The sequence below is a fragment of the Pelmatolapia mariae genome, linkage group LG7, assembly GCF_036321145.2.
Source record: "Pelmatolapia mariae isolate MD_Pm_ZW linkage group LG7, Pm_UMD_F_2, whole genome shotgun sequence".
NCBI classification, from domain to species: domain Eukaryota; kingdom Metazoa; phylum Chordata; class Actinopteri; order Cichliformes; family Cichlidae; genus Pelmatolapia; species Pelmatolapia mariae.
Genome location: NC_086233.1, coordinates 20234284 through 20340825, shown reverse-complemented (window position 1 = coordinate 20340825; position 106542 = coordinate 20234284). Strand labels below are relative to the sequence as shown.

The following is a 106542-nucleotide window of genomic DNA, read 5'->3' as shown; positions in this document are numbered from 1 at the left end:
AGTACAGTGCAGATTGTAAGTTTATTTTTTTGTTTTTAATTTCATTACTACAATCAAACAACATCATAGAGAACTCCTCCACAACATTTAAACCACCTGCCTGATTGTATAGGCCTCATTCATGTTGGATTCAAAGCAGCTCTCAGCCATAGGAGGATGATATGAGACCTGTCATGGTGGCCTGTGATGTCTGGCACCAGAGGATCCGTACAGTTCTTTGAGTTGTAGTTTTGAGCCTCGAGTACTCCTCCAGTCTGCATATCGAGGTATCCTCGGGGAAGATACTGCACCTGAAGATGAACCTGCATTCATCAGAGTCTGAATATGGAAAATAAAACCACTTGTGTGAATGCGTGTATGATTGGGTGAATGAGACTTGTTCCTTGAATGTAATGCTTTTCTACTTAGTTACAGCAGAGAAGTGCTTTATAAGTACCAGTACCGGTGACAGGGTGTATAATCCTGCTGATATATTTTTTCAAAATATATTGAACACCATAAAGGAAAGAAAAAGTATAATAAACAAATAAAGAGAAATTATTGCTATTTAACCCTTAGATGCACACGTGGGGTCAAAAATGACCCCACGGGTTGTTTTTCTTCAAAATCTTTAAAATGCAAAGTTGTAATATATTCATATTCCAGGTATTCCTCATAAAATATGTTTGTAACATGAGGCCATTTGCATTTTTAGTTATTTTTTCATTAATTTAAAAAAAATGCAGTTTTTGTATCACTACCCCACTCTTCCACAAGTGGGGTCAAAAATGACCCCAAGCAGTTCCTATGGAATCTTCTATGAAACTTTCATTCTTAGCAACTCTGACTGACCCACTTACACTTCTGATGGATCAAGAATTAATTTTTACACAGTAACATACATGATTTATAGTCAGGGCTGCACATAAGTGGCCCGCAGGTGTGCATTCACTGTCAAAATAAAAGTATTCCCGGAAATTCAGAGAATACGCGCTTCTTTTGCGGTGGAGGAACACCAAAGTAATTGCTTACGGAGCTTGCTTCTTCGACATCTTTAAGAGTTCTGAACAAATGTCTGTCCTCCTCCAGAACATCTAATGTAAGCAAATGAGCGTTCCAGCTTCTTATCTGGTATGCGTCTTTTATTTTGACAACAAATGCGCACCTGCGGACCATTTATGTGCAGCCCTGTTTATAGTTTCCTGTGCATTTCAAACATTGTCCTTTCTGATGTTTTTTTTTTAATATTTAAAGTAACATGGCTGCTATGAGGCCAGCTAGGATCCCTGTGGACCTTGCCCTACAAATGATCCAGGACGGATGGGATGAAGAGCCCATCGGAGGCATTGACTCAGAATCTGACATCTAAGATATAGAGGACCCAGACTATCCCCCCCCTCCCCCTCCCGCCCCCCCACTGAACAAGGCCAGTCAGATACAGAGGAGTCCTCTGATGAGTCCTCTGAAGAGGAAATGGATATTGAATTTAACAGAATGAGCCCCTCTTACTGCTCTAGCCACAATATTCTGAATTAGTCGGCCAGGACTTGCACCTGGGTTTAGTACTGTCTCCCCAATAGATGCATGGAAGATGTTCATGTCTGATAATTTAATAGAAGAGGTGCTGACATGCACAAACATGGAGGCACGAAGAGTAGCCACAGGCAGGGGAAAAGAGTGAAAAAATGTAATCAAACATAAGCTCCAAGCCTTCATTTGATTGACCATTCTTGCAGGAAGTGAGAAGAACTGGGATGTACCAGTTGGTGTGTTTTTGGGAGTCCTCTGCATAACCCATTGTACAAGGCCACTATGTCAATTCAAAGATTTAAAGATATTCGCAGTTTCTTGCACTTTGATGACAAGAGGACCAGAGCCTACCGACTGAAAACAAACCACATGGCAGCTTTCCGCTACATATGGGGCCTGTTCCTGGTCAGCTGCAGGCAGAAATTCATCCTCAGTGATTGTGTTACAGTGGATGAACAACTTGTGCCTTTCAGAGGGAAGACCCAGCTTCTGCAGTATATGCAGAGCAAGCATACAAAAGTGATACAAGTGATACAAAAACTGCAATTTCTTAAAATTAATGAAAAAATAAATAAAAATGCAAAGGGCCTCATGTCACAAACATGTTTTATGAGGAATACCTCAAATATGAAAATATTACAACTCTTCGTTTTAAAGATTTTGAAGAATAACAACCGAGTTTATAGCAAAATGCATTGATTTTATTTGGGGTCATTTTTGACCCCACTCGTGGAAGAGTGTAGGTATTGGTAGGTTTTGCATCCAAGGGTTAAAAAACAATGGGGTCATAATTACCCCACTTGTAATCACTTTACCTGCTCAGGAAGCCACCGCCATCCCATGTTTATGAACAGTGCGCTGGTAATGAGCTGGATGTCCCCCCCTCATGGTGTCCATAATTTCTGAAAGTGCTTTTAATTTGTTGGACCAGAGAACAGTTTCCTTCTTCACCTTTATTTCATCCTGGACATCATCCCCAGAGATGGTGGGCTTTCTGTAACTATTCACAGTTGTTTTCAGAAGTTTTTTTTAAACCACTCATTTACTTTTAATGCAGTGTTGGCCCAAAGTTGATGGCAAATATGAGTTTTTTTCTTCTCAGCTTTATGTGGATCCTCTAACAACCTAATTATGAGGTTTCGGTTTCTTTTTTGCAGTTTTTGCAAACGTTTTAAAAACCAGATTCTCATCCAGTCTGTCACAGAGAGGTATATCTGCTCTTTTTTGCCTCTGAAAGAATTGAATCTTTCACTTTTTATACCAAAATATACAAATTAATACAATTTGGGGTTTTTTTTACACGATGTTTTGCTTGTTTTCCAGTTTTGTTCTAGTTAACAAAGTCATCTGGTCAGCTGCCATTCTAGTCTTTGTACTGAGACTAGTCGAATAAATAACCAATTTATGGATTTTCATGAAATTGATCCCAGGCCCACAACAATTACATTTTGTGTCAATACATTTTGCACAACTATATCTAGAGTTTACAAACAATGGTCTGGAAAAGAGAAAATATCCAGAGAGCGGTAGTTCTCTGGGAGAAAATGTCTTGTTGATCGGAACAGAAGACTGCCAGATTGCTTCGAGCTGACGGGAAGGCAAGAATAACTCTTTAAAAGCAAGCTATGGAGTAGTAGGTATCTCTTAATGCACAACATGTTGAAGCAGATGGGCTACAGCAGCAGAAGACCACATCAGGTGCCAGTCCTGTCAGCTAAGGAAAAGAAACTGTGGCTCACCAAAGTCAGACAAGAAAACACTGGAAAAATGTTGCCTGATCTGATGAGTCTCAAGTTGTGCTGCAACATTTGGATGGTAGGGTCAGAATTTGGTGTGAACATAAAAGCATGGATTTGTCACACCTGTTTCATTTTCTTAGTTGATAGGGGTTGCACCTTGTGTGGTCTTCTGCTGCTGTAGCTGATCTGCTTCAACGTGTTGTGCATTAAGAGATGCTCTTCTGCATACCTATGAAGGGTTCCGGCTGCTGGTGTTAAAGATGTTTTCTTCGCACACTTTGGGCCCCTTAGTACCAAGTCAATGTCATTTAAACACCATAATCTGAGTATTGTATTGTTGCAGACCATTTCCATCCTTTTATGACCACAGTGTACCTATCCCCTGATGAATACTTCCACGAGCACATGATGCCATGTCACAAAGTACAGATCATCTTACATTAGTTTATTAAACATGAATGTGAGTTCACTCTACTAAAATGGCCTCTAGTCACCTGATCACAGTCAATCATGGATGTGCAGATGTCTGTTGAATGTTTTAAGCATCTTGTTAAATCTGACATTTAGAATTAAGGAAGTTCTGAAGGCAAATGAGGATTCAACCCAGTATTAGCATGGTTAACCTAATAAAGTGTCCAGGAAGTTTTTTGCAATAGGTGGGAAAATTGTGATAATGAGAAATTAACAGAAAACAAATTACTGAGCATAGATGCATCATGTATGAAGTGTGGAACAATAACCAGGCATGGTGCAGTTATTTGTTTACAGTCGTTTATGTAAATTGTTCAGGTAGAGGATATGTCAGATTCTGACATGTTTGACTCAACTGAAATAGATAAACAGTCCCAGAAATCCAATGTCTGGGCTTACATTATCAATAGTTCTGCTGTATTTTATACAAAATTGCACATTTCAAAACACAGGTTCTGTTTCAGGGAATGGGACTGTGGCAGATTTCTCTCTTTTTTTTAAAAAAAATCTAAGGATCTGACCAACCAGGAATACTGTAAGGAACATGTTACATCATGTTGGAAATCCAGAAGTGTTACACTGATCAAATTACAAATCTGCAATGAATTAAAAAAACATCTACAGCAAAACCAATTTTTCAAGTAAAATAACTTACACTGAAAATAATCAAACCCCATCAAAAAAAAAAAAAAATTATGAAAATGGACATTGCCTCCTGTATACACTTTGGCTTTATGAAAGTAGGTCATCAAAAGAACTTCTTAGCTGCTGCTTCTTGTTGACTTCTGCGAAAGAAAAGAAGAAAAGGATGCAAAAAAAAATTAGAGGAGTGGTTAGATTTCCAGGCAGATGCAACCCAAATTACAACCTGATATCTTACTTGTACATGACGTAGCAGAAGAATAGGACTGACTGGACCACGACAAAGATTGCAAAATGAACAGTGGATAAGCAGGAAGGCATGGGAGGCAACTCGGGACACTTCAGGACCTTGTCAGCTGGATTCTAAACAACACAATGCAGATCAGCAAGTTCAGTCAACACTTTTTTTGTTCTAAAACAGATCAGAAAAGTTCAGACTCCGATCCATACCTGAGCATTACGCTGAACCAGGTGCTCCACGTCCCTTTTGACGGTGTGCAGATGTTCCTTGATGTCGCTGAAATGTTGCATGGTCTCGTATGTCCCCATAGCGGCTTGATTACCCTGATTCTGGACAGAGCCAATCTGTCTCAGTGACTCGTGAAAGGAGTTTCTGCAGAGGGACAGAGACATCATGCTTACTGACTGGACATTAACATTAAAGAAGCCTCAAAAGGACTGAAATAAATCACTGCTGATTGAATTCATGTGGGGAAACATGTTGAACAGTAAACATGCTGTGAGGTGCTGCTTATTTAAAGTCATATAAATTGTCTAAAAATTAATCTTTTAATCCCTATTCACTGGAGGCTACATATTCTCAAACTTTGAAAAAACAGAAAATTGCCATCTGATAAAAGAGGTCATGATTGCTAAATTAATCCCTTATAAAAACATGTTCTTACAACAGATTACAAGTACAGAGGGATAAGAAATGGCTCAGAAACAGGGGGACACCACGTGGATTATGCATCTATGTGTCTATGAGAGGGACGGCTAACATGCTGAAGACAAAATTAAAAAATTGTCTGAAACATTTAACAAAGCATCTGATAGCTGGTCCCCATTAATGTGGATGTGTGTGAAATTGAGAGCCTTTCTAACTGTAATTGATCACCCGTGGAAGCATTTTACCTTCTCAATCTTTAAATTGCTCATTTATATCTGGTAGAAATACTCTTCTATAACTCCTGTGCACCACTAACTGAACAGTCAGGGTCAAAAGAACATATGCTGACCAGTTCAGACTGGTTTATCCTGGTCACTTCATCATCTGTCTGGAAGATTTGTGTCAAGCTGCCATTCACCCTTGACTTATTAATGGAAATTAGTACAAATCGTTTCTCACATTCACCCCGTCAGATAGCAGAATAAACCACTCTGAGGTGCTAGTGCTGAGGCCCACCAAGGACTGAATGTGAAATCTGTAAATCTGCATCTTCACTTTCAGATTAATCACTAAAGGAAGACTACATTGAATGCAAAGCATTCCCAGAAGAGAAGAAAGACTTTAAGCCAGGATCACATTTCTCAACAAAATGTAATTTCTTAAAGTTGATTACTTACAGAGAGGAAGCAACTAGTTTCCCTTCTATCATCTTAAACACGTCTAAGGCGATTATGAAGGGGAAAAAAGACAAATGAGCAGAATTCCACTAGTGTAAGCAAGACAGCCCTGAGGGAGATTGTGAAAAGAAATCAAATTGATGGGACACTGTGTATTTTTTGCTTGTATATGACAGATGTATTTAAAGACTACTAATCTGATAAGGGCAGAACGGTGCTAAGAAGGGGCCTTTTCTTGCTCAGCCACATGGTCGAGGTCTGAAACAGGGACGACATACAAACAAAATCTAATTTGTTTCACGGACATAGGGGGAAAAAAAAAATCTCCCTTGAGGAAGTAAGTGAGCATTTATTAAACCCTACGTCTAATCTTCGTCTACTCCAAGTGACCCATTTATGAGCAAAGAGCCGTCTATGTAGGTTTAGAGCGAGACAAAGTCCTATCATAAACTCTGTGTTTAAGACGGGTCAGGATAAACTGAGCACTTAATCTACAAAGTAATACAGATCAGTTGCTCACATTAGCACATTAGCAGAAGCTGCTGAAGCCTTTTGCCAGCAAACTTATTTACTGTGCCAATCAGCTTACTCCTGTGTAGCACCCTTAATATTCAATTATTACATCTTCCCACTCACTACAGGATTAAAAAAAAATAAAATAAAAAAATAAAAAAACAAAAACTGAGAGTGCTTGGGTAGATTTAGCAAACGAGTAACCAAGAGTCGAGTGCCACGGGAATTATGGGTCAACAATATGATAAAGAAAATCATGTATGCAGTCATCGGAGAATGAATGTCCTGTTGGATTTAGGGCATATAAACAGCTTGCTTTTTTGTGATACATGAGAGATTAATGTTACATAAACTACAATCTTTAATATCTTGTCATTCTGATTAAATCTTTATGCAGATGGCGTGTTAAAATTAACACAAGAGAAATATGCATTAATAAAAATAAATAAATAAATCTAGTTTCTTTGTTCGTGCAGCTCGATTTTAAAAGCGCCCAGAATGAATCAAACTTGTCAATCAAGTTTTCCTGAAAGGAAAATAAATATTTGTGCTAAATGGTTGACAAAAGAGTGAGTAAGACTACGTAGCTGTTTCATAAGTCAGTCATAATGACTCACTCATCAAGCAGCAGACATATTTAAAAATGCTGGCATGCCCACAATGACATAGTCCATAAAGAGCTTATGGTAAACAATACATAAGCAAAGATATGTTATTGACATAATATAACACTGAACCTGCACACCAAATCAGGCTCACTTATTCTAAGTAGTAGAATCAATCATTCTCTATTCATTCCATACCTGCGAAAAAAGAAATCTGAGCGCAGGTGACTATTTTTATGATTTTAAAAGAAGCACATTAGAGCTGGATATCAGTGTGCACTTTGAGCTGTAATTGTGATATGACAGAATTCATAATCAGCCACCTTTTGGGTTTCTCTGCTTCCTGATCAGCTGTCAAAAAGTCTGTCCAAACGACTGCAACACTATCCTGCTCATGCGGTATTTCTCTATCATGTAACGGATTCATTTCAAATGAGTAATTGGTATTAGGTATTTGGGCAATCTTGTATCTGTGCCAAAACCCAGTTTACACTAGCGCAATGCATCAGTAAATCTGGGCCTAGAAATCCAGCGTTACCGACTGCGGAGGAAGCCGTTACAGCCGCTGGATTATCAGGACAGCAGACACCTGTGATGTCGCAGCCAGCCTCTCCTAAGATTAAATGTGATGTGATGGATTTAAGCGGCAGGATTTCCCTTGTTTTTCTGGAGTATCACGGATGTGTCTTTATGCTGTTTTTTTGTAAAAACAGCTATTTTTTAAGAATAACCGATTGTGAACAACAAACGCTGTTGTTACTTACTTCAACTCGTTCAGGCTTTTGAGAACCTCCTGCTGCGTGGCTACGATGGACCCCAGCTGCTGACCAGCAGAATCCAGCTAAGAGAGAAATGAAGCACAATGGTCTGAAAGTTCATACTGATACAGCTGTCATATAAAGGGTTTCCTATGTTTTGATAAGCGCTCAGATGAAAGGTTTAATAAGGTAGGAGTTCATAGAAAGACAGTCCAAAGTCCCAACACACATTTTTAAAATGTAAAAAGAAACAAACAAAAAGAAACATGCTTCTCCATTCGTAACAAAATATAAAAATCTATTTTGTAGCTTTACAGCGAACACCTTTAGCTTGTGTAAGTTTGCTTCTTGATGACATGCCCACCTGTCCTGACTCAGTGTTTGCCCCCTTTTTGGCGACCTCATCCGTGATGACGGAGACGTATCGACGCTGTTCGTCCAGGATCATAGCGAGCTGCCGGTTGAGCTGTTTGATTTCCAGATGGATCCGGTTCTGGCCTTCAAACACCTGACGAATCTCCCGGTCATTCACACTCTCATACAAATCATCGACTGAAAAAAGAGACTGCAGATTAAAACCCAACTATAGAAAAGAAATTTGTAAACTTTTCATGTAGATTTACAAAAGTAATATTTGGACATATTTGTCTTGAATGTATTCTGATTCATATTTTTCAAATAATGTAACTTTTTTTAGGCAACATGCAACAGATTAATATAGAATATAAATAAAAACAAATGTGTATTTTTCATTCATTGTGTAATTTTACACAACTGTTTGGACCATCGTGCTTCAGAAAACTAACTTGGTTCTCCTTGGACGTCCGGGTGCTCCTTCTGAAATTCCTCTTTCTTTTTATCGAGCTCTTGCTGGAAGTTCTGAAATTCCTCCTGGTACTTGTCCTTCTCTTCTTTAGGAATCTCAGATTCAACTGGGGGCTTCAATGGGAAAGACAAAAAAACCCTCTGTGAACTCAATAGAGGCTCTGCTTGGGTGTATAGTGCATATACACGCACACATGCACGTGCACACACACAGACAGACACGCGCACACACACAACTACAGAGTGAGTAAAAGACACACAACGGATTGGAAACGTATTAGGAGTTCTAGACAAAAAAAAAAATGTAGTTACCAGTTGCTGGCCAGGCTCTGTGAGTCTGAATAGCAAGAAGGACAAAACATCGTGGTCATCTGACGAACAAAAGAAAATTTCAATGAGAAAAATCACAAACATCAGAAATAAAATCATTGAATTACCACACGTTAAGACTATAATATAATATCTCAGAAACAACTGCAATGTGTGATAAGGTAATACTATCATACTATATTAGTAATTAGCAATTACCAATAAGCAGTAAGTCAAAACAGTGACACTAGGAACAAGGACTAAAGGTAGCAGTAATAGGCAATAATGTTAAGATGGAAACAATTTAACTAGTCAAGACCAGACCAGCAAAACTAGTAAAGTCATCATAAGACTGAGGTAATGTTTCAATAATGTTTTAACTACAGAAATTACTAGACAGTATAAATGAAATTAAGTCTTTAATAGAAGGCAGACCTCAAATATTTCTAGTGCTACTACTGCCACTGCTCATTAATACAAACATCTAATTAGCCAGTTAAATCGCAGCAAGAATTTAGGTGTGTAGACATGGTCAAGAGGGCCTGTTTAAGTTCAAACAGAGCATCAGAATGAGGAAAAAAATGTGATTTTTGGCATGGTTGTTGGTCCCACGCAGTCTAATCTGAATATTTCAGAATCTGCTGATCTGCTGGGATTTTCCAAACAAACATCTCTATGTTTTAATGGTCCGAACAAGAGAGAACATCTAGTGAGTGCCAGTTCCAAAAACTGGTGAAATGCCTTGTTGATGTCTGAGGTGAATAGCCAGACTGCTTCAAGTTGATAGGAAGATGACAGTCAACCATTTTTTTACAACCAAGAAATGCAGAAAAGCATCTCAGAATGCACAAGACATCAAACCTTGAAGCAGATGGTCTACAGCAGCAGAAGACCACACTGCTAAGAAAAGGACTGTACTCAAATGACCTCCACAGTTACTGTTTGGGAAATGGTGGAACAAAAGATTCAAACAATTTCTGTGCAGCCAACAAATCTGCAGCTGTGGTGTGACACTGACACGTCATATAGATGGTTTTGAAGGTAAAAGGAGGAGCTAAGTCAATAAGAGGAAAAATATGCAGCTGATAAAGTGTCTGTGAGCGACTGCTGGGTCGAATATAAATTATTACAGAGAAATCCGTTGCTTATGAAATTTTGATTTTGTAGACAGTAAAGTTTTTTTAACAGCAAATAGAATAATACCTGCTAAACCACCGGTAGCAGCTGAAATGCCAAAGAAACCGTCAGATGGAATAACCATGTTGTCCACCTTTGTGCAGAACTCGTAGTCCTCTTTGTCCGGAGTGAAACCGTTGTTGATCAAGACCTGAAGAGGAAAAAAAGCAAAAACAAAAACACAGCTACATTTTTTACTGTCTCAAAAGTGCCATTGTTTTCATCTTACTTCACATTGTGAATATACACACACTTAATGCTAAAAGGTTCATGTTTTCTCCTACCGTCAGTGTCCTTTTGTAGTATGTTATTTTGGCTCTGACAGGGTAGGGTTTATTGCGGAAGTCTCGTAAACATGTACCAAGGGCCTGTGTGGAGCCATCGCTGCGTGAAAACAAACAAAAAACTATTACTTGCACCTCATAATTACGGTTAAACTTTGAGGAAAACACACTCAGGTTTATTAGATAATAACATTCATGCCTGTGTATATACTTTATGGTACAGTAGGCACAGAATTTAAGATTTAAAAAAATGATTTAAAGCTTTCACTCGCCCAAGGGAGATTAGGAAGGAGAGAGGATTATTTACTTTCCAAGCAAATATAATCATATTTCCTAATCTTCTTTAAGTTGGTAAAATTCGAGTTGGTGACGACATCAGAGGAAAGCGCAAGAAATGTTTACTTACTTTTGATGGTCATAAACAAGGTTGCCATTGTTTCCCACGACGAGAATAGCTGGGTTATTTTTCTGGAAAGATTCCCAGAAAACAAAGAAACAATTTAATCCTTTTTGTCATCTAAAGCACAGAAATAGGTTTGATGTTTAGGTAATCTTATTTAACTAAGTAAAATTTAAATTTCACATAAACAAAAAGCTCTGGGTTCTTAATTGCTAACATGATTCCTGACTGAGAAATCAAGCTGTTTGTTATAATATAGGCAGAAAGTCTCTCAACCGACTGCTCCCACCACACAATGACAGAAACAAACGTGAATAAAGCTATACTGCTTTACACTTTACGCTTATTACTCATTAAGGTTTTACCATTATTAAAAACTATAGCTGACACCAACCTTTCCGTCATTGTCAAAAGAATCAAAGAAGACTCCAATTCCGTTCCACTGATCAGCAGCTCCGTACACTGGACCCTCAAGGCCTTGTGTGCTGGTGAACCACACGGCCTGTCAGACATAAAAATAAATCAAAAATAAATAATAAAAATAATAATAATTAATAGCTAACTTATGTGAAAGAACTTGTTTGGAATCCACAGGATTGGAGCTGAATAAAGAATATCTGATTTAATATTTAAAGGAAATGTGATATATGGGTGATTACATATATACAAACATACACATATATTTGTTTTCTATTGTAAAGCTTTTATTTTAACGTAGTTTTTATTTTGATGTTTTGGCAATATTATTTTAAGACAGTGTGATCAGATCAGATCAGATCAGAGCCTTTACACATTTTCTGCAAAGTGCCCAGCTGAGTTAAGTGTCATACCCCAAATCTTTTATTGGTTCTCTTTTTGGTTTCCTCTCTCTTTGTCTATCTCTACACTGTCACTATCTAATAAAGATTAAAATGCCACTTAGTGACTGCACAGTGCACCATTTCTCTACTCAAATTTCTTGTTATCAGCTGACCTAAACAGATGTAGTGTAAGTTCATTTCATAACATACAGTGTCCTTGTTAATTATCGCTGCAGCCTCAGAGCATACATGATACGAACACGTATTTATCTTAATTTAAAATCCTTCGCCTCACATACGAACTGTTTAATAATCGGTTTTCAGACCCCTCTTCTGTGGAACCAGCTCCCATTTTGGATTTGGGAGATAGACACCCTCTCTGCTTTTAAGATTAGCCTTAAAACCTTCCTCTCTGATAAAGCTTAAAGTTAGTCTCAGATGACAATATGGTGTAACAGGCCAAGGTTACTGGGTCTATCATGATGCATTGTGTGTTTCTTCTTTATTCACCTCTTTTCACTCTTGACATGTTTATCACCACTCTGCATTTAATCATTAGTCACTATTAATCTCTTACATTAATTAATTCTCTTACATTAATCTCTTTTTTCTTCCCACTGCCTCCAAGTGCTGGTCACAGGGGATCTGATTGTTGGGGTTTTCTTTCTATTATTGTAGGGTCTTTAGCTTAAAACATCTTGAGATATTTGTGATTTGGTGCTATATACATGAAACAGAACCTAAATGAACTGAATGAAATACTGCTACATCATTGACAATATAAAAATCTGCAATTTTACATATTTGTAGCATGCAACTGTGTATTTGGGTGAAGTGCTTCATTTAGGCTCCCCGGAGAAGTTTAACCTCTTACAAGTAAACTCAGTATCTTTACGCTTCACACTACACTTGTTAGGCAATGCTTGTCATACCACCCTATGGGCATGACACACCTGAAACAGGGTGTGTTGGTAAAACAGGTTTTAAAGCACATTTCTCAATATCTACTATTAGATTATCCACAAAAGCAATATTGGTCTGTTTGGAGATTTCTCCCATCAGCACAGTCAATACTGGCTATGAAGGAAAAATGATTATTTGTAAACTAGTTATTGGATGTTGATGGTAGTTACTGGAAAAAGGATTGCTAAAGTCCCAGTCACACAGCCCTATGGACTTGTCAGTGACCCCCTGGCAACCCTTGTTGCTAAGTGAAAATGTGTATTCCCCAAGCAGTAAGATAAACCCTCATTGTGACTGCTTTGGTTGCTACCGTATTGCTACAGTCTTTGTTTGAATGGAAGTTGCGGTCTTGTCTACAAACACTGCCCAGCTGCTCTCTGAGCAGTAGTGAAACTGTGAAAAGTGGAAATGGAGAAAGTTCGCTTCCAAAGTAAAATATGTGCCTTTTGAAAAATGCTGGCTGCAGCACTGAGCCAAAACTTTTATTTTGAAGGTGATCCTTTTTCATTTCTAATTTGCATTGGACCTTTTGACGTTTTACTACCACACAGCTAATAGTTAGCAAGTAGCTGCAGACAAATGTGAAAAACTACTATTTTGGTGCAGAAGATCTGCAACCAGTTTCCCCGAACAACAGCCATCCACCTCAAAGAGTTACCACCATACATGGTTGTTAAATGTCCAATATAGAGGACAGCTTTGAGAGGGTTTAAGCTGAGCTGAGCCAGAAGCAGTGATAATCAGTGTGGGATCACTGAGAGTGTTTTTCCTCTGCCAGTTCATGTGACTGATTAAGGCCAGCTAACAAACACACATTTTCTTATCATCTTTGAAAAAAATTGTTTTTTATTGGCTTTAGAAGATTTCTCTTTATGTTTATGCTCATCATGAGAAAGAGGAAGAGACTGGCATAGGCTAGCCACACTGGGCTAACCACAAAGCCAAACATGGCAGACCGCAAAGCAAAGTTCAGGTCAGATGACCCATACTTTGAGGCTGGAGTAGACAGTGGAAAATGAAGCTAGACCCTCGCAGCTGCACAATCAGCCCACACTAAGGTTTTTCCCCTTCTTACCAAACCGTCGGCTCCCATTCTTCCTCTTCCAGATACCCTGAATGTCACCTCGGCCTCCCAGTGCTCAAAGTTGACTTTGTTTTTCGTCCAAACAGAACCCCTCTGACTCCTGAGGGATGGCGTAATGCGCACCTGGTCTGCGCTAGGAATGGCATCTAGAACAGAGAGAGGACACAAAGTGAGTTTACATACTAATTTATCACAAACTTTGAGGAATCTGTGGAAAAGAACTCAGTGACACAATAAATGTTTTTTTCCCCCACTACTGCTGCAGCAGCAGCAGCGTATTACTGTTATTACACGTCAGCATTATCAAGTTGTACCTACTTGATAAGCTCTTTACTGCCTAGCACCTGATTTGTTTGTATGCTTCCCCCCCCCCCCCCCAAATGCTACACTACCTCTACTTTGTACCAGGTCAATAAATAAATAAATGAATAAATAAATAAATAATTATTTTTAGCGGTTTTATATCACAGGAAGTATGGCTTTGGAGCTCTTGTAAGACAAAATGAGCAAAGAAGAGCATCAGCTTGTGCTCTGGAAACGTGTAAAAGGTCATATTTAATATGCATTCAAATGTGACAGTAATCTTTGCAGCTGTTAGGAGACAACAGAAAAAAAGTTTATTCACAATATTTTCCCTCTCTTTGCTTCCTGTCAACCTCTACTCACACACTTAATGAAGCCACCTTTAGCTCTAGAAAATAAACAGTTCACTGAGGAAATAACCTGCAGAATGCTATTGAAGGTGGTCATTATGTACAGGCGCTGAGCGGTGTTTATTTAGAGAGAATGCAGTGTAAGCTGGTGCAGCTTTCTTGTATCAGCAGGAATACTGACAGTGTGATGCAAGACTCCAAAGGCCTATTTTTGCAAGAGGAAAGTTCAACAATGAGGAGGCCTGTGTCTGCACACTCCCCAGCGCCAGTCAGGACTTCTAACTTAACTCTGACTTATTCAGCTCTGCACTGATTTAAATGAAAATGAGACTGGGAGTCGAGTGCTAAAATCAAAGCATTTCCTAGTGCACTTGTGAATGAACAAAACAAGCCGCTGTCGCCTCTGAACACCTCAGAGCCGAAACAAACCACAAACAGGGCATGACCTCAGCCGTGCTCGTGCCAGCTGGACAAACGGCTGTCGAAGCGGTTTGACGAGCAGCGGTTCCGTGATGCTGACAGCTGGACACAAACTTACTTCCAGTGTGGATCCAGAAAGGGATACTGCCGTCACTCTGAGACAGGTGCGGTCCTTTGAAGCTGTATTTATACTCAAACCGGCGGTGTGGAGCCTCCTCTGACGTCGAAGCTCCCACGGCGATGTCGGCGACACTGCTGTGAAATATTAGCGTCGTGACAAAAGTTATTATCAACAAACGAGCGCCGACCGCCGGGCTCTTCGCTATGGGCACCGCCATGTTTCTGTATCACTGCTGACGTAGCGCTGAGTCCGCGAGCATGACGGGATGCCTGTTGGGCCAACAGGGCGTTTTCTCATTGGACGATTTTTGGGTCCTATTTCGTCCCGCCCCTTCCTCTCTACGCTCTCTCTCTGTAACATTTGCACAAACACAACCAACAAAAGTAAACAACATGAATAACCAACGGGGAATATAATAAAAAAGCCAAATCATCAGACAACAAATAACTAAATAAATAAACGGAAAAAGTTACAATAAACCTTTCAGGACCAGAGGCCTGCAATATACCACAGCAGAAATTCAAATTGCCACATCCTTGATAGTGATAGGCTGGAATTGGCATATTTTTTTAAAAGCTATTTTTAAAAGCTATTGAATTTGCATTTAGATGTAATGCAAATTCAATTTAAATTTGACAAAAATAGTGAAATAGCATTTACATGTCATGGAGGATTCAATCCGCCAACATGCTTTTGATTTTTGATTTTGACTTTTGAGAATGCCTTTTCATGTGAGATATTTTGACATTTTACCTTGCAGTATAGGTGTAATAAATAAATAAATAAACAAATCACTGAGTCAAAGTCACAGAGGCCTATAAACCGGCCAGCAACTGTTAGAGAAAAATGTGCATTCCCTGGCTGTTTCGTAAGTGGTTGTTGGCAGTTGCTTTGAAATTCAATGCTACAATCTCATTCTGAAGGTCTAGAGCAGTGGTTCTTAACCTTGTTGGAGGTACCGAACCCCACCAGTTTCATATGCGCATTCACTGAACCCCTCGTTAGTGAAAAATAAAATATGATTTTTTCAAATTCAAGACATAGATATGTTTTTAACTGGTGCACAAAATGAGCCGTGCATGTCACGACGGAGGCTCTGCCGAACCCCTGAGACCGACTCACCGAACCCCTAGGGTTCGTTTGAACCCAGGTTAAGAACCACTGGTCTAGAGGGTGGTCAGACCTGCTAGCAAGTACCAGTTGCGTCTGTTGCAAATAGTTTGCATGGAACAAAATACTCAAAAACTGCCCAGGGGCCACTTTGGGAATGGCCCCTGGGCTAATGAAAGCCCAGGACACTTTTGTAGAAGACTCTCCCAATCTTAAGACTCTCCCTTTCATGTCAAAAAAGAGAGGTATTTAAATATAATTGATAACGTGCACTACTAAAGTACAATGTTAACTAAATTGGATCGGCTTATTTATTATTAATACTAACTGTAAGACTAGAAACCTTTATTCTTCTTACATGTTGGATATTTCACTAAATAAACCTCTACTCACAAACACACAGGTACACTCATAGAGAGGCAGAGTCCTGCTCTGTGCAACTGCTGATTGCGGGCAAATAATAAAACCACGTTGCACTGTCTCAGCGATGCTTAATAGGAACTTGACACAATCCACTAAATGTGGGAGACTGTGGGGCATAATAGCAAATATTTACCCCGGGGCAGCATACTGGGTCAATGTGACCTTAACATGTGCAGTTGTCACTCCATTACGTCTTGCAGGTGATTATATGAAGAGGATGAACATGATATAAACTATTAAAACATATACTGAGGCCTTGATTTACTTCAAAATTTTCCCCACTTTCCCCCAGTTGCCTCTACGGGTGCTAAACCACTACAAGGGCCGTGATTCCAACAAAACAGGATATTGTGGCTACACCAGCTGGAAGATTTGGAGTGAATAGCCATGAACAAATTGTCTGTTGGTTTTTGGAGCCTTTTTTTTCCCCTATGAGTGAGCCACTGAATTATTTGGCTACCTTTGCAAGCAACACATGAGAATTTGGTGAAGCAGATGAATGAAATTCAGTAGAGCTAAAGCTTTAATCATGTTTTTGGAAACAAGGTTAATAGGAGATCAACTCCTCGAGCAGGTGAAAGATGTGAATATTGTTTTTTAACTCTGTGTCAACACAACCATAAAATCCATTATATGACAGGTATGCACAAGTGTTGTCAAACCAGATCTGTTTTTGTATGTCTTTAAATATCCGGAAACTGTCACAGCATGAGGCCGTGGAAAGAAAAATCTATTAGATTGATCTATTATCTACTATTAAATCTACTATTAAAATACATCTGTAAAATGCTCTGCCAAACAAAACACACAAGAAGGAGACTATATGTAATTTTGAAAATTTCTGGTGTAGGCTCTTACCACTCGTGACATCTTTCCAGTGGATTTGTCAGGGCAGAGAAAATAGAGACATCTGTCCTTTGTCTGAGGAAGTCCTCATTAGAGAGTTAAACCACACTCTTTGTGGGGAAATGCAGGATTTGAATAACAAAGGCGGTGCTAATAGATCCATTTAGAAGTGGACAATGGGAAACCGTGGATTGTTAATGGGTCAGTGAAACTGTGAATAGCCTATTGCATGAGTCAGAACAAATATTTGGCCAGCGAATTATACAATACTGTACTAAATATAATCCTGGAAATGACAGCGAGCCTCTGCCGTTGAGCCACATGAGGTTTGAGGTGGCACTTTTTTGAGGGGCATGTTCTATCCTTGTTTTGACCGCTGGATGTCCTCCTATCATTCTGTGTGTTGTGGAACCAGTGGCCTTAACTGACAAAACAAATACCTGTTGTGTTGTGCATGGGGCCATTTGTTCTTGGGGGATCTGGGCATCTAAAGCATTAAGAGGAAAGGGAGAGTGGCTTGTCAACGCCTGGTGTGAACGATGGCTTAGTTAAATGAAGCCTGTTGCTGCATGGTGTTTATTCATACCGGAAAAGCACAAAGCAATCCATTATCACGTAGACTAAATATCTGCTAAGGTGACAGCATGCTAAGGAAACGTCCCACCGGGCTCTTACTTTTACCACCATGATGCAAATCGCTTCTCTCCTTTGAGGACCAGGGCACTCACTGTTCTTATGATTTTAATTACAATCCAGCGAGCCTGATGCTGACCCGATGCACAAGAGACACAGAAGCTTCGCTTATCACGCCTAGCAGCTTTGAATGTTTTATGATCATTTAAGCCAATAATGCATAGATTTGATCTGCCGCTGTATTATTCGCAGGCTTGGCTCTGTGCATACAGGCCACACACTCACCCCGGACAATGCAGAAGGGGGCTAAACCTTCATTTCAGATTGCTTTGACACAGTCCAGTGTGGTCTGGGCAGAAGAGAGGGCACTTATTGTCCACTAAGGACTTTGCCACATTCATTTGAGGAGCAGCCCTTTCTCATTATTAACAGACACACTAAACGATGGGGCCCAAACAATACAGAACAGATCCCTTTATGCAGACAAGTGCTCAACGTTTCAGCAGCCACTGTGTGCCCTCCACCACTCCCGCTCCCTTTTTAGATACCTGCACATCAGTGAAAGATGTGGAGGACACAAAAGATATCCTCAACTTTCCTTTTTCTCCCATTCTGTGAAACAGGCCCATTTTAAAGCCTTTATTTGTGCAAAGCCTCTCATTAACTCCGCTCATGCTGCCTCACTCGGTTTGCCATTGCTTAAGTACCGGGTGTTGTAAAAAAGCTACCAATTAGTCACTCATCAGCTCCAATTAGAGGAGACAAAGCCCGAGTAAAGATAACTCAATGAGAGGGAGAGGTGGAAGGGTGAGGGCTCTCAGTATGTGCATGTGTGATTGTGTGTGTTTTTTTGTGTCTACACGCATAAGTGTGTGTGTTTGCATACATGTGTTGAAGCCCGGACCGGCACAACATCGTTTTTAATCAGTGGAGAACTTGTGGCCATTCAGTCTGACCCACCACGGCACAGGTCCATTCACTCTCCAGGCTCCTCAGCGGGCCCTTTTCTCAGGGCCAAGTGTTGTTGTGCTGGGAAGACAGGCCCCCCAGGAGTCCCAGAAAGAGAGCCATTCAATCCTCTCTACCTGTTTGCAGCACATAAAGCACTTAGACCCTGGCCGATCTCTCATCATTGTCTCCTTCTCTCTCAATACTTCCTTAAACTTAGGCCTCAACAAGAGCAAGCCCTTTTAGAGAGGGGGGAATAGGGGATGTATGTTAAGGGGGTGCCTTTCGCCTCATTAGAATTGAATTTGCACTGTCTTGTAATTACGCTGAAGGGCAACAATGTATTTTTTTTCTTCCATCATAGTCTTTGCTGAATGGAAGATTTTTTGGGGCAGTTAATTTGCTGCCCACACTAATGCATTAATTAATGAATTGGGTAGCACTAATTTTCTTTATGCTGCCCCTCTCTGTTTGTTTCCTCCATCTGTTTCCAACAGTCCTGGGCAGCCGCTACTAATAAAATTACCTCATTAGGGCTTTTTAGCAACACAGTAACTCACTCATCCTTTTTGCTACTAAACATTTTCTTTGGGGTCTGTTTGTGTGTGTGTGTGTGTGCATGTTCCCATTTACTGTTGCATATTTTTTGTGGACAGTTCTAAATAATGAAGGGGGCAAGCAGAGAGATATAATTGGGAACAAGGGGCCACTTCAGCAAATATTTGAAATCCTTTTAAAGGCCTGTCCTTGTACAGTGGTGATTAATTACTTCCAGAAGAGATATTTGAGAAATTTATTGCCAAGATTTCCCCGTGTTTTTGTCTCTTTCTATATAAGAGGAGCCCAGCTTGTTAAAAAGAATCGCCCAGCACTTCAATATCGGTCCCTCTTTAATCAAATGCAAATCATAACATGCAGCGTTGTGGGAAAATGGGCTTATTGTGAAACAAATACACAACGTGTTAACAATGATGTAGTGTCTAATGAGGCTGGCATCCAAAATCCAAAACTTCGAACTATCTGAAAGGATTTCGGTTTGGATGTTGTCAAAGAATGAACAAATCTGTGTTTGTCTTTTGGGAACGACATAAATGTTTCTAATAGAAAAGATAACGAATGTGAATATGATTTAAATTAGGGAAAAAAAGTTCTTCCAGGAACAAAATGATCACTCTGACGCTTGCAGGTCAATCTTTGAGAGAGAAGAAAAGGTAATGTCACAGAGTCCCAAAATAAACAAGCATGTACACATTACCCATGCTGAGTGAGCATTCCCACAAAGCTTTATTCATCACGGTGTTTTGATTGTGTCTGTGTGGATCCCTGTGAACTACACGCCAAAGTTTAATGAGTTCAGTCAGCACTCTGTGCTGTGCATCATTTAATGGGCTGAACTCAAACAGTACACGCTGTACAGGACTGAGAAATTACTGCCATCTAGTGGATTCATCAGGGTACTGAATGCTTGATGTAAAAACACAACTAAGTACTGTATTGTCCTTTTTTCTGGTTATTCTTTATTAAATAAGGACTAGATAATAATGTAATATAAAATCAGGTTAACTCAACCAGAGAGTGAGTGGCACCACATAATGGTAATATTTGGTGGTAATATGTAAGAGAATGCTATCAAAATCGTTCATAGTGTCTGGGTCTGGCTGGGATTATTGTGGATAATGGCAAAAAAAATCAAAACACCAAATACCATAAAATAAATAAAACAAACAAACAAACAAACAAAAAACATGCACAGATGAGTCAAGTCAGACGTTTCTTTTCTCTTTTTTTGTTTCCTAAGGCTTGTATATGCCTGGTCATCAGACAGAATTGATATTGAAATCCACAAAGATCAGGAAATAACATTCTCGTTTTGGTGATTATTAGTCTCATGATGTTCATCAAGGATGAACAGTTTTTTTTTAATTTTCTCCAGCCTTGAAAAATGGCCCTGTTTTCTGCCAACAAATCAACAGGTCGGTTAAAAATAAGATTTCTTTTTAAACATCAGACTGCTTTGGATCTCTTGCTTTGAGAAGGTCTCCCTCTGGTGGAGAAAAAAAAAATTAAAACATTTTAGAATTTCAGTCAGCTGACATTCACACTGCCCTCTGAAAGTTGCCTGCTTGCAGAGAAGGCTTTACTTTGGTTGGTTTATTATTAGGTCAGATATACAATATATTTCACAAACACTGCAAAGCACAATCACTCTCCAGTGCCATAAAAACTTACTTTACCCAAACAAAGCAAACTATTGATTTCACTAGACATAATTATTTGCATTCTGCTTTCCAGCTGACAGGAACACTGTTTTTACAGCCTTCCACTCCTCAGAAACGCTTGATTGGTAAATTAGTCACCACATTATGTTTTTGTTCCACTCTGCATGAAGTATTTAGAGATATGCAATAATTTCACCATACAGTATATTTTGCAGAGCAAATTTCAAGTCTGCATACAGTGTTACAGCGCCACAAATTAAAATGTAAAAAAGTTACATTTTTCTTTTTGGCAACGCAGTGGTTTTTATTCCGAGTTTTAAACAAGCCACTAATGAGCTGTAGGCACAGAAACTTTAGTCTGGTGGCCATGGCAGGATATATAATTCAGTTTTAAGAAGTTTACTTTAAAATTATCAAGTTACAGGCTATGGTTAGGCACGAGAAGGCTGCTTTGGTGCCTAACGCAGCCCTCCAACTAACACCACAGCGCGCAGCGTCACTGCGTATATCAAAGGAAGCTCTGATAACAAATATGCATCTGTTTTTTGTTTTTGCAAAAACTAGAAATAAATTATGAAAAAACAAAACTGTTCTCACTTTGAAGCTCTTACAGGTAGCAAAACATTACAAAACAAGAACCACTGTGAGAGCGCAAACCTCCACCAAGACAGCTCACTCTCTGGGCAGTATTCACTTTGAAGGGAATAGTGTTGCATTTGGTATGTATTCATTTCATCTTTATCAGAACAAAGTTTTATCAGAATTCATTCAAAACTACACAGAAAAAATGGACCTCCCTGACAGAAGTCAAAAACTTCTTAAGATTTAAAAAGGCCAACAAAGACCTCGAGGAACGCTGTATTAGATAAGGTACGGTGTCATTTCAGTGACATTTGAAACACTTACCGATAATCCACAGTTGCAGCTCTGATCACAGCTGCTACAACAGCAGTATTTCCAAAATTTCTTTGAATCATTACTTTTGGTAAAACAAAATTTTAAAAATGACAATGGGGCATGCAATAGATGAGACTCAATGCACTAAGGTTAAAAAGTAAAATTCTATATTTTGCTGCTTTAATTCTTCCTGCAAGCACAAAAATGATGCAACACATGCCGATTGTTTACAGTTAAAGAGAAAAAAAAACTGTTTTTATGAGAGACTTCTTTAATGTGCTATAAAGGAACAGTAGGTTTCTGAAAATATGCAATAAAAAAGCATGCGTTGGCACAGTCTACTCATTTTTGTTAAAAAATAGATGAAATTTTGTATATCATACAAAAATAGACAATCTGTAATCAAACAGCATAAAATATGTTCTTTTTTAAAGAAGTTAAATAAGAAGGCAGATCATTTCAATATTCACACCAAAGACAGTGTATTTAAAAACACCTTTTTCATTCATTCCAGTTTGTTCACTCTGTTCTCTCTCGTGTTGGTTTCCTCTTCCTGTTCCTCTTTGGCCCGCCGCCTGTTCGAGGCGGCGCTTCCTTAGAGTCCTCACCCGAGCCCATATCTAAAGGGTCCTGGTTTTGTCTCCAGCTGTCAGGGACTGTGGGAAAGTCCTCCTCTAGAGAGTGCATAGGTCGACCGTACACCTTGCTCTGCAGGTCAGCGATGTCATTTCGGATGTCTGCCATCAGCAGAAGCAGGAAATCAAAGGATCCTGGAGGGCCCTGGGTTTGACCAAAGAGATACAGACAAATTTTTTAGCTTATTTGTGGATATAAATATAATTATTACACAAGAGTTTATTGCATCAAGGCTCCAGCTGTTTGGTGAACTGGCCACTGGATGCTTGGACATGATGATAATGCTTACTTTCCATGAGATACCATTTAATTTCCCAGCCATGCTGTAGTTTAACTACACTTTTCTATTTGATAGTAACGAGTTACAGTAATGTGGCCTCGGTATAGACAGCCTTAGTCTTACTGGTGGTCCAACAGGCCCAGGAGCTCCTCTGTCCCCCTGAGGAAACAAAACAAATATTTAGTTAAGATGAATTACACTGAAGGAAAATGCATGAGAGGAATTCATGATATTCTGCTACGGGAACTTTCACAAACTGGAAAACTGAGTTCAGGATGAAAGTAAACACAATTGCTTCATGGATTAAAAAGGGAATAAATGGGAGCACATTATATCAAAGAAGCATGTACTGTGTTGTTATATATTTTTGCTAAAAGAGCAATGCAGCTTTCATTAACTCTGTGTAAAGTTTGAAACATAGACTATCTAAATGTCACCCCTAAAGCTCATATTCAAAATGTGAGAATACAAAGTGTGGCTCTCCATAGAGTTTAGTGTAAAATCTTCTTTTCTAGCTTTAGATAACAAATACATTTCTAAGCAAAAAAGTAAAATTAGCCCCTTTAGTAAGCTGAATCCTTTACAGCTCGACTGTGAAGTATCATGGCAGCCTGGTGATTTACAGTAGCACATACACATTAAGCTGACTACCCTGTTAGCCATGCTCAGGGTCACAGGGGGGCTGGGAGTGTTTTGGCAGATGGTTTGGATTTGTTACTCTGAGAGACATATTACCATAACCCTCCAATCTATCCGCACAAACATCCCAGCTGCACTGAAAAGAACACCAAGGTACTGTGTCAATAAGGCAGATGCACCTAAGTCTTTCCATGCGTTCAATCTACAAGCCAAGCAAACAGAGTTACAAGGTCCAATTTAACATGAGAATCTCTGAAGCTTTCATACCTTGCTCTTGTAAGTGATTTATTTTTCTTTTAAACAAACATAACCACCCTGGTGTCCAATCACGGGCACTGTTAAGTCTCATAATGTTTCAAGGTTTCTGCATATTAGCTCCTTTAACTACTTCACCTGGCTGCTCTCAGTCTAAATTCATTCTGACATCCTGAAGGTTCAGGATCAAGTCCCCAGTGAAACTAAAAAAGAAAATCTTACCTCACTCACTCACTGCACCACCGACCTGCTGTACTTATCACAGGCGAGGGTCAAATCAAAGATAGAGAGAGAGCTCTGTTCTATTTTTAAAAAGCTTTTTCTTTGAGGCTAATCTTAGTAACAACTGCCACAGTCACAAGTGATGTTCATACATTATTTTGCCATATAAAAACCATCATCATCTAAATGAGAGCGAACCACTGTCAAACTCAACTACAACATGGTGCAGCAAAGTGGCAGAGCAAGAGCTTCTGGTTATAGATATTGTAAAAAAGAGCAAGAGGCATATTGTTTAATGCAAAGATGTGAAAAATGCACAAAACAAATCTCACAGTAACTAGGATGAAATCTGCATTGTGCCCACTTAATCTCAGACTTAACCATCTGTCAGATCCTTCTTTTTTTAACCCTTTGCCTTAGGCTTCACAAGAAGGCAAAGCAGAGAAAAGCATTCCTGTTAGCCCTTTAAAATAACATCTCCAACTGGCCAATCTGAAGAAACCCAGGTGATTCCAAACAACCAAAACAGTCCAGAGGTATCTATAGTGTTGTCAATGACGTTTCTGTGCTGAAGTCATGGGCTCAAGTCTGACTTGAGAAATTTCTTTCCAAGTGAGCAAAATCCTGACCCTCTCTGTAAGAATATGTAACGCACGTTTCAAGCATCGACCAAAGCTTGTGTTCATGTTGTACACAAAACTGTGAAAACTGCCTATAAACTTGTAGCAACTTGCAGTTAAGTAATCCCCTCATGTGCCCGCGCAGCACCCAGGTGAGGATTAACAAGTATTCTGGCACCTGCCTTGTGCTTTTCATCCCGAACAAATCTGGAGAGGTGGGGAAACAATTTAGCTATTGAGAAATTTACTTTGATTGACGTGATTTTGGCAAATCTATCCAGCCGGTGCTCTCTGCACTCACCGCACCAACTTCTTTTTTAAAATAGGATGCAATATATCAATGGTGATGACTCCTCCTGCTCCCTAAGGGATCAATGTGATGGGCAATTCTACTCTTGTCTATAGTAATTGCCTTGTAGAGGAAATTTATACTTTAAAGTTCCCCAAAATGAAGATTTTTGGTTGACTAAATAGTATCTGACCTCACCTTTAGACCGTCTTTTCCTGGTGCTCCTGGAGGCCCCTGTTAAATACAAAAAGTAGTTCAGATATATTTGATTTTTAAACATATTTTAGTCACCTTTGTTTCAAACTCCAAAGGTATGAAATTATATTTACTGCTTTAAAGTATTGTTCTGTGGCGGCTTGTTGAATTCAGTATATTCCCAGAAACAGTTTACCCAAAGCCCCTCAAAATACAAAACTACTTTATCATGCTCCATCAAGTGAGAGTACCCACGATTAACTCTGTTCCTGCCTCCAGGCCATTTTTGAGTAACTTCAAACTGACAACACAGAGTGCTTTGATCTCTCTCATGGGATAATAATCTTTGTATAGGGAGTAGCGCCAATATTCAGATCACTACAAAGCTTCTGAGTCACGCATTCATCACCTCTGAAATCCAGACATGAAGTCAAACACACATGGCCTGGTGACCAAACCAAACCTAACTGCACCTAGAGTCTAATCAGGTTGTTGTGTGATGAGCGGACAATACCTTTTCAGGAGGAGATCATTAGCATGTATACTGACGAAATGTATAAATAAGATTAAAAAAACGCATCCACACTCAAACACAAAGCAACAGGTCATCTTCTAAAAAACACTGCTCTACAGCTCTTGTTTTGGCTTTAAGCAGCTTGTCATTTGATTGATGGTAGGTGATGATAGTCTGATTTATCAGTGAGAAGATTGCATAAATACAAGAGCTTTAAAAAAGTAGAAAATATGTCTTGATAGCCACATCCTGCACATTCTTGATTCCAGTCCCACACTTTAACATGTAGGGTTGACACTTGCAGGAAAGACTTGGCACGGCACAAAAACAGCAAGCCAAAGAAAGCAACCGAAGCTGTTGTCCTGCCATTTCTACGTGTTATCCTTATCCACCTCGCAAGAATGAGGGTCTTTAAAAGGGTGCATGACGGGATGTATTTTGTGTCTTTCTCAGGGGGGTTTCCTGTCAATGCAGTTACACTAAATTATCTGATAATATAATAATTTAGTGAATCATTAAAATGAAAAAAGAGATTTTCAAGATTTTATTGCTTTTCATATTAAATCAGCCATTCTTCTATGTGTCACAAAGTAAAATTATAAGATAAAAATAATAATAAATAGAGGTAAGTGGTGTAAGAGTGGTGCTATACATCAAATTATTCATAGGTCACAATCAGGACAAAAACTTTCTGATTTTTATATTCTCCATTTGACATGAAGAATATGACAAATTGGATATAAAATGCTGTGAGGCTGTTTGTTTCATCCAAGACAAACGTTAGTTTTTCTTGTTAAATTCTGCGTAAATTTTTAATTGTAAAACAGGGATTTAATAACTGACCACAGGCCCCCGAGGGCCTCGTTTGATGTGGTACAGGTCGGGTGTTGGTCCAATGGGTCCCATTAAGCCTCTGGGGCCAGGTGGTCCAGGGGGCCCCGTCTGTCCTGAAATTCCTGGAGGGCCTTCTGGTCCTGGATCTCCTGAAGTATTACACACTGATATGAGTGGGTAGGAAACAACTGAAGAGATTACACACACAGACACACACAGACTCTGCATAATAGATGCTTCTTAGCTGTACTAGAGAGATTTCAATGTTAAGATGATCCCAACAATGCCTGCATTATATGAGGAAAACCTGCACTGTTTGCTAACATTGTTTAAAAAGAGGGATGACCACAAAAACACCCTGAGGTTTGGATTTTAGCTATGCAGAGGTTTACAATTTGAGCTTACCTATAGTTTGCAGTTAAATATGGTACAAATATTCATTCTCTATTAATAGGTCAAAATTAAAAGTTGTCCAATGCTTTGAATTGTGAAAACTAAAACATTTCTATCAGTTCATATATCCATCACTTTAATTGTTACTAGGGATTGTTAAAGATAAGTGTCAGAAATGTGTCATAAATACCACCTAAAATACACACACACACACACACACACACACACACACACACACACACACACACACACACAGACACACACACACACACACACACATATATATATATATTACTCTTGTATTTTATTGATTATTATTGATTAATGCATTTTTATCAGTTTTACCATGCTGTAAAAAGTGCATTTCCCCAGTGTGGGCTTAAACCTACGAATAGCATAAGTGCTGTCAGTAATTTTTTCATGTAAGGTGTGCCTAAACGCATCTAGCCTATCAGTACTTCCAACATTTTGCTTAACGCCATGACTTCTTCATAGAGGCTGGTGTTCTCGCGTAGAAACTGAGGCTGTGTCTTACCTGGAGGTCCAGGGGAACCTGGAGGCCCTGGTAAAGACATAGGTGATAGGAGTTTTTCACTCGTCATCTGCTCAGGGATGCCAGCACTGTTTGACAGCAAAGCCATCTTAGAGGAGTTACGAAAGAAAAAGAAGAAATGGTTGAATAACACTGTAAATGCCATGGAAAGTTAACTAAAAATTGCTGAATTAATTAAGCCCTTTTTCAAGCTGATTTGGAAGTTATATAAAACATACAAATATCTGACTGTACAATTATGCATTTAGTTTTAAAAACAGTTTTACATACAAGGACTCATAAAAGCCTGCAATGTCAAACAGGAAAGGAAACTTTCACCCTGGAGAGCCAACATAAACTAAAATTAAGCTAAAATTATATTCTCTGCCAAAGATTAAAGTTGATCATCTATCTGCACCACAGTATAAGCAGTAACCCAGCCAGATGGAAGGCCAGGCAACCCCTCTGCATTATTCAGCATGACCAGGAGCTTTCCTGCTCCTGTATACTAAGTAGCATCCTTGAGAAAAAAGTTATCTTTGATCTGAGTAGAACATCATGTGGAGCTGGTAACCCCTGGGGGTAATACCTTAAAGACCTCACCATGCTGCCAGGACTGACAAATCAGAATTCATGCAAGACGCAGAAGCATCTGTCCATGCTGGCACACACACACGCGCGCACACACACACAGACACACACACTGAAAGGTTGTGGTTCACCTGCTGATCAGTAAAAATTATACAAGACTTTAGCCTGTGACCTTGGGTACAGGTGTTCAAACTGAGGGTTCCTAACCTTTCCATGATATAAATGAATAAATTAAAAATTTACTTACTTTTTTCTTAAACTTTAAAGAACATCCACATTTTTATGTTTATTTTATTTAAAAAAAAACTGTTTTTTGAGTTCCACAATGAAAGCTAACATACTGCTGTCATGCACATGTGTAGCTCAGTTTGCAAGATTTGTGATATTTCTGTTGAGTTTGTGGGTGAAATGGACCAATCCAATGTGCACATTTTTACCTTCTGTTTAAGCTGTAGGACAGACATCTTAATTTGGTAGAAATCATCACACGTGGCTGAGCAGGTTCCAGTATTCATGACATTATCAGACTTCTCAAAGAGATGTACTGCTGGGAAATGGGAAAATGTTTATGTTAACATAATGCTTTTCTTAGAAAACTGTCAGGAAAACAGACTTTACTGAAGAAGCTACATCTGGCTGCTCCCTTATTCAACAAGGATCACCACAGTGGGAAGCTCCACATTTTTGATTTGGCAGATATTTATGTTGGATTCTCTTCTTGACGTAACCCCCAAAGGGAATTGTGTCTCTTCCTGGGACCGAACCACGTATCTTTCACTTGCTTGCCATAAAGTGTAAACCAAAAGCTATGCTTTGGGAAAGTTAACCTAAAGCGTATGATTCAGAGCTGTGTTAAATTGACCCCATAAAGGGAAACCACAATTGTTATTACTGTCAGGTTACATTAAATCTGTCGCCAAAACAGTCTAATAATTTAAATAGTGTTGTTATGTTCAGCAGTGCTGCCTTCGTAACTGTTCGATGGGTTTCCGATAAGCTGTGTGAGCAGAGTGAGGGATGAGTGGCTTATGTTCTGAAGGCAAAAGCAGCAAAACAGTTATTTAGTCTTATAGTTCTGTTTGTGCTTTAGTCTTTTCAGAAACAGGTATTAAAACCTGAAATGAGGAAACTATCCACGGACCAGTTCTGACTTTATTCTGATCTGATCTGTACAACCGGATAGTGACTGCTTTCTTTGTGCCTCTTGGTTCAGTGTGATGAATATAAGATTGAGCAGTTTTGTTCTCGCAAATACTCTCTTTTTTAATAACTGGGGAAAAGCAAATCCACTAATGAAAAGGTACATTAACCATTGTGGGTGATTTACTGAACTAAAGTTGGCAGGGGGCTGTAAAAAATGAGTCAGTCTCTGGAAAGTGCAGAATTAAAATGAGTTCAGAGTTAACAATGTGATTTAATAACATATTGTTACAACTGAAAATAACTCTACATGTCTTTTTTTCTCACTTTCCTTTCCACTTTTTCAGCTTTTTGCTCGTTCGTCCAGATTAAAATGATAATATTTAATCAATAAACTTGCACATACCTCACATTCCTATGGAAACAAAGCCCATAAAGAAGCACACTGTAGCTCTTCTAGTTTGTCTCGAGCCTGTGGTTGAATGGTGAAACTGTCTGGATATTATTTTCCCCCACTATATTACAAAACAGCGGGACATAAAGTGGCAGCATGATTATGTACCACAGTTTCTAATTCTCCAGCTTTTTTCTGAACTATAGTATGCAATGGAAGATGAACGCAAGGGAGGAAGTAACAAATCTTTAGCGCTTTACTGCTTCATTGCAACTGAATCTGAGGCAAAATAAGAAAAAAAATGTTTTTTTTATTGCCTAGAACATTTGCGCTTTCTTCAAATACACCCAGCAAATCAGGAAAGATCAGGAGTCAAAGGGGCAGCAGCACGTTTAGGAGACAGAACAATTCTGACATGCACAAGGGTCGAAGATGTCTAATGACTCCCAGGTGTCTGTGTTTTGCAGTACCCCTCCTCTTCCTCCGCCTCCCTCTCTCGCTCACATACACCAATAACAAGCTGTCAGCTTCACGTCACAGTCAGAGGTGCCCTTGAATAAAGACAAAATGTCAGTCTCTTTATTCAAGGGCACGTCTGACTGTGAGGTGACCTTGGCTGAAGAGAAAATGTCAATCTCACCTCTCTCCCCCTTGGTGCATGTTTTCCCATCTTCTTCCAGGAAGTAGCCTTTCTCACACTCACACCTGTAGCTCCCCACAGAGTTAATGCAGATCTGAGAGCATGCAGTCATGTTTTTGTCTGCGCATTCATTGATGTCTGCATCATGCGGTGACAGGAGGGAGATAAAAGAAAGACAAAGTGTCACTTCGGGTCACTTAGGTTTCACTGACAAGCACAACCTCATGATCATTTAAAGAAATAAAAATATAAAAAATATTAATCGTAAGGTATTTTGTCTTTGTACAAGTACAATAAAACAAAAGGAGCACAGGCTTTTTTTAAATGACCGTTAAGATCAAATAATCAAACATTATTTTAAAAGATGAAGCTGATTAATATGTATGTGGTGTACCCACCCAGACAATAGGGCTTCTCTCGCCTTCTGTGACGCTCACGGTCATAGCGATAGCCGGGGTAACAGGTACACACCACTCTGCCGAAATGATCGGTACACTGCTGCTCACAGGGGGCGCCGGCGCATACGTCATAGTCTGGACATAAATGAAGCGCTTTGTCAGTATGAGCAAGAAAACACAAACTGAGCATCTCAGATCCATCTACCATTAAGTTTTTATTATTATATATTATAAGACTAAAGACTGGATGGGTTTGGGAAGAATTCCCAAAATAATCAGAGAAGCACAGGAGAGATATCCAGTTTCATACCTTCAGGAATGCACTGGCCCAGAACAAACTTAAAGCCCTTGCAACACTTCTTTCTGTAAAATATCAAAGGAACATGTGCATAAGAAGACAAATTCACTACTTTAATACACAAAGGTCACTCATTTACATAAAATATACAGTACTGTAAGAATATACAGAAATGAGCTCCCCTTTGTCTCTTTGTATTTTGCTTCCAAGGAACCAGACTTACAATTTTTTTAAGTGATCTTGAGCAACACTTCTTCAGGTCGAAAAATACTTTTCCGCTCATGTTCAGTCCACTCCTTGTACCCGAACATTTTCAGAGGAATGTTTTCGGTGTGTTAAGCCTAACACTGACCTATGAATAATTAAAGTATTACAAAAGGCCCCTAACATACAGGGATGAACCAATGTTTTCTCTAAAGATAACAAAAATATTAACAAAGAACAACATTTAAACTGTACCTTTGGGCACTTTAGCAACCTGTCCCAAAAGACATAATTTGTCCCTTTCCTTAGCTGAATCGACAACAAATGCCAAAGATAGCACAGTCTGACGGGTATAAAATACTGTAGTACTTCAGCACCAATAAAACAATTACTTAAATGGAATGCTTATTGAACCTCTTAACACTGACCTATGAATCACTGAAACATAAAAAAGGCTCTTAACTTACAGGATGAACCAGTGTTGTTTTTACACATAACAGAAAACTTAGCAAAGAGCCAATTTCAAATTGTATCTTTGTTACTAGCAGTCTGTTGTAAGAACACATAATTTGTTTCCATTTCTTTAGCTGATTGAATCTATGAAACTCCCAAAGATAACACAGTTTGACAGACATACAATAGTATTTTTTGCACCATCAAGTTGATTCCCAAAGAGCTATTAGCTGAAAAGCTGCCATATCGTAGCATAACGTACAGTGTGGACTTAAAAAAGTGGACAACTGGAGAACAAAAGAAGATGTGGCAGGCCTTAAAAATGATCTACAACAGATGAACAGTATCTAAAAGTCATGTCCTTAAGAAATAGGAAAAAATCCAGAAAACACATGACACAGGTCCTGAGAGACACATCAGGTCCTTCAGCTGATCCATCTACTGTTGACTAAAGCCTCATTAGAAATGGTCTCAATGTAAGGGTGGCTGTTGAGAACCCATTCCCCCAGGGAAATGGGGAGAAAAGGCTGAGGTATGCCAAATTACCCAAGAACTAGACTGAAAATCATCAGTAACAGGTCTGATGGAAAGATGAATCCAAGTGTAAGATTTCTGGGTCAAAAATATATGGAAGACATCAGGAAAGAGGTAAAACAGTCATTTTCTATAGCCATCTGGTTGGCGCTCTGTCATGTTTAGGACTGCAACAGTGATCTTGTGAATGCTGATGGAACGTGTTGACAACACTATTTAAAAGCATCTGATTGGCAACAGCTTCATTTTTCAGCAACATTATCCCAAACACACTGCCAGTGCAGTAAAAGCATACCTGGATAAAAAAAAACACACACAAGGAGCACTATCAGTCATTGATTGGCCTCCTCAGAGCACAGGCCTCAGACTTATTACAGCAATGTGGGATCATCTTGACAGAGAATGAAGCAAGAAGGCAGCCAACATCCAAAGAAGACCTCTGAATGTCCTTTAAGAAGCTATTCCTGAAGACTGCTTAAAGAAATTAGAAGAAAGCTCGCTAAGAGACTTCAGGCTGTGTTGAAGAATGAAGGTGGTCATACCAAACACTGACTTTCAAGCTTTTAAGAAAAGTAAAAACTAAACTGCTGTTCCAATATTTCAGGCTGTTTATATGAACGTGTTTGAAGAAATCTAAAACTAATTTTGTTATGCACGCACATGCACACATAACCACACACACACATACACACACAAACAGCTGTCGGCAGATCTCGTTGCTGTGTCTGTTTCTGCATGTTTGCTCAGGTCTAATTACACTTCTTTGAATTTTAAACATAATTCAGAGGACAATCCCCCTGTAAGTTGACTATGGTAGTTGTGTTTTTTAAATTAAAAAATCATTTTAACCTCCATTTAATTTCTGTCCAAGGATTTAAATGGACTGTTTACTAATTCTTAGTTTTTCTGTTTTATTATTATAAATTCCACAAGACAATTTTGTTGTAGTTTTCTAACAGCGTGAGTCACGTCATTACAAGGTATGATTCAGACCAAAGGAAAAGTACTAGCAGGTGTTTCTTTCAAACAGGAGAGTATAAAACAAACCAATTATGCCATGAAGTCATGGAAATATGGTGCATTCATGCTCTCTTTGATAGACACGCTGAATAAGAATCATACTGCAATGCTGTGTACCTTTTAATCAGAAAAGGTAATACTAACAGGACCATTCCCCAGTTAGTTCATACAATGAACACTATCACCTCTGTGATCACCAGGATTCAAGCACGATCAATATCTGATTAACTCCTGAAGTCACCCAGGTAAATCATTTAGTCACTACATTAAGAATCTATAGCTCTGCTAATGCTAATTTTTAACATTGAAAATATTCTCCATAGTTTTCAGTTTAGCCCTAGCATGCAAACAGTGCCTGCTAAGCACAACTTCAGTCTTAAATAAAATGTCAGTTGACAGAGTAGTGACCCGATGACAGTGCTAGATGAAACTTTATTTTTATTTATTAATTATTAAGGAAATGTTGTTTCTATATTTCAGGCAAATACCCGACATTACCTTGCGGTGGCTTTAAATTGGGTCATTAAGCGCTACAAAAAGATGCAAATGAGAACACACATTAGACAATAACTGGATAATAAGGCAATAATGAGTAATTGCACTGAGTGTGCAAATGCAAAACATGTTATCAAAAGATGGTTAAAGTGACAGACAGTTGATTAATTTCTCAGATTTCTCTCTTAAACGGCCCATTAGAAACAGAATGACTTCATACTAGGGCAATTTTCAAACCAAGAATGTCTTAATTACACTTTTTCATCTTACTGCAACTTCCATTTGCTGCTTCCTGTTTTATTATGAGCCAAATGGTCAGTTTTTTAGAGTTCATGTGTTCATAAGTGACAAATGAAGCCCTCATGGCATTTCAGCTAATAGCCCTCATGGCTTCATTTGTGACTCTTCAGGCTTCCACAGAAGGAAATTAACCTGCAAAAAACAGATTTGAACCCTTACCTCAAACTTAACACTTTAACTCATGCACAAGTGATTGTCATACAAAAGGAACAATCACCACTCAAGAGATTCTTAATGGGGAAAGAGCAGGCCATGTGTAACGCATCTATGTATAAATTCAAATATGGTGCACTGATGTATTTTTCACTGAGTGCAGTGATTCTGAACATCAGAGAGAGGGGTTTTAGCACATAAATGAGGTACTGGTGAGTTCCTGAAATCAGTCAAGATGACCACCATTGTTGATCCGCATAGTATGAAACCTACTGACAGAGGAACAGATCTATGCGTATACCACACACACACCCACCCACCCACACACACACACACACGCACACACACACTGGACGCTGTCACAGAAGCGCCGATTAAGACAACTGGCAACTTCAAGAGCTGCTACTCTTATTAATCTTTCCTTGTCATATTTTTACTGTAAATCAGTTTGTAAAGCAGGTATGAAATTATTGTACAGAAAACATATACAGCAGATCTGTGCACATCTGTCTTTCAATTTATGTTTCTAATTTATTGCATCCCAGCATACTGAATGTTGGGAGAAGCTTGGATTTAGACACCCCGAGAGAGTAGATCTGAGGATGGCTTCCTGCGTGACCCAATATCGCATGTCGTAATAACATCCCCCTGAAGGCAGAAGGCACTTATAGCAAATAACCAGCTTAGCAAAATAACCAGGGTTAGCTGAACAATCATGAGAAAACAAACATCTATGTCCGTCTCCAAAGGATCACGAAAGAGGCAACAGCATCCCATGGAAACTGGATCCCAAGCTGTGTTCAAGTTCATTTTTACTGAGCTGCATCTTTTGTTTTATTAAATTAGCATCCAGGGAAATGCTCATTATCTCTATAATTTTATACCTCGCCGTACTGTCTCTCATTATATTATTAAATAAACAAGTGTAATTGCACTGGTATTTGGTTTCCTTGCTGATAAAAGAGCACTTTAAACACAACTAAGTATTATCTGACATTTTCCATTTTTACAAATTGGCTAAATGTAAATTACTGATTTCTAATGACACCACTTGGTTAAACATTTGTATTTTGACATGTGTGGACACAAAAACTAAGAGATAAAGGGAGATGGTAAAGACATGACCTGTCTAAAAGTTAAAACAACATGCTTTGTAAAGACACGGGATGATGGATGCTTGGGTTTAAGGTTGGTGCACTAAGGCAATAAAATATCCTCAAACTATCCACATGATTTATTTCCTGATTGTGAAAAATCAGCCACAACTCCTTAATGGACGTCCTCAGAGATAAATGGATAATACATGACAACAAAAAATGTACATGCCATATAGTGAAGTACATGCTCAAAAACTAATGCACTGCGCTGATATTACTGCCCATTTCTGTCAAATTCCTACATTGTGTAGTGGTTAGGGTTGTAGCTAGTGTTTGTAGTCTACACAAGTGTAACACTGAAGCGCTGAAGTGCTGGGATTAAGTGCGATGACGGATACCTTAACTGTTATAAATGCAGCGTGTACCAAGACAACTCCTGATTCACCAAAAACTATTTAGCAATTTACCTCTGCTCCTCTAACACTGTTTAATAGCAGAAAATACTCATATCCTAATCACGCTCCACACTTGGGGAGAGTCAGGGATCACGACATGAATGCTTCTTTGCTCTCTTACCAACAACAACTATTAAGGAGTTTGTGCACGGCCAATTAACCATGAAGCACTTTATGATTCAGCAAAACCCCGCCGAGTTTTGACGCACAGAGCCTTGGTACTTTTCGCAACAACAGCTCTCTCCCCTGCAAGCCTGCCGTTCGCTCATGTGCTTCATGCAAATCGGCAAACAAATTTGAAACACATGTGGATTTCATTCATATTCATGAGTGAAAGAACAAGGGAGAAAGATTTCCCAGGTGCATTCATGCCACTTTTCTACAAGAATATCAGGGAGTCACACGCCTGCACACGCACAATGCCCGCATGTTGTGACTGACATTTGATTTCACACACGCTAGACTGTGAAAACCTGCACTTGTTCAGAGTGATCAGGACAACACACGCCCTGTTTGTTTTGTCACCTGTGCCTTTTTTTTCACCACAAGGTTATTTAAATGTGCTAGTAATGCATATCATCTTACAGGGGGGCCCCTGAAATCTAGACATAAACTAGTCTGACCTCAGTTACCCGAGGTGAACCATAAGCACTCTAATTACCTTATAAACAGAAGCCCTTCCCTGAACCAACATGGTGCACCCAGCTTGGCCTGGCAGTGCCTTGTGACACACTAATTCACCACAGCACACAGAAGCATCAACGTCAACATTTGGATACAGCAAGAAGTTTGAAAAATAAATCGATTATCGCTTTACAAAAAAGGAAAAATATCAAACTGAATGGTAACACACTCACACACAAACACACAGCTGTGAGACAACACATGCACTCTGCTCCATGGAGGCTTATTTGTCTAACATTGCTGCCAGTAATTCTGCATTCCTCACAAGAGAAGATGTTTCTCAAAGTGTAGAGGATGCAGCTTCTGTACTCAGATTAGCCTGATCGTGCTAAAAAGAGTGGGACATAAACGAAACAACCGTTATGACCATATAATGACTACCAGGATTTTCTGTTTTTCTTGGACTTGTGTTTATATTAATTAAAGTCTTGGTAGCTTGAAGAGACAAAACAAACAAACTGAAGACACTGATGACATTTTCAAGAGTGGAGCTTTTACAAATGACTCATAAATAAATAAAAGGATGGCTACAATCATAAAAACAAAAGAACACGGTAACAGAAACATATCATTAATATACAAATGCATATAACCATCCACAACAAAACTTATTTCATCATCTACCCCATTTGACGGACTTCTGATGCAGCTATGGTTTGTTCTATGAGGTTCTTCCTAATTAGTTTAGATTTTTAGGCAAAGCTTCAGAGTAGAATAAAAATATTATGACTGTGGATGTGGGTTGTGAGTCTGATTGTGAGTAAGGTTACCTTACACCCTGACCTTCCAGAGACTCTCTGTACTTTGAAAACATTTGGTGATAAAACATCGATCTACAGTTTCTACATTAGAAACTAAGATTATCTAAAAAAAAAGGCAGAGTTTCAGGTCTGAACTCAACACAAAACTCAAAACAAAACAGACTTTATTGATTGTTTATATTTCCACTCTTTTCAGATCTTTCACACATTGACCAGTTGAATATGTATATATTATTTACATGTGTAAGTTGACATCTGTGAAGGTAGTGTACATAGGTAAGGTAAACTACATAGGTTAGTGTAATTTGTTCATCGATGATGTGTTTTCATGTATTTCTATTTGTTATTTGACCTGCCCAGGGACTGAGGATAGAAATTAGCTAGCAGTTAAATCTGGTACAATGCATCGTTTTCCTTAGGAGATTAATGTTTTTTGTATATGGTTCCTGACTAAAGAGGAAAAATTAAATGGAGTGAACATGAGTGGCTGCCAAAGAATAGCTGATATGCTGGTTATTCTGACAATAACTTTCCCCAGACCGCTGAGTCCGTATCTGATGATCAGTCTCAAAGGCCTCTGATAATTTGCCACGCTAACTGAACCTTCAGACTATTTATTCTCTCTGGATCGCAGACATTTTTTCATTTTTTCTCCTTTTACCTCACTCTTTGGCACTTTGGCACAGTCCCTTCAATTTCTAGTTTCTTTGAATTCTCTTCACTTTTTACTTGTTTCATTGCACCACATCACCGCCATCAGCATTGTCTATTCGCCTCACAGTCTGAATGAACGTGCTATGTGTCGTGAGATGCTAGTGTAAATACAACAGGACCTCCTGTTTACACTGCAATGAATCTGGTGTGAGCTTTAGTCAACTGATTGTTGTGGAAAACCTGCAACACAGGACTTTGCGTGGTTGCACAAAACCATCTGTTAAATCAGACGTTTCCTCATCAACAGTACCTCTGCCCAAATTCTTTTTCAGTCTTTCAGTCTCATGTTTGGACCGCAAGAGCTTCCTCTTGCAGTTCTTTCAGAAATATTCTCCTGCAGCCGCCAGTTTCTAATCTAGATCCCAAACACAGACCTCTTAAATGTTCACAAAGCAACTGTTCTGCAGACATATTACATGCTTAGTATTCCATGCCGTTCATTAACAGCTCACTCTTGTTCACCTTTACACAGCAGGATCCTCTGCTGTTTAGCAGAATTTTCAAGCTCTAACCCATATCATCACTCCCTCACTCAGATGTCAGATGCTTTAAAAATAAGCTATAATAAGAAGTTTCCAGTGAGCACTAATTTAACAGTAAGTGTAGGGGTTGTTGAAGTGTTCTGCAGGGACACCAAAATGATGAACTTGTCCAAGTGATACTCACAGACATTAAAGTGTTTAACCCTTATCTTGAGGAAAACCAGACTTGAGTGAATGATTGTGACATGACAAGAGTAATAATTCTCACAAATTAGCAGTCAGAGGTAGTGACATGAATGTTATGAATGACATATTTTGTTAATATTAATGTTACTGAAATAAACTCTAAGAAATGTGTGAGGGTCAGAACTGGAGCAGTAATGAGTCACATTTCTTTGGATCAAGCTGACAGTACTTGAGCTTTGTTATGTGCATTTATGAGCAAACTCTTGGTATAAATATCTGTCCTTTGAGGAAGGAAACAGAGGACAAGGGGATAAAGTCCTCTTTAAGCCAGAAACATTCAATGTGTGTGCTCAGATGTTTGACCTTTACACTCGAGCTTCATTTTTATGGCAAAGGTTTAGCTTAGCAGCTGTTTGGGCCCTTGTGTGCTGCAGATACTTCCTGGATGTTATATCACGATTCAGTGTGTTTTTTATTTAAGTTTCACAGAACAGTTAGAAGAAAGAGAGATGGCATATACGTAGGTCCTGAAAAACTCTTGCGGATGTTTTCCATATTTGTATATTGCTGGGAAGTTATGTCTAGCATTCTCTGGAATCACTGTGTATCTAGCTTTCTCCAAATCTTTTAACGAAAACAGCCACTCCTTTCAAAATATTCCAAAAAAAATTCCCTCCTACTGATGAAGAAACAAAGAAAAAAGTAATACCAGATATTGCCTCAAAATGAAGTGAAACCTCAGCTCAACCGTGGCCTGCTCCCTTCATGTAGTCATCACAGATTATTGTTACAAATGCAGACAAACTCAGCCACGCAGACACAGGCACACAGATAAAGACATAAGACTCTCTCTGCAGCTTCAGGGACATCACGGTGCAATATAAACCAATTTTTTAAGGCCTCCTGGTTTGGACGTGCGTTTCTGAGCTTCATTTAGATTATGTCATTTAGAAATAAAACTCCGGCATGTCAAAATGTGTCTTATTTCTGCAAACATGCAATAGTTGTCAAGACAAACAGTGGATAAGGTTCAGCCAACGTGTTACAGCCAGACAAAACTAAAGAACATTAGGAGAGACAGTTCCGTCTGCCAGTGCTGTATCCAAAAAAAGGGGGGAAAAATTCTCCCTGATGAAAATGATTTCACAGGAACACATAAAAAACAAACTACGGAGTGCATCTTCCAAATGCCTGGATACCTTTGTGTTTTCCAAACCTCCCACTGAGAAAACAAAAGACTCTTGGAAAGGTCATTCTTTCTGCTAAAAATAATACACTCAGTATGAAATAATCAGATGGTTGCAGACCATAATTTTCTCTGTAGCAGCGAGCAGGGGATCTAAACATTCTTTCTTTGCGTCTGTTGCTCTTACTTCAGCTCCGCGCTATCTCCAATTATTATCACTTATTATAATGTAATTAAAGGCAACTGTTTGGAAACACCATAAAAGGTAACTGAGCTTGGAAAATTTGTTTTTCCACTAGCTGATATATGTCTGTTAGAAGGAGGTGATTACCAACAGCAGTTGGAGCATGATAACCTCTAAACCCACTGTGTAGTCTAAGTTGACATTGCATAGACTGTGGCATCCAAGAACAACTCAGCTGTTCAAGGCTACAAGAAAAATAAATTAACCATGTCTGGACTATACTAGGGTGACAGATGTGCAGAAAATTATTGGCCACTGCACTGTTTTCTGCTGACACACCTATAGCCTAACAAAAGAGTTCACTTTAAAATTTCCCTAACAATTCGGGTTTAAAGATTCACCTGGAAGAGCAGGTATCAGGGCAATGCAAAAGAGCATCCGAACAGACATCCAGACACTCAGCCTTGGCTTTTCATCAAATTATGTGTTTTGGCTAAAACCTTTTTTATAACAATGTGGCACACAATCAACCCTCTGGAATCCGCAAAACTCTAAATATGAGCTTAAATATCACAAAAGAGCTGTGTTATGTATTATACAAGCAGCGCTATGTTTGGATCTTCACTGCAAATTGCATGATGTCATATAAAAACACTGCATTAAGTAAGCTTGAGTGCGATGTCCTGCGCTTACTGGGAACGGCCTAATCCAGAGCTTGAAAGGGAATGGTATTAAAACCTTAAGCATATCCAAGACTCAGAAATAATAATTTCAGTTGTTTTATGGGAAGCTAAATCCTAATGCTACAGAAAAGAAGGGAGCAAGCCGGTTACAGAGACTGTGAAGGCTGAAACTTGGAGGATAAGTAAGAGCAGGTCTGAACATCAATTCAACCGGGAAAATAAAAACTGTTTAGATTATACTCACCAGCCAATTCAACCCAGTACTTGCAAGGTGTAACGAATTAAGTGTCCACTGAGTGTATTTGCACATACTGTATATCTGCTCAAATAAAAATGATGCCTCATTTGATCACTAGCATGGTATGTTAACTGTTTGAACTCGTTGCTCACAGCCTGTTACAGTCGCACAGATCTGGTACACAGCTAAGGTCTCTCTGGATTGGATTTGTGCAAATGTATTGCTCAATTTCATGGCACTTATTTCAAACAGCTTAATTTTTGCCCTTTTGTTTTCATATGCTCTCTTGTGACACGCTGGTAACAGAGAGGCTTAGTAAATGAAGGAAAAATGCGAAAATCTGCTTCCAGAGCTCTGTGTAGCAACAGAATATGTTGCTTTTAATTACATGAAAGTGTTTCGTTGTGGTTAGAGGAAACTTTCAACATTTTGACAAGTGCACTTATTTATCTATGTGCGAATAAATGAAGAGTGATACATCTTTGAAGTCTGTACGAACATGAAGCTACAGCCAGCAGCCTCTTAGTTTTCACTGACTGGAAACACGTAAAAAAAAAACTTGTTTGGCATGTTTAATTAGCACAAAAACAAGAGGGAAAAAGCCCCCAGTCACACACAGCCAGGCTGTTTTCCCCTATTTCCAAACAGATTTTAAACCGAGTAAGCTAACGGCCCCCTGGCTCCAACTTCATTTAGTACATCTGTTAGAGTAGTACTGATCTTCTTATCTCACTGTCTGCTACAAAGCAAACACGCATGTTTCTTAAACATTAGAATAACCTTAAAACAATTCAGTGTATTCTTCTCCTCTGTAAGAGTCTCTTTTAGTAACTGCATAACATCCTGAATTAACAAACAATAAACAAGTGCTCTGTCTGTCATGCAGCCATACTAGGAATAAGATACAGCTGTTCATTGACTACTTTTTGTTTGGCTGTAAAGGTTCACTTGAAATAAGAACTTCTCTCTGTAGATCTATCTGCTGTCAACAGTTATAGCGACTACGTACAGTCATCCTGCTGTGCTGGCATCTGCAAAATAATCCGACATCTTTTTTTTGAACAAGACTCACGCAACAAAAGCTAAGCTCAGCTCAGCCACCAGCTGGCTGTAACAGAGTCAGCCCAAGCTCTTTACTCTCTGTGTAGCTTTTCCAAAGTGGTGTCTTTCTCTCAGACAAATTAAACTGAACTGTGATCACATCTTAAAAATGTTTAAATAATTCAAAACACAACACGATGAAATCGAGCTGTGTTTTCGCCACATTCTGAGCTGAGAAACATTTCATTTATATGAACTAGTAAAAGTGACACCTCAGGAAATTATAGCGAGCGTGGCTTTCTGCGGCCTGTTACAGTAAACCTGATTACACCTCCATGTGTTCCTAACTCAAACCATTCTGATGGACAGAGGCCAGGTATTACGAATCCCCTTCAAACACAGATATTTCTGTGGAAGCATGCAACTTTCACTTCAGGGAAATGCTAAAAGAATCTTGCGGGGAATGATAGTCATTTAATTCCTATGTTATTATTCACAGATTTAACAGCTCATTACTTTAACTGTGTGGAAAAATCTGCTGAAAAACAAACTCTGCAGTGCAAAAAAGCCATTCTACGTAAATGATGCCATAAAAGATGAAAAACTTATCTAAAAAAAAACTGTTTTGAAGAACTAAGCTCCTGAAAGGTCAACCGATATCAAAATATGTCTGAATTTTTGCTTTTGAATGCTAATATAGTTGGATAAAAATGGTGATGTATAAAGCAGATTTGCTCTTTCTCTCTCAGTAATACTGCAGAACCTCCGCCTCATACAAAAACCAACAAACTATTAATAGAAATACAAATACATTCCTCTAAACTCAAAGCAGAAATCACCAGAGTCAGTTTACTGAATAAGCAGAAATGCCTTATCAGGATTTACACTATATGGAGAATAAATAAAAAGGTAGAATGGATCTTTCAGATGATAAGTACCGAATTGCTGTATGAGTTTGGCTAATAAATAAATGCTGAATTCCAGCACATATTTACACATTCACCTATTTACAGTCATGCTTCTAGTGTAGTTCTAATGGCATCATGGTTTTCCATGTGTCAAACACTTTTTACACTGAAAAACACAATTACTCTGTATAGTTCCATGAAATGTTGTACCACTGCCGGATTACACTTCCAAATGATGCTAATGTGCTGAAGTCGATTCAATTGGACCGCACTCGAAAGACAGTTTGCAGTGAGTAGGTTTGAGTGAAAGTAAACAACAGTGTCCGCAAATGATGATGAAAGATGTTAGTGGTGCTAGGAAACTCTAGATGTTTTACTAAAATCGAAACCCAGTAAAAAATTAGCAGAAAAAAAGATCAAACGTGAAAACATAACTTGACTCTGAAGCAACATCGTCTTCACCGTAATGCTAACTCTGCATAGTGTGCTGCAGATAGGGCTGACAAACATGTAAACATAGTGCAGGAGCTGCTCTGATAAACAAACTGTGTGTTGACACCACCATTAAATTACTCCAGCGTCGGTTTTAGAATGACGTTCTTCAAAAATGAATGAAATACACATCTAAATCAATGGATCTGTGACTGATTATATGAAGCCAGAGCAATATATCATATGGTTCTACATAACTACTAAACATCATGACATTAGCAACATTAGCAATTACTTCAAAAAACTGTTATACCTAAATTATTTAATTATTATTTATTTAATTTGTTTTGCTTTTTAACAACTGTAATCCATTTTTTTGGTGTCTTGCTTTTTTTGCCACATGCTCATATACAAACACAGGACTACAAGCGTTTGCCCTGGAACAACTTGTACTATTGCCCATTTTCAAAAACTCCCAAAAAATGTAGGGGGAAGTGGGACTATCCAAACTTGTTTTTTCTCCCAGGGTGCTGCCTCGATAGAGCAGCCAGAAAGCACGAAAAGAATTACCATTGTACCTGTGCTAGTCTCATATCACTGGAAAACACACTCAGTCATCACGCAAACGTTGCTCTAGGGAGCGATCAACGTTAAAAATCGTGCCTAGTCCAACTTCCTCAGATGTTTCTTCTCATGCGCTCCTCGGCCACAGCGCTGCAGTGTGAAAACAGCTACTGACTATTATGTGTAGGTGTTAAGTAGTTACTGTATTTTTTTCTGCTTTCAGCATATGTTCATGACAAGAAATGAGTAATCAAATGGAGATGTGAGGAATGTGAGGTTAGCCCGCTCGAGGCTTTGTGGTGTTTGTGTCATTTTTATGTTGCAGTGAAATTGAATATTCCTTCCAGCGACTGCACATAGAAATTAGCCAATGACGGCTTACTCATGTTCTGATTAATGCTGGGCGCTGTGTGTAAATGTGCAAATAAAATGCACATTTATGGGGAGAAGAAGGTAAGATGAGGACAAAGATAAAGGACAAAAAATTTAGGCAAGCTGGTATTATGTAGCTCCAAAACTACAGTGTAATAAAGTCTGCAGAAAGGGGCTGAGCCACTGACGGCGGTGGCAGTGATGATTAAAATCGTTAAAATAAATGACATCTGACTTAAAAATATTGAAATTCAGTAACAAATGAAAAAAAATTCTCAATGGAAGGGGAAACATCTGTCAAAAACCACAAAACTTGAGGTCCCTCTTCCAAAATGTGTTATTAACATGGTGCGTTGCAGCTGTTTACAATTTAAAATGACTGGTATGGATGTGTGTTTTCACTGAGGTGGTGTTGAGCTGCTGTCCTTCAGGACTGACAAATTAGTTGCATGTTATTTCCACTAATGGCAGAAGAAATTGCAGCTTCAAGTGGTCTAACGACAAATAACAAATGATCAAAAAGGACATCAAGGTGAAACATTCAAACGACTTTAATTATGTGATTAGCTTGTCAAGAAGTTCCTGTTTCACTGTAATAGGTATACAAACATTGTTTTAATGTATAGTGTGCTACAGTGTAATTCTTATAAACGACATCAGGGTATTTTAAAATAACATACTAAGTAAAACTCGAGCGCGGTCTTGGAAATACAGAGCCAAGAAATGGGGCAGAAAAGCCACAGCATGAGGTGTACGTATCACCACATCCCTTAACCAAAGCAAAACCACAGCATGACCAAAGCGTGACCACACTTCGGTTCTCTGTGGAATGAGCCAGATGCACGAATGAGCATCAGCCAAGAGAAACAAGAGCGGGCTTTAAAGAAACCAAAATGTCGAGCAAAAAATGGCTGATACGTGTTTTAGAGGAGGAAAAAAGTGCCTGTGATTTGCAAAATTAGGCTGAATGTGAAAACAGACCACACACAAAAGTCTTAAAGATCAGCTGGCAGGTCATTACATGTAGAATGGATTATCATTTAGAAAAAACCCGTGCAAAATGCATTCTTTAACACCTGATTTATTCAAGCAAGAAAAAGATAATCAGCCAGTACATAAGAAATACTGATAAGAGAAATCAAATTTAAGTGTCCTCCATATGCTTTGACACGCTCTCCAATAACTGCTATAGTGTTTAAGTCTTTAAAATAAGTGAAAATGCTCCACATGCTGTTGTTGAACTATTCAACAAAATTTAAAAAAAAGTCTACAGGCTTAAGGACATATTTTAAATTATTTGAACTTTCGGGTGAGGCATGTTTTGTGTTACAGTTTTCTTTCAAATGGAAACAGATGGTAAAATGCATGTAAGGAACCAAATCAAATTACAATCTGTCCAGTAATGCTGTAAATGTTGAAATAAGTCTGATCAGAATCGGGAAAGCATGTTTCTAATTATTCAAAGAAAGAAAATAAGAGAACAAAGGCAATGAACTAATAAAGGGAGCCTCCTAATTCCAAGTGTATTTAAAGATCATGTGTCATGAATGCTGATCTGAACCTTTAGCACATGACATTTTTTATATCAACAGCAACTGAATCAACACATAATCTATAACACTGATATAACAGTTTGGTGTTATGTGCTGAAGACAAAGGAGAGGAGAGAGGATGTTTGTTATTGCTGGTGCTTTACATCTGTCACTAAAGAATGCTTCTTAACACTAACATGTCCTCCCCTGCAATCACTATGATAACTTACACATGACTGTATCTACCTAAGCGCTAAGGAACGGGACGGGGAGACTTCCTTTACCGTATAAGGCGCATCACTAAGCTGCTTACCCTAGGGTGAGCTATTAAATACAAATACATATCTATAATACTTGCATGGGACAGAGAAACAAAATAAAGTAGAGGTAATGATAACATTTGTGGAAAAAATTGATGCACAAAATACATTTACTGGGTTTTGGAAAATAAGCATTCAGACAATTGTATTTAAGTAAATATGTATTAAAATTCCTTGAACGATGAGGACAAGCCAACAGAACAGATAGGCTGTGTAGGTCACAAGGGGGCCCTACGAATAGGGAAGTAGGTTCAAAGCAAATGCAGTGATAGACCAGTGGAATCAGCAACAAGAGGGACAGGATACAACCTACGAATATCAGGTTATCCACAGCAGATTTATTCAAATGATCCCCAGCAATGATGATACAGCACATTAGCATTATCTACTTTGAAACACCAGATTAAACATGAGTCATCTACAAACAATAAAGTTATGCAGGGTCCAATGGGAGCAGTACGAGTCAAGGCACATAACTATGGTGACATGAGTGAAAAGACCTGTCCTCTAGCTCATATGCTAAAAACATGCGCCAATAATGTTAAAGTGAGGAAACCTCACAAAGCAAGCAGGACATGCTACAGATTTCTTTCTTTCTTTCTTTTTTACCACTTTGTGGTTGAGGTAGACACATGCACCTACATGTCCTTCTAAATTTCTTCTCCGGAGTTTCTTTTTTTTTTTACGGCGTTTCTTCTCCGTAAAAAAAAAAAAGTACCCTGGAGGTCCTGGTTAGAGTGGCCCTCCAACTTGCTGAACATACTTCTATACTTTACGTGTCTGCGTTTCCACTAGGGTCCCAGTGACGTAAATTTTGTTATTGGATGGTAAGCATGAGAAATTAACCAACTGTGTATGTACCCAGGTAACGGACTTGAAGAGGACTTCAAAGAAGTATAACAGCAATGTCTGTGTCCGCAACAAAATATAATCCATGGCTTAGAAAGTAGTATTGAATAACAATCGCAGGGCAAGATTCTTCCTTGGGAAGCTGCTGAATGATGAAAAGGACCACCACAACAGGAACAAGGCCACAAAGTTAGTCAGCAGCGAAAACATGAAACAGGAAAGACCAGGGCTGGCTGATTAGCAGTGACTGAACTTTCACAATAAGGAGATTTTCCACTAATAAAGTGATTGTGGTTGGGACTGGAGGGGTGACACTAATAAAAATGTTAATGTATTTTGGACAATCATTCATATATGTGAGTGTCTTGACCAAGTACTGTCTATATGTGAAAAACTCTAATATTCTGTCTTCCACTGTCTATAAACCTGGATCAGCTCAGTCAGGCAATGTGTGAACAGAGTGAATGAGAGTGAACAGGGCACAAGTAGAAGTTACTGGGTTGACCATGCAAACTATGTGCAGTAAGGCTATTGTAGAGGCCCGGGTTTGAATCTGCCTCAAGGCCATTTACTGCATGTTTCATCCTCTCTGCTCTTACTCTCAGCTTTACTATCTAAATAAAAGCTAAAATGGATATGAATAAACTCGAAAGCAAGATCATATTGAATTTTAGAGACATAGAACTAATTGCTGTTGATATGTTGCATTTTTTATTTTTTTTGAGAAAAGTGTATGATTACCTGAATGTTGCTGTTAGAAACATTCTCTGTTGGGGTTATTAGTGTAGAGGATTTCTTAGCCTGCATATTTTTTAAATCTCGTTTAAACTATATGGATATAGTTTGTCTGACATCATCCTGTATCCCATGTGAAAGTGTGTCTTAAAATCACTGGTATAGAGTCCCACGCAACACATCTAGCCAGTTTCTCAGACATGGATTGAATATCATTTTTAGTCTCTAACCAGCCTTAATCCATGTCTGGGAAACTGAACAATGTTGTTTTTTTTTTTATGTATTTTTTTTGGCTTTGATGTTTAATATCAAACCAAGAATTTTAAAGAACTCTTTTTCCAAAAGAGGATTATTTTAATGAAAATTACTCTTAATAGGGAAAAGCCTTTCTTCAAAACAACAAACATCAAGGTAATTTATCTCTGACAAATGACCAATGAGCTTCTTATGACGTCAGTTTGATGATGTCTACACCAAAACCTACTTTCATGATTTCCCAAATCATTATGTTTTTTTTACCATTATGTTTCAGTACCTCCAAGGGGTGGAAACCATGATTTATAATTGAAGAGAAGAGAGGCATTCTGGATATTCACTTTGCAGACATTGTCATCTGAAGGACTGAATGATGAACTTGTCCTCATGTAACGTTGTAGTTTCGTGATGACCTTATATAGATGTACAAATGTGCATTAACACCGCTTCTCTATACCTGACGCAGGTCGCACAGACTGAAACATTGTAACTGGATAAAAATAATGGTGAGCGGGGGCAGTGTGAGGAGGTTATATGATATATTTCTCTACTCAAATCATTATTTTAAAACTGAATAAGATTAGCAGCATCTTGGCTCTTCTGGCCCACACAACAGAAACTGAAACAAAGATTTGTTTCAGTTCAAAAGAGAACTAAGTAATGAGCATAGTTGAATAAACAATGATGGATTTACAATTAGGTCTATACGCACAGAAAAGTCCATGCAGGTGCACCTAATCCCTCCTTTTCAAGAGTAATGTATTTACCAAAGTGGGACATGCATACAAGGAGATAATTCATCATAGCTGTGGATGAGCAAAAAGACTAGGCAACAGAGTGATGCACACAATAACCTACCGGGTACACTTTTAACTTTGTACAACATCTGGCAAAATTTAAATTATTTATTCTGAAAAGAAGAAGAACTGGCACTATTGTAAACTTTGAAAGCTGTAATGTTATAAAAATCATAAAAGAATGTGTTTGTAACAGGGAACATCACGTTTTGACGATTCCTGTTGTTGAGTCTAAATAACAGACAACCAGCTTATAAGAGTGGCTATGAAGGAATATGTACAGATGGGACATTCTGGATCATTTCTAGGACTTCCATGCAACCTACAAGAAAAGAAATCATGGGCCATGAATGTGCTGTCAGACTTGATGAGAAGGTAATTTGCTGGAAAAGAGAGACTTTTCTTCAAAAAAGCACCGGTATAAATTAGAACTTATTTTATACATCAACAACATAATTTACTTCGCCAGCCAAGACCTAATTTTCTGTTCCATATCAGGAATCAAAAGCGCGTTGGGTTTACCACAACTTGTAGTGTTATGACTGTGCTATTTTTTTGTTATCGTTGGCAAGCTCCATTTCAAGCTTGTTAATCTAATAAAAGTTGCAACTGTGTTTTTAAAGTGCATTAAGTAAATCTGAAAATACATCAGTTTAATTAAGTTTTTTTTAATTTTTATAATTAAGTTTTTTTTCCTCGAAGTGACCATACCTAAATCCAAAAATATTTTTTACTCTTTTTTTTATATCCATGCCCTCTACAACCACCAAGAAACAAATTCAAACCGCAACCACAAACAAGCCCCAACTTAAACCAAGTGGTTATTGTGTAACAATTTCAAATAAAGGTCTTCTGCCTTTGCAGACCTACTCAAACCAAAACAAAGTCTTAACCATCACTAAGTAAATCATGTTTATGCTGGAATTAAAAATTTTCAGTTTCAGTTTTTGAAGTTATCATATAGCTAGCAAAGGTACCAGTTCAGATGCTTATACTTAATTCTGGCGTACAGTTTGTTGGTTTTTGGTGCTTTGATTGAAATAAATTAGGAAAAAAATTATAATTTATTTCTACCGCCTCACTGAATCAGACAACAAATTATTGGCTCACAAAGATCCAGCATTCAAACTGTCGACCCCAGAAACAAAAAAATAAATCAAATAAAAAGTTATAGTTATTAATCATTCATTTGATATCACTTAATATAAAGCAGGGTTTAAATGAGATAGACTAGGAGCTTAACTGGGCATCTGACTTCCTCCTCCTCTTAACATCTTTTTAATGTTCAACAGTGTGGGAGCTGTCACTGGAGAACAAAAAAAAGCAAACAAGAATTCACAACATAGTGTGCATTAAAACAGTCTGCTACAGTTAACAGGCTTCATACCCACTTTCTGGCTCCTGATACAAAGCAGATGTTGATATCTTTTTCTCTGACAGGACATTATGCATCATTTCAGGCATTTGGTTTATTATTTTGGAATATATCTAACCACACTCTCATGACTATGTCAGTCATAGAGATCAGATTCAGTACTTTTTAAAGGCAAGGCTTTATGACATTTTAATACCAGAGCTTGTGGTCAAATACCCATTTTACACTGTAAAATGGGTATTTGAGTTGTAGTTGAGGTAATACAATGTTTTAAATGATTCTCTCTCAGCTTTCCACTTTATTGATGGTGGTATATTTTTAGAGTTTTGATCAACTTGAAATTACAACTTGTTCCCCTAACTTTCTGATATTATTTAAGTGAAAGCATGCAAGTAAAGTTTCACTGATTGTGCACTGTGTGAAACTGAAATCTGTTGGCTTGATCTGGCTTGTTAACTTAAATAAATCATGTGTTACCCACTGACTTAATATAAGTTGTTCTTCTAACAACTTCATCTTTTCTCTTACCTCAGTATCAAAATATGACAATATGGAGCTGGTTGAGGTAAATAATTTCAAGCATCTGAAATTATTGAAATCATTTTGAGCCATCTTATCTATAGTTTTGCATCTACTGGAGTTAATTCTGGTTAACTCGGTTTCACTGCCAGGGCTGATGAGAAACAGCTTGGACGTGATTGTAATGCATTTTTGTTTTTGTTTTTTTGTTCAAAGACAAATAGCTTATTATGTTGTCATACCTAAAAATATTTGGCTTAAATATATAATATTTAAGCCAAACCTAAAACTGTTTTGTGTTTGTGCTTTAATAATTTATAACGTGCCTCTTTTGGAACAAATGGAGAAAAAAAAATAGAATAACAACAAAACAAGATGTGGTTGTGTGCTACAGTTCCCCAGTTTCTGGAATTTATCTTCCAAAATCTTTCTACTTGGACTTCTCTTTAGTTTCTGGTATCCATAAATAAGTAGGAAGACTTGATTCATGTCTAGTCCCACATAGTATACGATGGATGGGTTTGTAAGTAATAGAGAGACAACCCAAGATTAGGTGTAATGATTGTCAGCTAGCCTACTTTTTTTCCTATCTTATTCATCAGTTTTCCATCCTTAGTCTCAGAATAATCACTGTGCAATTAATGCCTCATTATATTGTATCAATGTGTTGTTACAGATAGAAGTATAGTATGCAAAGACATTCAACTGTTGGAAAATTGAAGCAAAGACATATATCCGAAGGGCTCTACCCAATCAAATAGTTTACAATAGTGAATGTTTGCCTGCGGCTCAGTTGACTTTCATTTAGTAATATCCTAACACGGGGGCTTTTCTGAGTCACATTTTTTTTCCATCATGGAAATTTCCTGAATGACACTACACATATGTTGTCTATAAATCTAAGTTCATTCTGTTTTTCAGTCCAAAACATTTACAACATCATAAGAACCATAGTAGTCCAGAAGAACAAAACATCATTTTACTAGGGTCTGCTAAACTGTGCTGCAATATATCCTTCATGGATCATTGGAGGGACAACAGTATGGCAACAATGCCCTGTATATGTATTTCTTGTGTTGAAAGCTATTTGAATTGGGAGATGGAACAGAAGTCCAAGTGAGAGGATTATTCCAAGGTGCAGAATAGATTTAAATATGATGTGAAAAACAGATTTAAAACCAAAGGAAACAAGGGAGACTTAAGGTCTTTTGGCCAAGCTGAATAATCAGGCTGAAGTGATCACTTCACTGGAGCTGAGCAGCACCCCCAGCTGTGCCCGAATATGACTTGGAATTACACCATAAATCAGTTACTGATTTTACAGTGAGTAGACAATGCTTCTCATTCCTGTTGGCACATTTGTGCATTTCGTGATTCACTAAAATACAAGGAGTAATTGATACTTACAGGAAATGCAACCAAAAAAATCCAGAGAAGTTAACTGGAAATAAATGATTGGACATTTATAGGACACAAACAGCGCTGTTTGGATCAGCCAAGTGCATATATCATGACTATGATGTCCCACTTGGGGGGGGGAGGGGGGGGTGATAAAGGGGTTAGACTCAGTTTTATTGCTGTGTAAGCCAGAGTTTCCCCTGACTTCCAAAGTTAACGACTACAAAAAGGAAGAAAAGGTAGAGGGAACACAAACTGCTAAGTACCACCAGAATTGTTTGGAAAAATAACAAGGCAACAATTACACATGCCCCACATCAATTATATGTAACTGTTACAGCTGTATAGTGGAAATAAAATCGCACTGCCTGTGTTCTGCTTCTTCTCCAGAGAAGCATTTCCTTTGCAGGCAAGGCAGGGTTGACATCATATAGACAATAAATCAAGCCAATGTTATAACTGTTTCATGTACCTTCTTGTCACCCTAAGAAAAGTTATAAACAAAGATTATTAATGTGTCTCAATCCTATGATGTTTTACATACTGGACCTGGCTCTCTTCTTAGATTGTCAGAGAATTCATACTTCAGTATGGAAAAACATCTACAACCTGAATAAACGTATGAATACACGGTACAAAAACAATCAAACAACCTGCCTTTGTGGTTTGTGAATTGGCCTAAAATAGTGCAAGCTCAAAAGTTATACTCACTAAGAGCTTCTGTAAAGTATACACCCACTGGGCACTTTATTAAGTACGTGTTGCCGGTACTTGCCTTCAGAACTGCTTTAATTCTTCATCGTCCATATTCAATAAGTTTTTGAAAACATCCCTCAGAAATATTGATCCAGCCCCATAGTTGCTGCACATCCATGATGCGACTCTCCCGTTTTGCAACATTCCAAAGCTGCTCTGTTAAACTGAAATCTGGTGACTGTGTAGGGCATTTGAGTACAGTAAACTCAGTGCCATGTTCAAGAAACCAGTTTGAGATGATCTGCACTTTGTGACATAGTGTGTTATCCTGTTGGCAAGCAGCCATCAGAAGATTGGTATGCTGTGGTCATAAAGCGATGGACATGGTCATCAAGTATGTTGCGGTCTTTAAATGATGCTCAAGAAAATATCCCCGGCACTATAACAACTCAACTAGGTTCCTGAACAGGTGATACAAGGTAGGATTGATCCATTCATGTTGTTTATGCCAAATTCTGGTCTTACCATCTGAATGTTGCTGCAGAAATAGTTGTTGAATTCTGGTGAGGCTGTGTGAACTGTGACCTTAGTTTTCTGAGAGAAGACATGCACTGATGGGAGTGTGGTCTTCTGCTGCTGCTTCAGAGATGCTTTTCTGCATATCTGTGTTGTAACATGATTATTGGACGTATTGTTGCCTTCCTGTCAGCTCGAAGCAGTCTGGCTATTCTCCTTTGAGCTCTGGCATCATTAAGGTATTTTGCACAGATCTGCTGCTCCTTGGATAATTTCAGACCATTCTCTGTAAACTCTAGAGAAAACAGTACATTGTCTTAACTATGACTACAGGTCTAAATGCACTGAGTTGCTTCCATGTGATTGGCTGATTAGATATATGCATTAACAAGCAGCTGAGCAGATGCACACAATAACGTGACCATCGAGTGTATTTTTCCAATGACTATGTCTCACAAGACATTATTTTCAACTGCTGAGCAAGAACTGGAAGGCCTTTAAATCTGTAACACTGATTCAAATAAAACACTTTTCTTGATTATACTCCATGCAGTGTTCCAATAAATCAGAAATCAAGCTCAGCTCAAGCTAAGCCACAAAAAGAAAAATGACCTAATTTAGGAGAATTGATGTTCGAGCGTCAACAACTGTGGTTTCATAAAAAATACAGTATAACAGAAAACAGCACTACTAAAAGAAACAAAAAACTTTGTCAACATAAACCCTGCTACTGGCAACAGTTATGACATAAATTCTGGGTGTTACAATGTAACAACACAACAGCCGTGACCACTGAAGATGCTGCCAAACAAACACAAAGCTCAATGTATCATGTTAATCAAACCCTTGTCTGTTATTTTGTAAAGCTTTTATGTTGCAATCCTATGTATTTTTTATTCAAATGCAACTCTGGAAACAAAAACCCTACACAGCTTTTCCTGCCTTAGCTCTAGTATGAGCCAAGCATATCAAACACTATGACTGGAAATGCAGAATCCTAATTCAGTACAACCCATAATATTGAAATCTTAATGTGAAACAACTCAAACAGAAAGTGAGAGAAGATCAGACCAGAAGCAAAACTGAGAGATATATGTGCAGAGACAAATGAGCCCTGGTACTAATTCTCCTCTGGTCCTGTTTTCTCAGTATGATCAGTGGTGCATCAGTGTTGTGCATACAGTGCCACTGCATGAGGAAAAATAGGTCTATTTTTCTTTCTGGTAAAAAATGCACTGTTAAATGCAAATTAAAGTAATACAATAGCTTCAAAAAATATATTGTGATGACTGCACTGAGAAAAATCTTCAATGAAAGCATATCATGTTGACTAAAAGCTAGTCATACACACTACTTCTTTGTAACTTCTGCAACACCTCTGCTCACACCCTTGTGGACTGTAAATTTCTGTGGTACTGATGCCCATCTAGCAACACCTTTTACATAAACAGCTCTTTCGACAGTGTTTAGCAAACCAACAAAATGTTCCGAGATGTGCAGACACACTGATACTCTACAGAGTGCGTAATGAATGCCATAAGCCTTTATTTTGCTTTGGCAGCTGAATCCTGCCAACTTAAATGGTGCTTGGTTCCCTTTGAAGAACGTCTCATTCATGCCAAGGCATAATAGCACTGTGCGACTGTATTTTGAGAAAAATGCAGCATGCAGACTCATGCTATCAAATGCCAATCACTCTATTCTTTTTTCCTAATAATAATAACTTTCTAGCATTATATTATAGCATTTTTTAAAAGACGCAGTTACACAGTGCTCCACAGTTTGAATAAAACCACACATTAAAGATAAGCATACATATTCCAGCTACGGTCTCACATTGATTTTAACATAAATACTTCCATCCATATTCCTTAGGTGTATACCATGTTTAAAAGTAATGGGAGAAAGTGTAAGGATAGGCTAAGATACAAATTAGTTTTCAGCAGTCATTTCAAACACACGACTGATTTAGTCGACCTGATAGGCTGAGGAAGGCTGTTCCAAAGTTCAGGAGCTACAACCTGAAAAGCATGATCGCCTCTTGTTTTCAAAATAAGAGTGTGGAACAGTTAAGAGACTGATCAGGCGATTGGAGAGGCCAATTGCTGGAATAAGGTCTCAGTGGTTCTCATATATACACAGGGGCCAGGTCATGTAGGGCTTTATATGTTATTAATACATTTTTTTAAATTTAATTCTGAATTTCATTGAAAACCAGTGAAGGGCAGCAAGAAAAGCAGTGATGTGTGAGTGCCAGTTTGTTTTCATAAGCACCCGAGCTTGCTGCATTCTCAACCAGCTAAAGATGGGCTTAGAAGGAATGGTCAATCTCCTTAGAGAAGCTGTCAGGGCCAAACCTGACAACCTCAGCTGACAGTGATTCACAGAGGTAGGAGCATCTGTGGAGGCTGTTGGGTTTAACAGAAATATACAGCTATGCATCATCAGCATAGAAATGGCTAGATATGTTTCTGAAGCTGTTAAGCAGATGATCTAGGGGTAACACATATAACCCTAATATTATGAGCAGTGATGACAACAGTTACAGTTATTAATATGAACTCTGAAGTGTCTGTGTAAGTATGATGAAAACCGTTGAGAGTAGTGCCAGAGATGCCAACCCAGCTTTGTAATGTTATTGGGAGCAGGATGATCAGTGGTGTCAAAAACTGTGGAATAGTCACCTTTATCCAAGTGCATCAGAATATCATTAGTAGCTTCAAGTAAAGCTGTTTCAGTAGTGTGGTTTTGATTGGAATTTATCAACGATACCATTTCCTTTAACCAGCTGAAGGCGCTGATGAGCAACAGTATTCTCAAGCCTTCAAGAAACGATTAGGAGTTAATAAATGGGCCTGTAAAATGTTATCTAAAACACTGGGATCTAGGGAGGTTTCTTTAAGCAGAGGGAAGATGCTGGGTGTTTTAAACTAATCTGGTGTGCAGCGAGATGAAAGGGTCTGATTTATAATAAAGAGAAGGCAGTGGTAAATGACAGGCAGAACCATCCATCCATTTCCTTCCGCTTATCAAATTCAAGGTCAAGAAGGGGCTGGAGCATATCCCAACTGACAAGAGGCAGGGTACGCTCTGGACAGGTCATCAATCTGTCACAGGGCTAACACACAAAGACAGACAACCAGTCACGCCTCCAGTCAATTTAGATTGAACAATTAACCTAACCCTATGCATGTCTTTGAGAGGAACCTTGTGTACCCAGAGGAACCCACACAGACCCGTGTCAAACATGCAGACTCCACAAAGAACGACCCAAGGCTAAATTCAAACCCAGGACCTTCTTGCTTGCTAACGACCACACCACCATGCTACTGCAGATTGGACTTCTTGAATAAATTTATAAATGATAACGTCAGCTGGGCAGGACGAATTGTACATGTGTGAGAATATATCAGTGAGCTGTCGTGGAAATCAGATTAAACTTGGGCAACGGGACAGGTTGAAAGAATCCAGACTTGAAGTAAGACCCGATGCCCCTAATCTTGCCAGCTAAGAAAACGTATAAATTCTTCACAGTCATCAGAAGACATGACAGGGAAAGCAGACTGAGCAGGATTAAGGAGTCTGTTAATGATGTTAAACAAGAACCTTGGACAGTGCAACTCATCTTATTCAGCAAATAAGATGCGAGTGGTTAGTAATTCCTTCGTGTGGAGGTACTGAACATGAGATTGTGTTTATACATACCCATTCAGCTATTCTATCCTCTTTCCTGTGATGACTACAATGAAATTTGCTATCTGACCATTTTTGGCTGACAGACAGTTATCAGCTCACACTGTGCATGCGACCTGAAATGCACCCAGGACGCATTATCTTGGCTCTTAGCTAAAACAACTTTTCTTCTTTAAGTAAACATTGTGGGAAACAACTGTGGCTGCAGCCAATAACCGTAAACCAACATCATTATGTTAAGAGTGTGTTTGAGATTTGAAGATCAAACAGGATGTTACTGTGTGCTTGAACCGCCGCCAGCAGTTTGTCAAGTGATGCAAAAACGGACCTCTCTAAAGTCTGTGAAATGTGGAGGAGACATCCAAAAGGCTGCCATTTCTTTACTTCTCAATGTTCTTTCCCAAAAGCACATACAGCAATAGAGGCTTCTATAAATCAAGCTCACTGACAAAATGTTTGAAATTACTTCCCTAAATAGGTCGTATGATTTTGCTTCCAAAGCTGCAGCACACCCACATTGTGAGCTCGAATCAAAACATAGAGCATTACATCCAAGCAAAGTGGTGTTTGAGCATTTAGTATCTGTCCAAGCCAAAATTAAATAAATTCTCAAGCATATATCTTAAAGGAACACCCTAAGGAGGTTTGTGTGGGTGGCGGTGCAGTAGCACGTCTGTAGTTGCCGCTAATTAAATGATTCAGCTTTGTGGAAAACTTACTCACACCCATGATGAAGACTAACGGCATTTATTACACTCGGCTGCTTATATGAAATCTGCCCTGTCTCTTACACATTTTTAATACGACCATCTCTTTAAAGTATGTAGTGACGAGTATTTTTTTTTATTATGCCTGTGAGGCACCCCTCGCAGTGAAGATAGATTAACTTAATCCATAGCCTCTGACAGAAGTTTTGCTGCGGGGCATCGCTGTGTCCACTATGTCTGTGAACTGTCATAATTAGAGGCAGTCTCTGAGCACAGACAAGGCCAGTCTAAAGGCTTGTGTATGCCTATGATCCCTTTAATTCACAAAGGATGATAAGGTGGAGAATCCACATCTGTCACAGGAAAACTCTTCAGAACATAAATACATGCCTACAAGCGCAGATATGATAACTTTTATAAACAGTAGATAAAATGAAGAAGATGTTTAATTATTATTAGCCCCAGGCAGTGACAGCTTGCAGTCTTCATTTACACATACCATTCAGTGCTTCATAAAAAGAGAACTGCACCCACTGTCTACCAAATCAAAACTTTTTTATATTTCACATTAACAAATCCAAATCTGACATCATGCTGAGCTACGTGCATTGGCACAGATTATAATTATAACCCTTTCATTCAAACATTCCCACAATCACAACTACATAGAAGTATAAATCACTCCGCTGACAGTCTCTGCTGTACCTGTAACACGTCGTAACCTCTCCCGTTGACTTCACGCAGGGGTACTTTGTGGTAGAAATATTATTTTCCGAGCATTTCTCACTGCGGATGAAACATTTCGAAAGCAAAGTCATAATTTCATTGCACATAAACTGCAAGTACCTTTCAAGTCATTTTGGGTTCACATACACAAGCAATTTTACCCGTCAGTGGCATCCTCTTCTTGGTAGGACCAAAGCAAACCTCTTGAGAAGCACATGCAGGTGACGGTGAGCAGAAGAAGACTCCCGTTGTGTTTTAGCAGCATCTCCTCGGTCCGGTCACCTGGCGTCTGTTGACAGTCCGCACTTTCAGGGGTAATCTCCTCACTGCCGCAACTTCACACACACACGCCACACAGACACACACACACACACACACACACACACGCCAACACACAAACACACAGTGGAGCGCAGACAAACCCTCCCACTCACCCAGCGCTTGTCGGTGTGTAACCGCTGCTCATTCTTGATGTGCCACTGCAGGACCTGAACTCACTTTAACTTCCGCTGCTTCTATAATTAAAGAAGTTACGTTTTAAGACTAATTTAAAGTCTTTTAATTCCCCAAAATGTGTTTTAATTAAAGTAGAAGTAGTTTGCGAACCGAGGTAAACCTCTGGTAAATAGTGTCTCCTCGGTGAAATGTTGAACATTGACTCGCAAAACCCTAAACTCATTCAACATTTTAGAGCGCGCAGGCAAATGCACGTGCGCAAACACGCGCTCCGGAGCTACTGAACGTTTTGAGCTTTGCTGCCACCACGCGGCTGTAAATAAAATGACACCTAATTAGTGTTCATCAGTTCAGTCGCTTTAGGTAGGTGCACCTAATGTAGCATGTCTCTGTTTTAGCACATTGCTACTCTCACATTCCTAATGTTATAAAGTACTAACTGTAAACCTTCGTGATATTGTTTTTCTTTTAACTTTTAACTTTTATTTGACCTCATTTTGCCTTCACACCTGTCTTAATTGCTTGAGAATCTAGAAATTGTAATCCAAAATGATAGCATCATACAGTTGCGGCAGATGTTTTAAGTGAATATTCAATTACATTTTACTTATATAGCACCAAATCACAACAACAATCACCTCAAGGTGCTTCATATTGTAAGGTAGAGACCTTAAAATAATACAGAGAAAACCTCAACTGTTGAACAACCCTTTTTAAGGAAGGAGTTGGCAACATTGTGAAGGAAAAACTCCCTTTTAGCAGGAAGAAACCCAGGGCTTCCCCATTATGCCTGTCCTGAGCAACCTCCTAGTGTGCCTAAAAGGTGGTCCAACTCTAAATAATGTCCTGTCTAGCAGAAGATGAGCCTCAATATCTGAAGAAAAGTGCGTGTCCGTGATGCAAATTTCCCATTCCACCACATCTCAAAAATAGATGAGTTGGACCGAGACTATTGGCTGTCATGTTCAAGAAACCAGTTTGAGGTGATTTGAGCGTTGTGACATGCCGTGTTATCCTGTTGGAAACAGCATTTTGTGAAAAATTCTGCAAAACAAACAAAACTGCACCAACTTTGTGTTTTTCAAATGTTGCATTAAAATCCTGGGTAGTTTTGTCCTGGATAAACAGGTTAGCTTACAGTACTGTGGTGAATTCACAGTAAAGCACTGTGTTGGACTGATAACACAGTGGCTGTGGTGCTCATGGTCAGGTTTAGGTTATAGGAAGCGTTGCAGAGATGAATCTCCATTTAAGCTGATGATAATTAGATTAATTAACTGAATTCCAACTTTATACCAACTGCATACTGTCAGGTATAAGACAGGATAAACAGTATACTGTCAGTGTAGAGGATGGACTTCAGCCAAGATAGCTGTGAAACTGTATACATCTTGCTGAATTCAGTTGTGTAAATCCACAAAGAGCCACAGGTCAGCTGATCATACCCTGTACACTAAGAAAATCTATTGATGCTCATGTTAGAAATTATTGTGAGCTGTGATTCTTTTCCCTACGCCGAGCTGCTACACAGAATCCCACTGTAACCCCTGACTGTACTCATTTTATTGCTTAGGTGTGGAGGTAAAGTGACCATCTACAATGTAGGCAACAATGTAGATGGTGACTTATAACTGAAATCAGACAGCTATTTTAAAAAAATCCCCTTTCATCGCATGTATCATGCATACGAATTTCAAGATTTGTGTTTATTTATTTATTTTGGGGATCACGGTGGGCCCCCTGGACCACAAATGCAAGCCCTGATTTTTTGTCCCAGTCAAACGTAAACACTATAAATATGAATTTCAGAAATGTTTTTATGTTGTTTATGCCAAATCCTGACCCCACCATCTGAATGTCACAGCAAAAATGAAAACTCACCAGGCCACATAACATTTTTCCTGTCTTGAACTTCCCATTTTGGTGAGCCTGAGTGAACTGTAGCCTCAGTTTCCTGTCCTTTAATGACAGAAGTGGGAACCAGTGTGGTCTTCTGCTGCCATAACCCATCTGCTTCAAGTTTCAGTGTGTTTTTTGTGGAGAGATGCTCTACTGCATCTCTTGAGTTACTGATGCTTTCCTATCTATCCATGGTCTGGTCATGTGTACATGTCTAAATCTTTTGAGTTGATGCCATGTGATTGGCTAATTAAATATTTACATTAACAGGCAGTTTTACAGATGTGTAACTAATATAGTGGCCACTGAGCGTATATAGGTTTGTATTATGCATTAAGTAGTCAAACAAGTCAGTAGCATTTGCCTAGATGTATGCCTACCTGACTCACACCTCAGTCATGTGGCTTCTGTCACTTTGAATGCAACTCATTAAATCCAGAAATCAGACAGCTTTTTCACTGGAGAATGTAGAAGTGTAAAGTTCCTGTCTTAGATAATGTTTTTGTACAAAAGAGTTTTACCAGCCAGGAACTTGTTAAAAAAATCTGAATTATAACTGAGCATCTAGAAGGAAATAAAAATCAACTGAAGTGCTGCAGATCTAGCAGCCCAATTTCTACTTTATTAAATCATGTAAAAAAAAAAAAAAGCTGACTTAGGATTTAAAACACCGCTCATTAACAGGTGTGTCTTTTTACTGAGAGCAGAGCAGCCTCTCTCATCCTGACAGATCATTACACAGAAGAAAAACTATTCCCAGTGTGCCTCCATCCCATCAACTATGTAATGATTCCCTGGAACCAAGTTGTAACGCTCGTGCTCTGCTAAGTGACCTCGCTATCTAGCTCATTCTTTGGGTCAAGTGATCTACGAAGACGGAGGAGAAACCCTACACTAATAATAGGCTGTTGCTGACTTCACTTCTGATTGACCTCGACCTCGCTGTAACCTCCAACAGTGGGCCTGATATAAGCACAAACGCCGCTCTCCGGCACCTGCAAAGCTCAAGAGTTCTTCAGTTTCTCAGGAACACAGTGTGGCATTACAGGGAGTTGGATAGCAGAGTCACTGAGGCGTCTGTAAAGGATATCCCAGTGAAACAGGAGGACTGTGGTGTCGCTTACAGCAACTGTGGTACCTTTGGGGAGGTCAGTCAGGTATGATTGAGCTTTATTCAGGACATTATTTGAATTTCTATTCATGGGGAACTTCTTTTTCCCAACTGAAGCCTGTCAGTCACACCTCCTTCAATATCACTTAGCAGAAAATTACACCTGCAGCTTGCTTAAATGGGACTGCTCAAGTGTGACCATTTCAAGTTCAGTGGTAAGCACTGTTTCGCTTGTCTGTCTTTCGGAGTCATTACAGCAGAGCCTCGGCGCTCCAGCACTGAGCTGACGTTGCAGTTCAGTTCCCGGCCACTTGATGGCCCTTTCAACCCAGAGATCTCACCCCCACCCACCCCCTTTCGCCACTATCGTCATCATTGCCCACAAAATGGATGACAGCTTTTAGCAATACCAGGGTGCGTCACGACTCTGAGGTGCACATGCTGTGCCATTTATGTTCCACCTGTTTTGATGCCTCAGCAGCTCGAGAGCCAGAGAGTGATCATGCCTGCAGCAGCACAAGTATCCAATTAATGTTGCAGCCCGATACTGTATCAGAGCTCCAGGGCTGATAACCTCAGCATCTCCTGCCTTAGAGAACATTATCTGTGATTCTTTATGTAATTAATTTGTAGGAGAAAAAAATGACAACAGTGGAAGAGTTTTACCCTTTCTCTGTTCTACATTATGTATTAGTTGTAAGTAGCACTTTATTGCCTCTTTCAAAAAGGTGTTTTGCCTTATGACCTTTATTTATGTGTATAGGGGATAGGGGTTATTTCTTCTTACCCCTATCTTTACTGCTGATTTCATTTTTTCTTTTCTTTTTGTACTTTTAATCCCTGTTTTCCTCCTGTGTTATTTTAAACAACAAATTCCCAAATTAATGACACGTTAGAAGTCACTATGTGGCCTTTAATGGGAACCATTCTCACTGATCAACTACAGTGTTGTTCGGGAAGAACTGGGGTTTTCTGATCTAAAAGGATTGTTTAGACCACCTTTTTTTCTCAGCAGACACTTTTTGGGATGTTTATTGCCTGGACAGGGGAACAAATAAAAGCATGGGGAAGACAAAAATACTGTTTAGACACAAAATAAAATCACATTAAAAAAAGAGATGAAAGGAAGCATTTTCTATAGGAGCAAACAACGGCCAATAGGAAGAGCTCCCTGTGAGTGGACTTGGTTGTTTCTCTTTGAAATTGAAATTGAATTTATTTATTTAAAAGGGACAGTGCAGTTTAACATAGTTCAAGTGCAAGACATGAAACTGATGTACCGCACATAGGTTTATAGCTACTGCTAATTTTCAACAATTGTCCCTTGTTGGGCTTACAATCTAAATAGATACATTTTACAATAAAACATACATTTTCATAAAACCAAATTACATCATAAATACAATTACAGTTAATAGACAATAATTTAAATCAAGGAGCTGTCCTTGCCTGGCTAAAACTGTCTACGTTCATAAAAAGGGTAGAAAATACATCGCTAATCTTGGATGTGCTACTTTAAACGCATTATGCGGCATCAAATATACTCTGTTATTTGCTGGCAAGAGCAAAATCTGAAAAGGAACATGTTGCACTGCACTGATGAGCTGTGAAATCACAATACGTACCATGAAAAGTTGTTCAGTGCCTTGTAGGTTCCTGACATTGACATTAACCTTTTCTTGCTTAATGGATGCATTATAATGCAGCAGCGGACCATAGCTTTTTATCCTCTAAATGCTCCCTCACACATGGGTTTAAAAAAAAGAGTATGTTGCAGGGAATGAGCACCCTACTGTCAAAACTCCTCTCCTTCTGTCTTTCTCTCTCTCCAGAGTGCAGCACTGCAGTGCTTTCCTGCACATGCCCAGACAGACTGGGAGAGTGCCACAGCAACTTTGAGCACACTAGAAATACTAACAGCCTGCATCACAGACACATTTGTGTAGTCCTGCAAGATGTATTTGCATCCAGAGAAAAAATCTCTAAATCTGTAAGATTATATATATATATATATATATATATATATATATATATATATATATATATATATATATATATATATATGTATCTTTTGTTTCCTTTTTTTCCCTTTTTTTGGAAGGTCAAGGTGCTGTTGACATGAGCGCATTCACTGAAGCAAAGAAGGTTGTCTTTGGGTGTCAAGGTCAACTCTACCTCCCGTCATCATTACACCAAGTCTTTTTTTATGATTACATACGCTTTAGCTTGAGGATGAATATAACCCTCATTATATGCATGTAATTCTGTGCTGTATGAGCTAATGATCCGACCCCTCTGGATCTCAATAATGTCTTAGATTGCATGTGCCATATAATAGCTATTATTCTGAGTATATATATTCTGCTAACCTTTCCTTTCTCAAACCATCCGGTAGCTTAGCAACTCTAATGGACAGACTTTCCTTCTAGGAAAATATTTATGTTAGCACATTATGTTGCTCTTCTAGTCTACCTTTTCCCTTAGCAAGATGATAGCCTCTATTTTACTTTTTGTTATAGTAGTTGGAACAAAAATAGGTGAGCGATAAAATCGAAGAGCAAACAGACTGAGTCATAATTCAGTGAAAGAAAAGATCATAAATGAAGAACTGGTAAAAATGAAGAGGATCTATTGTTGTTTCTCTAGAAAAATCAAAGAAAAAGTGAGATTCAGTTACACTGAAAATATTTCTTTCTTTCTTGAAAATTTTCCTATAATTCGTCAAACACGATAGACCAGAGGATGGACGATGCACTTATGTTCACCGAAAGTGTCTTTATTGTAATAAAATGGCTATTTATACACTCATTTAAAAAAAAAAAATTAACTACAAAGATCTTTTAATCTTGTAATTCCAGTGTAGGTGATGGGGATACATATGTCCATGCTAAGTTAAGCCTGACTTGAAAATTGACTGAACATATGTCAAGTCATATTCATACACAGAGTAAAAGACAGAAAAAATTGTATATTTGTTTTTATGCCAAATATAAAATAGCTTTTTAAGTCCATTGTTTCCTTTTGGAAGTGCTGTATGAGATGCCATGTAAGGATGTGGCGGGCGAGCCGGTGAAGCTCAACCTTCAACACTGTGCTCTCCACTGTTGTGGCAGCAGGTTAATGTAGAGTTTTCTTACTGCCATCTCAGTGATGGTGACTTGCTTCTGAACATGTCACTGTGGCTCTGCCTCTCCCTCTCTCTTTCTTCACCAGCTGTTCACTGCTGAGTCACATAAGGATAGCAAGAGATGTGCTTTGCTTTACAGTTGCTGTGAAGTTTCACATCCACACAGAAACAGCCTTGGCTCTGCATGGAACTGAGGAGGAGAAAGAAAGACTGTGAAAAGAACTGTTTTAATGTACTGCTCAAAGAAATTAAGGGAACACTTTGAAAAGACATCAAATCTCAGTCATCACAGAGAAGAAGACAATCATTCACAGACAATCTGAAATGGGCGATATCCCATCAGCAGTCTCCTTAAGGGACAAATATTTGATAAATATCCTGTTGGGAGCGAGTAAAAAAGCTCTTACCAGGAAGTGGCTGGAGAAAGAGCCCCCAACAAAGAAAGATTGGATAGGAATAATGGATGAAATATACAGAATGGAAAAACTTACATCTTTGTTGAACCTCAAAATGGACCAATTTCATAAAAACTGGAGGAAGTTGAAGATTTGTTGAAGGTGGCAATGTGGGATGATGGGTGGTGGGTTATATAACCAGAGTTTAGCTAAATATTTTCACGCAACCACTGGAAGAAGAAAAGCCTGCTAAGGACGTGGCTACTGCTTTTAGAAGGCACCTCATAAAATAGACTGGAAATACCCTTCCAAACATCACCAGAGGTGGACTGTAAAGTGCTGCGTGGACTTCGGCAGTAGCACAAAACCCGAAGACATGGGACCTGAAAAGAGGTGGAGGGGAGCTCCCCCTGACCGGGCAGATCTGAGGGTTTCACTGTGCCAATATGTTATTGTCCGTATGTATTATGTTTTCTGTTGTTGTTGTTTTTTTTTGATGTGGATGAATGTCAAAATTATAAAACTTTCAATAAAAATAAAGTATATAAAAAAAAGACAATCTGATATCACAGATTAATCCAACCCTACTAACTACATGTCATTGGACTGTGGGAAGAACCCAGAGTACCCATGTGGACATGGGGAGAACATGCAAACACCACACTGAATCACCCCAGCCAGATGGTAAATTTAAACCCAGGACCTTCTTGCTGTAAGGCAACAGTGCTACCTCACCACCATGCTGCTCACCCAATACCTGCACCCTGCAGATCAAAGGGAAAAAATGATGGACCTGGCACTGGTTGAACATGAGGCCAGGCACTTTCATGATCCTGGGACCCACTGCACCAGTGTAAGGTCTGACAGTGGGTCCTGGGACAACCGTTTCATCCTGATACCTAACGCCAGTCAGGGTCCCGTTGCCAAGCCTGTAGAGGTCAGTGCATCCCTCAATGAAATACCTCATAAGACCATCAGTGACCCACAAATAAACCGGCCATGCTGAACGACGTAACAGGCAGTGGTTTCTCTTTCATGTCTGTCACATGAGCTCAGGGAGAACCTGCTCTCATTTCTGAACTCGACAGACTCGAGCAGTAAGAGCTATAAAAATCTCAAGGAAGCTGTGAGAATTTAACCGATGTCAAAACATCACTAGCATTTATAGAGAGATGAAAACATACATGGAATACTGTACATGTCAGTTCATGTGTCCTCATCACAGAGCTGTAATCAATAAATATAACCTTAGTGCAGTATCCTTGAGATGGCCACATTTCATTGCCTCTCCAAGCCATTATACTCCCATCCCCAGTTGTCCTGGCTACATTTTTTTTTAGTTCATGACAGACACACATCCACATGTACAATTGCACATGTGCAGTGCACTACAGCTGTCCTTGAATTAATTCTCCTTCTCCATCCTTCTATCAGAGCTAGATATGCATTTGATAAAGGAAGAGATTTACTGACCTCTGTAACAAAGTAATGTCAGGGAAAAGGCAAGATGGTCAAAACAACTTAGAAAATTAACTTTCTAGAAGTGAAGTCGGCAATGCTAAATTGCCTCCAGTAAAATAACTGACATGACTGTTCCAATATCAGATGGATGGTTGAATGTTTTTAAGATATTAAGAGTTCTGGTATTTTTTTATATATATATTTGGGTAACGTGATGCCAGCGAGCAGATGGTTGGACTGTGGCAGCTCATGCAGTAAAAACGGGCAAAAGAAGCATTCTTTTTCATCAGTGGACCCTTAGAACTAATGTGACATTTATAACAAAAAGAGAGCTCGATGTTATTATGTTACCACTGTAACTGTACATGTAAACACAGGATTGTAATTTGGCATTCACTTTTGCAGTCAACTACTTAAAAAAAACCCTGTGTGGGTGTTGTGTTGGTCAGAACGTGTGCGGGTTTCATAATATGGCTCATCAATATTTAAATTAGTTCTGAAGCATTAGGCACTGGGCCTGCATGTCACTGATTTTATGGCACAGTTGAGACAACATGCACCACTACAGCGAGCCACATTGTTGGGTGGGTGAAACTATTATCACACCCATTTCTTTTCCTGTCATGGTCATGCACTATATTTATTTGCAGCTGTAACACCGCTCACTAGTTTTCCATTCCAGTAGCTGTTAGTTAATGATTTGATTTCCTTATAAACATGGTGTTGCATTGTGAAGTTGCTGTGCCATATTGTGGCTAAAGCCAAAGCCTTAATAACGACCTAAAAATATAATGCAGAGGTGCAGCTATCACTAACACAGTGACCATTCTTGGCAAGGTGTAAGCACAAAGGTGGGGGTATTGCCTCAGGAGGCGTCACTTCCCTGTATGTCTTGTCCAGTCTATGTCTGTTAAAAGCAATCTATGTTAACAGTACATGCTTTTCTACTGGAGGATATCTCAGCATGTGTATATACACCAGAAAGCAAGCCTAAAGCATTAATGGTCAGTTTAAAAACATGTATTTGAAAAAAAGCTAATGCACAATAAACATATTTTCCTGCGTTTTTTTTCTTGTTGCAATCTGTTTATCAACAATACACTACACTTGAGCTGCTAGTCTGAAACCTTGAAGTCTCCAAGCCTATTTGCCAAATAATGACATATGTGACATAAAGAAGCACTGTAATTAGCTAAAATGCATTTTTACCATGACTCCATGCAGTCCTGCGAAAAACTAATAATAAGTGTAATAATACAGTAATTGTTTTCTGCATGACATTTTCAGTCTCTCACATTGTTGTGGAGAACCTTTTGCCCACTCTTCTTTACCACGTTGCTTCAGCTCACTGAGGTTTGTGGGCATGCACAGAGAACTGTGCATAAACTAATTTTAATCATGCTGAGGTCTGGACTTTGACTGGGCCATTGCAACACATTGATGCTTTTCATTTAGAGTCATTTTGTTCTGGATTTTTTTGCTGTGCTTGAGATCATTATCCTGTGTTGGCTGAACTTTAATGGTTGAACAGACGGGTTCACATCTGACTCTAGAAGTCTTTGGTATACAGAGGAGTTCATGGACACCTCTATGACTGTAAGGGGCCCAAGTCCCGTGGCTGCAAAAAAACCCCTCAAATCATCAACCCTCAAGCACAACTGTGCTTGGCAGTTTGTAGGAGGTGTTCGTGCTGATATGCTGTGTTTGGTTTTCTATCAACATGGCACTGTGTATTAGGGCCAAGCATCTTCGCAATGTGTCAGTAGGACATTACTCCACAAGTCTAGTTTCTTTAAATGCAATTTTATAAACCTAAACTGTGAAAAAAACTCTTATTTTACAAAGAGCTTCTGCATACCTTCTACAGCCCTGTTATTATCATTATCATTATGATTATTACTAGCAGTGATATTGTAGTAGCAGTGATAGCTATACATGGTGTAACAGTAACAGATGGATAAACATATCTGTATTTGTTAATGACATACTAAGGAGAAGTAATGATCTATAAATGATGAATTAATCACTCGCTACTACCTTAATAATTCTCAGTGGTGTGACATTATGATAAAGTACTACCAGTTGTTTTTTCACATATGGAACAACCCTCCAAAGCACCTGAGAACATACTAATAAAATAAGTGCCATTCTCTCTGAATGAAGAATTAGTATTGTGAAATGAAAGCAGTCCTGTTATCAAAGTCTAAGATACTCCATGTTAAGCAAGTTGATACATGACTTACTTTTGCTTTCTCACTGATGATCTGTTAATGTTTAATGTTGGGGTAAGATGACACCTAACAACTTTGCCTGGTAGTTGGACCCAGCACACATTAATCACAGGCTTAGTTATTTGGATGCTAACCAACTTATTTGTTATTCTGCATCTATAAAAAATCTATGTTAAATTAGTCTATTTTTTTCTTAAATCATGAGATCCACTTGGCTTAAAATGCTGAAATGATTTGCAGAATGGCCATTAACATTGTATACATGAAAACAAGGTTTTCTCCCTATACTTGTCTTGTAAGCAAATGTATGCAAAAGAAATTTACCGTAAAGCAAGAGCAAAAGCAAAAAGGTCCTTAGTGGACTTTTTGGCAGAGAAAGACTGTAGCTTGCAGAAATCTTAACAGTTACAGCACAGTGACTGGCAGCTTTCACACTTACAAACACCCGATAATATAATTACAGCCAAAACCTTTTGACGGGTTGGCACTTTGCATCGTCTACTCATTTACATTTTTCCTCATCTGGTGTTTTTCTACCTATCCAGCCTTGTGTATTCTTTCAAATGTGTCCTAATGAAACATTTTTCAGTCCAATATCTCATGCAGATTACTGCTATGCTGTCCAAACTGATGTTCTGCCAGATAACCTGCTGATTGCATTGGCTAATTCTATTTCTGACCCCAGCTGGCCAACTTGTCAGTCATAGACCACAGTCGACCAAGGCCCTGGCAGTTTTCTTGGCATGCTTGAGAAATCAAATGTAAGTAAAATGGTAATAATTAAACAAAGTTACTTTATCTACATAGTTGTTGGCTATAGTTTGAGACTGCTGTGGGTCTTGCAATGTGTGGCTTTGTCCTGAAGTAAGAAACTAATAACCAAAGACAAACATGGCTTATAGCAAGTTAGTGCACACCCCCCATTTTATATTGAACAGAAGTATGGGCATGTGATATTAATCATCTATGTACATGAGACCAAAATCAAAAGTTTTGGTCTCATTAAAAAAAATTATCTTCCTTTGTAATATAAAGCCTAATACATACAGGCCCTGGACCCTGTTTAGATCTCCTGTGGACAAAGAATCTTAGAGGATAGCTAAACTATATATAATCAGTTACATCCACATATAGTGCCAGTACACTTAAGTTTCTTTAATTTGCAGCAATCTACTACAAACTGTTTTCTTCTTCTTCTTTTCTTTATTGTCTATCCTGAAACAAGATAGTACATAACAGGGATCATCGTGGTTTGGAGCTCATGTGGTACCTCAGACTGTGGATGTCTAGCAGTGATAGAGGGAACCCATGTTGTTGGTGGTGCAGTCAGTATGTCGCCTGGTCTGGTTTTAATCTTCACATTATCAAGGTTTCTTCCTATTAAAAGGGAGTTTTCCCTTCCCACTGTCGCCAAAGTGCTTGCTCATATGATTGTTGGGTTTTTCTCTGTATGTATTATTGTAGGGTCTAACTTACATTATAAAGTGAATTGAGGCGATTGTTGTGATTTGGTGCTGTATAAATAAAATTCAATTGAAGTCCTCCTTACCAATAATGAAGCAATATGTGCATGAAGTATATCTGTAAGTTCTCACTGAAGGCAATAAATGTGGCAGTTTAGATGCTGAATATCTGCTTGGGCCCTAATCATTGCTACAACGATTAGGGCAGCACAACACAGGGATGGTTCAGTATTTCAGTATTAATCCTGTCTACAAATGAAGCTCTTTATTTTGCCCTTTATTAAGATATATAGCTTTTTGTGCATGGAAAATATTTAGAAAGTGACAAAGTCATTGCCAAATGGAGTTATTATCTCTCCGAGAAAGCACTCATGCTGAACTCTTTTAAATTTTTATTTATTTGTTTATTTATTGTGATTCCGGCTTTTACTTCTATTACTTATTTATCTCGCTCTCTAGCACACTGCCATAATGCTCATCTATTGCAGTGCACCCTAACAGATGTCAACATAATGCATATGCAGCCAGCTAGAGCTGCTTCTGTTGACCACATAAAATCTAACAGATTGACGTAGCTTCCTATTTTGAAAAATGAAGCAAACATTGAAGTGCCTGAAACCTGCATTTGCTATAGCTGCCTCCAGGGGGCGAAAGCACGGGTTGCAAAAAGGCTTGGGGTCCATAAGTCTATGGGAAAACCCTCAGCTAACGACCCCTGTAAACACATTGCTGATTAGTTTATGGTCTCAGTCGCTCATTCAGATAATTTTTTTTTTTTTTAAAATACTTATTTTTAGGTTTTAGTCATTGTAAGTGTCAGAAACTAGGATTGATGAGTTGTTTCTAGTCAGATCTGCCTCTTGTTGTCACATTTGGTTACAAACTCCCCAAAATGCTCATCTTTTCAGGCTTCAAAACATGCTGTCACAAACCAGTAGGTGATAGTTAAATCCATATTTTATGTTGTCTTTAGGTGCAAGACACACGCATGGACATTGCCCAACTAGTACTAATTACCCGACTAACAAAACATTTTATTTGTCTTTATGAACAATCCCTAGTTCAATTCCTGAACCTGAGACTGGACTGAGGGGGTTGCATCAAGAAGAGCATCTGACCTAAAAATCTGTACCACAACAAATATGCACAACCATTTACTCTGGTGAACCCTTGGGAAATAAGGAAGAGGCCAAAAGTACACACCAAAGTGGCTTCAAGTGGCCACTAAAGAAACATATTTAGCATATTTTGGCACTTCTGTGTTGGGTTAATGTTTCAGCTCTAGAGTTTTCCCCTTGGCCATTAACTAAGACTGCTTTACTTATGTCATCCCAACTGATCAATTCAAACATACTGAGATAATTGGGGGGGCTTAAAGAGACGCATCCTAAAAACAAGCACAATGTTGGCTTTTAAAAAACTACAGTTAACTAAGCAGTGAATATATACATGTCTTCACTGCCGCAGAAATATAAAGTATAACTCTTCTGATAGTCTGCAGTCAGTTCAGAACACTTGAAGCCCTCAAGTCTTTTTAATAATGCATTAAACAGTGGCTTTCAGGTCAGTGCAGGGAGGCGGTGATGGTAAATACAGCATCAATATGGATAAGACTCATACAGCCTTGTCACTAGAGTCTTGGCCACTTTGCCCTCTCTCTCCCACTTCAGCCACATAATCATCTCAGTCATTCAGCACCTCTCACAAACCAAAGCACATTTTCACATATACACAAACGCACACACAAAAACAAAGTAACACATGATTGCATAGAAATGCCACTTTTGGTTTATCACTTATTATTACCTTTTTCACTCACATAATTTGGTTTCCTCTATGTGGACAGTAATAATTAAAATGATATGCCGTAAAAAGGGGGGATGGAACAGGAAATGGACCTAAGTAGATTTTGGAACAGTAAAGACTTTTCTGTCCTTCACTATGCATCAGAAGTGTCAAATTACAACTGAGACACACACTGAGTTTCTAACCATTCTCCATGTAGTCACAAAGGGTAGAAAAGCTTACAAAGCTATTTGGAAAATAGTGTCGGTCAACTTTTAACTTTTAAAAATATATAAATTGGTTTAAGTACCTGCACATGTCATCTGGCTAATTTAATTATCAAAAGTAGCCAGACTCAAGGACAAGCTTGAAATTCAGAACAAGGCAAAAAGAGACAGAGAGGAGAAAGAGAGAGAAGGGATGCATACTAACAGATGACACAATGAGAAATTTGTTCTTTTTAGTCCTTGACAACCTTTCCTAAAACACAATTAAACATAGAATAAATGAATGGAAGGCATTTTGCTTCTGTACCATATCCATTACTTTAGCTGCAAAGTCTAGCTGCATGACAAAGTACAAGCACGTGAACGGTAATCTGCACTAAATCAGCTGCTAAAAGATGAATGGATGGATGACTTTTACCAGGTCAGAAAAAAAAAACTGCTCCTTTCATCTGTTCATCAAAACAAATAGGTTGTGCACGGGATGCTATTTATCCGGGCTTACAAGCACAGGCATCCCTCGGCGGCTGAGTTCAGGTTTTCCAAATCTGTTATGTCTCTGTTATGATAGAATGCATAGTTGTGGTCAAAGGTTTACATACACTCATGTCCCTGAATGTCATTGTAATTTGGGGCTTTTGATGATTTCTTTTTCCAGGGTGGAATGAATGTTCAGCACACAGCTTAAGTTTAGGATTATTTTCTAATCCATGAAGAGTAAAAAAATATACATCCAGGCTCAAATATACACATACATTGACCAAATGCCTTCTGGAGAAAAGTTTTATGGTCACACAAGACATAAATGGAGCTATTTGGCCACAATGACAAGAGGTATGTTTGGAGTACTAAAGGCGAAAATAAGGCTCTCAAACCTAAGAAAACTGGACCAGCTGTTAGGCATGGTGGTGGTAACATCATGATCACAGATCAACATTTCTTTTTCATTTGATGGTCTAACATTAAGCTTCTTGAATTGCTTTTATAAAGTCCTGACTTTAACCCTATTGAAAATGTCTGGACTCTGCTTAAAAGCTGGGTCCATATCAGGAAGCCCATTGATTTTAATGAAGTCAAATTCAAAGTTATGCACCCAATTCTCCTTTTTTTTTTTTTTTTTTTTTTTTAAATCACAAAGAGTTATGCTGGGCAAAAATTCCACCCTGGAAAAAGAACAGCTCAAAGAAACCAATAAAAGCCAAAACTTGTTACTTTTGACCACAAACGTTGTAAAATATAAAGTCTTCTGACCACAACTCCGTCTGCTGTATGTAGAAAAGATTCCCCTAACTTAACTTAGAAACTCACTTTGGCTAATGTATAAATAAAGGATACAAAGAAATCTTGGATAAGGTGATTAAAAAAGTTTTGACACAGACAGTAAAAATATTTTCCAGCTTGACTTTTATTTGAAGAACCCAACCAGAGTCTGTTCTCAGATCTACTGCACTTCTTTGTGGTATCAAATAAATCTCTGTGACTCGCTTGTCACCTTTGCTTGACGCTACATGAATATCTGATCAACTCCTCGTGGTTAAAGGACATTGTGGGCTGATCTAGAGAAGGTGTTGAAAAGGAAAGAGCTTGCATGGAATAAACAACACAATATGTCTGTATCTGGTGATCTTTTCTTTTTTAAACATCCAAGGGAGTAAGGTCATGCTGTGAGTCAGTCTCGTTCAACCAAGTCTTTATGCACCACTCAATATACTGACAAGAAAGTTAGTGAGTGGGCTAAAATGGTATGGAATTGAGGATGTTTTATGGACACTTAGGAGCTGTTTTCACTTTCATTTATACAAGGAAAAACTTCTCAGCTGCAAAAGATAAAAAAAGAACCAGCGAGTCAAAGTCAATGGCATTTTGTGACTTCAAGCAACTAATGGAGAAGGAAATGCTGCTAACATGAGGTGAGCAGACCCTAAGTTCAAAGTACCAAGGAGTCCAGGATGCTGGTGACTATCATATCACAAGGTAGCAATGCACAATAAGCGATTCATTCCCTGTGTAGACACAACTTAAAGGGACTTCCACGTGTTAATATCTTAAATAAAAAAACTACCCTTTTCATGTCGTCAATGTTTTCTTTGCATGTTATTGCTTGAAAATACTAAATTTCATTCACTTTCTATGGTCTCTGGTCAGCATGTTGCTACAAATCACTTCCTGTGTTGACCTGCGTGCCTAGGCAAACCTGTAATGTATTTACCAACCTCTCATATGTCAATCACTGGTATCCTGTGCTCTCATTGGTAGTCACTTCAATTGCTGGCCTTGAGGTTCAAAAAAAAAAAAAAAATCTCCAGACCTGCCCAATTTGCAGTTTTCACCTGTAGTTGCTTGAAGTCGCTGCTTATCATTGGCTTCTGGTTCTGGTTGCCACGTTGTTGCAAGTCACTTCCTGTGTGAATGCAACTTTTGTTCACTTTGATGTGTGTGGCAAATAGTAAAAGTTATAATAGAAAAGAGTAACCCAATCTCTGAAATTGCAATTGTGTATTCCCTCTCCATGAGAAAAACTAAACGAGAGGATAAATGGGTTTATTTTTAGAATTTCACAGGGAAGAGGCACTATATAACCAGAACCAGAGCCACTATATAACCAAAGCGCTATCCTGTCTCTCATTTTATGCCTCAGGACATGCAAATAAATAACTAAACAAACAAAAAAATGCCATGAGGTACATGCCAGGGCCTTTTTCTCCTATAGCCACTTGTCTATCCTGTGTGATTTTAAGATGACAGAAAAAATTGGATATCATTCTATACGGTAGATGAAAGAGGATACTTTGCTGAGCGAGGCAATAATGGCAGACAGAACAGGCTCCGAATTGTATTGTGTGTGTTGCAATAGAAAATGTAAGACCAATGACTTGCTGGACTCAGCATTACAGGAAAACGATGCATCCAAACGATCTCGAGCAGCTTCTATTTCATTTGTAGTTGGTGTTTATAGATGTGTCACGATGAAGGATGTCCATCACAACCATAAACCATGAACTTTGAGCAAATCTCAGTGTACTATGATCATCAAACAGAGAAACATGGAGGGAGCTGATTATGACATTACTAGTCTCTCAAGGAATTCAGATTCAGTAACCTCTGTGAAATGCCATTAACCTCAGGGGTAATACAAGCTTTTAAGAGACAGATCACCACTCAGCTAGTTGTCAGGATTCAGGGACCACAGACCAGCTGTAATTTGACAACAGGGCAAATAGAAGGTTAGATAACTGAAACAACCCTTTTATCTTTGTAGGCCACTCGAGAGAGCAAAAACATCCAAAATTACATTTATCTTGCTCTACCTTTTATGCATTTGTGCCTTTTTATTGTAGACTACAAATGTCAGACTTAATTCTGTCCTCACCAGAGTATCTACAGAGTTCTGTCCTGTCTCAACACTTCATTAGGTGTACGTGCTCATTAACACTTAGATGTAATCAACCAATACAACGGCAAGAACTCAATGTATTTCGGCTTGCTGAAATTAAAACTGAGCATCAGAATGGGAAAGAAAGGGGATTTTGAATGTGGCATGGTTGTTAGTCCCAAGATGGGCTGGCCTGAGTAATTCAGAAAAATGCTAATCTACTGGGATTTTCCCACACAGACATCTCAAGGGTTTACAGGGAGTGAATAAAAATGTTGCATTCAGATGGTAGAGTCAGAATTTAGTGTGGTTTCTTCCAGCCATCAACATTAAAGCAGATCTGAAAGCAAAGAAGGCTTTATCAAAGCCATAAACTATTGTTTTCAAAGTAAGCCACCAACAGAGTGCGATGTGCTGAGTTTAAGAGAGGCAAAGACAAATGGTTCACAAAAAGGACATGCATGTATTTGCATGTATTTGTGAGACAGCAGAATGAATCCAGGTTCTCTAGATAAAATTAAGCTCTGGAATCCATAAGAAACTTTGACTTGTCTACTAAAAAACATTGATTTCTTTCCTCTGCGCTCATTCAGGTCATTGGAGCTTTGGCCAGTAGTTTACGTCAAGTGGCCCAACTGTTTCCCTCCTGTCAATAAACCACCGGGACGCCAAATCAGAATCAACAAAGCACTGATCCAGAAATAGCTCCCTCCTACGATGCTGACAGGAAGAAACTTTGCAGAACAACACGCAACCCACCCTCAAAGTAGGGGAGGGAGAGAGATCATCTGGCCTCTTTGTTATGTAAATTGACTGAATCAATATGACAAATGTACTGTGAAAGGGAAGAAATACAATGCTTTTTCATCCCCGCCAGCATTCATCACAAGCCTTGGTCTTATCACCACTCCCAGCCACGTGGAAACACCTGATTAATGACTGTCACGTGCCACCTCCGTAAATCATCAGGGCACGGGTGAATGAATAGAGCATGAATTAGATGGTGACACATAGAAATAAGGCTTTAGGATATACACTTGCAAAGGAGTAGTCTGTGCTAATTAATCTACTCTTTTAGTGATGTAATTTCTATTTTAAATACACCGAGATGGCTGATTATTAGCAAAAACATTGAAAATTTAGTAAAAATCATGAGCTCTGTGTTGGACTAAAACATCACTGCAACATAGGCAACATAGTCTGGACTTCAAAGGACTCTATAGCTGCGCTAATCACTTTGAAGGAAACGCTAACATCATTATTCTAACATGGATGTAATGACTACACTACCTATTTTATGGATACAGTCCTGTATACCAGCACTTCTTAACGAAACGGAGCCAAGGCTGACAATGCTTTGACAAAATAGTATGGTTTACGGACAGATCTAAATTTTATCTGGAAATGGGGTTTTTTTGTTGTTTTTTTAACCATATTTCAGGGAAGTCTACCCTAAAGCTGTTCAAGCATTACTCTTAAATGCAAACCTGATGGTGGCACCAGAGTAAATGTTAGGAAGAAAACAAAGTTATTTTAAACTTTAGGAACTACTGCACTTCAATACTAAATATCATGTCATTCAAAAGCAGATCCAGAAGATGAAATTCTGCACACGATACAGTACTGTGAAAAAGTCTTGGGTCACCCCTCATTTCTTTATATTTTGCTCTCAAGGACTGTGAAAGGGAAGCGCTGATCTGACTTCCAAGGAGCCGGATTTCTTATAATTTTTAAAGTAGTCTTGAGCAGTAGTTCTTTCAGAGTATTTTCTTTGTATGTTGGCTGTTTTAGTCCGGTCCTTGTACCTGATCTGTCATGTCTTAAAGATGTCTAAGTTTAGTGGACTGTACAGTGTGACCTGAAAGAGGAAGTTTTCACAGATCACAGATTTATTTACACAAAGGAACAACTTACACAGGGAAGATCACAACAAGAAGTATTTCCAGGAATCGATGCAGGAGATTGGGCGTGAATTCATGCCTAGAGAGGAGAGGGAGATTAGTCCAGGTGAGTCTGTCAGAGGGAATTTCACAGTGCTGCTCCAGAAGTGAGTGGTAAGTGTGAGTGAGGAACAGCTTACTTTAGAGTGTCGAGGGAGAAGCTCCGGAGAGAGGCAAAGGTTTTCTCGAGGTAGGTGCTGGAAGATGTGGTAGGATGGGCAGCAGGTGGATGATACCACACAGAAAATTTGGTGGAGACTGCATGCAGGAGCTGCCTCTTGACTACAGCAGATGAGGCACATGTGTGATGGCTGAAGAGCGCTAGCCCGAGGCAAGAGTGGGAACCATGTCTTGAGGAAAGAAAGTCAAAAAGTCATGTCATAAAGAAATAGGAAAAATCCAGCAAAAACCTGACACAGGACCAGAGAACAGCATCTGGCTGTTCAGTTGATTCATCTACTGTTCACTGAACCCTCATCAGAAATGGTTTCAATAAAAGAGTGGCTGTCAAGAAGCCATTCTTAAGGAAGGGAAACGAAAATAAAATTACCCAAGAACTGAACTGAGGACCCAATACTTTTGCACTTTCTTAAATAACTACTTAAAGAACTGAAAACTCTGAACTGCATTTTGCAATGTAGAAAAAGTAAAGAGACCATTAGTCAAGCTATTAGCTTTAGTTTTCACAAAGAAAAGCATCTTTGTTGATGTGGCTTTAAAAGCCACGTGGCTATCCAGTGTGTAGAGCACTCTTGATCCTTAATTTCTGGTTGAGTACATTTAAATCTGTACATCTGTACACGTCAGTTCATTCTGTGATGTAATACTTTCCTCTAATGAGACCGGAAACCATTTGATTATCACATGGCTTCTGACAGAGTCTGAAGGGCAGGCCTTGGAACATGAGGGCAAACAGATATTTTTCTCTGAACTTTTCAGCTTACCGTTCCCGAATAAATCTTAGACCTATTTATGCAGTATTTACATGTATGAGTTGCACAAAATGGCAAAATACTTTTATCTCTGCAATTTTGCTTTCCTTTACTCTTCCCTCGTCTTTAGTTTAGTCTGTTTGATTTGGATAAATATATATTTAGAAATATTATGAAAACAGAAATAAAGCTTTTTGGAAAGTAAACAAGATTGTAGCAGAGTGCGGCATCATTCTGCAAAACAAAATATTTATTCTATCTTTTTTTAAATTTACAAATATGTGACCCAGTAATTTACTGCATGTGAAAATATTCACATATGAGGAAAAAGAATCCATAAACCTATGGTATGGCCCTTTAATGTAAACACTTAATTGCCCCTGACAGCAATTCAATATAGGCTCTGAGGAAGGATGCAAATCTGCACTGCAACAGCACTTCTCAAAACCTGAGGCTGTCAAGCTTGTGTGCAAAATAGGCCACAAAGATGTGCTTCTTACAATGATAATGATAATGATGATATTAATAGTTGAAAAAAAAAGGCTCTAGTGGTCCAACTTAAATTCAGATTATATCAGGATTGCATCACACATCTGTCACGCAAGACCAGGATATACTGGGCAGTATGTGACTGTCACATGATTCTGTTGACTTTAGAATAAAGGAAGAGGTTTAGAATTGTGTTTGTATGTTTGGCATACTATAGCTTGGTAGTGAATGAAGATAGTACTGTCCAGCTTTCATGCTTCTTGAAGAAAAAGTTAAATATATACAAATGCATATTACTGTTTCAGTGTATGATTTTTAATGTACATTGTAAAGTCAGCATAACTGAGTTTTAAAAGCAGTACATGGAAAAAGTAAAAACTCAAACTTGTTACTTAAAGTTCAGTGAGCTAGTTTCAGTCATTGTGCAAATGTATTGTTTATAAGGTTGGGGAAACCTGCAGTCAGCTGAGACTGAAGGCGTCACTTGAATGAGTGACGAAATGTTTCTCCCACTGAAAACGCTACGTCCAGATGAACAGAATCAGGAGGTATTAAAGTTAAGAAGGAAAAATAATAATTTTATTATTTTGTTACGATTTAATGTTGTCAGTGTTTTGTTTTATGTTATGTTTAAGGATTTGTTCTCGTTTCCTGTTTTATTGTGAAGGTCTGCGTCTCATGTGAGTGTGTTCAGTTTTACCTCTGTCTCGTCTTGTTGATTATTCCCAGCTGTGTTCCCCACCTGTGTGCAGTTTCCCTGTGTGTATTTAAGTCGCGTCCTCTGTCTTTGTAGTTTGGCCGGTCTGTCTGTGTATCCACCATGTCTCGTCCGTGTGTTTCCCTGCTGCCCAACCGTCATCTGTTTTCTGCTCGCTGTCATTCGTGTTCAGGTTTGTGTTTCTGTTCAGGGTTAGTAGTTTAGTTTTCCCAGTATAGTTTAGTTCTCCGTTCACCATTTTGACCATCACTTTTGTTGTGTTTGCCAGCCATTTTTAGCCAACCTGGTTGTCCATTTTAAGATAAAGCCTCTTCTCATCCCACAAACTGGTATTCATCTTCTTTTATGTTGCGGCTATGAGCCGGGTCGTAACAATTTGTATATCCCTTTCATCAGCAGTGTTGCTCATATGTCACCTGCCACTGTTGCAGGGTCAGTACCAAAGTATTTATGGGAATTAAACTTGGTTTAAATGATTATTTTAGCTAACATATAAAATAACAACTAGATTAAAAAGGAGAACTAACTGAAACTGGATTGTGGACTCCCATAAGTGAATATTTTATTCCCAACAGGAAATTTAAAAAACATATCAAATGTTTAAATTGACGAACTGATAATATTTTAAGAAAAAAAATAAAGTAATTTTGACTTGTCAGTATCATGTTTCAAAAAAGTTGGGACCAGGGCAGCAAAATGCAGGAAAAGTAAATGGTGATAAAAAGAAACAGCTGGAGGAACTAAAACCTAAAGACTTAAGAAAACACCTAATAAATCACTGTAAAAAAATACTGCATTACAATTAACATATCATCTCAGTTACAGCATTTTTACCATATTAACGGAGTCGGGTGCACTAGTAATAGCACTATCGGGGGAACTAGCGGTAGTAGCAGCACCATAATAGAATTACATCTGATCCCTTTCATTTTTTTATTAAGGGGAGGAAAAAAATAAAATAAAAGCTTATGTTGTCTAACAGACGGGTCGGGATTCCACAGCTTAGACTTAACAGGCTGCAGAGGTCATTCGCTCCTTAATCCATCAAATTACAAATACATATTTTTTTATGGATTTGTTTTTATGGATGGAACTCAGGCTGACATCGCCCGAGTTCCTCCATAGCAGTTTTACTACAGTGTGATGGATGTGTAGCTGAGTCTGCTCTATTTGTAACAACCACAACATTTTGTGGTCTATTCAAATTCTTGTCCTGATGAGAAAGCGTGCGGAGAATCACAATATCGTCATTAATATGGTTATGGAAACTACAACAAAAAGTCGATTCATGAGGGATTTTCTTTAATCTGGATGGCTTTACCGATGGTAGGATTATTTACTGTTACGCAGGAGGCTTGGTGTCACATGTCTGCACGGAGTTTAGTATAGGGATAGGACTCTATATCAGAGGGAAACCTCTGACATCCATGTGCCCTCCAGCTCACCAGATTACAGTTTGCTTCAGCAATGAATAACTGATACAGAATGAGGGGGGATTTGAGTTCATCTGTGCACACTTTGTAAGAAAATGCATACATGCGACTTTCCTGCAAACCTAAGCACCCATGTTTAGATAATGCATATGTACAAAATGCTGACAATTTTAAAAAATAGCATCATTTTGTTTGTTGATGAATGGAAAAGTCCTTTTATTTGGAAGAATGCTTTAGACACAACACAGCTGCCATGACAGACAAATGCTTCACCAGGAAAGAGGGTGAATGATGATCATGTCGCAAGATTGATGAGCATACACGCAGCCCTAAATATTTTCACTTTGCAAATGAGCAAAAACTGAAATGACCTTTCATCAGTACACTGTATTAAAATTGGATGCCCTCACATGTGCCAGATTTTAAGACCAGATTCAGTTCATTCATGCTTGAACACAATGCAGACGTAATTTCCTCAGATCAGATATAATCCAACAGCATTGCGCTGTAGTTATTAATCGTTATGAGTAGTTCTCTGAAAAAAAAATCATCCACAAAAGGCCTACTGCCTACTGGCTGCTGTGTTCATATGTAAACTGGTGATATAATACATAATGTCACGGTGCGTGGTGTAGTTATGCAGTCATATGTAATATAATCACATGACACGCTGCCTGGGTAAACACCATATGGATAGACATTTATTTATTTATTTATTTATGTTGGTTGGTATGCTAGGAAATGCACTTGAACTATTCTTATGAAAGAATGACCAAGTACTGTACTATGTTTTCAAAGTACTAACGCCACTTTATGGCTTTTATTTATAGTACCTTGACTCTTGATTGTTTGTTCATAGGCAAGCAAATAGAGATTTTGAGTACTATACTACAGTACCACAATAGGTATTTCTATAAACTAAGAACTTTTGCTAGCTTTCTTTGCTTCCATCTTATGAAGTGTGAGATCTGCTGCTATTCTGAGTCCATGGCTTACATTTATTCAAGTACAACTGTGCGCTGCTTAGACTGTGTTTCAATATATCCACATCTATTACTCTCTAACAGACTTTGAGCTGAGGGTCTTTTTTACTTATTACTTCCACATGCCTTTTAAAATGCATAAAAATGCATGCCACTTAAAGAAACATCCAATGCACAATAACAATAACAATATATGCAACAGTCTTTTCTCTCTTATTCTTCAGCCTCACAAAACTTTATTTCCATCAGTTTGGATTAATAGTTGGCCTAAAGGCAAGAAAAAAATGTTCAGTGAGTATTGCTGTGAGTACAGAGAAAGGGTGATCAATCACCTCGGCCTGGATCAGTAGCTGGAGCTTTTAGTGCTGACGCTTATGTTTGGCCATGTTAAGCCACAGAAGAGTGCACTTAAATGTAAGGAGAAAAAAGACAGATGGACTGCAGTGATTTTTCTCTTGTCAATGCTGCCTTGTTCAAATGGCAGCACACTACAACAGCTTTGCATCACTGCTTCTGAAAAACACTCAATGTTTTATGAGGGATATTCAGTTCGGTTTAATTTGCGATGCAAACAAATCCAGTAATTATGTAACAGTTACTAGATTTGTTTGAACAGTCAGTGACTGATGCCACATCCTTAAATGATTGTGCGTTAGTGTAGATCACAAATTCAACAATAACTCGCACTCAATTATGTGTCACTGACACATAATTGAGTGCAAGCAGGTGTGACAAAATAACACAGGGGTTGATTTTCTGCTTAGTGCAGTTTTTACTGCTATTGTCATATAAACTCTTCTCAAAGGACCAGTTTAGTTTCAAAGTCACCATTTTGGAAAGATGTGAGTAAGGCAGGGTCTTTAAAGCAGTTATACAGTATCTGAATCTTTAGGCTCCCTGAGACCTTTCAGACTGTTTACATTTTGAGCAATGAAGTATCCAATTATCCAAAGAAAGCTTTTCATATAGTCTGCAAATTCAGGCTGTGGATTGGTGGCAACCAGAGGAAGTGCAGGCATGATGTTGAAGCTGATTGGAACTAAATTTGCAAACAGTCAATACAGCAATTACACTAGCAGCAGTATCTTAAATTTTGGTGACCCTCAGTGACCACAATGGTGACCCTCAGTGACCACAATGCCCTCCTTCTTAAACGGCTAATGGATGATGTGCGATGGCATCTTTGTAGAAAATATCCCTCTGGCATGTTCAGTGTGCTGTGAACTGAGCCTTTCCATATGTGTGTGTGTGTCTGTATGTGAATGTGTATTCAGTAGCACATTCGCTGACTTCACTTCATATTAAACCCAGACTGAACCCAAACTTATTACACCCCTACTGCGAAGTTGTTTTGAACAACTGCCATTAACTGTAACTATCCTTTACAGTACGGCCCCTTTATTACCGCAGTGACAGCAAAGCAAGAAAAAGTGAAGATTCCTTTGGAGTATATAGCAAGTGCTGAGCTGCCAAGTATTAGTTCTGTTTACTGTAGTGACACACTCATATCTGGACTCTTACTCATTTCAGCTATATCTTGGCAGCCTGAATCAGCTGTGTGCTGTTGCTGATACACTCCATGCCTCCTCCAACAAATGACTTAGTAGTTCCACCTGCTTTGAAGAAGCATGTTTTTAGTGGACACTAGATTAAAAAAACAAGAGTCAAAGAAACTGCTTTGCAGACAGACATTATGTTTTAAACTTTATTAATTTCACACAAATGAACCCAATTTTCATGCTTTCAAACTCAAGCTCACCTTGGTCTGCATATTATGTTACTAAAAGTCATGCTATGGGTCTTTTCATTGCAAGGAGAAGGGCCAAATCACTGCATGCAAGTATGTGTGTTTGTGTGTGTGTGACTGTCTTCACACATGATCTTATTTTCTAATTAGCTAAGCCTGCTCAATAACTGTATAATATAAAACAGTCCAGAAATGCAGTATGTTAGGTTTCCAAAGTTGATTACCACTTTTGCAATTCAATAAGAACAACCGTTCATCTTTTGAAATTGTCAGTAATCCAATGTGTGTGTGTGGTACTTCACTCACTCACTCTAATGCGAACATCAGAAATGAATCATTACACTTATTCTCTCTAGAGTTAAATGGGACTTTATTACACCTCAGAATTACAGATGACATCAAGATTCCTGACAGGTGAAACTCTCCTTTCTGTCTGTGTCAAGAATTTTAACTGTACAATTTGTCTAAAAAAAGGAAATGATGTTGTAGTAGATGAAATTTGATGGCACAACTCAATAGTTTTTAAACTGTAAGAAATAAATGTCTAAAGGTTCTGATTGCCCAAACTGTCATGTAATTATGAGTTTTCTTGTCAGCTTTACTTTTGTGTATGCAATTTTCTGTTTAGTTATTGTTGCTTACTTAGTTTTACATAGTTAGTTGTCGTCCATGTCTTGTATTCAGCTGTACTTCCTCACCTGTGATTGTCTTAATTGTGTGGATCTGTGTCTCATTTGTAACCACCATTAGCTCTCAGTGTGTGAGTATATTTCTGTCATTCCTGTGTTCAGTGTTCATCCTTGCGTGCTTGTGGTTTTACTTTTCTGTTTCATTTCATGGACTTCGTAAATCTGAACCCCCTCATTTTAAAGGTTTAAGATAAGATAAGATAAGATAAGATAACCTTTATTAGTCCCACACGTGGGAAATTTGTTTTGTCACAGCAGGAAGTGGACAGTGCAAAAGTTATGAAGGACACTTAGAATAAAATAAAATAAGAATAAATACAGTACACAACTGTACAGAATAGAATAAAAATAGAATACTATATACAGTAGAATAAAATAGAATAAAATATACAATAGGATAAAAATAGAATACAAATGCTATATACAACAGAGTGAAAAATACAACGGTGCCAGAAAGATTTTCTTTGTTTACATTTGTCTGCCTGGGAGTCTGCATTTGCTTATACATTTTGCAGATTATTGCTGGAGCGGAAGAGCATGTCTGGTGAAGGGATATTGAATGTTGTCCTTGAAGCAATTGTAAGATAATGATCTGATTGAGAGCTCTTAAGAGAAGACTCAAAAGGTGACTACAGAGAGATGACTAAAGAATATGACAGGCATTTGGCATCATAAATTAAACCAAAAGACAGTGTTTGGATATGGTCACATGGGGGCCATACACACTACTGAGCATCATTATAAGACAAAATTTAATCCATGTATGAGTTCAATTTTTAGTTTCGCTTTGTGATTTTCAGCCCTCAAAGTTTTGGATGATTTTGTTTTTACTGATTGCTGTTATGGCTTTTTTTCTTGACAAATCACACAGTATATCTGTAAAGATATCCATCTGCAATAATTGGCTCATCAAGATTCGATGCATGATTGAAGTGTTCTTTAATTCTTTGGAGCAATTTTCCATGCAGTTAGTCAGCAGACTAATATGTGTAGTTTGTGAAGCACAGTTAGACTATAAACGCCTATGTGCTCAGTAGCTTTCAAAGTATTTGTCTTTTCATTTGAACATGTTGATGGTTCAATTCGTGCTGGTATTAGAAATTCAAATGTTGCTGAAGGTGTTGTATAATAAAAAATGGGTGGAAAAGTCCTTTTTTCTACCTCCACTGTAATTTCCCACTTTTTTCTGTAAATTCCATAATGAAAAATAAATAAACAAACAAATAAATAAATGAATAACTCAGTCCCACTGGACTGTAAAACTTCTTAACTTTGCATAAGCTTGCATATTTCCTCAGTTTTCCTCTGTTACGAGGACAAGAACGGAAAACAAGGCTGTACTGAAATTTTCTTCGGAAAAAAATTCTCCATGTGTAACTGATGGAGAGATGTGTTGCGTGAAGGAGATAGCAAACACCATCTGCTTACAGTTCATCAATAGGCCTTTGAGTGCTACATTCTAGGCAACATCAGCAATGTAGAAAGCTTTCATAAAAATAAATCCGAGATAATTTTATCACAGGGCTTCCCCCTGCTTTCTTATTTATCTCTTCTGTCTTTGTTAAGGAATCACTTTGTGGGTTTGAGAGCATTCAAAAGGCTTTATCTGTCATTCATCATTCAATCGCTAATGCTGCGTATTAAGGGATCCATCCAGAGAGAAACGGGATATGTGTGTTTGTTTCTGCTTGTGTGTGTGTGTGTAAGAGTGCAAGGGTGACTTACAAGAAACCTCTAACCTCTACCTTAAGGTCAGCACAAATGTCCAGCAGTCAGATTTGAGGTTAAATGCATGTGAAGCAAAGGTTCTTGTGAAAGGTTGAAGTGACTCACAGTGCATCTGGGTACCAGAGAGAAGTAAAACAGAGCGGTATATACAATACTGTGCAAAGGTCTTTAGCCACCCATTTATATTTTGCTAAGAAAATAAGTGCAGTGATTTATTGAAACATGTGCAAACATACATGGAAGTACAGTATTTGTTAAATCTAATGAGCTTGAAAGTCAAAATTGGGTATAAGCCCCTTTATTCTTCACAGCTGCACAGCCTTAACTCTCTTAGGCAAGCCTTCTTGTTTCTTTACAAGATGATCCTACAGGGTTTCAGTAATGTTGATATTCGAGCTCTGGGGCGGCCAATCCATGACTGATAGTGTTCCATTGTGCGCTTTTCTGTCAAGCAGGGAGCCTGAACAAGTGGTAGAGCTAAAAGCCAAGCTTAGGAAAGCCTTCCCTGAATAAAAGCTGATTTTGGGAACAAGGTAAGATTACAGGTGCTTATAGTCTCACTGGTCTCAGAATAAAATAAACTGAGAGGGGAAATAAACAGGTTAACATTGTGATTTTACCACTGATTATTGCTGTCACATTAAGTTACAGAAGGGCGATGTTGTTGACTTGTAATAGAGGGCATCTAATATAACATTAATTATGTGTCTGCAATTTCAGCATTTTACACAAACTCACACCTAGACTATTTTGTGGATGCACCAAAAACCTGTCCCATATGAAAAAAGTATGGCTTCTCATGAAACACAGGCAGACCCCACACAGGGCTGTTTGGCTTTTCTTTTGCTACATCCTTTATTGTTGATTTCAAATCACTGCATCGTCTTTGAAAAAAATTCGTAATATAATGACTCAATTCCCACTTTAGTGAACAACAGCCGCCGACTTTTATTTTCTCTATATTGGATTATATAAGAGGAGACAAAATGTTTTTCCCTAAATTTAGACAAATGCTCTTTTCTTTTAAACTTCATCTGAACCTTTTTGAGTCAGTTTCATATCTCCATATTTTATTTATTAGCCTACAGACGTGGAGCATCATCACAGCACAGTGGTGCAGTGGTTAGCACTGTGCTGTGATGATGCTTCACAGCATGTTTGGGGTTTGAAACTTGTCTGCTTTCCCTTTTGGAGGTTGCATGTTCTCCCTCTGTGACTTTGATTCCCTCCCACAGTCCAAAGCACATTAACTGGTTTTTCTGACACTGACTCTGGATGTGATGTAGCAGAAAAGAGCAAAGAACAAAATGAGACAGGGGCAGAACCTTTTTACTGTAAGGCAACAGTGCCCTTTATTTGTAACTGTGCAAAACACTCATGTTTTATCTCCTTTTCCTTATACTGACGTTTGCATCAGCAATGGAACATAAAACAAGGATGGAAGTGATAATGATCGGGCTTTAAACTCACAGCAAGCCTTTGAAATATTAGCTTTTGTTGAACTCAGCACTTAAAAATCTCATGCTTGCCACAGTGCTAGCAAATAGGACTTGCAAACCTTGTTTTAATAACATTACATGTAAAAAGTTGGGATAATTTGTCTTTTAGTTAAAAGGCTCAGGCAAAAATCCAAAAAAATGAATAAAGTAAACTGTATCATTCTGCTGGTTTTATGCATATCGCCCAGTACTTTGGTGAAATTTTATTTTTAAATTTATTTATTAGGTAGAAATGGGACTGCAGTGCTGTTGAGGGTATATTGTAAAAGTTTTTACTGTGCCGACTGCTGCTTTATAAATTTCACATGCACATCTCAACGTTTGCATTCACTTTCTTGCTCGATGGTAGAAAACTGAAAAATGCAGTGTGTGTGTACATGTTTAGACATCTTTGTGAGGACAGAAAATCGGCATGCCACTATACTTGTGTTGACCAACATCACTTATGGGGACAAAATGCCCGTCCCCATGAGTCTGAAGGCTTAAAACATGGTTTTAGTGTCAGAGTTACTATTAGGTTATGGTTAAGTTTAGGCTGAGGGTTAGGATTAGGCATTCATTTTTGATGGTTAGGGCTAGGGTAAGCCACTAGGGTAAGCATCATGTCAATTAGATGCCCTCACTAAGATATGAAAATTAATGTGTGTGTGTTGTGTGTGTTTGTGTGGATTCTTTGTTCATCTATGAGGCCAAAACAAAAGCAGTACTAATTTTTATTACAGCTTGGTAATAATGGGTGGAAACAAGAATGTGATGATACGGAAACAGCAAGTTATTACCACTTAGTTAACAAAGTAATCCAAGTAATTACTTTCATCAAAAGTGGTTAAAACTGAATAATATGAAACATATGCAACTAGTTAATAACAGGCTAGCAAGTGAAACAAATACCATGGCTAAAGTTTTGGGTTATTACCTAGAGCCATACTTGGTAGTCTTTGTATAATAACCTTGAATCAGGGCTGAAAAATGCAAAATAGAATAAAATAAACTAATAAAATAGCTGTTTCTATCTAGGTCCATGTAAATAAGCTATTAAAACAATCTTTAAGAAGAGTGATAATTACCTGGAAATGTATGATTATTTCTGCGTAATAACCTAGAATCAGAATTTGAAGTCAAACCTGGACACCAGGGCAGCAGAGTGGTGAGTCCAGTTCCTCAGTGTTGCTGGGGAATTTGGCACCAAATTGGTCCCGTAATATTATGCAGGTCATGTAGTTTTGCTGCACAACTACTTTAAATTCATGGTTATAAATAATAAGAAGAAAAAAATAAAAGCAATTACAATTAAAATAAAGCGACCATCTGGTGTGTGTGTGTGTGTGTGTGTGTGTGTGTGTGTGTGTGTGTGTGTGTGTGTGTGTGTAATCTGTAGCTAAATAGCAGATGCAAACAGAGACAAAACAGCAGCAGGGCAGCACTTGCATTCCAATCGTGTCCACTGTTTTGGCTCCCAGGAAGCTTTCATCCAGCAGTCCAGAACACTGTGCATCTAATCAGAGCTTGCACAAATACTGAGTAAACACAAACATACACACAGACAAACACGGGCTGACTGAGCGAAATGAGCCCTGCTCAGAACACAGGAGAAATATCAGATGTGAAAGACAGGGTAGACCACAGGACAGCAATGACCGTTCTGCGGTGACTTTGAACCGCTCTTGACCGGCGCTGTCCCCCCTTTTTTGTTTGTTTATTCTGACTTCTGTGAAGACATGCTCAGCATTCGCCTGGATACAGACACATATTTGACCTTTGCATGGGGGCATGTGCTAACATAGCAATCAGAATCTCACCATAAGAAGACACACCATGGCCATACTTAAACAAACATGTACTGTGATGATGACTAGCTCCACGGTTTGTACTTGACAGGTATGTAAGTTGAGACTAGCGACATCACACAGAGTCAAAGCTGACATTTCTTAACTTCTTCCATAAATAGTGGGTCACTTTTTTTTTGTTTTTTTTTAGTTATGTGTACTTTGGGAATCAGAGGGTCATTTTTGCAGTGAATTGTGGAAAATGATGGGGTCATTGTCATTGCTTTTAAAATTTCCAGCAGCGTACTCCAAACTGCTCCAAACTCCAAACCATCATCATTGTAGCTGTTGTGAGCGTCTACTCCGATAGATGTGATGCAGACAGCATACAAAGTAATCTAAAAAGCATCTCTAAATGACCCCAAGCATCTGCATTATGCAGCTCCTTTGCATTATATTCTGTATGAAAACAGGACAGCACTGGTTGAGCTTAATATCAGTCGGGGACTCAGTCAGGCTGTTCGCCATGGCACTCTGTGCTTCATGCTGTTGTGCCCTTGGTAGAGTTTAATAATGTAGTTTAACTGACATGGCTGTGGACTCGGTTGCTATTGGTTAAACCAAAGACTTTGATATTTAATTCCCCTGTAAATAAATTCAATCAAGTCACGGTCATACCAAGGTTAAGGCACATGTTCTCCCCGTGTAATACTGAATCTACGAGCATCTGTCATTTATATGGATGTCACTCGCCCTGTTGTGTTTCCTTCTCTTCCCCTTTCTCCTCCTCAGGGGTGGGATTAAGCAGCTTGTGTCATTCATGAATCCTTCTGAGCAACTCCTCAAATCCCATGCCGCTTTCAAAACACAACAATGCTGAGACCAGTGTTTGCAGATAGGAGATTCTGAGCATGACTTGTGAGTAAGTGATGAGGGGCACGCCATACCATCAACTAGTCAGTCCCTGGTTTGATGTCTGACTTGTTTGCACCCTTCATGTTAATCTTCCTGTTCTGCGCTGCAGCTAACCTATAAGGCAAATAAATATATAAGAATTTTTTATGGAATTTGGTCCTCAAATATTCAGTCTGATGTAAATAGGAAGCGTGTTGTTGTCATGGGTGTAGTCTTCTTATTTCTTAACTGAAAAGTCATGTTGCATGAAGTCACAGTAGTTCGATTTTGCACTGCTCAAGAAAAAAATTCAAGAAGCTGATGAGGCATCGTCTACATTTATCAGGGTTGTCTATTTCGTCTTATTTCAAAGAGGCCTTGTGGTCAGATCGTCAGGTTGGAATCAGTTACAGAGGGTTCATGATCACATGGTCAAAACTGTTGACAGGTGCTTGAGTTTCCTCTCACAGTGAAAAACATGCATGTGATGTTATTTGGCCCACGGTGTGGTTAAGAGAGTGTGTGCTTGTTTGTCTCTTTGTGTTGGACAGTGACAACAACTCAGATCAACTCCCATAATCATAAGTTTATACCACCTGTTCTTGGATAGTGCCCCAGGTATTGTTCTGTTTACACATTTATCCACAGTGACAGCACGTGCTATTTAAACATGCATACTGACAATGACTGACTTCAGCCTCTGCACCAAAGCTGAAAGCAATAACATGGCAGGGCTTTTTTAAAATTTTGATTACCTTGCCACCAACAGTTTACACCTGCCTTAATGAACAAGGAGGTGTTCATACGCCGGTATGAGAAGATGCTTGCTGCTGTACAGATGAAGCAGAGGACTGCTTCATCTGTATAGCAGCAGTGGTGGTCTGGGAGACTACATGAGAAGCGTCTTCAGGGAGCTGTCGTGATTTGGAACTAAACAAATCAGCTCAATTAAACTTGTGTGTGGGACTGTTGTAGACGGCGGCCAAACAAGCTAAACTCAATTCTGCTCAATATTAATTTTATCTTTTGTAGGTTTATTGATGTGATCCTCCACAGGAGACCCAGTTTTTCATGCAACCCCTTGGTAAAAACTCACTGCACATCCCCTGTTACCATGACCCTGAACTGGATAAGTGGAAGTAAGTCGATGAATGGATAGGTTATTGCTCTAAAACAGAGTAAAATAATTCATTAAATACCAGGATCACCGTAGATTAGCTTTTGTTTGTTCTACTGGTTATACTACAGTTTTAATAAAATTTCAGTTAGCCTGCATTAAACACTTTACAGACACATGCTGCATCTGTTTATTCCTGCTCTGTCCAGTCTGCTGCTGTAATAATGTGGAACTAATAAATCCCATCTTACATTAGCATGTATTTAGTAACTCTTCCCCTATGAATAGATACTGAGAAATCTACCTTTGTATTATGATTAGATGACCAATAGTTTTATTTGTTGGTAATGACACAAAATGTGTTGACAGAAATGTATTCCCTGATGCTCTCAGAGCCTCTCCATCACTGCTTCATCCCTTCTGGATATTTCTCCATTTTCCACATTATCTAACACTTGTTAAAACCTGCGAATGGGCAAAAGCTCAATCGCTGTGAAAACACAACGACACGCACTCAGTTTAAATGACAATATGTTGTTTATTTTCTATATTTTCAAGGTTTATTATTTACAAACAAAATAAACAAAAAAAATCAAAAAGATTTTTTGACAAACACTGTTTGTCTGCATATTCTTGTAAGAAAGTTTACATTTATCTTTCTTTCGTCCGTATTAAGTAACCGACTGACAGTTCTTTTTACTCTAAGCCTTGGATTACATGAATGAGCTGAACAGTGATCATGTGAGTGGGGTTTAAGAGGACCGAGCAGCTCACCGTCGCTCCCGCCCCTCATTCCACTACGCATATCATCAGTAAACATATGAAACCTGTGGTCGTTAAAACCAAATCAAACATTTGGTTCGTCCTCTCTGGGCATTGTCAGTTCTTTTTGCATCTCTTTTTTTTCTTCTCCAAACCAACAAAACAAGAAACAAAAATATACAAATATATGTGCTGGTTTGTTGAGAGTCTTTATACTGCTAATATGTAAGCTCATTAGTTTGTGTTATACATCACCATTAATGCCCATTCCAGTATGTTAGTTGCGATTGGTATAGTGAAAAAAAGCACATAGTTGGGAAGCTCTCCCTCCAAAGGCAAGTATCAAAAACAGCACAAACCAACAGTGCCGCTGTCCATCTCGACTGTGAACTAGTTCCTATACACTATGGCGTATTCACGATTAAGCGCTCTTCGTTGTAAATAGAACATCTCCACCCAAATTCCCGGAGATATTGCTCCCTCACTGCGACATGTAACCTAGCTGAAAGAATCTACATGTTGTTATTAGTAAGTCAGAAAGTGCAATTCAAAACAAAGACAATGACTTAAAATGTTTTGCTTTGGCCAGTTTCCCTCCACGCATCGATATTCAACCCAAACGTCAGTGGTTAGCTACAAAGAAAGGTATAAAGGTGCTCAAATTTGTACAATGTCTCACTGGTGTCGCTGCAAGTCTAAAGATTGCACTTCTTCTTTATTTATTTTTTTTAAACTGTACATAAACCTCACTGAATATCTATATAGCTTGACTTAGAATGTTAGAAACACCTGCCTCTAAAAGTTCGTACCGGAAGTAAAGATACCAATTGGATAAACGGAGACATTTGGCCATCTTCATTGCTTACTCCTTTCTCGTCTAAAAACACTGAGACATAGAACACATAGAGTATAGTAAGGATGATTGCGTAGTAGTGTGCAGAAGTGCCCCGGACCACACCCCACCCCGTCCCACCCACCCACCCCAATATGCACCAAGCTCACACTCATAACAAAGGATGGAACATGGCTATAGTTTAGGCACAAATACTTTAGAATGTCCATGTGAAAAGTCAATGCTTCTGTTCACACACAGATAACATCTAGGCAGACAGACAATGAACAAAAACATAATCTAACATTACATTTAACGTCAACATTTTTGAGATAGTATCTTTTTAAGTATTTGTGACAGCGCATGCTTTCGTGATGGGGTTGACTGTATTGGTACACTATCGACACAACCTGTAGTGAAGAGCCATCTTTTAAAATGGTTGCTGTGAGGGCTTAGTCACTTTAACCTGATGGGACACGGGTGCCATGGTGACTCTGACTCTGACTAGAAATTCTGCACGGCCGAGACGTTTGATCAAGAAGACCGCATAAGCACGGCCGTCTTCTATAAGCAGGAAAACGACTGGTCGTCCTGAGATTTCGTGTAGATTTAAATATTCAAAATATTCCCTTTGACAGATATTAAAATATTGCTCGCTCGACCTTGCGTCCATGCCTCAAAGTCCTGGTCAGTTTAGAGTAGCTAAGCCCACATAATGGATTTACATGAGACAGAAACCTTAATGCAAACCAGCATTTCGTTTTTTCTGTCACTAACAGCGGTTTATAAACAGCTCTCAGTGTAAATGTCCTCCTGCACAACTGAGTGACTGAATACCTGATGTCTTGAAACTAAAACATATGTACTAGAAATGTTGTGCTTCAACTACAGTAATTGTGATATGACAGCAGTACAGTACAGATTTACACCAGGAGCTGGTTAGCTCAAAATCTAAATTGTGGTTTATATATAAAAGAAAAGGAAATATAATGGGTAAAAAAGGAAAGAGAAAGCCATACATGTTCATACCAGTTGTGTGGTAAATGATCCCTGGCAGTACTTTGAAGTAACGTTATAGAAAAGAAGCATTTGCTTTTAATAGGATGACACTGAAATGAAGTTGTGTATTGTAGGTAAATACTGTATACTGTATGTCCACTCGATGTTAAATCAGAAACTACGCTAGGACTAAGGGTAGTATACAGAGAGACAGAAAGAGAGAAGATAAGATTTATAAATGTCCTTCAATCAAGTAGTGCTAGCTATTGCATTAAGGTTTGTTTATCTCTCATAAATGATATCCAGGTTCCTGATAGAAGTAAGACATTGTTATGATAGAGAATGCACCACACAGTATCTGTAAATACTAGATCTACAAAACTATTTACAGGACACATATAGTTAATTTTTATGTCACAGTCTATTGCATAATGGTGATAATCTTTAGTTTATAAATACTATAAATATACACAGAAGTTTTAAGCAACATTAAGTAACATCTCAGCCATCAGAAATCAGAAATAGAAAACAATAACATCCATCCATATCTGTGCACACACTTCATTTTCCTCCAAAATAAACAAAGAAAGCAGCATTTCTAATATCTATTCCCTTTGGACCCATAACACTGCCATGGTTTGTGTGTGTGTGCGCCTCTGTGGGGATGTAGTGGTTCATCAGACTGTATTTTTCATCGCAGACAGCAACAGGATAGTTACAGTATTGTTATTTTGTTCTTAGATGAGTTTTCAGGAAAATGGTTTGAGACCGATCGTGTGCTTTTTAAGATTATTGGTCGGCATTATTTGCATTTATTCTTCCACAGTGTTGCTAAAGCTGCTTAATAGGAGAAGATAAGTTTGCTCTTCTTTTAGTAGAAAATGAAAAAGTCATTGTGAGAGTCCACAATGCAAACAAGTTTTTTTAAAAAAAATCAAGAGCAAAAACAAAAAAAAAAAAATTCAATGAAAAATAAAAAAACGTAATTTATATATCTATATATATATAATTCTTTACATTTCTCAGAAAGGAAGACTCATGTTTATACTACAGATTTAAATTGCCATTGCCAATGTTGTTGGTGTTTTTTTTGACATGGTCCCATGCACACAAACACACACATCCCCGTGCACACACGTGCACACACGCTTTCACATCTATATATACATATATATATGTATATATATATATGATCAAAGAAAGGATGTGTATCTGTATAATATACATTCTTAAGTTTAGGGAGACAAAATTGTCTAAAATATAATACAAGGGTTATATATACAGCATTTCTATGAGGTTACTTTAGAAGAAAATTGGAGAGAAAGAAAACAATGCCGAAGTTCCTCATTTTGACCTCTTTTGTTCTAGCTCCATTAAAAATGATTTGAAACATATTTCTGTTTAAAAAAAGAGAGGGAGGGTAAAATGGGATCATAAATTTGATGCAAAACGCATTTTGTCTTGCTCAGTTTCTGTACTGCTGAGCACTGAATCTCTTCTAGATCCGGGAGAATCCCTGTGCTGGGTTGAGGATGAGGACGCTGCTGCCACTGCTGCTGCAGCTGCCGCTGCTGCAGCTGAGCGCACGGGAGGCAAGGCTCCTGACGACATCTGGCGGAATAAATTGACCCGCTGGGGCACAGTGGTGCGGATGCCACTCTGTAGATTCATTCCCTGGATCACCGCTGCTGTGGGTGGCACGATGGAGGCCAGGGAGTCTCCTGAGGTGGGATGCACTCTGGGCCCCAGAGATGTGTCATGTGGTAGTGATGGTTGGGAGGCTGATAAGTGTCGGACGTCTCGACTCAAGCTGCCTGATTGTAGGGCCTGCGTGCTCTTGTGGATGTCCCCCCGCTGAGGTGAAGGGACCTGCTGCTGCTGAGGTGACGCCTGCTGCTGCTGTTGTTGTTGCTGCGCTGCAGAGGATGTGGCTGCAGTTGGCGCAGCAGGCTGCTGAGCAAGCTGTTGCGTAGACAGAGATGGCTGGGCAATGGGTTGCTGGATAAGGGACAGCTGGGAGGCTGTGGGGGAGCCATACTGGAAGCTCCGGTTAGCCAAAGGGGTCTGCACAGGCGGGCTACACATGGCAGCTGTGAAGGAGCAGGGAGACATGATTGTGCCTTGCTGCTGTAGTGGGGTCTGTGACGAATTTAGGGTGCCACTTTGAGTTTGGTAAAGCCCCTGTGCTGCAGCAGCAGCAACGGCAGCGGCTGGCATCATGCGGGCAGCGGAGGCATTAGCAATAGCTGAAGCACTGTAGGTCAGGGGTACAGAGGACTGCTGCAGCTGAGTGGTGCCAAAAGCAGTGGAGAAGGGCGGCTGGGCTGGTGAGTTAATAATGGAATTTCCTGACATTGGTGTTGAGTTCATCCCGGTTACCGATTGCTTGCGGTCCACCATCATTACCATCTCCCTGTCCTGACGGATAATCTGCTTCAGCAGCTCGTTCTCCTGTGTGTTGAAAACCCCGGCGTTCAGATCCTTCTGGAACTTCTGCAGCAGCAACGAGTTCTTCTTCCCTGTTGGGGCGCAGTCAGGAGACGTGAATACACACAGCCTAGGTAAACTTTGGATAAACTATACTGCACCACAGGAAAAAGCAGGATACAGGTCAGTAAAGACGCAGCTTGTGGGTTTTAATCACACTTTAGCTTCTTCCTTTGATCAAGGCCAATTCTTTAACAGAGGCATTTCACTGTATTCATTCCACATTCATTCATAAATGGGCTAGTTTTAACCACACAAACTGCATCTTTACGCATTCACTAAAGGCTGTTACAGTGAATAAACCTTTGAAAGACATTGAATGGAAATGACTGTGGGAAATATACAGTTTGAGGGGGTGAAGGACACGTAAGGAGACAAAGATTACTGAAAGTGTGACGTGATAGCACAGACTGTGAAGTGGACAGTGAAACACAGAAGAATACTGATGAGTTGTACCCACACATGACATGACCGATTTTAGATATTTTAGAAGAAAAGGGTCTAAGGCTTAATTTAAAGCCACAGTCTAGCTACATGGTCACATTGACATCAAAGCCATAACACATCACAAGGGCATTCTGCGTAACATTTATAGTGTGGAAACAAAGTCAAATAAGAAGAGAATATATGTTATTTTATACATTATGTATCATATACATAATGTATAAAATCTAACTAAATATTAATCATCTAACCACACAATGAATGGGATTCTCTTCAAGTTATATTTTATATTGACTAGTGCAAAGCAGTTTGTCTGCATATTTAAATAACACAGTATTCCTTTAATACTGTAAACAAACTGCTTTTAAAAAGTACTCCAGTCATATGCACTATAAAGGGCATTTTGAGCCCACAGGAAAGTCTTTCCTAGCATGTCACAGGTCTTGAACCGTAATAATAAAAGGCTTGACAGATGGCTTTTTAAACACCAGCCACTTTTGTGGCTTTGGGAGTTTGAGTAAAAAAAAGAAACTGTTGTAAATGGGCACATAAGGACATCTTCAAACGAGTCTATCTTAGAAGGAATTGCCAAATCTAAAGACCTAATAAACATATTTACTTTGAGTGATAGTGTCCAAACGTCTTCATAGGAAGTGTTTCCTGTCATTACTACTGACTGTGTATTGACAAGCAGCAAAGCATTGCCGGTAAAGAAGACAAAGTGGACTTTTAGTGTGCTCAGGGCTTTAGCCACAGTCAATCAATCATTCAGTCCTGTCCTTGACGGGCAGAAGATTTTTCCACTGAGTTCACCATTTGGCAGCATATGCTGGATGGCTTTCACCTCTCAAGGCTGCTGGTAAGTCATGCATTCAACTATAAGACAGGACTTTTGCTGCTGTAGCAGCTGAAAATAGATTGCTGTGATGTTTTAATGTATTTTTCTCAGGATAAAGCCCTCAGTTTGATGTTTTTCTCCTCGACTGCAGCAATCTCTACAGGGTCGGGTAGCTAAAACAAGCACCACACACTAATTATAAGACTATCGTTAACTTACACGTCTGTTTTCATTGCATATTTAAAGGTGACAGGATTAAACTCTGTAGATTGGAAGGACAACACATGTTCATTGTTTGGTGTGCTTGTTGCTCTGACAGAAACATCTGAACACACCAACAAGTTAGAGACAGGGGTAATAACTGGGTTTCAGGGAAACAGGGACTCTTCTGTATACCTCTGAAAAGAAAAGTATCTCATTATCAGTGTTTTGTGCACAGTTAAATAGAGTTAAAGTCAGGCAAACTTAGTTTACTGTACAGTATGTTTACTGAATACTGATACAATACAAGCTAAAAGCATTTACTTTCATTTAATTATATCTGTCCTACAGACAGTTTCGAAAAATGCCAATATAGCATTTTGAGCTACACATATGCAGCAACATTTATTTTGTTAGAAACAAATGATTTCCGTTCATTATGTGGGGAGCTGTTATTTTCCATGGTGCATCATGGCTATAGCATGTGAAATTGCCATCCCATACATTCATATATTTGCTTTACAGTTGATCCTATTGAATAATACAATTTGTAGGTATGCAGAATGATGAAAAATTTGACAATAAACATTTGTTGTGAGCTAACTTGGTTCAGCTGCCCAGACCAGGTTGAATCTACATTACATCAATAGTTTGTTCAGCTTATATATTATTTACACTCTTTATTTGTACCTAAATAACTTTATTTACTTCATGTTGCACATTTACAGAATTACTGTCTCGCTTTGATCACAGAATTAAACTTACCCCAAAAAACAAATACATTGAGAGGATTGAGAGGCAGACATATTTTATAAGCTCGGCAAAACCTGACATATTGTGTATATTTTCCACTAATACTTTCCGGGCTAATGAATACAACTTGGTAGGAATCCATTTCTCCGTTTCTGTTTCAGCAAGGCACTTTGGGCATATTACTACTAGGACAGTAGCCCATTTATAAACTTGAATAGAAAGGCTGTGGAAATAATATGCTTTAAAAAAATAAAAAGTAAAAGTAAAAACCACTCAGCTTTTACAAAATTAAAATAAATAATAGTAAAAAGATCAGATATGTCCCAAATTCCCACTATTTACATTCAGTACACTCAACATAAAACAGCTTGATAGCCAACAAACATCAACCAATAAAAAACAAAACACAGAACACAATATAATGTTTACAGACATCATATATAATAAACAATGAAGACTGTATTAAAAAATGCATATCTTTGAAAGATAACTCCAGATGCATTCATGTTTTTACAGATAGATATCTGTGTGTGAAAAAATTACTGTGTTGAGTCAATCTACAGGGAACTCATTCACTTGATGTACTTCCTGTAATGCCATTACACTGAAACCTAGAGGGCACACATGAGATAGTCCTCAATGAACAGCTAAACAGTTAGCTTTAGCTAACAGTTACAAAAATGACTTACATATGCTAGAAAAGCCTTTATTTTAGTTTTGGAAATATGGAGTTTATTATATGTCACAACTGAAATAAGAAAAAATTCAGATTTTGCTGTACTAGTTCACTTTTTTGTTTCTTTACTAATTATAATTTGTTTTGTTATATCTATAAGAAACCAAATTTTGCCCATAAAATGTTAAATAATAAAATGTGCATATCACAAACTGTATATTCTAGCAGACTTTGGTGGTCAGCAGGAACTCAAATATCAAATGACAAAAGCTAAGAAAGCGTCTACAGCTAACATTCTATGAATTTTATGTTAGCGGAATTTGGCCTTTTACAGCGACTGAAAACTAGTATAATATTTATTGTCTTATACCCGGTCTTTTAGCCTGACGTCATTAGCCGTTTCCAGGTCCAAACTCCGCTTCAGGTCCCAAAGTCAAAGGAACACCGTGGCATCACTGAGAGTTAAAAACTGTCTAAATTCTTTTATCTGAAATGAAATGATCAGTGTGGCTGCTCTACCAGGTGTAACAATTAAGTTTAACATCCAGACATCCATGAAAACAGAATTTATGACATTTAATGGAGTTAGAAGTTAGCGGGAAGTTAGCGGGAAGTTAGCTCGCTAGTTTCCACGTAAACATAATATACTATTTTTTGACTGAGGGATTTCTGAAAAAAATTAAAACGTACAGCTCTGCAATCACTTCCGAAATAAATTAAGACATGAAACTAAATATTAGTGATGTTTGTGGGGTTACTGAAGTTGGGCTAGCTGGTATATAATGATGTGCTATGTGATGGCTAGCTACAAAGCTGTGGTTAGCATAATATAAACATATTAGCACAATGAAGCTGGAGAATGGACACTAACTTTTTCCACTCGATAAAAGCTAACGTGAGGGTTCCCGATGGTTAGGGACAAATGCAATTGCATGGCAGGATGCTGTAAACGGACCAAACTTCAGTCAGGAGAACAACTGAGATAATTGACCCACAATACAAGGTTAATTTACTGCTGCATGGGCAGGTTTTAAAAAGTGAGCTTTAAAATGAACAGTGGTAATAAAAACCAAGAGATCACTGCCTATTTTAGGGGCTTGTTCAGATTAAAGAGAACAAGATACAAAGCATCAAAACATGTTAAAAACACAACAGCCTTAATAAACGCAGAGTAGTCTGGACCCGGAAGCAGGGTTCACACGTCATCACTTAAAGACCGGATAGACATTTCAAGTGTTTACAAAAGTTGATGACATGTTTTGTGGGCAGAGCCCAAGTGGTGGCAAGAAGTGGCAGCTGTTGTTAGCTTTGTCACTAGTTAAGCTAATTTTTTATGCTAGGGTATAAATCTTTCTCCTGTTATTTCAATCATTTGCCAAGCCAGAGGCAGGGAAATGCAGAATTCCTGCAGAAAATGTGGACCAACAAATCCAATACCAACATACTGACAGAAACTGCAGTTGCTAGATTAGTATTCATTATTTTTCGGTACAAGTGCAAGGCTCATTGTAAATTTTGGTTGTTGCTACTAGCTAGCACCCGGATGTATTTAAAAATGTCATGCATAACTTTAAGGTTATACACAAATGGATTGCATTACTATGTTATATTACATATTACATACTTATATTTACAGGCCTGAATCTTGGTCAAAGAAGACTGTAAAGTGGCTTAATGCATTTACCACAGGACCATTGTGGACTATTTCGCAGCTGCCCTCTGTGAAAAAAAAAACGTCTCTGATTTTAGAAAGTAACATGTTCCATTTTAAAGTTTAAGCCAAAAGATAACACTGACTTTCTTATGATCAGTGTCAGTTTTGAAAATTATTAAAAACCCACATACTTTAAAGCAGACAATCAGAAACAAAGCTTTTCTGTCGATGATATATGAATAAATAATGAAATGGGATCTCAGCATGTAACAAAGATTGTATGCGCCATTGCATTAGTAAAGGTTTTACTAATCGGCAGACATGATTTCATTTGTGAATACACTTTGAACGAAGCATTCAAAGATTTATTAAAAAATGTCTGAGCTGAGTTAATAATCCAGTTGATTATTCTGCGAAAAATCTGTTGCAAATCAAAGATGACATGTAACGCTGAATATGACATCTTTTGTTTCCTTGATTGTCTTATTTACTGACATTGACATGATGTGTTTCATCAAAAGGTTTTCAGCTTTAGTGTGGGTGAATTGAGTTATGTGTCACTGATGCTGGAGTTAAACAGTCAATGTGACTTTGAGTAAAATTTCAAACTCTTGGAGGATGAATTTGAGACTGGATCCATTTAGCAAGCTTTAATAGATCAGTTTGCTCCTGTTCGAATACTGGAATTGGAATAAAGTGTTTACCTGTTGCCTACTCGTCGGCCAGGACACTCTTGAAAACGAGATGAGCTCGTCTCAAGACGGACTCCTGGTCAAATAATTTTTAGATAGATAAAAGATAATGTCAAATGTACAACACGTTATTGGTTTCAAAGCATGGTTACTTCTTTTTCTTTCCTTTTTAGAGCAAGACAGGCATGTAACCAAATGCAGTTCAGATATAGAAACGATACAACCAGCACAGATCATGACAAAGTGTCTTCCCTCGTATGAGACAAAACCCCCTTCATGGCTAGTCTGAAAGGATGGATCGAATCTATATCACTCTGAGAGGTGTCAGTCAGAGTGGGTAACTTTGAGTTTCCAACATTTAGTTAGAATGAAAAGCTTGGTAGTTATTATAAAAAGGGCAAATGTAAATTAGGCCTTATTGAGGTCAAAGGGCACTCAGTATGTTGTGAAAGCCTCAGTGATGCAAAATTAACACATTTTATCAAAGAAGACTATAAGACTTTTGAAAAAATATGATAGTCAAAATAACAACTTTGTCTCCTGCAAATTATGCTCATGTGCAACTGAATCACAATTGGTTATTAGTGCTTTATTGCAGGGAGCAGGGTAATGTAAAGTCTTTCTGTTGAGGGCTGACTGGATAGAAATACAGTATAAAGCCAAGCGTGTTTTAGCATGCGGTTAACTTGAGATATACAAACTTGCTAACTTTGTGGGCTAGGGATGTCACCAGAATGCATACCAAAATTCTCAAAATGTTTATTAAGCAGTGACTTGTACCGAGTACTTGTACTTGTATATATAAGTGTGCTAAATCGCTCCTTATATGGTGAAGAAGGGTACGCATGAGCACAGGAAAAACTACATCTCGAAGATGATGAGTACTGTAGAGCAGCTACTGTGATAGCTCTGCCCCAACAGCAGTAAAAGTTGGACGTGGACATATAAACCCTGCTCCAAAAAAGTTGGGGAACTGGTTAAAATGTAAATAAGAACAGAATCCAAGAATTTGCAAGTCTCGTAAACCCATATTTTGCTCACAAAGGAAAATAGAAAACAGTTTGAACTGTGAAAACATATAATTTAAGAAAATTATTACTGCACACAATTTTTATTTGCATTTAACAGGAGCAAATACTTAAAATTTAGCGAACCATCTAAAAGACCAACATCCAGATCCAGAAATCAAGTTGAGTGAGGGTTCGGTTCTTATTTACTTCAAGAGCATTTTGGTTGTTGTCCTGAAATATACATCAGCCTTTTGTCTGTCACAGCTGGCACTGCCGATGTAAAATCCATAAACATAACATTACCTAAAATGCTCAAGATAACATACAACCCCTAACTAACATTATACCTTGAAGGCTACTCAGCAACCATCCTAACATTTCAGTCTCTGTTCTGTTCTCCACTGTTGCTTTTATTTACAGAACTAACATTCTTGTCGTACTAATTTTTTTTCATAAAGCAGCTTGTGTTTAAGTACACTGGGTAATTTCTCTTTTTCTTAATCAAACTGAATACCTAGAATCGTGAAATTCTATTGGTATTGGTACCAGCTACTAAATTTCTGGTACTGTGACATCCCTAGTATGGGGGTGCAGTGCTTTCAAGTTCACAGTCACATCTACGTCTTGCTTGTGATCTCTAAGTTTAACTAACTAAAAATGGAAAAAAACGAAATGCTAAACTCAAAACTTCAAAACGATAGTCGATCTTCTTTTTGACACACGTGTGTTGTGTTTTGTCAGGAATTTTAGAATAATCCAGTCATCAGTCAACATTAGCCCCTCTGCCCACCCACCAGCTTATAGTTGAATATGAACATAATTCTGAGGAGCACGTGCCATGACGATGAGATACATCACTTGTTGGAGTTTGATTGATTTCATCACTACGGGATTCCAATTTTGAGTCAACATTTGGGTTACAAAGCAATTTGCAATTATTAATGTGCCTGTCTCAGGCAAAACTAAACCACAGATAGAAAGACATGACAAGGAAAAAACAGCAATATCTGACAGAAATGTAGTTACTACAAAACTAACATGAGACAACACTGGAAAACTGTGAAGTTGCAAATTCAAGAATTTTTATTTAGTTACTTTTTTTCCTGTTTTTAGGTGAAACTGCTTCCACGTTAAACAAATCACTAACAACATTACGGCCTCTTTTAGTAATCGATCCACAGACATAAAAAAAAAATTAAAAAAAATGGACAAGACAAGAAGGTGGCTTTATTAGTAGAGCCAGTAGCGATACAGAGTGAGAGGATTTGGGGTTTTTTTTGCATATGTGCTACAATAAAAGCAAGGAAGCAGTGTTGCTTCAAAAAAGTAAAACATTTAACAGCCTTCATATGGGGAACATCACCCAGGTTTCTTTTTTGACAAATAGGCTGCACCTGATTAATTAACTTAATAAACCACCTTCTTTTCAGAGCAGTCATTTAGACACGCCATAGTATTCAAATACAGGTGTTTCTAGTGACATTAATTAGGGTTCTGTGGTATTTATGTGCAGGCCTTAATTATAGTGATGAGAAACACCTGTGTTTACCTACTGTGTAACGTCAAAATGGCCGCGTTGAAAAAAAGGTGTATGGTGCCCTGATTAAATCTGTGGGCACACCTAGCACATGCTGGAAATGCTCTAAACGCATTATGTTTTTAAAGAAAATAGAATTCTACTCTTCAGAGATATTACTGTAGAGATATCATGTCATTTCTAGCTTGATAATCCTAGAGCATTATATAAGGAGTAAGAACATTCCTGCTAGGCTTTAGAGACTTTACAGTGCAGTAAAATTCAAATTCTTCTACCTAGATAGACGTTGGATAAAAAGATCACTAAATTAATTCAGATATTCTTAGAGTAACTAATGAGATTACCCAGCCCAGTGGTTGGATCAGACTACATAGATACCACATCGTATAAAAAGTATAGTAAAATAATCTGCAGTATATTCGTTAAATATCTTTCCTGCTCCACTGTGACACGAGTGGAAAGTAATGCAACAGTGTGCCTAACTTATACATGAAGCATGGTGAATTATTACTTTCAGGTCATTCATAATGGAATCTTACAGAAAATGTTAGAGCAGACGTAAGAACTTAACGAAGTTGGAGAATGTGCGACATTAGGATCAGTGCAACCAATTATTGCCCTGTTTGCGTTACATACATGTGCCCCTTTTTTTTAACAAACTCTGTGTCTGAATTGTGATCACGTATTGAACTATCATCTGTCATGATTGAATTTCTCTTGAAACATTTCTCTACTAGACAGTAAAAATAATGTGAGGACTGAATTAAGCTACACAAGGTCTTCGACTGGACCCGATGAATGTGGGGGCTCTCTTGTTACCTGACCCAGCTCTTTGTTTCTTTTTACGGGGTTTCTGTCTCGTTGATTTTGAGAACTCTAACATGGGGCGGGGTGCTGCTCATACCCAGGAGTGCAGATGAGTGGAAAGAGGGCCAGACACACATGCATGTGAGGTTAGCTTCGATCCACTCGCTGACATCCAGTGGGGGGGTCAACACCAAACCAACGAGGGGGCGACCTGACTCCCTCCCGGACAGCGACATGCACTGCCTTCCAGTTAATCCAACCACAAAACGCTACTTTGTTTCTTTAGAAGGATTAATGCTGGTAACAACAAAATTTTCTTTAATATATATATATTTTTTTAAGGTAAAGAAAGAGACACGAGAAAAAAAGAAATTAATAGAGAGCATACAGGTCATGCAGCACAAGATGGCAGACACAATGCTTTTATGAGGAAAGAAGGCAAACAAATACTGATAAAGACAAGACAACAAGGCACTATGACAGGCAAGAGATCCAAACAATCAGAGAGAAATGAGGCTCGTAGGTCTTACCAATGCGGTCCAATCGGTCAATGGCGACCGTTTCAAAAGCGCGTCGCATCATTGGGTACTCTTCTAGCACCTCATTAAAATGGTCAACAGAGAGGGAGAAGAGTCGACAATAGGTGTCTGCACGCACACTCGCCGTTCGTCTGCCCTTGGTGAGCAGACAGATCTCTATAGGGCAGATAAAGGAAAACAAAGAGGACACATGATGAAACTGTAACAGGAGTGAAATGTACAGGAGGGAATCATCCTAGTAATTACAGTACATACAGTATTCTCATATAAATGAGCCTTGAGTACAAAGGGTACAGGAGAAGAAGCTAATGTGAATGCAAATAGAATGTGAAGCCCATCAGCAGTGCTGTCACTTGCATTACGCTAAGATAATTCATCATGCTGCGGAGATATAATAGTGCAATAATATGATACAGTACCAAGCTTTATTAAGAAAAAACAGGGCAGGGCTCAATGCACCGCGTTAAGAGGACGAGACCGAAATATTTCTTACTGACACGACAAGATGTGAATAGAACAGAAGAATTCATCAGCATTGGATCATAATTAACTTTGCAGTCTTCGTCACATTAGATAACACAGAATGCCTGTCTTTATGTGTGAAATTAAACACAAGAGTACCATATACACTAAAATTACTCAGATCATCATTATTAATAGTAATTACATTTTATTATTAGCAATAATATACTGTAGCTATAGCATTTTTCTTGTTTTGTGTTATTGTCATCGGTGTGGAAAGAGTACTTATACACCCATATTTTATTTACAGTTAACACGGACAACAAATGCACTACATTTTT

General features: G+C 38.6%; 3 protein-coding genes across 6 annotated transcripts in view; all 3 read right to left on the bottom strand.

The window, feature by feature from the left end:
• Positions 1-3991: 3991 nt before the first annotated feature.
• lman1 (lectin, mannose-binding, 1) lies at positions 3992-15066 on the bottom strand. Its single transcript, XM_063480620.1, has 13 exons — positions 14836-15066; positions 13636-13790; positions 11192-11299; positions 10804-10865; positions 10398-10497; positions 10141-10264; positions 8941-8999; positions 8610-8742; positions 8168-8355; positions 7810-7886; positions 4812-4974; positions 4600-4724; positions 3992-4504 (listed from the first exon to the last, which is right to left on the bottom strand). Exons 1-13 carry the CDS (start codon positions 15053-15055, stop codon positions 4468-4470), a joined length of 1551 nt encoding a protein of 516 aa, XP_063336690.1. The 5' UTR covers positions 15056-15066; the 3' UTR covers positions 3992-4467.
• A 6962-nt stretch (positions 15067-22028) lies between these two features.
• On the bottom strand, positions 22029-58740 carry ccbe1 (collagen and calcium binding EGF domains 1). Of its 4 annotated transcripts, XM_063480618.1 has the most exons (13): positions 58655-58740; positions 58483-58560; positions 58210-58337; positions 58028-58108; positions 30797-30849; positions 30487-30621; positions 30089-30226; positions 28352-28461; positions 27327-27432; positions 26408-26547; positions 25054-25089; positions 22954-22989; positions 22030-22694 (listed from the first exon to the last, which is right to left on the bottom strand). In XM_063480618.1, exons 3-13 carry the CDS (start codon positions 58311-58313, stop codon positions 22434-22436), a joined length of 1200 nt encoding a protein of 399 aa, XP_063336688.1. In that variant the 5' UTR covers positions 58314-58337; positions 58483-58560; positions 58655-58740; the 3' UTR covers positions 22030-22433. The 4 variants fall into 4 exon arrangements, with proteins under 4 accessions (XP_063336689.1, XP_063336688.1, XP_063336686.1 ...); XM_063480616.1 differs by having other exon boundaries at positions 58483-58669; XM_063480619.1 differs by having other exon boundaries at positions 22029-22694; positions 28352-28458; positions 58210-58669.
• A 34516-nt stretch (positions 58741-93256) lies between these two features.
• LOC134630743 (potassium/sodium hyperpolarization-activated cyclic nucleotide-gated channel 1) overlaps positions 93257-106542 on the bottom strand; it is a 69509-nt gene continuing 56223 nt past the window's right edge. Inside the window, exons 7-8 of the mRNA XM_063478344.1 lie at positions 105731-105895; positions 93257-96620 (exon numbers count right to left, since the gene is read on the bottom strand). Coding sequence (XP_063334414.1) covers positions 95533-96620; positions 105731-105895 — 1253 coding nt within the window. The 3' untranslated portion in view covers positions 93257-95532. The remainder of the gene's footprint in view (positions 96621-105730; positions 105896-106542) is intronic.

What these genes read in the sequence shown, in the direction of transcription:
- lman1 (XM_063480620.1), bottom strand. Translation starts at nt 15,055, where the DNA reads ATGGCGGTGCCCATAGCGAAGAGCCCGGCGGTCGGCGCTCGTTTGTTG. An exon ending in CTTTTGACAATGACGGAAAG is followed by an intron (nt 10,866 to 11,191) that starts GTTGGTGTCAGC and finishes GAATCTTTCCAG; the next exon opens with AAAAATAACCCAGCTATTCT. An exon ending in TGCTACCGGTGGTTTAGCAG is followed by an intron (nt 9,000 to 10,140) that starts GTATTATTCTAT and finishes TTTGTTCGTCAG; the next exon opens with ATGACCACGATGTTTTGTCC.
- ccbe1 (XM_063480618.1), bottom strand. Translation starts at nt 58,313, where the DNA reads ATGCTGCTAAAACACAACGGGAGTCTTCTTCTGCTCACCGTCACCTGC. An exon ending in GGGCCAGTGCATTCCTGAAG is followed by an intron (nt 30,622 to 30,796) that starts GTATGAAACTGG and finishes ATTTATGTCCAG; the next exon opens with ACTATGACGTATGCGCCGGC. An exon ending in ATGCACCAAGGGGGAGAGAG is followed by an intron (nt 28,462 to 30,088) that starts GTGAGATTGACA and finishes CCCATTTCCCAG; the next exon opens with CAGTACATCTCTTTGAGAAG.